This window comes from Siphateles boraxobius, unplaced genomic scaffold, assembly GCF_051911475.1.
Source record: "Siphateles boraxobius isolate OS27281-9 unplaced genomic scaffold, OSU_SipBor_1 20, whole genome shotgun sequence".
NCBI classification, from domain to species: domain Eukaryota; kingdom Metazoa; phylum Chordata; class Actinopteri; order Cypriniformes; family Leuciscidae; genus Siphateles; species Siphateles boraxobius.
In genome coordinates, this window is record NW_027508811.1 from 13,186,600 (window position 1) to 13,300,020 (window position 113,421).

General features: G+C 38.7%; 3 protein-coding genes across 8 annotated transcripts; 2 read left to right on the forward strand and 1 right to left on the reverse strand.

Annotated features, from left to right (window-relative positions):
- Positions 1 to 19,891: 19,891 nt before the first annotated feature.
- On the reverse strand, positions 19,892 to 28,593 carry asrgl1 (asparaginase and isoaspartyl peptidase 1). 2 transcript variants are annotated; one of them, XM_077236938.1, is made up of 7 exons: positions 28,455 to 28,593; positions 26,989 to 27,181; positions 26,741 to 26,883; positions 24,627 to 24,781; positions 23,430 to 23,551; positions 22,750 to 22,860; positions 19,892 to 20,815 (listed from the first exon to the last, which is right to left on the reverse strand). In XM_077236938.1, the coding sequence occupies exons 2-7, from the start codon at positions 27,173 to 27,175 to the stop codon at positions 20,601 to 20,603; spliced, it is 933 nt and encodes a 310-aa protein (XP_077093053.1). In that variant the 5' UTR covers positions 27,176 to 27,181; positions 28,455 to 28,593; the 3' UTR covers positions 19,892 to 20,600. The 2 variants fall into 2 exon arrangements, with proteins under 2 accessions (XP_077093053.1, XP_077093054.1); XM_077236939.1 differs by having other exon boundaries at positions 26,989 to 27,177; positions 28,455 to 28,574.
- A 1,243-nt stretch (positions 28,594 to 29,836) lies between these two features.
- LOC143745372 (regulating synaptic membrane exocytosis protein 1-like) lies at positions 29,837 to 52,778 on the forward strand. Its single transcript, XM_077237483.1, has 4 exons — positions 29,837 to 30,476; positions 32,261 to 32,335; positions 51,252 to 51,338; positions 52,538 to 52,778. Exons 1-4 carry the CDS (start codon positions 30,310 to 30,312, stop codon positions 52,776 to 52,778), a joined length of 570 nt encoding a protein of 189 aa, XP_077093598.1. The 5' UTR covers positions 29,837 to 30,309.
- On the forward strand, positions 52,538 to 110,823 carry LOC143745083 (regulating synaptic membrane exocytosis protein 1-like). Of its 5 annotated transcripts, XM_077236946.1 has the most exons (31): positions 64,339 to 64,390; positions 72,258 to 72,559; positions 72,750 to 73,570; positions 76,674 to 76,714; positions 77,642 to 77,752; positions 77,957 to 78,056; positions 78,769 to 78,892; positions 79,994 to 80,040; positions 80,162 to 80,277; positions 80,366 to 80,496; positions 81,052 to 81,223; positions 81,308 to 81,461; positions 82,778 to 82,834; positions 84,932 to 85,103; positions 85,185 to 85,280; positions 85,714 to 85,776; positions 86,402 to 86,479; positions 87,716 to 87,814; positions 88,091 to 88,180; positions 89,122 to 89,199; positions 96,452 to 96,523; positions 96,691 to 96,756; positions 99,602 to 99,714; positions 99,829 to 99,938; positions 100,441 to 100,601; positions 101,677 to 101,897; positions 105,406 to 105,556; positions 106,955 to 107,067; positions 107,171 to 107,272; positions 108,071 to 108,210; positions 108,295 to 110,823. In XM_077236946.1, exons 2-31 carry the CDS (start codon positions 72,261 to 72,263, stop codon positions 108,511 to 108,513), a joined length of 4,317 nt encoding a protein of 1,438 aa, XP_077093061.1. In that variant the 5' UTR covers positions 64,339 to 64,390; positions 72,258 to 72,260; the 3' UTR covers positions 108,514 to 110,823. The 5 variants fall into 5 exon arrangements, with proteins under 5 accessions (XP_077093063.1, XP_077093062.1, XP_077093061.1 ...); XM_077236949.1 differs by lacking the exons at positions 64,339 to 64,390; positions 72,258 to 72,559; positions 82,778 to 82,834 and having other exon boundaries at positions 73,129 to 73,570; positions 80,165 to 80,277; XM_077236948.1 differs by lacking the exons at positions 64,339 to 64,390; positions 82,778 to 82,834; positions 85,714 to 85,776; ... (4 more) ...; positions 96,452 to 96,523; positions 96,691 to 96,756 and adding an exon at positions 52,538 to 52,774 and having other exon boundaries at positions 105,409 to 105,556.
- Positions 110,824 to 113,421: the final 2,598 nt, after the last annotated feature.

Here is a 113,421-nt window from a genome sequence, read left to right on the forward strand (position 1 = left end):
TTCATATATTTTAGATTCATTGCACACCAACTGAAATATTTCAGATGTTTTATTGTTTTAATACTGATGATTTTGGCATACAGCTCATGAAAACCCAAAATTCCTATCTCAAAAAATTAGCATATTTCATCCGACCAATAAAAGAAGTGTTTTTTTAATACAAAAAAAAGTCAGCCTTCAAATAATTATGTTCAGTTATGCACTCAATACTTGGTCGGGAATCCTTTTGCAGAAATGACTGCTTCAATGCGGCGTGGCATGGAGGCAATCAGCCTGTGGCACTACTGAGGTGTTATGGAGGCCTTAAGCTCATCCAGAGTGTTGGGTCTTGCGTCTCTCAACTTTCTCTTCACAATATCCCACAGATTCTCTATGGGGTCCAGGTCAGGAGAGTTGGCAGGCCAATTGAGCACAGTAATACCATGGTCAGTAAACCATTTACCAGTGGTTTTGGCCCTGTGAGCAGGTGCCAGGTCGTGCTGAAAAATGAAATCTTTATCTCCATAAAGCTTTTCAGCAGATGGAAGCATGAAGTGCTCCAAAATCTCCTGATAGCTAGCTGCATTGACCCTGCCCTTGATAAAACACAGTGAACCAACACCAGCAGCTGACATGGCACCCCAGACCATCACTGACTGTGGGTACACTGGACTTCAGGCATTTTGGCATTTCCTTCTCCCCAGTCTTCCTCCAGACTCTGGCACCTTGATTTCCGAATGAAATGCAACATTTGCTTTCATCCGAAAAAAAGTACTTTGGACCACTGAGCAACAGTCCAGGTCAGGCGCTTCTGCCTCTGTTTCTGGTTCAAAAGTGGCTTGACCTGGGGAATGCGGCACCTGTAGCCCATTTCCTGCACACGCCTGTGCACGGTGGCTCTGGATGTTTCTACTCCAGACTCAGTCCACTGCTTCCGCAGGTCCCCCAAGGTCTGGAATCGGTCCTTCTCCACAATCTTCCTCAGGGTCCGGTCACCTCTTCTCGTTGTGCAGCGTTTTTTGCCACACTTTTCCCTTCCCACAGACTTCCCACTGAGGTGCCTTGATACAGCACTCTGGGAACAGCCTATTTGTTCAGAAATTTCTTTCTGTGTCTTACCCTCTTGCTTGAGGGTGTCAATGATGGCCTTCTGGACAACAGTCAGGTCGGCAGTCTTACCCATGATTGCAGTTTTGAGTAATGAAACAGGCTGGGAGTTTTTAAAAGCCTCAGGAATCTTTTGCAGGTGTTTAGAGTTAATTAGTTGATTCAGATGATTAGGTTAATAGCTCGTTTAGAGACCCTTTTCATGATATGCTAATTTTTTGAGATATGAATTTTGGGTTTTCATGAGCTGTATGCCAAAATCATCAGTATTAAAACAATAAAAGACCTGAAATATTTCAGTTGGTGTGCAATGAATCTAAAATATATGAAAGTTTAATTTGTATCATTACATTATGGAAAATAATGAACTTTATCACAATATGCTAATTTTTTGAGAAGGACCTGTATTTGCTCAAAGTATGAGTCAGATTAATATCCGACTGGCATATTAATACTTTCAAAGTTAACAGACTTCAACCCACAAAATTGTTGTTTCATTGGGTCTTAAAGGAGCAATGTCCATTTAATCCTGCTGACCGCAATGATAAGAGTATAAGCAGCTGTTTACCTCTCCTCTTCCAGCAACTCTATCATCAGCTCTCTCTCTCTCTCTCTCTCTCCCTCTCTCTCTCTCTCTCTCTCTCTCTCTCTCTCTCTCTCTCTCTCTCTCTCTCTCTCTCTCTCTCTCTCTCTCTCTCTCTCTCCCTCTCTCCCTAGTGATATCATGTTGAAAATTTGACCTTGAGTCGAGTCTATCTTCTGAGCTCCACTGAACAGCTAGATAAACATGTTTTGCCAACATCACTTTCAGAAATGATAGTAACTGTTTTCCTCCCTGGTATTTTATTGTGAAATTATACTCTCAACTAAAGACAAGTACTTTATTAATAACAAGATCATGAGTATGCATTCATGCTTCAGGCTATCAGGGTTTATTTGTCTTGCCTACTGGTTTATAAGCCTGTCCTGTCCTTTATGACTGAGGTTGCAGGGTTGGTAGTGTCATATATCTATAGTGCAGATGGGTTTTTACACAAGTCTAGGGACTGTCCATTCCACAATATTTACATTTTGTCCAGCTGACAAATATGAGTGACTTCTCCTTTTAGAGTGTTTCTCTTTCTTTCTGTCCGCTTCACTGAAACTGAACTTCTGAACCCTAGACCTACAGTAAAGTAATGTCTTGTGATACATTAATGTCTTTTTTAGCACCTGGGTTCACAACCATACCTAATTAATTTTTAAATAGAATGAGTGTACAGTGTTCTAACTTTACATTTATTCACATTTATATATACAGTATGCAATAATCGTGCAATTTAATGATGAAATTCTATTCAAACTCACTGATAATCTAAAGGGTTATGAATGAGTTTGACGCTTATGTATGTTTTACCAAAAGCTCAATTACTTTGCATACTGTCATATGATATAGACCGAACTGTTTGTGTTCTCACTTTGATTCCCCATTCGGGATGAGGGTAACTTGAAACCCCAGATGTTCTTTGAGGGAAACTTATGTTTTCTGTAAAGAGGAAGTGCTGATAGCACTCATAGCAGTGCGTGTAATGAAACGGCCAGTTTTGTCAACTCAATTCTTCACTGTTAGCAGTCGCGTGGCTTCAGATGACCTTCCTTCAAGAAATGACAAAGCATTCATGCCTTTGTCCAGGATATTATCCAGCCATTACACAGCTGTTCCCATGCAAGCTTAATACACAGAGTATGTAAAAATTAGTCACACTTTGCTAGTAGCACGCACTAACTTCTTGGTTAATTCCCTGTTTACATGCACCAAATTTGTGCATTGACCCCTGCCAAAACATACAGTTCAAACGTTTGGGTCGGTAAGATACTTTTAATGTTGTTGAAAGAAGTGTCTTTATGCTCACAAATGCTACTTTTATTTGATCAAAAATACAGTGAAAACAGTGATATTTTATTAAATTTGCAAATAACTTTTCTATTTTAATATATTTTAAAATGTAATTTAGTGATGGCAAAGCTTAATTTTCAGTAGTCATCACTCCAGTCTTCAGCGTCACATGATCCTTCAGAAATCATTCAAATAATTTGGTGCTTAAGTAACATTTCTTATTATTTTCAAAGTTGAAAACTGCTTAATATTTATGTGGAAACTGATCAATTTCTTTCTTTGAAGAACAGCTTTTATTTGAAATAGAAATCTTTTGTAATTTTATACTGTAAATGTCTTTACTGTTGCACACATTAATGCACCTTTACTGAATAAAATTAATCATTTTTTTCACAAAAAAACAAATCTCACTGTGATTCTCACCGTGAACTTTTCAACGGTAATATATTTAAATGTTAATGTATATATTATTTCTGTTTGTTTTTTTAAACTTAAACTGTGTATTTCAGAAAAAAATAAGGTAAATAAGATTTGTGTTATGAACATTTTGACATCTTACAAGGTCAAATGAGCTGGGTAGTTCCATGTTACTGTACAATATGCATTATATGTAATTGTTGTTGTTTTTTTATTTAAATTTACACAGTCGCCGTTTTTTTCACAGTTGCTAATGTGTAGTGCTGAGAGCAAATAAACACTGAAATGTTTCAGTTCCTTGTGTGGTCAAGAGTGTTAACATCCCCCGAAACTAAGTATTACTATAAATACAAAAAATAAATAAGGGGTTTCGACTGACTGGCATACGTTACGTTAATGAGGAAAATTTAGCTGAGAACAAAATATGACTGATGAAAAGACACCGTACAACAAAAAACAAAAAAGTCAAGAATCAAACAATCAGCTCTTTATTAAACAAGGAATAACAGTCACAATGCATTCCTCCTGATGTGTGTTCATTGCTGACAATGCATTGTTTACGATGACAAAGTTGTTTTTACTTTACATAGCCTATAACACGTACCAAATAGCTTGCTTCAACTTCCCATTGCTGTGCCACCATGGGGCGAAATTATTGTTTGAAACATTTGAAAGGAACTTGCTGTAAATTCAATAGCTCTATTGCAGTTAGATGAAAAAAAGCTCTGGCATTATAAGGATCTTAGTGAATTCAGTTAAAAGAGCATGACAGGAAGGGAAAAAGTAAAACTAATAATGAATGATGTTCCTGGTTGTCATACTTCACTTGTTTTGACTCCTCCAGTTGACAGGAAGAGCTTGATCAGAAGGTGTCAGTTGGTATTAACATTTCCTACCGTTTGACTAGAGCAGGAAAATGCACTGTTGGGTGAATGAGTTCAAAAATGTCACTGAACTCTTTTCACTTTGTACTTGTCATCATTTCCAACATAGCCATCAAAAGTGATTCCCACGGACACTTGGAAAGATATTGTGAAAATTCAAAAAATGTTAGCAAAAATATTTATTTTTTAAAATATATTAGCATTGTCAATCATTAAAAAAAAGCTAATTTAAAAAAATTCAGTATTAATCAATTATTCGATTATCAAATCAATTATTATTAATACATTTGTGTGCAAAACTCGTAGAAGAATGTTACTTTGGTTGTTTACAGTATAGATTGTTTTTAAAAGAGTTTAATCATTTTGATGTTGATGCTAAATTATGCGTTTAATGTTAGTAAAAAAAATACATGTTTGGTTTGATGTCGTTGAATTAGGGGCACATAAGAAAAGCAGATGTAAAAAAAGAAGAAGATCCCTACAAGTTTTGTAGTGATAATGTTAACATTTTTCAAAAACGTGGCTAGTGAACAGAAGCATTTTTGTCTACTACCTTTCCAAGCAAGGCATTAGCATTAGGGATTTTCTGGAGTTAGTCTGCCACCTAGTGGCACTATATGAGAAATGTTTAAGTTATGACATCAAGCAAAAGTGGATAAAGGTCATTGCAGTAGAAGACAATGGTCACCAAAACATGGTTAGGCTTTTACACAGATACCATTGTGTACCACAGAGCACTGGATGTTGTGCAAATCTTCGTAGAGTTGGGTTTAGCTTTCATAAGAGCAGTCCTAACATTTTTGTCAAAGGAAGCAAGAGAAGAGACGCCCATCGGAAGGGTGCCTCTCTCTGTTTCTTCATGGGTATAAATAGTTACTTCCTCTCAGGCGGGTGGAGGCACTTGCAGTCGGACAGAGGGGTCAGAAAGCTTCAAAGAGACCTAAAGTTCAGCCTCAAAGTCTTAATGACAGACTACTCGCCCTCAGAGCCCTTACAATGCTCACAATGGAGTTCACTTCCTGTGTGCGTTACAAAGCTCCCATATCCACTTCAAAATCTATCCACAAAGTCCAGGAAGTACATACTTTACATAAAGTATGCACACAATGTAAATACCTTTATAATGATCAGGGCCGTGCACCTTTCACAACTGAATTGAGGATGCGAAAATGTTGCCTGGAAAGTTTAAAAATAGTCTTGAAGGTTTTATATCCCTTAAAGACAGATAAAGATAGAAATATATATATATATATATATATATATATAAATTTTTTTTATGTATATATATATATTTATAGATAGATAGATGGATAGATAAGTGCTCATTTTCAATTTCAGGTCTACTGCATTTTAACAACTTTCTGAACAAGCTTTTCCCCTCCACAGTGGAACTGTAGTGAGCTGTGGCGTTCCTGAGCCAGAGAGCGCAAACATCCCACTCCCGGCCACGGGCTGGGCTCCAGCTGAGAGTGTAGGATGTTTACACTCCCTGAAGCTCAGGCTGTGGTGGAGAGATCTGGCCATGACTTCATAGCAAAGAATTCTTGACCCAAGCATACCTGAATCTCACGTTTCGATCAACGCGTTATTTACTTGCAAACTTATTTATTTTAGTTTAAACTTTAAGGGCTGCTAAAGTTAATGTGTTAAATTTCTCAGCTCAGCCTGGTGTTATTAATGTGTATGTATCAAAAACTAAAATTTGTGGCCATATTTTTATTTTGTATTTAATTTTTTTTCCAGTTATTTTGGTTTACTTCACTTTTCTCGTATGCTAATTGCTAATAAATAAAAAATTCTGCTAAATTAACAAATGTAAATGTTTTAGTTCTCATTAACGATAAAGCTGTGCAAGTACAACATTTTAAAAAGGGAACCATCCATGAGTTAAATTCATAGAATATCAGAGGAAATGAGATCATTGCCAATGAATGAGGAGCGGTGGATGAGAGTATGTCACTGCCGTTCCTTTCAGGAATCTGGACATGCCAGTCATTAGTCTTTGAGATAATCTAACCGCTCTATTAATAGAGACACATTCCTCACGCTGCAGCCTACTGGTTCTCTTAGAGGAGAGATTGTTTGTACGAGTAAATAGAATGTGAGGGGTCCGGAGTCGATGTCCTAAGGGACAGAGGAGAGGCGGAGACACTGGACGCTCCCACGGACCAGCGTCATCTGAGGAGCCTTTGCATCGCTCCTGGCCCCTGTCCAGGATCCCTAGCCCACCCTCCCGAAAGCAGCAACCCCTCCTCCCTCCTGAGGATGTGGCCGCTCCCAGACCCTCTGAACTACCCTGAATGGGAGCTTTTCACATTCTTCAGTCCCCTTTTCTCTTATTGGACAAGAAGGCTCTCTCTCTGCCCCCTCTCTCTATGTCTTCACTGAATCTTCTGGGAAAAGTCATCAGACTTGGTGCCAGCCTATGGGCATAAAGAGGGGTGGAGGACAAGAAAAACACAGAGAAAGAGTGATTGAGTCAGTTTACCAGGAAGGGGAACAAGAGGGGACAGAGCGATTAAACTGGTGGGGCTGGAAAAAGACAAGTATGATTTTATAAAAGGGTTACCGAATGCAGGCATACAAAACTGCAACATAGATGCTATTGTAATAAAAAATGTACTTTTTTATTCACAAAATATTTACACTCTAGTATTGTTGTAGTGACTGTTGCCATCTAGAATGCATTAGACACGACTTGGAAGCAAAACTTAATGACGTTCTGCCACTTTATTAATTGTAGCCTACGCTTAACAGAAACGTTGCATCATTTTTGAGAAATTGTTTAAACTAAGAATGACTTAAAAATATTTTTAAATATTAATTTTCCAATCTCTGTAATCTTACCCAGCATTTTAAAGGCAAATTTAAATACAAAATACCAATTAACAGCTTATTCAACAATTCAGTACAGTTTACCCATTTTTATTGAAGAACTAGGTAGGCTTGTATAATATTCAATTATAGACACTATGTTAGACACTATAAAGGAGTTGTTCTCAACTCCGGTCCTGGAGCCCCACCGGTCTGCATTTTGTATGTCTCTTTTATTTAACACACCTGATTCAGATCATCAGCTTTTTAGGAGATCAGATAAGAGAGAAATATAAAATGTCCAGAGAGGTGGGGCACCAGGAACTAGATTTGAGAACCACTGATATAGAGAAACAATAAGAGGAAGATCAGAATATCATTTAAGAATAACATAAAGCTTTATTTATTTATTTTTCAATGATTGTACCTTACTGTATCACATTAAAGATGTCCCTGAGGAGTGTCTCACCCCTAGGACAGGGTGTCTGCAGGGTCAACCTAAGAGAGCTGTCCAGAGTGCTGAAACTGGGTGCTCATTAAATCCGTCATTTTGATTAAGTGATAACCAACCAAAGCAAGAAACATTGTGAGCAAAATGTCATAGACCAGTGAAATCAAGTCTTTATCCCTGCTCCTCGGGACCCACTTGCTTGTATTCTAATTCAGCAGCTGCATCCTTCAAAGGCCACAACTTCGAAGTCCACAAACGTCAAAAACCAGGTATCGGTAAATGGGACGGTCCAGCCTAAGGGGGATTTTTTCTTTTTTAACTGTCTGAAAACAAAACAGGGTTCACAACTTGTCTAAATATGTTCACCTTGGTCTATTAGATGATAATCTAAATTATCATAATAAAGTACTAGTACATAATAAAGATGATAAACAATATTAAATCGCATCTTAGTAAATGTTAACGTTTTTATTTTTGCATTTGTATCGTTAGATATTTGAGTAAGTTGAAACTCAATTCTTGCATTCAAAAGTATAATCCAGCAATTTTTCTCAAAAAAAAAAAAATCCTGTCACCGGCACATTGAATTCTGGGGTAGGCTAGGCCGTGAAGGATCCAACTGTTGTATCCTTCATTTCCCGGAAAACAAAGGACCCATTTCAAGGACGCATTTGAAAAAGCCTTCGAATTTGGACAGCATTCATCTTGCCGCTGTGATGCAATTGGCCTTCCAATGCGGCCTTCAAATGATGCAGCCTCTGAATTGGGACGCAGCTACTGTCCTGCTGGAGTTGGAGTTCAGCTCCAACCTTGATCAAACACACCTGATCCAGCTAATCAAGGTCTTCATGATTGCTTGAAAAAAATTGCATGCAAGTCTGTTGAAGCAGGTTGGAAATATACTTTCAGGTATATGCTAAATATACTGCAGGTCAGTGGGTCTCCAGAAGCAGGGTATAAGACCAAGGCCACACGTGTCAGACTCCGCTCATGAAAAGCCACTGTCCTGCAGAGTGTACAGTAGATCCAACCAGCTCTAAAACACCTGCCTGGAAGTTTATAGTAATCCTAAAGACCTTGACTAGCTGGTTCAGGTGTCTTTAATTAGAGTTTGAGCTAAACTTTGCTGGACAGTTTGACACCCTGATCTACATTAGGTCATAGACTTCATACTTACATTTTTGAATAGCAACAGACTGAATTTGGTGATGCAGAAATTACACATTTCACTTTTAAAGGTATATTTTCGGTAAAATTGTAAACTTCTCTTATTTAATTATTCTTTTTAATTATTTAATCTCTTATCTTTTTCAGCATACAGAGCTTGTTGACAACCAATACACAATGAATTTTTTTTACCAGCTGATTGGAAAAACTTGCCTCTAACTTTCTGAAAAACTCCAGAGTATACAAAAAATACAAATTACTGTAGATTCCAGCCGAAATGAACACTAGAGGCAATAATCAACACAAACTTCTGTTCCTTTTCACATGTATTACGATTATAGGGGCACATTATAGATTAAAGAACTTTTTTGCACAATACTAAAGACTTTTCTGCTCAATACTATGTTATGTATCAAATTTTGATGTTTGCATCACATAAGCAGCTCCAAATGTACAACTTTTCTGATGTAGTAAACATAATAAAATGGCATGATTGCTGCAGCAAATGCATTTGTGTCTCATTTGCTTTTAACACTATCTAAAATGTCACCACAGGCATGTATGAGCCTGGGCTGTTTTTTACATTTACAGTGTTAACAGAACAGTAAATTTACTCATTACATTACATCATAAGTACTAGTCAAAACCGCTACACTCCAAACTACACTAAAAAAATAGGTCTTAATTTGAATAATGTATCTGTAGTGATATTATTGTTTAAGATAAGCATGTAACATTGTTGTCAGATAATTTGCAACGCTTGTAGTCTGAATATAAGAAATAGTCAAACAACTAGCAAAATCCTACAAATGTAAAAAAGTAGCTTTTATATTTGAGACAGTGTAAATACATCAACTGGTTCAGTGAATGGACTTTGTAGGCTTGAAAGTTTTCACTTTGCTAACCCAAAGCTTTTCTTCAGGATCACATTTCTGTGCTTTTCATTGCGCGCCCTGTGGGAGCCTTCATGCAGGAGGTGGGAAAGCGAGAGTCCTGTGCTCTCTGTATCGGTGTTACCGGCCTTTGAAACTCTGAGAAGGAGTGACCCAGAGCAGGAGCAGCTCAGCTAATCTAGGTCTTAGCGCTCCACAGGTGTTGGGGTTGAATGTGTTTTACATGATTGAATGTGTTAATCTGACACAAATGGCAACCCTTGGCTTCTGATGTTGACATTCGGCCTCTGGAGACAGACAGTGTTCGCTCTCACTAGAGCCCGTGAAGCAGACCCTTGACCTGATTCGCTCTCAAACCGCTGTTTGCTCTTTACATGCCACAGAGGGATGCATTTCAGCCTGTCTCAGTTCACACAGCTACGCTGTTTCAGCTGCTGTGGATCGAAAGCAACATGGCTGAAACAGTCAGCTGTTGGTGTAGTTCACTGTTTTGTGTATACGATAAAAAACACAGGAAGGTATGAAAACCTTTCATAGTTTACTGTCAGAAGTGGCTTAGGTTGTGTTCACACTTGTAGTTCGGTTCGCTTGGTTCGTTTAGTCCGGACCAAAAAAACCCAAAAACATTTAGTCCTGGTGCGCTTAGCGTTCACATTGACATTTTTAAAACCGAACCAAAAGGGATACGCTCACGTACGTCAGCATTCTGCCCTTTTTAGGGGTCTTATCTTCAGTATTTGGTTAGTTTACATGTCTTTGGCCCGTGTTGCATTCATATTTCAATCGAACCGCACCAGAGTTTGTTTGGAAGCGGACCCATCTTTTCAGCGGTCTCGGTCTACTTGTTTGGCACTATTTTCACAGTGCTTTCCATTTTTGTGTACAATGTGCATCAGATGGCCATTGAATGGACTTTGGGTGGCTCTTCAGAGTGGGATTGGAAGTATTTGGACCACCTCAACAATCTGAACATTAAAATCAGAAGCTTTGTTCCAGTGGGTGTGTTTCATGTTCTCCTGATGCAGGTTTCCGGGTGAGAGTAACAGCAGTTGGCTGCTGCAAACATCCGACTGAAAGCTCCATCTTAAGCACCAGCTTCCAGTCAAGGATGTTTACAGTAGCCCGTACTGCCAGCTGTTTTTTGCCCATGAAGACGATACCTAAACCTGACACTGACTGTAACCCTAATACACTGAAATTTGTACCATTGCTGACACAAAAACTTGATTAAAAACGCTTAAAACTTTGATTTACTTTATGAGACTGCGGACTTCAGAGGCCTTTCGGCACTCCTACCTCTGTGTCCATGGAGAAACAGTCATTCCGGCAAGGTTTGGCCCACCTTGTGACACTATGAGGGCTGGTAACCATGACAGAAGAAAAATGTCATATTTACATTGAAAACACTGGAAACTCGGCGGCTGCCGTTTGTTTTGCCAAGACTCTCCCACAAAGAGCCAATCTGATGAAGCTTCACATGCAACATATCCCTGCTGACTGCAAACATCTCCTAAACACAAACACCAGAGCAGCTTCCTTCCAACACCCTCCAATCACAAAAAGTCCATCTCTGTTTACTCTTTAAACGAACCTGTTAGGACCCCTGTGTTGTGAGGGCTGAGATGGCAGATTTCCTCAAGACCATCTCAACTCCCTTCAGCACTAGACTCATGCAGCTCCGAGAGAAGTGCCCATTACACATGGAACGCCAACTTAAAATCAATAAATAAGCATAATTTTCTGTCATCAGTTGTACTTTCCCGTCAATGTTTCCACTCAAATGGCCTCTAAAACTGGAAATGTGTTTAAGTTAGAAAAGCTACGTGTCTATTTTGACAAAGTGACAATGGGAATTTGGAAAGTGTCTCATTCTTTCCTGCATCTTCTTTTCTCTTGAAGAAATCGATTTCTGCATAAAGCCCTCATGTATATGCATTCAGAAACTGATTTACAGCTAGGGAAATGTTTTGTTTAGGATATTCATTGATTCATTGTTGCATCATTCATTGACATTTAGAAAATCTTAGCTGTTTTCCTATACTTTTTTTTTTTTGAATATTTCTTAAATTTAGATCTTAGAAAAAAATAATAATAAATAAACATTATTAGGTAAAAAAATGAGAAATCAATGGTTTCTAGGCTATTTCTAGGTCACTAATCAACTAAACAAATTTGTGACTAGTGTGTGCGACTATAAGTGTGTGTTTGTGTGTGTGTGTGTGCGACTGATTTTACTGATATTTATAATTTTCCACAATTTTTTTTTAAATCAAGGAAACTGAAAAATGGCAAAATTAAGTTAACCTAGCACCAAATATAATTTCATATTTTATGTGTTGTTTGAATAAATTATTTAAAATACAAAAGCTATGCTTAAGTGACGTTAAGAAAAAGATACATCATGATGCGCTGGGACACATTATCAGTGATGTATCCTTGGGTTATTTTGGGTCTTTCAACATCAGACACCGTGGCCCAGCAGATCCGGCCGGAGTTGATCAGACCCTGGCCTGTGTCCCAAGAGCATTAGAATAAAAATTAATATTAAAATAATAATATTGCATTATTTTTACATTTTAAAGCTCTTTTATACTCTTTATATTTTAACAAAATATTTTATTTTCCCATAATGCATATTTTTATGATGTAGCTATCTTTGTTAGAAATAAAACGACAATTAAAAAAATATATATAGCTGTCACTGAACATAAACATAATTAGTATTGTATCAGTTGTAGAAGCATTTTTACAAGTGGTCTCAGTGTTTTGGACTTCACAATTGAGGTTTATATTTTACTCTCTAGCTTGTGTCTTAAATGTATTATCTGTCTGATAAACAATTCTGGCTGAATGGAGTAAGACCAGACTATATAAAAACCTTCTGTTTTTGGAGCATTACATGTACCCTGCCTACACAAGCTATAATATGCATACAGATTTGTGTGTATGTAAATTCAATTTGTAACATGCATCCCCATGACATCCTATCCACACAGCAGCAGTCAGTAGCATGTGCTGTAAGATACATAACAGGTTGGTAATGAGGTGTAGCTCAAAGTGTGTGTGTGTGTGTGCGCGCTTAACAGTGCGTTGAGACTGTGTGCAGGGTCTGATCTGCAGTGCACTAAAGCTTCATGATTCTGGATAAATTGAGAATCACGATTTTTTTTATTCTCACACGATTCTGAACAGACACCAAACAAAACATATCTTTTACCAGATGTTATGACAAAATGTTAATTGCTGCAGTCTATTTAAAATGTTTAACTCATTTGAATAAATTATTAAAAAAAAAAAAAACTGTTTGAATGAATGATTCAATGACTCACTCGTTTCATTACTGGATTTAATCAGTGGCTGCATCTGAAATCACATACTTCCCTATAGTAGGTGAAAAACAGTATGTCACAAAAGGAGTATGTCCGAATTCACAGTACTCATAAAAGAGTAGGCAAAAAGTACCTGGATGAAGATTCTGAAGGCAAGATTCTGAATTGTTCTTACAAATGACACTACATTACTATCCCATGAGGCCACTGGAGAGGATTTGTGAATGGCAGTGACGTGAAGCAACGGATGCTGTAGGTCACGTTATAAGGGCAACATCTTGAATGTAGTACGTCCAGATTACATTCACAGTATATATAATTTACTTTTTTTAGAGAAGTAATTACTTATTCAAAATAAGCAGCACCTCAAGAGAGTGTGTGATTTCGGACGCAGACAGCATTTTTTAATGAATCTGTTGAATGAATGATTCAATGACAAATACTTTTTTATCAGTCACTTGTCGCCACCTTGTGGTGGCAATCAACTTACATTCGTAATCTAAACAATAGTTATTTTAAAAGCCAAGTTACTTTACTCTATTTTGATCGCTAGCATAGACATCAATGTTTATATCTGAACTATAAACTTTTATCCCAGTACTTCGATAATTTTAATATGTGTAGCACAGAAATAATGATACTGTGTAGTTGAACAGACTTTGTGAAGCTGTTTTATACCTATACATGATAACTGCTTTCTCTGGGTCAGCAGCAGCACCAACGCAGATTTGAATGTTGCGGTTTGATTTTGTCAAAGGTTTAACAGACACAGGAGAATCGTCGTCATTTAGGAATAAGATCACGTGGGTGTTTGAATCGAGATTGCGTTCTTTTAACGATTAATCGTGCAGCTCTACAGTGCACTGACTCTGGTGAAACTCCCAGGGTCCCATATCCCTCCCAGCGTTCAGGTCACGGCGGGAACAAAGCAAACTTTATCAGACCACAGCAATACCACATTCCGCAGATTCTTAGCACTTGGCAACCGCATAGCATGTAGTAATGCAGAGACGTAGGGAGAGGGAATTGGGGGAAGGGGTGGAGTGCAAGGAAAGAGAGCGAGACTAAATGAAAAAAGGAAGGGATCTGGCTGACACGGCCTCCACCCAAACAAGGCCTCTGATCACATCAATAATATGCAATGGTTTTGTTCAACCTGGTTTTACAGTTACCATTGGCTTTGATCTATTTTTTGATGGTGCACAAGCAGAAGTCTTAGTTTATTTGACGCTCACAGAAAGATAAAAAGTCCTCTAAATTGTCAAATATTTGGAACATATTAAAATGATTAAAAAAATCCACGTCACGACCCCTTTAAATAGTCAAAATATATGTATTTTTTTTAATAAACTATGAAAATTGTAGGGCTGCCCCCTAATAGTCAAATAAACATTTGTCAACGAGAGGAGGCTTGATGGACTAAATTTTAATTAGTTGGTTAGTCGCAGAAAAAAAAACCTCCACAGGAATTGGAAACAGAAAATCCAAATTGTGGGAACATTTTGAGAGGGCAAAGATGACCACAAAAAGGTGACGTGCGACCTCAAACAGGATTTATCAGCCACTTCACATGGCCGCTCACTCTAACGTTAACATTAACCTTGATAAATGTGAGGTAATATTAGGCGGATATGCAAGTGTTCTTGGGGTGTGTAGAAGCTAAATTAGTATCGCGTTTACTGCACAACATGTTTAACTTAACTTATGTCCACACCATCAGAGCGCATCTTCGCAAAGCCCGGCTTCATTGTGAGCAAAACTGAGCTCACTTCTTCCCGACAACGTGGATAAACTCATGTTCCTTTCTAATAAGACTGAGATTGGAGGAAAAACATTGTAGTTGTATACTAATGTATATTTATTTTGTTTGTGTTCTGACCTTTAAAAACTGAGTTTGTGTTCTGATCTCAGAAAAGTTTATGCCATGTTTGCCGGACTAGAAAAATCTTTAGTCGGGGGGAGCCCTAAAAAATTGTGACTGAATGCATTTTCATCATATGGAAATAGCAGCAATGACATTTATGATAATAACTCTTTACATATTACAGAGGAAAAATGTTTCGAGTGACATGAGGGTGGGTGGATGATGTCATAGATTTTAGTTTAAAGCTAATGATTCAGACGGACTTATGTCAAAGCATTTTACACTTTTTAACCTAAAATAGTCAAATAAATTACTATCACAGGTACAAATACTTATTTCTTTAAGTTCCAAACTCAACACCGGGACTCGACTTCTGACTGCTGCTGAGTTTGACTAGTTATGATGCTGTGTTATGCAACTACTAACACAAACACAATACATTCCCAGACAAGGCAAAGTCACAGTAAGATCACAAAGATCAGACTATACATGCACAAAAATGTAACACATTCAGCTATACCTCTTTATCTTTTCTCTTTCTGTCTGAGAGCTCAATAAAGCAGAACCTTCTCAAATAAAGTTGAATACATTGGTTCTGATGGGTGTGATTTTCTGATCGTCCTGTTCTCCCTGAGACTGTAAAAAATACCACCCTTGTGAGCGGCACTCTGATTAGATCAAGGGCCTCATCAAAGCATTCCTTCCCTAACACTGACTTAAACTGCATTTCTCATGATGGCAGATGCCCTATGGGACAAACTCATTGTGGAGCAGATGAGGTTAAGTCAATGTCTAGAGTAACCGCAACTTGTTACCTATTAAACACATTTGTCAAGTCAAGTCAAGTCAAGTTCAGACGGCATTTGTTATCCATTTGACTGTTTTGTGAAAATATTTTTCAAATAATTGAACTACTGTTAAGTCTACAATAACAAATAAAAAAATAGCTATGGATAAAACAAACAGAGACATGGCAAATATGTCAGGCTATTCGCTTGATCTTTTCCTGTTGATTTTCCCTTTTGTGTTTTTCTTTAGTTTAAACGCAACAAAAAACAAAACACTGTCCCATTTCTATTTTAATGGCATGCACTTGAGATGTGAGAAAACATATTGATTTTTTTACCTGTTCCACACAGAATCACTTGTTTCCATTCACTGGCATTGCTTTAACTTTCTCTCTCCTTTATTTATTTATTTATTTTTTCCAGGAACCCAAAACCGCCCGAAGCTGAATCAGAAAAGCGAAGGCCTATCTGACCTTGCTGAAGGTCACACTTCTTTGCACTCTACCAACGGGCAGTTAAACACAGCTCGCTGATTCCAGGCACGAAACTCACAGCAAGAGAACAAGTCATCTGTGTCACCAGAACACTGATTAACAGAAAACGCTAAGTTCGCTAACTTTTAGAGGTCAACAGGAAGTCATGCCACCCGAAACTTACACTCTACCGGCTGTTTTGCGTCACAGAATTCGAAGTGATAAAACAGGTATGGAACGAAGACGAAAAAGACTTACTTAATGTGTTAAATGCAATAATTAAGGGTTTAATGAATGGGTCTCGACACATTGTCCTCCATTGCCTCATGCCAACTCACCCAACTACAATTACAATACCAAACCAAAATCTGATTTCCAAATCATCTTTGTTCAAAAATGAATAAGCAAGGTTACTTTTGATAGGCTATTTCACTGATGCATAGGAAATAGGTAAAGTGTGGAACAGATGTGACAGTAAGATAAAAAAGGAAATGCTGGAAAAAACATCCATTCACACCAACAATGATAACTAGGCTATAATGATAATTATAACAACTAAGTTTCAATAATCGTTACAATTCTATGAGAATAAAGAAGTCCACATCACAACTCTATATGCCTAACAATTAAAGACACAGTGGGACAATACCGCGGCTAGAATTGCTTTCAGAATGTTTTTTCCAGCTGATGTTTTTCACATGAACAGATAAAAACACTGACAGAAAATCAGCAGACGACATAACTGCAGTGAAACATAACTGAGTTAATACAATGGAGATTGGTTTAACCAACAGACACTTCAGATATTTTTTATCTAAACCCCATCAATTATCTAATTTGACAAAAGAAAAAATGGTGCGATAACAAATCATGATTTTATTTTTTAATCATTAGCCTATAGTTATCGTTCTTGGTGCGAATGGGACTTAACAGCACACATGACAAAAAAAATTGAATACAATTAAATTAAATGAATTAACTGCTTTGGATAAAGGTGTCTTCGCTGAGCTAACTACATTTATATTTAAAATATTTGCATAAACCTATTCAAATATAATAATTAATACAATTTGACTTATTATAATATACTACATATGTTTAATTAACAAACGACAAAATTAAATTTGACTGACAAAGCTGTCTTCTAAATGTGCTGATATCACCTCTGTGTTTATGGCATATTCCCGAGCAGATTTAGGCTACCTATAGCTAGGAGCCTCTTTCTTTCGTTCTTTCTTTCTTTTTTTGAAAGCTAGAGCATCTGTTTCTCTCTCTCAAATAGTCAGGGTCCTGCCATATTTAATTTGTAAGTGATAAAAACGAGAATGTGAGGAATAGAAGTAGGCTACACTGTATTTATTGGATTTGCACTGTAGCTGAACAACATAAGTTATCAGTTGTTCAGCTGACGAAACATCTTTCCAAAGAAACTTTCAGTAGGCTAGACAAAAAAAAAAAAAAACTACCTTGTTGCCTACCATTATACAGTACGTACAATATGGTCTAACCTTCACAGTATAAAATTCAATATGGCGTCTGCCATGACTAAAGACTATGGAAGCGGAGTTCTGATTTTACCTGAACACAGCAGCCGTTATTGAAAGTCAGAGGTCGATGTTTTTTCGCGCGCGCCCGCTGATCTCTGATTGGGTTTCTCTCACTACTGAGCAGAAAATGGAAACCCCGGACCAGGAATATTTCTGACAGACTCCGCTCCACTCATTACCACCGCTCCAGGCCGGCTTTTAGTGTGCTAGTTGCTTGTTTACACAAAAGCTTGATTGGCAGAGAAAACATATAGAAACCGGAAAACTATAATATTAATTACTTGGTCATGTAGGCCCTACCTTAATTATTGAAATACTTACAATCTGCCTGTAGTGTTGGTAATCAGCACAATTGATTTCCTGCGGCCTTGTGCTTACAGGCAATAACAGTGTTGATATTAATCTCCTGTCATATATTGCTTAAATATATTACATCGATTAAATGAATAGGCTATATTGTCCTTCACCATTTCATAACTTTTTTTCCATTTACTGAGCCATTTCCTGGACACAGCTGTGCAGACATGCACTGCCTGCTCAGTGCTCTGCCACCCATAATTTATTTATTAATTAAATGCAGACACTTAATGCAGAATATTAACTGAACACTCACCGAAGTTAGTCAGAATGTATACATTTCTAAGAAAGAGCCGTCCAATGAACGTTCTTACACAAACTTCTTCGCAGATGTCCGTGACTTTTCCTCCACCGCTGACAGCAAAGATGCCTAGTGAGAAAATGCATAAATGTCCAAAAAGGATTTCTTCTCTACTTCGACTGATAATCACCGCGTTCGTCGTCTTCATAATGACTTTATCATGTCTTCAACTTCAACTTAAAAAAAACCCCTTCCTCACGTCATTTAAAGTTCTTGGTCAAAGCAGACATGTAGAATGTATTTGCATAAGCTGGTGGGAACCGCCACAAGTGCGTAATTACCGCACGCGACGCGACAAAAATAGAAAGCGACCGTTATAATCAATTTAAGATTATAGTGGTTTCGTCGAAGTTTTGTAGCGTCGCGTCGTTATTTTAAAGTGTAGATACGGCGTTATATAGTTTATAATAAAGCTTTGTAAGATGGCAACTGTAAGAATTCGGGGGTTGCTTGAGTTCTTCGTCCGAGCGCAATGTAAAGCTGTCACCCACTCTGGGCAATCTGTCACTCCTGACTTTTTCTATGCGGATTCCTGCACTTCGGCCCGCCCCTTTTCTGTCATCGCTGTCGAGACCTGACCAATCAACAGGCGAAGCGCTGTCATCCATGATGGTGGCAGCTTTTACAATCACTGAATGACCTCTTGACCGCAGTAATTTTCAGTTTTCTTTATTTTTTTGTCCATATCTATTTGAGTATTTTTACGTTTAAAACAAATCTGCTGTATTATGAATGGGTTTACATAGGTTAATTTAAAATGGACACATTGCTACTGATTCTGTACCAAACCATATACTTGGATACTTTTATCTTTTTAAAGTCTCTCTGGATATCTGTTTGCTTTTTTCAACAGTGTATTTTATATGCTGATATAATCAAAATCAATGGATTGTATTTATTGACAATCAAAATCACTTTAAAAATCAATACGCTATCCGAAATGCTTTTTTTTAATTTTTATTAAAAATACACTTTAACCTGGGTTTTGAGAAAAACCCCATCCCTTTATTCCGGAAGAACAGTGGGTAAGTAGACAAAATTTCAGTGACAAATATAGAAACTTAGGTCTATGCAACTACTTAGTATAATTGGTATAAAAATTGTGGCATCAACTAACCATCTTTATCTAAAAGTAACATGGCACCATGCCCCACGAAGGTCACTGACCTTGAGGTAAATGCTGCTATTTCTTACACTATTTTCATAGGAGATTCAAACTTTAAACCTGAACATAAACTGTATTTTAATGTACAACTTAAAATTGTTTTATTTGATACTTATATATATTTATTTTAGTTTCTGCCCATTTAAGAGTTAAATAAGACACAAAAGGACAGAGAGGTCATGACTTGTCGGTCACGTCTTTGAGAGGACAAAAGTTGATGTTGTTTTGCATGCTCCCATGTGGAATATTTTGAACACAAACTGACCACCGAAGGCAGAAAAACTGGTTTTTGGGTTTTAGATCATTATGAAGACAATTCACAGTTGGAACTTGCAAGCTGGCCTACGTGTTGACACAATAAGCAGGAGCTTGTGTACTTAAACTGCCATAAGGGCCACGTCACCTCACTATACTGTACATGAAAACAACAGAACTGATGTTATCTGTATCTGGGCTGTCAACTTAAAATAGCACACAAGTGACCTACACCAACAAGTTTATTTTCTGCATGTTTTTACCTTCCAAAAGAATCAGTGTAAATGGTAAGATTATTCCAACACACCATTTAAAACATGTTACAAAGTTTCTTCTGGCACACACTTTCTCACAAAAGATTATGAACTACTGCATTGTTTAGTTACATGTCATAATTATTTATAGGTTAAAAATATTTTGTGCTGATAAAAAAGATTCACTGAACTACTTCAGGAATTAATCATTTCTATTCTTCAAACAAAATAGTCTGCTAATTTATTTATTTAAGGTATTCTGACTTAGGTAACATTTATAGTACATGTAAAACACTTTTTTATCTCTACTATTTTGTAAATTATTATTAAATGTGAACTGTACCTTAACAAATTTCATAGAACATAATTTATCTCCATCAAGTGGAGAACATGCAGTACTACCACAGTTACACTAAGACTAATAAGGAGTGTTATAATACTGATTTTTCCCCCCAATAAATCTGTGTAAGACTTACATTGATTTACTGTTAAATGTAAAGAGGATCCACTTCAAAACACTTAATAGACACACACTATCACTGCCATGAGGAATTTATGTATTTACACTAACTGATTTACATATTTCCCTTTCTATTCAATGCTGATTGTAAAATTTAATCAACATACATATATGTATATATATATATAATATGTGTGTGTTTGTGCGCACATGTGTTCATTATGTGTGCTCTTGTACAGGCTCTACAAAGTCTTCACCATGGTACAGCCCAAAGTGGAGATCACCCTGCTGGGCAGCGGCCCATGACATCTGTAAACTGCTGAAGCGAGCTGCCCAGGTCCCTTTGGGATCTACCACCACCACCCCGCCGAGACCCTCTACCCGCTCCTTCATATATGCAAGAGCCAGGTCACTCGCTTCCTCTGGGGTCTTCCCTAGAGACAAAGAAGAATACACACTTAACTATATTATCAAGCTAGTGCATTGTATTATTATTCCAGATCTCTCTGCCAGATGAAGGTGACGATAAAGTGCACGGTAAGGAAGGTGATCATGAAAAGGGTTTAAATGCTATGGAATGGATCTCAGGTGAAACCAAATAAATCTTATCAACACCCCGCCCATATAAACATATTAAAAATAAGGCGAGTTCAGTAAAAACACTTGCCGTTGTGTTTCTATACACACAAGGCAAAAGCATGCACACTCAAATTACATCAACTGAAAACAAAGGCTAACTCACACTACAAAAGATACTGGCTGAATAAAAAGAGGCCCTGTTATATGAAATGTCCTTTTGAGGATGTACATACTGGTTAACCTTCACTTTACTGCTCAGACAGCTCTACACCTCTGACTTCCATGTGTCTACTCATTGCAAGTGGTGCTGGTGGATGTTTTATGAAACACCATAAAAGACTGTCTCAAATTGTTTTTGCTCAGACCCATGAAGTGAGCAATGTTAACCTAAACAGACTTGAGGTCAAGCATCTTTATGAGGCCCTCGATCTCAGTTAATGTGTAGCTGAAGTAATTCAAGCTGTTTATTCACTGGCTAAAATGCTGCTAGGAATCATTCTCACAGCTATTTATGAACACATGCGAACAGTCCATTTGAGCTCGTCAATATACCTGTTGCTTCTAAATCGTTATTACAATGCAGATTGACTTATGGTCCAAGATGTGACATTTATAGATGCCATGCCGTAAAAATACTAAAACTGCTGATTACAAGTGCACAGTACACAGGAAGAGAGATATCAGTTGACCATATGGCTAGTTTAACTTTTCTTTATATATTACGATAATTGTGTCTAGTATAATGTACTATAGGACAGGCATTTATTAAACCCGACAGGTTTATTTTGACCCAATCCTTATGCATAGCTCTTGCACTTGTGCACAGTTATGTATTATTAATCTGTTACTTTTTCTAGTATTAAACTAGTTTTAAATTAACCTTTTAAATTACAATCTTAAGTGTCTTTGTCTAATTTTAAGTTCTCTCCAATCCAGCTCTAGCTGTCTCTCAAGTTCCTAGTAATTCCAAAAAAATATTTTTGTTTCTTGCTTTAACTGTGGACTCCTGGGCTTCATGCTTACCATGTACTGTATATTAAAATGCAGTATACCAAAGTCCTTCAAGATTATTTTAAAATACATTTTGTAGTCGTGTTTTGATACTCAGCTTTTATAACTTGTGTTAATATGAAACAAAGCAATCATATGGGAGACATAAAATGTATTTCACTATCGCCATTTAGACAATGATCAAATACACTACCGTTTAAAAGGTTGAGGTACGATTTTTTTAATGTTTTTGAAGGAAATCTCTTATCACCAAGACTGCATTTATTTGATAAAAAAATACAGTAAAAACAGCAATATTGTGAAATAATATTAAAATTCAAACTAACCATTTTCTTTTACAGTTTTATCAATGTTGAAAACAGTTGTGTTGCTTAATATCTTTGTGGAATCCATGATGCATATATTTTCAGGATTCGTTAATAAATATAAAAAGAAATGGATACATGTTATAACATTATAAATGTATTTACCGTCTTTTTCGATCAATTTAATGTGTCCTTGCGGAAAAAAAATCATTCATTGTTTTAAATAGTACTGATCCCAAACTTTTGAACAGTAGAGTATACGGTTTAGCAGTCATTCTAAAAACAAAATTGGCCACCTAATACAACTGACCAATCAGAATCAAGTGAAAAGTGATAGAGAAAAGTCTAATGTTCATAGTTAAAATAAATACTCGTGTAAAAACTGTGGTTATTCTGTTTGTAAAAAATGAGAAAAACATCCCAAAGCTTTGTTTGTTTATGCCAAAAGGTTGTGCTGATCTTGTAATACATGCCTTGCTCCATGTGAAAGAGAACCAGTCTGGACAGAGTGACCTTCATAATGGCTTCCCCATGGCCTGTCGGTGAGACAGCCCCAATCTTGTTATCTGCATACCCACCACATCCTGAGAATCAGAGATAGAAACAAAGATCCTGAGAGAGATCTTTCCTACACACACACACTCAGAAAACCTGTTGCTCTAGATAACCATCCACCTATTTGAGGCAAACCCTGATAGTAATCACTGCATAACAGAGAATAAAGCATCTGTCTTTTTTCATTTTTGTTTATTTACTTATTAAGCAGACAATAGCAGCTCTTTTATCTATCATTAACTCGTATGTGTGTGATTCCCACAGGTTAAAGTGTGTCCAGAGAGAATGTATGTTGAGGGTGCTGTGCTGAGCTAGGGATTAAATCTGTGGTTTGAATATTAACTCAGCAGGCAACAAGCTCTCCTGAGCAGCTGAAATTTACCCACATTACTGCATGTCCAAAGGTCAAAGTTCAATCCCTGTCACACCAGCTGCTTAGGTTAAGTGAAATTAAAGGTTTAATTTTTCAACAATTTAAATATTTCAGTTTAATATACAGAAACAGCACTAAGCAAGCAATTGTTTGCGGATTCCTCTCAACTTTGTAAACACTAGAGCTCTGTAGACATACACAACAAAGCAGCAGGTTTGCATTTACCAACACATGGCGTGTCTCCCACACGACCCTCCATTTTATTAATCATTCCACCAGTGGATGTAGCACAAGCAATGTTTCCGTCTATGTCCACAGCTACTGCACCTACTGTTCCCATCTTGCCCCTGAAACACACACACAAAAAATGGCTTTAAAACCACACACAAAGAAAATGGCATACTTAGTGGTGGCAAAGGAATAGCTGATTAGAAGTAAACAAAGAAAGAAAATAGATAAAGTCGATAAACAATTACGTAACTTCTAATTAATTTCGGTCATGGCAACTTTAGGCAGAGACGTAAAGTTTGGCATGGTAATGGATGTGACCATGCTAATATGTTTTATCTTGGTGGAATAGATCTGCTACTCTGCTGTTTATTATTGTTGAAAATGCCCATCATGACAAGTATCTGCTGAATCTCAGTACTTAAGTAAAAGTACAAATAACCAGTGACAAATTTACTTTAGTAAAAGTAAAAGTACCACAATGACAACCCTGCTAAAGTAAAAAGTAAAAAGTACCTGACTTTAAATGTACTTTAAGTATTAAAAGTAAAAGTACTTCCATAACATGCTCAGCTCATCTGGTTCTATGTCGAACACGTCCGAAATAAACAGTTCTTGGTTCTGTACTGGTGATCCGAGAACTGCTGTACCTGTGCGCGCATGCTCAGTATCAGCTCCTCGTGCTCATCACTTCTCTCAGCACAACAAGTCTCAGTTCAGTGAACTTTTGGATTTACTGGGGTAAAATATACTCCGGGATATCAGTTTTTTTCGAGTCAGAGGGACTGTCAGGCATGTCTGAAAGTGAGTAACTTTAGTAACTTGTGGATCAGCGCTGAAGCGAACTGTTTCAAATGATTCAGTTCGATTTAGTGTACTGGTTCGACCGGTTCACTAAAAAGAACCGGTTCAAAAGAACGATTCGTTCCATATCAATGGCAACCAAACTTGGTGAGACAAACGTGCAGCGGACGGACGGTCAGGAAGACGTTTTGGCAGGGGACACATATGTACTGTATGTCACAGGTTTGAAGCAACATTAAGGTAAATGATGAAAGAATTTTAATTTTAGGGTGAACAAAAGAACTATTGTTGCGACTTTTTTTCTTAGTAGAAGTTCTAGACATTAGACATCTTATGCCAAAAACATTGTGTCAGCACTTTGTACGAGTTTTCATTACATAAAAGCTTTACATTTGGCATTCCAAAGGGTTGGCATCTGGCTCCAGGTTCTTCTTCCAGCGCATCTTGGCATAGTCTGTGATCAATGACTCCTCAGGCACTTCCGGTACACCCATGCTTCTGGCAAACTTAGAGGCCCCTTCAGCTGTCAGACACAAGTGGTTGGTCTCCAGAGGACAGACATCATTCACATTATTAATTTGACTATTTGAAATGTAAAGTGTACTAATATCATCTAATGGTTGTATTCAATGTATGTAAAAAGCAGTTGATAGCATATAGCGTAGTAGTATTCCTTAATTATTGTGTACTGTGTAGTGATCGACCGATGTATAGGTTTACCGATATTTTTCCCGATATTTAAGCATTTTCCCATAATCGGGTATCGGTTTTGTAATATCGGATTCGCCGATAAACGGCGCCATCTTGTGGCCGCTTTGAGAATTCCGCCATTGCAGCCGCGTCTGAGGAGATCAGTCAACAACAACTCTGTGCACAGGTGAAGTACATGTTCTACTTGCTTTGCTTTAATTATTCAACTTTATTTAACATAGCAGACATGCAGAAATGAGATTTGAGACATAAGTGCCTGATATAGTTTAGGCCTATTTATGCAGCTTGGTTCTAAAAAATTGAGATGAACTCATGGATTCACGTAGCGTAATCCGTCATGTCCTGCCCCAATAAAGACGTAACTTCACATGAATTAAATAAAACAGACATGAATGAGTGCATGTTGAAAATAAAAGCGCTGAATTTAATTCTTTATCTGTTGTATTTGCTCACCATTAGTCTCGAAAAAAAAGTTCGTTCATATTGCTGAGCACTCACTGGGTTGATGATCAGGAATGCTCGAGCACGGCCACTGAATGAAACTTTTGACAAGATTATCTTGTTTAAACACCCTAGATTATATTATCATTTACTAGCAATTATTTCGCTAATATACATCTAAATATAGCCTACCGCATTGTGGAAATTAATTATTTATTATCTGCACGCGCGATCGCGGTTGAGTAGTAAGTTATAGTTCTGTGTAAATGCATAGATAAACATCAGAAAGCATTTCATGATCTAGACCGACAAAAATATTATTAATAACATATTAGTTTGAAAATGCAATGATGTAGCCTATATGCTGTTTTGTTTGTTACTTTCCTGACAATGTTATATTCCAGCTATATTCTTCAGTGAATTAATATTAGGCCTACCCAGTGAATTATTCCTCACTCTTAGTTAAAACCTATTAAACGGCACATAAACCTTCTAAACTAAAACTGTTTAAAATGAATTACATTTCTGCAAAGGAGATATGACTCCCCTGTCTATTATTTTCTCCATATGAAAACATTACACTTTCAACATATATTTTGCCTATTGTTAACATTGTTGCTGCTGATGCTTATAAATTATATGTATAATTTAGATATAAATTATATAATGTATTAAAATAAATGTTTTTATTGTAATTTGAAGATTTAATTTAACATGAAATACTGCTAACTTTCAACACTTTTGTTTTGTTTTTTAAGATGACTGAAAGGAGGAAAAATCAAAGTGAAGTATGGACTTACCTAGTTCTGCTTAACTGGGAGTATTAAGTTACACACTACTAAAATAGCTATGCAAAAAAAATTCAGGTAATTTAATGAATTACTTCCCCCCCCCCCAATATGTTAGAATAATTTTGGTGCTTTATTTTTTACCTCATCAAAGCTTTTATTTTTTAAACAAAGACACTTAGTAACAGTGCACTTTATTTTTTGGACTCAGACCCCTCTATTTATTTGTGTATAAATATAAAGGGTTTTTGTATGCAAGGAGGGAGTGATTGTTATAAATAAAATGGTTTGTTCAGTTCATTTGTGTTGTAGTAATTGTGTCAAAAACAGAAGTATAACAGTAAATAAATATCGGTTCTGCATATCGGTTGTCGGGCACATAAACATGCAAATAATCGATATCGGTATCGGTTATAAAAAATCAATATCGGTCGATCACTGGTACTGTGTATCACTTTTCGTTTTTAATCTTGGTAACTGTGGTTTACTCAAGACAAAATCTCCCATGGTGGTCATGTAGAGTATTTTGGGAATACAGGTATATGATGAATTTTACAAGAATACCTTCTCCATGACAAGCCTGGCCAGTTGCACAGGGTTAGCCACTCTTCTGACTGCTGACACAGCCCCGCTAGCTAGTGACTTGCCATCCATCACAATTGCATCCATCTCTACCTCCCCCTTCACGTTTAGCACTGACCCCCGACCTATGACATACGGGCATTACCCAAGTTTTCTACTTATTCTGGATGTAGTATTAGGTATTAGACATGAAATATATAAATTGAATTAAACATGAATATTATGAGTACCTGCATTGAATCTTGGATCATTCTCCATGAAGGTCACAGCTTCAACCACAGCATCCATGGCACTTCCTCCCTTCTGGAGGATGGCATACCCAGTCCTGGCTGCCTCTTTCACACCAATAGTAGAGAGGTCAGCTCTTTCTTTAGGAATATGACCAGCACCTCCATGCACAACCACTACAGGCAGCATATCTGTCTACAAATACATAAATAGCAAATTTCCTTGGCATAACACAATCCTTAACGTCACCATTAAATCAAAATTGACAATTCTTATTTTTTTATGGAATATTGCAGTAAATATTGCAGTAACGATTTATCTGTGCACATCTTTATTGTTTTTATATTCACGTGCCTTAGTAATCTTTAATCAAAGTAACTTCCCATTCTTGCAATGACATCTCTTTTCTGATTACGGGTTTACTGGACCGTTTCACTCAGATATACCTCAATCAATTCTGTTTGTGCACTGAGTTTGTTTAGAACTACTTTCGGCACATGATTCAAGAATTACATTTAAAAATTCTTTATAGGATATATTTGGTTAAACTTGTAAAGATGTTTTTATATATTTTTAATCAAAACGTTTTTTTGCGGATATTATGATTTTATATGGTAAATTTAATTTACATAAAAGTAAAAGAAGTAACTCTAAACCATGTTTTAAGGTCTTTGTGTTTAGATTTCTAATTTTTGACGATGTATTAATAACAAAAAATCTGGTTATACAATTATTGTAGCTGAAGAGTTAAAGTTAAAGAGTTAAAAAAAACATTAATGAAGTCTGTTTTATTCAATTATTATATTTTACATTTTTTGTAAACCTTATGTTTGTTATATTTGTTTGGATTGGTATCTAGTTGTATGTATTTTATTAATTAAATTTAAAAAAATACTTCAGACGGAACAAAAATAAAATGTATGCTACTCAGTATTAACTTGTGTGTTTAACTGTTATAAAAGCAATATAACATTCGCAATCGTTCTGTTGGTTTTTCAGTATGATCGTTTGACCTAATGTAAAACCTGCTTCAAAACGTTGCACATGGCTAAACTGTCTGACTATTAGACCAGATTTCATACACATTTACATACAGTAACTTACTTAAGATTTACAATAAATGTACAATTTACAAAAAATTTACAATAAATCTGTTCACAGGTAAGTTAGCTGCTCACAGCCACAGGTAAGTTAGACTGTATCACACCAAGTTACTGCATTTCAGCATGTGCAATCTAAATACTGAACGGCTATGATGTAAGTTAATTTACAATGCCTTGTCAAATTGCGTTACTAATTTAGTTTACAAGTTGTTATCACCCAAACTGACATCCCATCGTCAAATAAAGTGCAAGGAGAATGTATTTTTTTAAAACTGTCAACAGATCAACACATCCAAATGAAGCGTTTTTGTCATTCTGTGCCACGTGCACGTGCCCAAATGCATAACATTAAAAATTATATTTACCAAGGGTTCCTCGCTAGATTATCGAAAGGAAAATAAAAATCAGAGATCGCAGAAGTACATTGAAAGCGAAGGGAGCTGCAGATTGTGTCACGAGGAAATATGAGCCAACGCACTCCATGGCTGCAACAGAGAAAACACCAAAATAAAAGTCCTCTCATGAATGGCATCACCTCAGGGGGGCAAAATTCCGTTCTTGAGGGGAGAGTTTAGTTCTGCTTCAACACACATTCCTGTAGATTTCAAATATCCCTAAAGAACTTGGTGAGCTGGATCAGGTGCATTTAATTAGGGTTGAAGCTAAACTCTGCAGGGCTGTGACCTTCATGGAACCAAGGAAGTAATTCCATATGTGAACACATTAAACGCATTTTAAGCTTTAATACAGACAATATGAAATGTCTGTTTTTAAAATGTATAAGCCAGGTCCAATGCTATATATATTTTTACTCACACAGCATATTTGGAAACTTTGACGATTTTTTAACAGTATAGATATTAATGGGCAGAATCTGATTAACCAAATCATTATTTATTTATAAGTTGTTTAAAATATGTTCACATCTCTGGTGTCAAAGTGGGACACTGTATTGTAAAAATATGTTGTATTAATAAAAAAAATTAAAAAAGTTGTGATAGGTGATTGCAACAATTGTATTTTAAAGTGCATGATAGTCCTATCGTTTTTAATAGGACTACAACATAACAATACAGTTGCTCAAGTTATGAACTGTGGTTTTATGATGGTACAAATATAATGTGTTCCCTTTAATGTGACTGAAATGTCCTACATGCGTTGTAGGACAGTGTTGTATGAAAATATTTTGACATTTTTTAAATTCATTGTTATAATCCATCGTAGGACAGAGTTGTATGAAAATAATTTGAATTTGTTTTTATTCATTGTTATATTCCATATAAAAACTAAATCACAGTCACAAATTACCCCCACATTTTGTCACAGAATCTATTGTCATTTTACATTACGTGACTGTTGCGCAAATGTGTTATGAAACAGTCCCTGAAATAATGCCAGAACTAACCCCATTGCCATCCCATATAGCCTACTACTAAAGGGTAGTGTGAACTAAAAAGGTTTTAAAGAATATAAATTAATGATAAAAAATAATTAGCCTAAGTGTCCCAGTTGTCCCAATTTACTATGTGTTTCTAAATGTGCATTATTAGCTAAATTTTAGACACTCGTCTGTTGCATCCTGCATTTACACGACTTGTAGCCTACTTGCAACGCGCTGTTCTTAATCTCATGGTGAATCTCAAAGCGTCTGCTGCTGGTGGATGATGCACATCATCGGCTCGCTGTGATTGGAGAGCGAAAATAGGATGCTGTGCGCGCGTACAGTGAGCCCCCATTCTCAAATGAGATGCGCGCGGCCGTCTCGAGGAGGCGTGCGCGCACTTGAGGGGCTGCGGTCCCATTGACTATTCCGTCTCCCTGACAGCGGCAGCATCAGCAGCAGCAGCGCGAGCTCGGTAAACAGAGCGAGCGCCGCGCGGACTCCGCCTTTGCTCCCATCATCCCACCCGAGAGCCCGAGCGCCGAGGCGGCTTCATCAACAAGCTCAAGACCCCCCTCGTCGACTCGCACTTATCCCGCGGATCAGATATGGACTACCCTTAACTGGACCTGGAGGGGAGAGGCAGGCGGGCGGGCGGGGGGTGGGGGGGAGAGAAACAGAAGAAAAAGCCGTATAGGAAGAGAAGCACAACCGTGGGTGCCTGCCGCAACGATGAACGGTTCGCCACGCTCGCGACAACCGCAGATAAGCCATCGGACTATGGCCTGAATAGCGGTTTACATAGCTTGGATTGTGTACCGATCATACAGGGGTAAAATATGTCCGCCTCGGTGGGGCCCCGCGGTGGCCCTCGCCCACCCACAACGCAGAACTCCATGCCCGATCTACCGGACCTCAGTCACCTCACCGAGGAGGAGAGGAAAATTATCATGGCTGTGATGCTTCGGCAGAAGGAGGAAGAGGAGAAGGATGAGGCCATGCTCAAGTAAGACATCACGCTTTACAAGGAGCCTGTAGTATTCGTGCTGCTTCAGGAGACCAAAAGGCAAACAGCTTGTGATGGTTTCTGTATGTGCATCTGTTTGCCATAGTTAGCCTACTAATAAAGCCATCAGGCTGTATGCCTGCACCTGAGCTCCAGTGTGTGTGTGTGTGTGTGTGTGTGTTAAGAGTGGGTGGGTGAGTCTGGCCATGTCCACTTTTTCCAACCTTATGGACACTTGTCATGGATGAGCACTGCTATGTGTGTATTATACACATCACTATGAAACAAGCTTGTTAGATGTCTGAATTGCAATGAACAGCCAGGTGAATGGTCGCAGGTGTAGCTTTTAAATAGAGAGGGGTGTGTCGACATGCAAGAACTAAATATCTACAAATCGATACACCCTGTTGTTTTACACCTCACTGTGTGATGGATTAATTTCAGGCTGCACACGTGTCATGCCACATTATTAGTATATTTATTTGACTCATCATACATTTTTAAAAATATGTTTTTTTCTGCACTATTCACCACCAGTGTCAGGATTCCTGCCTGGTCACGACAATATATCCGTGCCTCGTCATCATGACCGTCAGGATCCTTAACCCATTCATTGAAATCTGCACTGATTGTAGTGTGAGCACCACTTACAGCTTGGGTAAAGGCAGTAGCCTACTCATCATAGCTTTGTGTTTTCCTTGTCTGTTTAATCTTTTCTTTTCTTATTAGATCCTCTTAATAATAGCGAACTATTGTATAGCATCTTTCATACAAAGAATTCAGCTCAGAGAGAGTTAAAATAAAAATAACTTATTACAATGGGGACCATTTCATGTGAAAACTAGAAAAAAACCATCTGAAGAGATCTGATTTATGTCAGGAATTTACATGTAGGATGGATTATAAAGATTTATTCTGAATTGTGCTTCACCAGTGTTGTTATGAGTGTGAAGATGTTTCTTAGCTTCCTGTCCACCTGCCATTTAAAGGCCATCATTGCTCATATTACATTAGTTGTAGGCCACCTTGAGATTTGAAATCAGATTTATGCATCTCATATTGGTTTACTGAGCAGCTACAATCAATAACGTAACCACTGCTTGTCCTATATTTCTCATTGGAAATTATTATGCAATTATTTAATTTCCCAGCCCTTGTGTATCTTTGTCAGTAAATCGTCAAGATAAATGCATTGTTTTCAAATGGTTAGTACAGGTCAAATGATATACAGTTTCAGTCAAACATTTTTTCTTATAGAGATGAGAAAAATACCAACATAATCTGTCTCTTATAGCGTACTGATAAACAACCTCTCATTTTCATTTGCTGTGTGTGTGTGTTATGAGACAGTTTGAATGGTGAACAGTTCCTCAATCTCAAAAAAACTTCAGTCCTGAAGCAGAAGCTAGAGGTCGACCTCACAACGCTTTTGAGGCTTTCAGAAGTACAACAATACTTTGTGTGCTAGCTTAAAGGGACAGTTCATCCAAAAATTAGAATTATGTCATCATTTACCCATGGCATTACAAACCTGAATTACAAAACCTTCTTCTGTGGAATATAAAAGAAGATAAGTTTGAAAAAATGTTTTTTTTTTAATCCTCTTTTGTGTTGCGCTGACAGAATGTTCATTTTTGGGTGTTCATGTGTTTTGATGTATGTTTGTAGAGGATACTAGAAAAAAAAAAGTTATTTAAAGAAAAAAAAACATTAGAATAAATTTACACAAAAGAGCTAAGATTTCTGGGAAATTTACTGTCACTGTCTAAAATGTGTTTGTACAGAGAGGAGAAGCCCATACAAGCAAAAACAGTGAACCTGGTCGGGAACAAGAAACCACCTCAGCAGAACGACATCAGGTAAACATCTCAACAAAGTTTACCTGCAGTAAGTTAATAAACGGTCAAATGTTAGTAAGTGATTAACATCGTAGTGGCCATTTCCATTTTATGTAAGTCATTTTATGTCCTGACTGATAGTGTATGACTGCGTTTTCTTTAAATGTCAGAAAATTAGGCCTTGACAATTCTGCGACAAAATGACTTATACATGATAGTGAATGAAAGGTCAAGCTTTACCTCAAGGAGGTGTTCGATGCTGGTACTTTCTTTGCGGCTGTAGTGTTTGTAATGAATGAAGTTGGAGAGCAGTGTCTAAAAATGAGACTACAGTATTGTGCATGCTGTTGTGACATTGTTTAATACTTTAAATGACTGCAAATATGTTTTCAATCTTTTCTTTTAACTTGCTCGTTGGGTCACGTTGAAGTTGCTGAGAGTGGCACTGTGTTGTAAATCAAAGCCTTTCTCACAGTCGCATTCTTTTTCCCTGTAAAAACAAGAAAACAAATCCTGGCACCTGTGGTGGTGTTTTAGAGTGCTGACAGAGTCATATTTATGCTATGTTAAATTATTTATGCACACCAGTATTGCCCTGGTTCTCTCAGCCGAAGAATAAGAGAACTGCGGTTTGGTTCATATCAACAGAAAGAGTATTTCTCTCACAGTCGCTCTCTGTGGTCTCTGGAGGGCTCAGAGGATCGGAAAGGGGCAAGTTGGCCAAAGCACATCTGTTTCTGTGTGGACTTCCTGGATGTGGTCACTTGTGGTGTCATCAGCCTGACCAATAACTTGCTTCAATAGAGCTCTGCAGTGATTATGTATTTTTGTAGGCCGACCCGGAAGTTACAGTAGCATCACCCTAGTTCCCTTGACAAAAAACCCAACAGAGTTTTTAATTAACTTTTGGATTATTATAGAAAATAAGCTGCGACCAAAAAAAGTTTATGATTCTTACGTGATAATCTTCACAAATGAACACAGCTTTTATGAATTTGAAAGCCTAAATACAGTGGTCAGAAGTCAACATCTGAACGTAGGCTATAAACGAACTACACCATTGGCCACATGACTTCATCGTCACCACCATTAAGCTTCCAACAACTCTTACGGTCTTTATTTAAAACGTTTCCCCTGAAAATTTGATGCAGAATAGTTTGCAACAGTTTGATTATAAACACACTGAGGCTGTAAAAAACAAACTAGTGAAGTGAATAGATGAGTTTTCCTGTTCGGCGTTATAACGTTTAATGTCCCCAACAACCTCTGTAGCCCCATTTAGCCAATTATAAGAAAAGAAAAAACTTAAAATTCGCAAAGGGGGGTATTACTGATCTATTTTATGTTGTAGAATAAAACATGAACATATCTTGAGCTTGTGTTAACCACAGACTTATTTCAGGTATTTAATAATAATAATAATAATAATAATAATAATAATTATAATAATAATAATAACAAAACATTGACTTCTAGACAATGGAACTGGTAAAATGCAAAATCGTTCGTCCCACGTTTTAACATACAAAAATATGTAATCCCTTCAGCATTCTATTGACTTGAGCCAAAATGCAGTTATGCTGTTTATCATTATCATTGCACCCTACCAATAGGCAGACTGTATTCGATCAGTTACACCTACCAGAGACTTTTGGCCTAGAAATTTTGTAGTTGAGCAAGGGATTTAGAAGATGGGGTGTATTTGAGTCAGGTCTATTCTACTAAAGATCAAACAGAGAGTTGCTCTTATTGTAATCTTATTCTCTTGAGCCCCACTCCTCCTCTAGCCTTTGCTTCTGGCTTAGACACAAGAACTGACAAAAAGACTTTAAAAAGAGGAGGAATACATGAATAGATAAATAATTAAATGCACAGGCATATCACACAGTAGTGGCTTTTAATAGCGCCCTAGTCCATACATTAGCACCCACTGGAGAACAAGCCTTCCGAATCCATTTGCTCTCACCCACCAGCAGGCCTCAGAAGGATGAGCTTGAGCTCACGGGTTAGCATGTGCTAAAGTCATGCTCCTAATTCTCCCGCTCCCACTCAATTACTCTCTCACTTGTTTATTCAGTGGCCCGACTGCATTACACAGCGTGTCTTTCGCAGACCTCTGCATACAGATGCTGGAGTGGTCGTGGGTTTGATTGCTGTACGTTTTATGTGACCTACTCAAACTGAGCTGCTTAAACTGAGTGATGCAGCTTAACTCTGAACTGCATTGGCATAATGTTAGCTGGGTTAGCAGGCAAGCTAACTTTCAATACTGTAATAAAAACTTGAGTAGTTTTCTGTGATGTTGCAATTTCTGCTGATTTCTGCTGAAATATACTACCAAGGTAACATTATCTACACCTTACTAACATTGATGAGGATTTATTGAAAAATATTTTTTTTTTCTCTGATAATTAATGTGTCATATATTTATATTTGACACATCTACATTTGACATATAGATAGAAAGATATGATAGATAGATATATGATAGATAGAATCTCTTTGAGACTTAACTTTATTTTTCCCCTCGTAAATAAAACATTCTTACAGTGCATCAGATAATGAGCGCTCTGAAACAAATGTTGTTTGAGTATTCTAATTAAATGTATGAATAGGCCCACATAAACATGTCAGCATATCCTGTTTAGAGTTGAATGCTGCTCTAAGGTGTGTATGTGTGTGTGTAAATGCTGTGTTTCTTCACAACAAGGAGAGTGGGGAGTCCATCTGTTCCTCCAGTTGGTTAACTGTGCTAGGACACACACACACACACACACACACACACACACACACACACACACACACACACACACACACACACACACACACACACACACACACACACACACACACACACACGCTCATTTCTTCACCAACTCACAGAAATATGCAGTCAAGTCGACAGGGACCCTTGCACTGTAATATTACACCCATCCATGCAACCTTGTGTCAGCGACTCAGGCTGTTTTTTGGGAAATAGTCTGAGAGGGAAGTTAGACCTTTTAACATATAGAAACACAGAAAAGTAAGGGAAAGTACAGCCGTCATCTGTCTCCATTTGTTGGGGAGTATGTTGCAAGCCAACTACACACACACATGGGGTGTAGAATTTTCCCATAGCAGGGTCAGAGGGCACTTTTCTGCGGTTTAGGTTATGTGACACCAACAAATACTCTCTTGACATAATGGATCTGCTCCTGCATTGGGTGTGACGAACTGGAACTACTGTAACTGTTATATTGTTTAGCACATAATGTATGTAATCTGGAAATTAATTAATATGTCAGTAAAGCAATAATTAAATTTTAAGGATGATGATTATTTGTTCCTAAAATGACTGGAGAGATGCAGGCAGCGGTGAGAGTGAAGCATCCTTTGCTGTCTGGCTGATATTTCCAGATCAGCAATGTGTCATGATCATTACTGCCAACCCTCCTGTGAGAACTTGTCCCATGGAGATGCCAACATGTAGCATGTGTAGGCATGCTGGGACACTTTCTTTGCCCAACACCTCCACTCATCTCAAGTTCATCTCATTTTGTTTTGCTAAAATTCTCTATCCTCTATCCAATATCTGTCCTCTAAATGAGAGCTTTTGAAATTGAGATTTGATGGCATTGTCTCTAGATAGCATTCCATAATTGTTGGATCCAAACCAAGATATATATATACATATACATACACACACACACACACACTGTGGATACAAAATGGATACATTTTTTGAACGAATAGGTTGAGTGGATGATTCATTGACTTATTTCATTTCTGAATGATTCAGTGTTTTAAACAAATGTTTCTTGAGCACCAAATCAGCATATTATAATTAAAGGATCACGTGACACATTGTCACTGTGACACCTGTCTTGGACTTTGTTTTGCCTTCTGTGTTTGTGCACCATGTTTAATCAGTTTCACCTGTTACCTGAAATCATCCTCATCAGTCATCATTACTCATCACTAAATGTTGGTCTAATTATTTTATGGTTTCCATGCTGTTTATGTGTCGGAATTTATGATCATGTAACATAGACTATATGCTTATTTATAAAAAAAAATGTTAGCAAATGGACATAAACTTCCAAAAACCTGTAGAGTAGTGGTCGTGTGATTTTTTTCCATAAACCACTTCAGCGGAAATCCCGCCCTGCAGCCGATTTCATTGGTTTAGGTTACAGTGACGGGTAGGTTTAGGGATCAGTGTTTGGTGTAGGCAATCAGTACAGTGATTGACATGACCAATGAAAACTTTAGAATCGATTGCAGGGCGGGATTTCCACTGAAGTGGTTTGAGGAAAAAAATCACGCGTAGTGGTCTGGGTTCAAACATTCCTACACGCAAAATGAAGCATTCACGTGACTGGAAAGAAAGTGAGGCTTCGTTTTTTTTGTTGATCACGTGTTTCTCTGAAAACAATATGCGCTCTGGCACGAAGCTTCATGAGAAATTGCGCTACGTACCCGATATGCGAATTGAAGCTTCAGTGTCAAATGTAACATCACTAATAAATAGAAATTGATGGTTATCTGTCTTCTTCGTCTTCCTGGTCTTCCTGAACGTGCCTCACACAGCCAAAGCGTGACAGAAGAACCCACCAGGACCTAAAAAGTTGGTAATTATTTGACTGACTCTATTAAGGAGAACATGGGCATTCTCCATATCCTGCTGAATCCTTCAGATCGGCTTGTAACCTGTTCCCAGGACGGCCAATGGATCGAGAAATACTTCGAGAGGTTCCTCGAAATTTCTCACCTCTTGGACTGGGCAGATGACGTCCTAAAGACTGTATTCTGTTACGGACTGGACGATCATCTGCACCAGCAAACTCCAGCAGCAGCGATCCCAGGCACGTTCGAACAATACCTGGATCATGTGCTGTGGTTGAGTTGGTGAGGCTGATTCTGACAAATCAGTTGAATTAAACGTCTCATACTTAAAGGTAGTTTTAGTTTTAGCATGTTGATGGTTGCTAGGTGGTCGACAGATTGTTCTGGTTGGTTTCTTGGTGGGTTCTTTCTTTACTGGGCTGTTGTGGCAAAAATTCTGTTAAACATCATCACTGCGTAAGAGACACTCAGAGTCAAATTAATAAAAAGCAAAGTATTTATTCTTGCAAGAATAGGTTCAGTCTAGTACACAGAAGTTACGCTGTGCAAGAGAGTGACACACAACAGGAAGATATGAGACAGCCTTTATACTGTTTTCAAGGTTCCTCCTCACCCGCTGTACCTTTCACCCACTCAGATAAGGTCCTTACTGCTGTTCAGTTTCTACTTAAAGACACAAACTGGTACTGAAATAAACTGGCCAAAACTGACCGTCCCTAAGGTCAGAGGTCCTGTCCCACATGTTCCTGAAAAGTCACGCACAAGCACGTACACACATATACTTTTATACATTGAATAGGTTCTTTCTCTTATGATACCTGTTTGGGATCAATGACTATTAAAATTTCCACAACAGGGCCAATTTAAAAGAAACCACACCCAAGTATCAGTGATATTCTGACCTATAAATATTTTTGGATTTCCATCTTATTTGGAAGTCCTTGAGAGTTTTACATTACATGCTATTGCTTAATATGATGTAATATCACATTCGATTGTTATGATATTGGCAGAGCTAACATCTCCATTACCTCAGAAGTTTCTGAAGAATTAGTCATGTATAAAGTGTATATTTAATTTGCAAATAAAAACAGACACTAAGCTCCACAACTGTGGTGAATCAGCTTCAAGTTGTCTTTTTACTGCATCTGCTTCTTCTGTCAGTTGTATTTTTTTTTAATTAGCAGAGTCTTCAGTTAGTCAGACAGTCAGTCAGTGAAGTGTGGCTCCAACACCTGGAGCTTTATTTACACAGCACTCCCGTAGAGGAATGTGCATTTCGGGCTGTTCTGTAGGCACTGTCCTCTCTGTTTTCCTCGGTAGAGTGTCACTTTCCTCAAGCATCATCGGTTTTCCTCCTGAGCTGGCCAAAAAGCTGTGGCTCTGTGTTCCTTTTGCATCAATGATTTTTGTAATCGCCCAGAGAGTTTATGCATCCATGCATTTGTGTAAAAACAGCAGAAGCAGTTAATGCATGGCCTGATTAGAAAGTAACGTCAATAACGTGTTTAGCCGACTGTGTCCACAGCCATTTTTTTTTTTTTTTTACAGAGTGTTGTGTATTTAAGAGAGTTTTAGAAGGACCATGATGTCTTGGATGAAGAGAGTGGGTTGTCTATTAATGGATGTGTTTTGTTTTAAATGACATGGCTGCCACGCGTGCGGATAGGCATATGGACGTTTTTCCTTTTTTTCTCTCTATTTGCTTGTTTTCACCAACCCACATGGGACTGCTCCATCTGAGAGTGGATTCTGTCAGAGATTTACAGTCAGCCTAAACTGCTTTGCTATTGAAGAGTGCGCTACTGCCCAGTAACTTTCACGCAGGTCACAGGTTACTGCCTATTATCAAAAACTTTAAGATATACACAGACGGTGCACTCATATCGCTTATGAATGGGGGAAAGTGGAATGTGGAATATGGCTCAATAAGTCCAGCCATTTAAATAAAAAAGCCATCACCAATTGCCGAAGTCACTGCAGCTGATATTAGAAATGTATAGAGAGCAGTTTTTAATATTTCCCCATTCAAATACGTAGGACTTGATCTTGGATGCCTGAAAAAGCTACATGGACGCCTCACAAATATGGCTGCAGAGTGAACAGATTTTCTTGAAAGAAACTATGATAGAAGTTACTTCTGGTCCATGTAATTTGATTGGGTGAGAATGCTAATATATAGACAGTAGTGAGATGTTTCTCTGTTTCACTCTGCATCACTACATGTTTCAGAAAGCAGAATTGCTCTTTAGTTTAGACTGATGCATACCCTTATATCCAGACTCAAATTGATTATTTTGTGATTTGTCTATATTCTAAATGTATTGAACAGAAAGTTGGTGAACAGAAAGCTGTTGGACATCAACACTCAAATGGGTGACGCATGTTCTAAACTGAGTCATGACATCCTGATCAATAAATAGAGATAAGAAGGCAAAAATGTATAAATAAAAATGTATTAAATGTATTTTACGTTACTTAGTATAGAAATGTTTAACTCATATGTAAATAGATGTAAATGTACATTAACATGCAAACATTGGAGGAGCTGCAAACGGAGACGTTAAGTCGGACACTTTCTGGTTCCCGTAGTGACCGCTCACGTGGTATTTGCATACTTTACCACAGCTGAAGTGAAATAAATGCAATATTTGCCAAATACACAGATGTTTCAGAGCCATTTTCATTCAATACTTTATGTACTGCTTTATACAGCGTCTGTTTGAACAAGAATAATGTTCAACATAAGCCTACAACTACTATCAATGTAAATTTGACCTTGTAGGCGGCCCCGGGCGCCTCCGTCATTTCAGGGGTGCCGGGGGAATCGGCCTTCGTGGCTTGGCCGTAAAAAAATTTTTTTCTTGGGCGACGCTATGGGTTTAAGGGCAGGAGAAGACTCAGGAACAGGATCAGGCTCAAACTCAGGAACAGGCTTAGCCTCAGGAATCTTGTCAAGGGGCTCAGGCAGTGTGGTTGCGGCCATCTTGACCGAGGTATCAGGCGACGTTGCGGCAGTTAACTTGTCTGAGGGCTCAGGCAGCGTGGCGGTGGCCATCTTGTCTGAGGGCTCAGGCGCCGTGGCGGCGGCCATCTTGTCCGAGGGCTCAGGGGGTGAAGCGGCGGCCATCTTGTCTGAAGACACAGGCGTAGCGGCGGACATCTTGTCCGGAGACACAGGCGTAGCGGCAGCCATCTTGTCCGGAGACACAGGTGTAGTGGTGGCCATCTTGTCCGAGGGCTCTGGGCATCTTGGGACGAAACTCAGGTATGGCAGACATGAAGTGAGAAAGCTCAGGCTCGGCAGGCATGACGTGAGGAAGCTCGGGATCGGCAGGCATGATGTGAAGAAGCTCAGGCTCGGCAGGCATGACGTGAAGAAGCTGTCTAATGGAAACGTCCTCAAACTCCCCGACAGTGAAGGAGGAACCAGTCAAATGAAGGGCGTAATCTAGGAAGTCACTGAACGGCCCTCGAGGAGCATCGTGTATTAGTTTGTCCTTGAGCAGACAGTTAAGCCCGTAACAGAAAAAGTCGCTGAGAGCACAATCTGGCAGTTCAGAAACATTTGCGATGTCCAGGAAAATATGAATGTGCTCTTCGAGGGTGCGGTTACCTTGGCGCATGCGGACTAACTGAACTTCTGGATCCATATTTGGCGAAGTCTTCTGTCAGCTTGGTTCTTTCCAAAAGTTACTAAATTTTTTAGTAGTTTCATTCAATTTGATGTGTCATTCAAGTCTGTAGCATATAAGATATGCATGGAAATGTAAGGTTTATTCAAATCTCTAACGCTAAGATTAGTAATAGGAATGCTTGCCTTAGCACTCCGAAAAAGAATAAATTGCAAATACAAACGCAACGGCAATGCCTAAAATCGTATACATTTGATGCTTAGGTATCAAGCAAATGACATAGAAAGGACATTGAGAACTCATAGACATACAAGGCTGATCTGTACTAACTAAAAGGGCCCAAATATTGCTCCACTTGAACTTTAGATGTTTACTAGTGTGTGGCATATTTGAGTGTCAGACTGGAGCAGAGGTGACGTCCTTCCCGTCTCTTCCTTCATGTGTCTCTCAGCAGAAAGGAGAAAATGTCATTAGCGAGGCCTGGAGGCTCCTCTTGTCTGCGCACAGACACGCTCTCTCCGTAATGTCCTCTTTCTGCTCCACAGGGTTAGGGCTCAGACTCATGGGATGGGTTGGGTAACAACCAGACTCAGGGTGGAGACATTAGGAAGCACGTTGGGGCTGTAACCATGGTGTCTGTCAAGTACCCAGGGAGCGCTGACAAGCTCTGAAGACTTTATATAGATGTATTCCCTATTCTTCTGTCATTCTCAAACACTCTTATGTTTTTTTTGACTCTACATAATGGAAATTGTAGCCTCAGGCCTATGTTACTGTGTTGAAATATAATTTGGTATCATCGCCAAGCTTATTAACAAAGCCTACATAGACCTTTTATTGAAATGACTGGCCAGGTATGAAGTCAGCAAAGCAATTGCAATAGCTGACAGAACAGGAAAATGCAAATGACACAATGAGTGATGCGATAGTGCAAAATAACCACCAAATAATAAAGAACAACAAAGATAAAGTGAGATTATAAATGCACACTTGCAAAGTATGAGGCAGAGTGGAGTTTTTAAAGCCTATAACAAACTTATGGAACTATAAAGCCCAGTAATGCTAATACATTATCAGGGCTTAACAGTTAGGATTTCAAATTTACTGTATAAAAATATATTGCTAAAAAATACTATTTATCATATTTGTGGAAAGGCAAATAAAAATCTGAACTATGGTCTGGTATTTCTATGGTTTGTGTAAAGTTAAATCATTATGTATTAAAAATATATTCTTGATTATTTGCTTCAGTAAGTTCCTATTCTCATATTTGATTGCCTGAGAGGCATTCCACAAACTTATGTTAACAGAAAACTGGGGTGTATGATAGAAATGTGTGTATTCACTATGACATTTTTAAATTTAAAAAACAATACATGATGCAATTATTTATTTTAGTAGAAAAATACCATATACAGTAGGCTATAAGAAATGTGCTCTTTGCAAACCAATTTACTTACATTTTATAAATTACTTTAAATTATACATAAACCTTGAGCCCTGCAAAAATATTGTGGCCTCGAATTAAGAATTAGTTCTCTCGGTTTAGTAAATAGTGGCCACGATTTACTCATTCGTTCACTCTTTTTAGTCAATTGTGGCCGAATTAGTAAGACGTGCTGATATATTAGTAAGTCGTGGCAACTAATTGTTAATATGTGTCCACAATATACCATATAAATCTTTTGGAACAAATTAAAAACAATAACATGCACTATGCTGAAAACTTAAAGGCACTCAAATTTATGTAGGCCTATATGCTATAATTTTTGTCTGGCAGTTAATGATGTGATTAATGTAATAACTCTTGCTCTTGTGGGTTTGTATATTAATTTTTCTGTGCATCAGTGGTGGTGAATTTTAAGTGACTCTTTATGCAGGTTACATCGTTACGCCATTAGATGGCGACATGTGACTGTCATTTGAATCATTCAGTCAAATGATTCGTTAACAGAACAGTCAGTAGGCTTGTTCGACTTGAACCGGCGCTGCACAGACCGATCGGTTGATGACATCAAAGTACCGCGAGAGCGATTAGAGAGCAGACGGCTCCTTATGCTTTTGAATCGCTCTCGCGGTACTTTGATGTCATCAACCGATCGGTCTGCGCAGCGCCGGTTCAAGTCGAACAAGCCTAGTAACGAATCAAGTGTCTTTTTTATGAGCGAATCATTGAATCATTCACTCAACCGATTTGTTCGAAAACATTGATTCATTCAGCATGCCTCTGCTGTGTGTTCAAAACATTAGTTTGAATTTGACTTATTTAGAACTATTTTCGTCAGAGGAACAACATATAAGTAGTAACTGGCATTATTGTGTTGAAATGTAAGTAACTCTATTTTAAGTTTTTTTTATTGAACTGTTGTAGGCCTATATTTGTGCTCTTGTGCATGTGAAATTGTTAAAATTGGATCTAGTGCATTTGCTGGTTGTGTGTGTGTGTGTGTGTGTGTGTGTGTGTCTGGTGTGTGTGTGTGTGTGTGTGTGTGTGTGTGTGTGTGTGTGTGTGTGTGTTGGCATGGGTTCTGTTCAAACTGGCTGCTGCCTGATATTACTATAATGCCAACTGGTGCTGCATGTGCATTTGTGACTATTTGCACAGATTGTGTTTACATGTGTGTGTATGTATATGTGTGTGTTTAGCTTTATCATGCTATAGCCTGGTGTGTGTTTAATGCTGAGCCTCCGCTGGGCTGTGTTGGTCCTGTAGATGCACAGCTAGGCCATATGGATACCTTTATCAGGAGATCCCAGCATCCACCACTCCATTGCTACAGCTACTGCACATATTCTCCATCTGTTTCTTTCTTCCCACTTCTCTCCCTGCATCCCTCCATCTCACACCTCCCCTTTTCCACCCACTCTAATCTGTTTGTAAATGGGTAATTCACAGCAGGGTAAAAATAGACATCATCATCATGTACCACCCTAATTAATGACGGGTCTCTATTTTGCCAGGGGGCTTTAAAAGCCGACAGGTTTATTAAGTGTTTTCATGAGGTTAGTTAACTGAAACACTAGCCGGTCAAAGCTAATGCAAGTGTCACAGAGGCTGTTTAAGGGGAAAAAGTAATGAGTTGGTTTATTGACAGAAGAGAGTGGCCACTTGAGTAGATGCCTCAGTAAACCCTAAGCTCACACATTTGTTTCTATATCCCATTCCCACTTATTATTTTCTGTCTTTGTTGAGTACAAGCTCTCAAGTTTGCGTTCATTATTGCATTACTGTAACCCTTGGAAAAATAGGACCATATCTTTATTCCTTTCAGTTCACTTTCTCGTGTAATGTCTCTTGCTTGTGAATTTGAAGCTCGGCTCCATTTATTATTAAAGGAATGCTGTCTAATTGGCACAGAGTTGCTGCCGTCACCAGGGGGTTCTGGGAAATGCTATTGTCCTGGTGGCACTGTACAACTCCTCCACTTGGTGTGGTCATGGATGCAAGGCCTGCTGCTGATCAGGCCAGTTAAGTTGTTCTTTTTGGAAACAAAGCTTTCTGAAAAAGAGCACGATATTTTGCAAAAATTATATAAAGAAAAAATATAAATTTGAACTGTGAGCTTTTTGGAACGTCCATACAAAAATGTTCTGTGGTCATTTATCTGCCCTCATGTCATTCTAAACCTGTGTCTCTTTCTTTATTCTGTTAAAATTAAAATAAATTTTGAGTTGAGCAAAAATGTAAACAATTGTTCTTGTTGAATGTGTATGTGCATAAAATTAGAATAAATGGGTCTGGAGCTTTTAAAGCTTAAAATTATGCAAATATGATCCATATGACTTTCAGGCTTTTTGAAGCCATATTTGAGCTTTGTGGGTATCTTTATTTATTGATAATCTTAAAATTTGTCCTTGCTCTCCTTGGTGTGTTAATTGGAGAAGTATGTATGATTTGCAACTGAATTGTTCTTTTGAGTCAGATCTTTTCAATGAATCATTTACACAAACCAACATTTGTTTAAAAAAAGATCTGAATAATTGACTTGTTCATTAATCAGACTTATTCAGTTTTTGAGTTCACTCACTGATTCTGTAGGATTATCAATGAATAGCCATTTTTATTATAAGGACAATTAAATAACCTTTTACATAGTTATGTATACACAATGTAATTGTATTTTATTAAATTATTGTATTTAATGAATGTAAAATCAGTATCTGCCTTGAGCTTATGAAGCTTATATGGCAATACAACAACTACATGAGTGAATAATTGTAAGACTTAAAATACAATTATGTAACACAGAGTGCATGGACCATGGTGCTTTTGTTTCTTTCTTTTTTGTTAGATTGAAAGCTCTTGCCGCCTTATTCATTGTAATTGCATGGAAAAAGAGTGGCCTTCAAAATTTCTCTTTTTTTGTGCAAGAAAATAGTTCTTGTGTGGAATGACATGAGGATGAGTAAACAATGACAGAAGTTTAATTGTGAACGTATCCCTTTAAATATGTAAATCACAGTGATGGATTCATGTAACAGCTGCAGATTTCCACTCACTCACTCACAGTAAAGGCTCTTGACAGCAAAAAGCTCTTAGTTACAAAGGGCTAGAATGAAACCCCAATAGGGAATCTGTGAAGGGGATTGGAAGCTTCCTTTAAAAAAAAAAATAGGAAGTGAAATAATAAACAAGCAAAAGACAAGAGTGTGAAGGAAAGAATAGTGAATTTAGCTGGGACTGGCTTATTGGACTTTAGTGTTACTGTAGCCTTAAGAGTGCAGAGAGGACGTAACATCTCTCCCCTGACTCTCTGCTGCATCTCCAGTTTGGCATAATGAGGACACTGCTGTACACTTGCTTCTCTCTACCTGTCCTATGGGAGGCAGCGGCTGGTCATGTGATGTGCACAACACTCCTCTGTGTGCTCATCATTTTTGTCACGTGACCTTCTCTGTGTTCTGTGCGGTTCTGTGACATCTAGTATCTCCACTGGGCATGTGATTGAGAGCACTGATATTTCATAATACTCTAGAGCTGGTGATTTGGCTTTCATATCAATGAGGTACAAGCACGTCCAGACTCAATACTGAAATGGCAAAGAACACACGCATTATACTTACAGAGCACTTGTGGTGCGTATCTTGGCTTTAGCAGATTTGCATAGTCTTTGCTCTTGTATTTTTAATTTGCAAGTCTTATCGTATAATGTATTGAAATGTATTTTCCTGCAGTATGTATATTTGTGTGTCTCTTTATGTATGGGTGGACTGAACTATTTAAATTCAATTGCTTACATAGTGCTTAAATTTAAAATGAGCATTTAATAATGTTTTTTATTTTGTATTTTATCAGTTTTTTTTAGTAATGCATTGCTTGTTTAATTATGTTTTATCATGTTTCTATTCTTGTGAAGCGCTTTAAGATGCTTTTTAAAGGCGCTATATAAAATAAAGTTTATTATTATTATTATTATTTCTTATATAATCTCTAATTATTTATTGTATTTAATATTGTTCCGTGGTGGAAATTACCAGAATCTTGGTAGAAAGTGGCAGAATCTTTTGTATTGATAAGGTTAATTTCATAGCAAGCATTTTAGTTGTTTTTTTCTCACTTCTTGCATATTTTTACTAAATAACAGCTTACTTGAAAATTGTGTATTTCATCTCATATTTTTGCTTCCTAGGTAACCAAGTAGACTAACTTTTGTTTTGATAAAATTTGATTGAGGCAAAAATGTTGGTTGAGTAGGAAATTAGTGTGAAGAACAGTCATAATTTGTGTTAAAAACAGCTTTTAAAGCTTAAAATTATGCAAAAGCATAAAAAAGTCATACAAGTGGTCCTTATAACTTTTAGGTTTTCACTTTATTAAAAAATTTACACAATAATAGATTGATCATAGTTCATAAATTAATAATTAATTCATTTCTGATAGGTTTTCAGATTGTAAGAAGAAATTTGGGTCTAGGACAAAGGCAACACAATACAATATATATATAAAAGACATTTGAAGAGTAGCAAAAACATTTAAAGTAGGTTCCAGGACAGCGGTAATGTGACCAACACAAAGAAAAAAATAAATCTGTTAGTTTTACTAAAAATCAACCCATGGTTCATGAGTCACCATAAGTGAATGGACGAGTTATTTTTCTATTTTAGAGGAAACACATGCTATAAAGATCTAAATCTAAACATGAAAGAGTGAGATATGAAAGATCTCAAGAACAGCACAGCCAAGTACTCAAAGCCTAGTGTGAGCAAGAACAGGAGAGCTCTTACTCGTGGATGCTTGTGTGTGTTTTAGCTCGAGACAAAAGCTAGTTGAAATCAGTCATTTTCACCATTACAAGCATATGAAACGAAAAAAGAACAAGACACACTGCTGTAGAAAGTGCTGAAAGGGGGGGATATGGGAGGGAAACGGCACGGTAGCCTTGCCACATGGCTGGTCTGTGGGGTTAGCAGGGGGCAGCGCTGTCAACACTCTCCACAGTGGGGAAGTTCCGGTGGAGGCAGGACTCAGCCATGGCACTGCTCATGGTACCATATGGTGCCACTCAAAGGATGGCAACCCCCATCCTCAGCCTCAGTGCCCGACTGAGTAGAAATAATGGCAAACTGTACTGCAGCCAGTCCTGGAGAGCCAGACCTTGAGCATCCATGGCATTATCTGGAAAACTGTCAGAACCGGATATTTAAGCAGTATCAGACAGAGAGGTAGGAAACTGTGAAGAGGAAGTCAGTGCTATATCATTTCAAAATTAATATCCATTTTTCATTCTGTACTTTATAATGTTGTGATGCATACTTCACTTGTAGCTTTTGGAATGCTTGATTTTAGTTTTTAGTGTTTTATTTTTTAAGTGAAGTGAAGTGACATTAAGGCCAAGTAACCCATATTCAAATTTTCTCCTCTGCATTTAACCCATCCAAGTTAGTGCACACACATTAGGGGCATTGAGAGACACACTGCATGCCGTGGACACATATACACCTGGAGCAGTGGGCAGCCATTTTTGCTGTGGCTCCCAGGGAGCGATTGGGGGTTAGGTGCCTGTCGTTTCAACAAAGACAAAATATTAATTTAGACAAAATATGATATACTATTATTCTATCCTTTAACAGCCATACTATAAAAAGGTTCCCTAAACTTGAAAAAAATCTTAGAAAATATTCAGTCACTCAAGAAATGGAGTAACATTTGGTTTTAGTCTTCTCTCAATGGATTTTTCCCTTTTTAAACCCTCACTGGGCCAAACAGATGAATTTCCATTTTGCTGACTGTTTTTCAAAGTGAGAACAGCAAAATCAAAATTCAGTTAATTTGAACCCCATTTATTTTAAGGTATTTGTCTGCAGAAATCAATCATGCATGGATCTGGAAGGTGGGGCTTAATTTCCAAATGGGAAGAGAGGGATTTTCTCACTATGTTCTTGATGCTTTCATACAGGATACTTTGATAGATTTCCGCTCACTTTCAAACATTGATCTCCAGGTGATGAGATAAATTATTCTTGTTTGGCCTCAATGACTTTGGTCCCCTTGTGAGAAGTGGAAGTCAGCTATTGCTGGATTTATAAGCAAAAGCCTTTTAAAAAAATGTAGTTAAACAGCTGTTAAATGCAAAACATGAGCGGCTGCCATATCGTAAGAAGCCTTAAAATTCATTGAACCAATAGAGTGAAAGTGCTTCGTTCATTTAAGAGGCTAAATTTAGCCCATTTTTATCAAGACTTGAGACTGTTTCTTTCTCATAGGTACTTATGCCTGGCAGCATAAAGTGCTGCCCTGTTCGTCATTCAAGAAAATGTTAAGAGAAGGAAGAGCTGTTTTTTTACTTTGTGGTTTCCTTGTCTTTCATACTATACAGTATACAATAACGTATGTTTGTCCACAGCTATCCATGTTCTCAAAATATTTATATACAAACATATACGTACATGTAGGCTATACAGTAGTAGTGCATGTACCCGTTTACTGACAGACACAATTTTTTATATTTCATGCATAATTAATACTTTTATTCAGCAAGGAACAATTAAAAAGGTAAAGACAGAAATAATATTACAAACAATCTTATTAATGTTAAGCTTGCACAAAAAGATGAAACAGCTCAAGTGTTTTCAACAATGTTAATAATAAGAATTGTTTCTTGAGCACCACATTAGTATATTATAATGATTTCTGGAGGACCCTGTGACACTGGAATAAATTACATATTAAAATATGGTGATTTTAAATTGTAATATTTATTTACTCCACTTACTGTACTTTGAATCAAATAAATTTAGCCTTGGTGAGCATAAGAGATCTTTCAAAAACATGAATGGAGCTGCTATAGTGCTTGTAAACTGCATTTATGGCTCCATCACAGGCTGCCAACGTGCACTGTTCCCTCATAAATGCACGTTTGTCCCGGTGTTCACCATGAATGATGTTGAATTTACACTGACTCAACCTCAGCAGTACTTTCACTACATCTTTGTCCCTCGTCTTTCCTTTCATACAACATCCTGGCACAGATAGGGTGGATTTATGCCCATGTAGGGAGCCGTGGGGCCTAGCGGACATGATAAATGGGCCAGCGTGTATAGGCCCGACCAGAGCCACCGCAGGAACACTGCGCACAGCCAATGACTTACAGTTGTGGCTCCTGTCATGGTGTGCATTAGTACGAGCGACTGCTGACAGCTGTTTAATCACAGACGTTTCCATGTGCTCGCCCGACGACATCAGCAGCCTCTGAGAGCAGCTGTCATGAAGTAGGGGAGAACTCTGCAAAACTGCACCCCACCTCCCGCATCTCCAAGCCAGCTCTCCTCGGTGTCCCCACACTTTACCACATTAATTAGAGCTTCCTCATACCTTAATTACTCCAAGTTCTGTGCTAATGCTGAAGTCCTGTGTGAATTGCCCGTCGTTTCTCGCAGACTCTCTGCCTGATTTGCATTTCACAAAAGGTTTACTTCTATTCCTGGATGAAAGGGAGAGAGAGAGAAGCAAATGATTTGTGATGGGAAAGAGGGGGTTGTGCTAGTAAAGTAAAGCTGTGGTTCACTTTCGTATAACCTTGTGCTTCACTTATGGGTCTTTGTTTTATGTGCTGTCTCAATTATGGCAAGCCTGGGCTGCTTTCCTGAATATAATTTTCGGTTCAGAATACAAAGCACTTTCATATGTTCTTTTACAGTGCCAAGCTCAATGTTTGTCTCGGTTTCTCAAAAGTATTGAAAGATTATTATTTTTTAAATAGTGCTGCTCAATTTCATCTCAACATTGACTTTGTGCTACATTGTTCATCAGAGCTACTGTAAATGAAAGCTTTAGCGTAGGTTCTTCCAGGAAGACTAAATTGTTACGTCACTTATTACCTTCTCATCTAACCACTCGTGATGTAATACTCGTAGTATAAAAGATCGGTACTTACATATGTCTGAGTTCGCAGATGCTGATGGCAACATTCACCTCTATCCTCCAAACCTCCACCAGGATGGTCCCTTCCTATACCTCCCAGGGGGTCGGCTGCGCCCCTGCCTTCGTCTTCAGGCAGGATATGCAGATTCCGCAACCCTCGGATTGCGAACTACGGAGGGTGTCCACGCCAAAGAACTTTATAACTCAATATTTGCTTGCTTTGTTGTTAATAAATGTATGCTTTGCTACGTTATTTTGCCTCCCGAGTCCTTCTGGTAGATCTAAAGGTCATTGTGGTCGGAAAGATGAATTATACATCTTTTTTGTTAGATTGCAAGCCACTTCAAGCCATTGGGAATTATAATGTAGCCTTTTAATAAATATGCATTTTGGCAAAGGAAAAAAATATGAAATTAAAAAAAAATATTTTGTTTGTTTCTCGTAAACATTAATGATAATTACCTGAGGTCTCATGGAGGCTCTTTCGGTTCACAGCTTTACACCTCAGTAATGTGACGTGTCTTCAATAGTTTAAGAAAAGTTCTCAAGTACAGTGTATCAAACTGTGCTTAGTTTTGAGCTTAGTTTTAGTTTAGAGTCTAATAAAAAATCAAAACTTTCAAATTGAATTCAAACGTTTCTTGTCAAATTTCTTAAACACCAACGTATCTGGGCGGTGCTATTCACCTTTCACTTTGTAACTCTATACTCTGTCAATGGTTGTCTCATTTGTGTCTCTTTATTTCATCTTAAAAAAAGGTTTCACCAGGAAGGAATTTAGTTATTTTTTGTGACACATATCAAATAAAAAAAATATTATATAGTTAAGAAAATATTGTAATATGGTTGATATTGTTAATATCGATTCCTATTTGTCTATTATTTTTGTGTTTTGTTTTAATTTTCCTTTCATCATTCTCTTAAAGAAATGGCAATAAATCGATTAGGAGATAAAATAAAGAAGATAGAATTAAGTATAAATTAGAAGATAAAAATGTATATTTTTTTATATATTTGTAATATTATTATATTAATATTTTATTGATATTTAGATATGTTTATTTTGTTTTTGCACACTACTGTATATATTCTTTCAAGACAAACAGTTACACACAACTTTTTCACTTGTTTGTCTGTTGCATTCTGTTTTCCCAAATTAAAATGGCACCTTTGCTAAAGTATAGTATTGTATTGAACTCTATTAAGTCTCATTGGCTTTGAAAAAGCAACCTCTGAGACACCTGCAAAGAAACATCAACAATTGGAACATCTTGCGTGCACCTTGTTGCTTCTGTGTTGGAGCTTGTCATTTGTGTTTATCTTTGACCCATAGGATTCGTTCACTGGTGCCGGTGTTGAGGAACAGGAGAGCAGTAGGGGTGCACAGGGGGAGGGAGACCGGGGTTAGGGCTGGGGGCAGGTGTTGAAATCATCTCGTCTTTCTCTGGGGCACGTTCTGCATGGCTGGTCGCGCATTCATCACCTTCCGTAGGTAGCATATTCTTTTAACTCTCTATGTAGGTTGCTTATTTATATATACGTCATATCGTCATGGCGGAGGAGTCTGTGAGGAAGACCCCTTTAGCGTAAGTACAGCTATGGATAGATTCCTGCTTCAGACATTTGTGCTGTTTAGACGGGGAATTGCTGGATGTGTTGTATGTTTCATGCCGCTAAAGAAAGTTCTTATTTTGTATATTACTCACTGTTTTGTTTGGATTGTCTTTTTTGGAAGGCGTTCATGTAATCCGCAAGCATTCTGTGAGTGAATGCTTGAGATGACCCTACATGGTGGAAAGAACAGACTGAAAGAAAGACTGAGAGAGCTGGAGTGTGAAGGAAATATGAGTTTTTAGTCCGTTCATTAGCTTCAGAATAAAACTGCTTACAAACAACATACTCTCCCAACATACCTTAAATTTGGATTTGGGATTTCGGCAGATCTATATATAGGCTATGTTTATTTGGTTCTGTTCTGTGAGATAAAAAAAGTAGATTAAACATTGAACTTGCTGACAGATTTGTCGGTTTTAACATAAATAGCAAACAAATGTTGCCTTGTAGGAGAAATATAAAAGTTTAAGAATGAGTCATTGAAAAACCAATATCGACCATTAATCTGAATAAATAATATTGGAATAATTTTAGGTAAAACAAAAATTAAATTGTAATTGTAATTATATATTTTTTTAAATTTTTTGGTGAATATTAGGTAAAATTTGCAAAAACAAATTAGACAGTTTTCTAGTAAAAATTGGGGTTTATAAGATAAAAATGTAAAAATTTGCTGGTAAAATGTTAAAACAGGTAGGTGGTTAGCTAAAATATAAAATGTGTCAATACAATTTCAAGGTTATGAGGTAAAAATGTTAAATCTGGTAAAATGTTAAATGTGGGGGGTATTATTTTTTTTAAATTTGCTGGTAAAATTCATGGAGATGGGGGTAAACGTTAGTTTTTTGGGTTAAAAAGTTAAAATTTTAGTGTTATTGAGTAAAAATGTTAAATTTGCTGTTAAAATTAGGTTAAAATGTTTAAATTGGCTACTATTGATTTAGAAACAAAATTATACTCGGAGTCGATCATGTCCTCTTTCTTTTTCTTCATCTCCCCTCCCAGTTTGCACCAGCAAGTTGCCAACTACAAGGAGCAGGTGAGGCGGATTGGGCCGGAGCCCCCCCAACAGAGGCAGCAGGGCCAACACAAGGATGACGCCCCCACCTGTGGCATCTGCCACAAGACCAAGTTTGCTGATGGCTGCGGAAACCTGTGCTCATACTGCCAGACTAAGTTCTGTGCCCGGTGCGGGGGAAGGGTCTCTCTGCGTTCCAATAACGTAAGTAACTCCTACATCGTGTGAGTGGCCAGACTGTTTTACGTGCTTCTTCGACCTGCATCTGCAAACGTTAGGAAGAGGCAGGGAGAGAAGAGCGCTGGGTGGATGAGAGAAAGGTTAATTGGCATTAGTCAGAGGAGATGACGCTGTTGGTCACCAGGGGGTCGCCGCACACCCATGCTGGGATGCCCAAGTCGGCACTGAGTCTCCACAGGGGCAGTCTTACCATGCAAAGGGAAGCACCTGAAATGGTAGGCCACCTCCTGGAGTGTGATATTTACCTTCGCTTTATATTCCTTCCACTGCATCCAGACTACTAATTAGTGTTCACTCATAATGCATAGTGTTGGGAGTCAACAGAAGGAGAGTAGGGAGTGAGGTCAGTGAGGTGAAGATGGGGGTATATGTAATTATTAATAACACACTGATTATGGATATGGATATATTGGATATATGGATATATCCACTTGTGCATTTGTAGTATGTACATTTCTATGGCTACACAATGAAGCAAGGTCATTTCTACTGGAACCATTGGCCAAAAATAACTTTTTGCCACACCCATTTTTTTGTATACTTTTTTTGTTGATGTTGTCGCTAATAATTGTGTAATTATACACATAATATAATTTCATAACACTGTTTTAGCAAATGTCAAAATGAATATCCATTTTTAACTCTGCATAATGTTGTGATACCTAAAGTCAGTTGGAACAATAATATTTAATTATAGTTTTTAGTGTTTTATTTTTAATTTAGGCAATATAGTATAGAATTTGGTTATCATCTTAAATTTTATCTGCTTATTGGAATCAGACAAATTTTAATGTCATCTCTATTTTTAAGTAAATTTTCCACAGAGAAAATCATTTGATGTCAGTTAGGGTCTGACTGTCACCTTGTATTGAGATGTAACTCCTGTATCATTACATTGCAATTCTTAAGGTATACTTGCGAAGGCTAATTTTTACTTACATTTGGCACTTGATGAAATTAATTTGTTGGTTTTGGAAAGGTGTTCAGGTGCTCTTCTCTGTGTCCGAGGAGGAGGAATGAATTGCATTCATTTCTGCAATGAAAGTGAAGTCTCCATTGGTATCGGATGGGTGCTGCCCTTAGGTTAGTTTTGCTGAAATGAGCGCATGTTGTTTCTCGGATTACCTTGGTGTGTGTTATTAATAAGAGTGGCAGGCTTGATAATGGAGTCGCTAGATGCCTGTAGGTTAAACATGGAGAGCTACACCTACTCAATCTGGTGGATTGGAAAGAGTAGCTAAAAGCGATGAAGTACACTTAATAATTCTGTTGCTATGAGTATAGCATGAGTTGGTCCGAGTGAACAGACTTGAAAAAGTTCAATGCACCTTTTACGGAAATTCCTACCATTTAAAATGTAACTTCGATGATTTTCAACTCGCTTTGTATTGTTACAATATTGGTAGTATATGTAAATGAACAATGCTTAGAATGCTCATTATCAGAGAATGATCGTTCTCCATGCTACTTGGACCGAGAAATTCATGCTTATTTGTCAGCAAAATGCGTCATCCGGCGGACTATTGAAAGCTCTGGAGCTTTCGTGAAAACTACAGATTTTTATCTCCATTTGATTTTACATTTTTGTATCCCCACTCACGGACAGTGGGATCCACAGAGTAATTAACAACAGTTATTGTAAGATATAGGTTATCAGCAGAGGTGTAAAGAGTACAATACCATACTTGAGTAAAAGTACAGATACCTTACAACACAAATGATTCTATTACAATTTAAAAGTCACCAAATCCAATACGACTTGAGTAAAAGTCTAAGATTAGCTAATTTTAACAGTAGGCTACTTAAGTATTTTACTTGTACTGAATGTAGGCTTAAAGAGACATGCCAGTGAAAAACAAGGAACAGTTGAATTGAGAGGAGAGCAATAACGTTTATTTTCTAAAATCGTAAATAAAACTGAACACCTCAATATTGCAATAAATCAAGGTTGACACAACAGCCTTTTAAACGTCTACAAACAACCAAGACTATGTTAAGCTCAAGTGCTCAAACAGGGCATTAGTAAACCAATATCCTTCAAAAAGGTCTCTACAATATAACGGATAAATAAAATCATGTTACGTAAAATTAAAGAGTCAAAGCCTCCTCGCACTGGATGTGCTTTTTGTTTGGCTGCAGGCATGTCCTCATCTCATATATGAAATACTTGCGATTCAGAAACTACCTGCTAATGCACTCACATTTATGTAAGTAGCTATGTTGACAAGTTTGAATGAGTAAGGGCAAAACTCACAAGAAATAGTACCTTCAATGCCTTATAGATGGCGATTTCACTTATTTTGTAGCAGAAATAAACTGCTGGAGAAAACGTTAGGTGCCATGCAAAATGAAATGAGTAATTCCATTACTCTTCACAAATGTATTAGAGTAAAGAGTACATATTACTTTTTCAAAAATGTAGTCAAGTAGAGAGTAAAAGTTGCAAATAAATTTGATACTCTGTAAAACTAAATAGTAGCCAAAAAGATACTTAAGCACAGTAACTAATTACTAATACTCAAATACTTTACACAACTGGTTATCAGTGAAAATTGTATCATACTACAGTAGGTCTACTCTTCAAACAGCATTATGGTGAATGGCAACAGCAACAGCTTTCTTGTACACGGCGATGTTTTGTTCACTATGAACAATGAGCAATCTACAAATTCTGTAAAGGAATGAAAAAATCATACAGTGTACACCTGCCTTGATTGTGCATTTGTTTATCAGTGTACATTTGTATTAGCATTTTAGTGTCTGTGTGTTTTTTTTAGTATGGTGGCTGTGAAGCAGTAGGACCTACTTAGCAGAATGTCATGTTCTGGTTTTCAGTGACCCATGAACTACCTTTATTCTCAATGGGAATTATTCATGGGAAAATTTAGAGTAAATATCAGTGTAAAAGGTTGCACCTCCAAGGTTTGCCCTGTGGGTGGCAACATACCTGAAATTTACACCATCATAAAGTGCACACTTGCATGATCTCTCCTAGTAAGGAAAAAGTGAATAAATCCAAAATATTTATATGTAAAACTTTCCAAGACATTTTTGTTTTGTAACTGGACAATACAAGTGGTATTTTGACAGCTTTGATGCTGCTGATGTCAATGTAGATCTTTTATTTACTTATTATTCCACTATGCATCTAAATGGTTTGTTTTCATATCTGATTGTCATTTCATACTTTTCTCTCTTGTTCTTTCCCACCATCGACTGACCATCCTGTTTCTCTCTTACTGTGATGCCCTGTGATGCTGGAGAAGAAGGAGGACAAAGTGGTTAGCATTTTCTATTCTCTTTGTCACTGTGTAGTTTGAACTCTTATCTTTCCTTCACCTTGCTCCCCTCATTCACACACAAGCTCCTCAATGCATCTATGTTCTTTTGAGTTTACAAAACTTCGTTATGGCTTATTTTCATGCTACCTGCACAACACCCAGATTTGCAAAAGTTTTATGTGTATGGAAGCACGTGCAACTTGATTCTGTACTAAAAATGTTGGAGCTAATCTGCTTTCTTACTCTCATGAGGATTGTTTTAAAATTTTTAGATGTGTGTTTTGTCAGATTATAAAGGTTTCCTTTAATAATGATGTAATTTGGGTGACACGTCTTCTGTACACTCCCAAAATACAGGGTGATGTCAATAGATTAATTAGCAATTGATTTATCGAAACCGGAAGTCATTTTAGAAATAGCATGGGTGGTGTCATTGAGGCAAGATGGAGACTATGAGAACGGGCAAAATGGGGATGTACTACATAATGTGGTGGAGATTTAATTTCTTTTGGCAAGACACTGGTAAGATATCCCCACAAAGATGGCAATATCTGAAATCCTTGTCCTTGTGGGGAAATGTTTTGGTCCCCATGATAAAAACAGCTTATAAATCAGTGATGGTTTTTAAAAAATGTAAAAATGCAGAAAGTTTTATGTGATGTGTGTAGGTTTAGGGGATAGAACATACAGTTTGTACAGTATACCATTATGTCTATGGAATGTCCCCATTCAACTTGAAAGCACAGTGGTGCATGAATGGGTGTATTATTGCAGTGCATGGTGAAAGGTCCCTGTCGACTTGACTGCATATTTTTGTGAGTGAGAAAGTGTGTGTGTGTGTGTGTGTGTGTGTGTGTGTGTGTGTGTGTGTGTGTGTATTTCTGTATTTAACAATATGATTAAAATCATTTTTTTATTACTTAAAGTTTGGGGCCGTTAAGATTTTTTGAAAGAAACTAATACTTTTATTCATTTCTGAAGGATCGTGTGACACTCAAGACTGGAGTAATGATGCTGAAAATTCAGCTTTGCCATCACAGGAACAAATTGCATTTTAAAACATATGAAAATAGAAAACAGCTTTTAAATTGTAATAATATTTCACAATGTTACAGTTTTTTTTAATCAAATAAATGCAGCCTCTGTGAGCCTTTAAATATGGACATGTGTAACCTTTGTATACAATTATTGTTTATTAATCACCCACAATACACATTTTATGCAGTTTGTTACTTCACAAGCAAACTAGCACCCTTTATTTGTGATCTCAGGGCCTGAAAATGTGTCAAAAGAATGCATGTCCTGCTTGGCCTGCTATACTGAAATGTCCATGCACTGTGCCTTGTCCCATAGAGCTGCATTTGTAAATCAGAACAGTGCCATGCACTTCAGTGCTGCAAAAAGATCCCTGTAAATTCAATCCAGAGCTAATTATTCCAATGATTATCAGGCCTCTTGGTAATCTCTGTATTTTCTTCTTTAGCCAAGCGTTTCTTTCTGAGTGCTGCTGTTTTTGAAGTCAGATTATTTTCTCTAGGGCCTAGGCGGTACACTCGCCTCTCTGTCTCTTGCTCTCTCATTCTTTCTTTCTTTTGCAAGGATTCATTTTAGACTATGGTCAGCCAAGCTGGGCTTTGATGCTGTTTTTTTTTAACTCCAGTGCTACTGGAAAACACCAGCAGTGTCATTCCACTGGCTACCACCTCAAAGCGACACCATGAAATGATTAGTATTGATCTTTCTGCTCTTCCTTTGCATCTGGTTTGTGGATGCTTCATTGACAGGGACATTTGACCAAAGTCTTTCAGTGAAAACCACTGCTGTTTTAGTGTATCACTAAGATACTATTATAGTTTTTAATAAATATTTTGAATAGTTTTTTTTTTATATTTTGTTTTCATTTTCATTTGAAAGTTTTAGACATTTTGTTGTGTAGTTTTGTACATTTTTGTACAGTGTAAAAAAAGTTTTTACAATACTTTTACTCATCAAAATAAGTTAAGCAATTTACAACTTTTTTATATAAGATTATATAAGTTATTTATTTAAAAATATATATATGTAGTTTTGCTACATATATATGCAGCAGTTGAGTCAAATTGGACGACTACACTCTCAATCATTTAAGAGTTCATCTTTTGACAAAATTATTTACATTAAAAAAAATCCGTCAAGAATAGAACATTGTTGAAAATATTCTAATCAGGAATATCAATGCATAGAAATGATCCGTTAAAACCAACACGTTGAACGATGTTCACTAACCCGGTGAAGTTTTTCAATTGGATTGGCATTTATTCTCTTTTACATGCAGTGTGAATAATTTCACCCCGTTTCTTTAACATTCCGATACAATTTATGTGAGTAAAGATCAAATGTATACTCACGTGCGTTACTTGCGTTATCGTCTCTGACGGACAGCAAGTTGAAGCCGCTCAGACCGCCATGTTCACCCTCTTCTTGGAGAGCCATAGATATGTTGGAGAGCGATGTAGTCAAAACATCCGGCATTGTGGGTTTTCCAGAAAATGCGTGCACTCACTGGACCTCTGCTTCTCGTAAATACTACCGGGTATTCTGCGTGTTATTTTTTGACAGACATAGATGGTGTGATATTCAAATGATGTGGATTTGAAAACAGATGGAATTGTAAGATAATAATTATTTATTTCTTAGCTGGCAATTCAGTCAAGTGATTGATGCCTATGAGTGTTTGAGTAGGCCTACGTCAATGTTTTTAGTTCTAATATTCCAACCGCCAGCTAGCCCAAGTTTTTGACGGACGTGATTACGCGTCTAAGGGGTGAACTATGTTTGATTTTTCAAATGCTTTTTGAGTAGTTTATTATAGGCTACTTTTTTATGGATTGAAGTTTATTTTGTGGCTTAAATAAATAACATGTTACTCAGAGAATGTCGAAAATGTTACATTCAGCTGTCGCAAATTCGTTGACTTTTGAAAATCAAGTTAATAATTTACCAGGAAAGGTGCGGTTTTGATGCACAAAGTTTTTTTTACTGTCTCTTATACCAAAAATATTTTATTAAAACCCATGAAATTGTAGATCCTTTAGTAAATAATAGTGGAAAATCACTTTTTTATAACGTGTGTGTGTGTGTGTTTCAATAGTTTTAGTTATTTTAGTACATCAAGCTAAGCTAAATTAAAATTAGAAATGTTTGCTTGGCAAGATAAAATAAAAAAGTATTTTTTTCAAATATTTTTACTTCAGTTAATGTTTACTTTATTTCGAGTAAAGATTTTTTGAGTGTTTGTAGTTAACTACAATAACCCTGGTGAGAACGAACCCTTTGTCAGGCCTCCAGCAGGACTTTATGTAGTGAAAATAGGAGACAGATCCAGCTAGTGGGGATTTGAGTTTGAGGTCTACAGGGACAAGTAATGTGACAAGGAAATGCACATACGCACAAATGGCTGTCGGTACCATGGAAGGCGTTGTATTCATAGACCTCATCAATCTGCTTAATTCAGAGAAGGTCTGATGTTTGAAGAGGAAGTAGAGCTAAACTTATCACTGCATCGATCCGCAGATGGCTTGTCAAGCACGAGATGTATGTCTCGGTGACGAAAGAGTGAAAGTTGGTTTTGTAACATCAGCAGGGAGATGAAATAGATTATTTACACTATTGATCCTGTATTTAACAATCAGAATAGCCTTTGTACGAGGGACGGATGAAGAAGTGTTTTGCGAGAGGGCTGGTGGGTGAGCGTCTCCAGGCGCTGATGTACTGGCTCATTAGATGAAATGGACAGTAATGTCTTTTGTGGCAGTCTTTCATCCTTATTCGGGATTTCTAACATGCTGAATTATTGGTCTAGCTCTGCCTGTTGCCGGCCCAATTCATCAAGCTGTCGGAGGTGGAAGCGTGAACTGCTTTCTCCCTTTTCCTCCACTCACAGAACTCGAGCACTCCCATTTATTCATCCCGTTTGCATGGACCTGACCACGACAGATGACCCTGCCTGTCTGTATCTCGCCGAGTGATGGAAATGAAATTATATTAACAAGAAGGAGGAAGAGGTGGAGTCTGGTGATGAATGGCAGGCCTTCAGTTGCTAGTCAAACACAGCCAGCCGGAGTGAGATGACAGCTCGGTGGAAAATTAAGATGCTCAGCAGTTGTTTAGCATTTACATGATGTAAAGGAAATTCAGAACTGGTTAAGGTAAATCTTCTCAGTTGGTTCCCAACACAGTACCAAATTTGTTTATCATACTGAAGAAAAACAATGCTGTTAAAATCATTGATTTTTACATTTAATTTGATCTCTGTTGACGACCTTTGATTTTAATAACAAAAGACATTAAGGATTTTGGGGGGGGGGGTGTTACTTTTTTAAGTGTTTTTATACGCACTAAGGCTGCATTTATTTGATTACAAATATAGGCGTAATATTGTGAAATATTATTACACTTATTAAAATAGATTTATTCCTGATGTAAAGTTGAATTTTTCTTCAGTGTAACATGATCCTTCAGAAATCATCCTATGCTGATTTGGTGCTCAAGAAATATTTCCTATTATTATAAGTGTTGAAAACAGTTGTGCTTGCTGCTTAATATTTATTGTGGAAACTGAGATAAATTTTTTCAGGGAAGTATATTAACGCCCCGGTTACGATTGTAACTTCGGTTCCCTGAAGAGGGAACGAGACGTTGCGTTGAAATGATGCTGGGGGAACGCTCTGCGTGATTGCATCGTGAAGCACTTGTGCAATCAGTCCAATGGCATATAGGTGGGTGACGTCATGGCAGGAAGCTATAAAGCGCACCAAGACCAAACATTGTCAACTTCTGATAGGTTGAAGCAAGTCAATCACAGGCATGCCGGAAGTATGACAGGGTGATGCAACGTCTCGTTCCCTCTTTAGGTAACCGAGGTTACAATTTTAACCAAGGTGTTCCGTTTAAAGGGAACTTGCGTTGTGTTGAGATGACATGGTGGGAACGTCTATACCAACACCACCATAGTGACCAGTGTCTGTCTTGTGTGAAATCAGCCAAGCACAACAAAGACAGAATCACCTGAGACCCAGGAGTGAAGCCCAAAACTAGGTTGTAAACCCGACGATTGTTTGCGGAAAGGAACAGCCCGCCGCATTACACACCTCTTGTAGGGATACCCCTAATACAAGGCTACAAAGCCGCCATACTCCTCCTGCTCCAACGCACCACAGAGGAAACCGGTTTGTTTCCTGTGCAGGGAGCTCTAGAGTGATCGTGGCCTCAACAACCTCATTTGAGAGACCTGAGTCTATGAGTTGTGCCCCCTCAGAGGCCAAACCCACATTTCTATTACTCTGTTCTCCAGAACTCCCGGAAGTAGAATAACTAGGGTACGTAAGCATCGCCACGTGACTCTGATCATGCGATAGGGGTTGCTCCTCGGGAAAAACAGCCAAATAATATACGCGCTGCCTCGGCAAATGTGCAATCTGAGCCATTAGATTCTCATTGCAGAGATGCAGAACCCGTAATCTACGCGCTGTCTCGGCACACCCGAGTTCCGAGATCGAGTCACAGAATCTTTATTGCAGACCCTTAATCTACGGACTCTTATGCAGCCCCGTAATCTACACGCTGCCTCGGCACACGCAAGATCCAAGATCGAGTCACTGAATCTTTATTGCAGACCCGTTATCTACGAGCTGCCTCGGCAAACGCGAGATCCGGGCCAAATAATCTTTATTGACTTTTTTCCCTCGAGAAGAAAGCCAACAGGAGCAGAGCTAAAACTCTCGATAGTGCATATGTTACACGTCGGGAATTTATGAATGAACACTGTCAGCCCCCTTTTGCTAGAAATGACAATGCATGCTCTACTCCCAAACAATCAACAAATGCATCGCGTTTGTCCCCACTCGTAATGAAGTGAGGGTAGGGAGGAACGCACGATCCAAAATGCCGTTTGCTCGCCATTATATTCCTGTCAAAATATATTATATGCTTGTGGACAAACAACAATAAATAGACAGAGACCGTTTCACACAGAGCATTTGCTGAAGACACAGAAGATGACAATGTTTGGTCTGGGCCCGCCTATATGCCATTGGACTGATTTCACAAGTGCTTCACGATTACAATCAAGCAGAGCGTTCCCACAGTGTCATCTTGACGCAATGCGAGTTCCCTTGAAAGGGAACGGTAATAATAGCATAAAATTCATTTTTTGTAACAATGTTAAAGTCTTTAGTGTTACCTTTGATCATTTTAATGCATCCTTGCTGAATAAAAATATTTATCTAAAAAAAAACAAAAAAACTTTTGTACGGTAGTGTACAGTTTCTCCTACCTTTTAAAAGTGTATTTATTTTGCTATCCTATCCCAACTATGCATTATATTATATAGTTGCTTCCATTTTATTACTTACTTTTAGCTCAGGTTTTACCTTGACTCCAACAGAACAGACCTGTAAAACACCTTTTTGCTGCAACCCACCAGATGTGAACCACAGCTGTTGAGTGTGCTTAGTGATTTAGACAGAGAAACCATACAAACAAGTGTTGCATCGGATTTTTGATTGAGAAGAATGTATCAGCAGAGCTTTTGCGAAACTGGAGTTCAGGAGTTTGTTTCAGTGAGATGTGAGGGGCACATTGTAGTGCTGCATGGAGAAGAGCCACTGGAGATATTCATGATATTTTGATGCTCAATCGATTAATCTTTTACATGCACACTCAAGTACTGTTCATGCATATGTAAACACGTATACTTCCACAAGAACTGAGACTGAGACAAATTTTTCTTGCATCTCAAAAGCATGGACAGAGTTCAGTTTTACACAAACAAAAATATACCATGCACACACACATATAAAGTACATACATGCAGATGGGAGTTCATTTTTTGTGAGCAATCCACTAAAGAAAATGAAGAATGTCTCTCTGACATTTTTGTAATGTGTTGATATTGTTCATTTATTGCTCTTTTATCTAAAATAAATAAATAATATATTATATAATATTTTAGTTGTGTAATATTTAATATATTTGTATATTTACAGCATATAAGAAGTCAATAAGTGAAAAGTCTCAGTGCTCCCTATATGACTGTTCCATGGTTACAAATAGACAGAATTTGCTTCACCTTAAAGTCCCACTCAAACAACAACACAGAGCTTTAACACCTTGGAAAAAGACGTGTTTCTCTGCTGTTTTCACACCGATCCTTGGAGAATAAAAAAAAGGGAGGTGGTGAGAGAGTGGATGCTGTAGCAGGTTTTCCTATTTAAACTGAATTTTGCACCTATCCTGTAATCCTAATCCTTACACCTATCCTGTATCTTAATTGTACTTTTCTTTTTTTTCTTTTCTTTTTTTTTATAGGTGATTTATCTCAAATTGATTTGAACAGGATATCTGTAGAGTTTTAATTTCTTTCGGGTCTGATGAGATTTGTTCATGTGATGGTTGTCGTTGAGATTTTGGTGAAGCTGTAGTTATTGTTTGATCTGAAGTTGAAATCAGCAGAGAGGAAGAGAGATTAGGCTTGTTTGAGATGTGCCTTGCCTCGATTGAAATGCTGTAGTCGAGAGTTGGCGGCTGCAGTGAGGGGAGGAGTGAAAAAAGCGCAGGCAAGTCGGACAGATCTTTCTTCTCGCAGTGGATCCTACACCAGCGAGATCAAAGGAGGATATCGCGGGATTCACGCTCGTGCAAGGTGTTGAAAATAAACTGGATGTAATTTAAGTTCTGTTGCTTTTATATGAAAATAAATATAATGAACAAGACACTCAAAGTACCTGTTATTTAATTCCATTACAAATACGTGTTTATCAATCATTTTTACTTTAATTCAGACATGTGTATATATATATATTCCCAAACTTTCTGACAGTATGATGTAATTTTATTAAAAAAAAAAAAAAAAAAAAAAATATATATATATATATATATTAATAAAATTACATCACACTGTCAGAAAGTTTGGGAATATTCGCTCATGATTTATACACATAAAAACATGATATCAGAGTTTTCAAATCAAACATTTTAAAAGAGAACAATACATCACGGTTGTTTAAACCAATGAGCATTAAGGTGTGTCGTCAGCAAGTCGTTTCCCATTATGCGTTTGATCAGCGCAGTCGGTGGAGAGCAACTGCAGAACCTGACACGTCCGCCTTGCGGTCGCGAGAGTTTTTTTACATACTGTACGTCAGCATGACATCAGAGACAGGCGAACCGCACTCGGACACATTTCTAACCGGCATGCATCTCTCGCTGATCACCGGTGATCAGTTCTGCACAGATTTTGCTCATCTCAAACAAGCCTATTCTGGACAGAGAGCCTCACAGGTACCAGGGCCTTTACTGATAATTAGCAGATGTTAATTAGCTTGATAATTAGCCCATCTCCTGCAGGAGTTTGAGTATCCTGCAAGGGTGAGACTGACCCTCTCATGGCCTCGGTCTCTATCTTTCTCAAACTGACCCCTGGGATTGTTGTTTGTAATAATAGCATATAGCCACTGTTTTTGTTTTATGAAGTTGAAGCTGGAACCAGATTTTTGCTATATAAGAATTAGGCTATTATTGGTTAAATCAAACCAATTGTCACACTTAGGTACGCACAATGTCATTCTAGTTTTTGTTTGAATTGAAATCTCTAATGGTCTTATTATGCCAAATATCAGTGTAAAATATCTGTAGAAAAAATGGATAAGGTACCATTCATTTTCTGCCAGCTATTATCCGTTATGTTTACAGGCAATTCCTTTAACCCTAAAACACAAAACAATGTAATGTGTATCAAAATGTGTATAAAACACCTGTGAAAAATCAATTAACAAACAAAACACAGTATTGTACCCTATTTTTAAGGATTTTTCTTAGAGTTTAACAGATTCCACTGCAACCATAAAAATCAGAATGTTGATGTTCCCTTTCAGTTCTGTCACGTTCGACGTAGTCGGACGTACCGTACTGATTTGGATCGCTTTGAGAGACCGATCTACTTCGAGTGTAATAAAACGAGCCAATGTGATAATTGCATCAGAGGCTCCTGGGGCATATGGCATCCGCAGCCGCAGTAACGCTGCTGGGTTGCTTCATATGAGACCACTTCAGCACTGGCTTCACAGCCGAGTCCCGAGATGGGCGTGGCAGAGCGGCACACTCCATGTGACACCCCGGCCTGCCGACAAACCCTCAGCCTGTGGTCAGACCCTTCGTTTCTCTGGGCTGGAGTGCCCCTAGAACAAGTATCCAATTATGCTGTGGTCTCCACAGATGCAACTCCAGCTGTGGGGCCACGTACAATGCGCATGCAGGAGCAGGGATCTGGACGGGCCCCCAACTGCATTGGCACATCAGCTGCCTCGAGTTGCTAGCAGTACACCTTGCTCTAAGGACATACTTGCTGCTCGGCAAGCATGTGCTGGTCCGTATGGACAACACTGCGACCATTGCGTACATCAACCATCAAGGTGGTCAAAGGTCCTCACGCATGTCGCAACTCGCCCACCATCTCCTCCTATGGAGTCAGCGGCTGGAGTTTGGTGGGCGTTCTGGCGCAATATGGCTGCCGTCGCATCATCCAGGGGGATGCTGCACATCGGTGGTGGTTGAGGAGATTCCCCCTTCCATGTAAAGCGCTTTGAGGTCCCAGAAAAAGCGCTATATAAATGTAACAAATTATTATTATTATTATTGTTATTAGAAGCATCTGAGGTCGCTTCGTGCCACTTATATCCCCGGCCTGCTCCATTGTGCTGCCAACGTGCTCTCACAACAGCCTGTGGCCCAGGGAGAGTGATGACTCTATCCTCAGGCGGTCCAGCTTTGGGGCCATTTCTGGGCTGCACAGATAGATCTGTTTGCCTCTCCGGACTCGTCCCATTGCCAGTTGTTTTACTCCCTGACCGAGGGGACCCTCGGCACGGATGCACTGGCACACAGCTGGCCCCGGGGCCTCTGCAGGTATGCGTTTCCCCCAGTGAGCCTTCTCGCACAGACACTGTGCAGAGTCAGGGAGGAAGAGAAGCAGGTCTTGCTAGTTGCCCCTTATTGGCCCAACCGGACCTGGTTCCCGAACTGATGCTCCTCTCAACAGCCCCTCCCTGGCCCATTCCTTTGTAGATCTGCGGGCTGGGCGACACCAAACACGTTCGCTAGATTCTATAGCCTACGTGTTGAGCCGGTAGCTTCCCGTGTGCTCTCTTCGCATTGAAGTCAGTCAACAACGTAAGCTCCGCTCGAAGTGTCGGCTTGATGCGCCATTCCCCTCCTATGGACTGGATATGTGCACCATTCTTGCTCCAGTAGAGTTCCTCCTCAGCTGAACCCTATTAAGTTCCTCCACACCCTTCGGCAATGGTCATGGTGGAGCGTCCGATGCCAGGCCTAACACTCGTATCCATTGGTGGAACCTATGCTAGGCTGGGTCCTATATGTTGTGATACCTACGGCGATCCCATATGTGTATTCTTCCACGGTACGGCTCCCTGCGGCGAGCCTGTGTCTTTCCCTTGGCAGAACCCACTCTGGCGTCTCTGACCGGTGTTGTCTCTCCCCCTGCTATAGGCCGGAGCCACTTCAGTGACATTCCATATGTTGTACTGCCCGGAGATGCCCAGTCCATATGTGTAACCACCACATTATACCTCCCTAAGGGGAGGATGTGGCTACTGCAGCGCCTCCCTTTCCACCGAAAGGGCACTCTTTCACAGTGTTATCCAAGTCTGTCTTAGTGGGTCATGCACAACAGCAGTGGACTTCCCTGGAATAAATGTGGGGGGATCAGGACAGGAGGCTTTCGCTAGGCACTGGAAGGTGGCAGCACTAGGTGGCTGGTTAATTGGGATCCCAATCAGTACGGTACGTCCGACTACATTGAACGTGACCGAACTGAAAGAAAACGTCTCGGCTACTCATGTAACCCTCGTTCCCTGAAGGAGGGAATGGAGACGTAGTCCTGTCGCCACTATTGCTGGATCAGCGCTGACTCCGGGCTCCACTCACCTGCTGCTCATTATATTCTCGCGCTGCGAGGCAGAGTAGCTGATGCAATTATCGCATTCCAATGTATATTGGCTCGTTTTTCTTACACTCGAAGTAGATTGGTCTCCCCAATCAGTACGGTACGTCCGACTACATCTCCGTTCCCTCCTTCAGGGAACGAGGGTTACATACGTAACTGAGACGTTTTGTTTCATGTTCATGTCTTTTATTTTGAAGTTTAGACACAGTTATGGCCTGTGTCTCAATGTGCATACTATGCATCCTAAATAGTATGGGACAGTCATTTCCAATACTATTTAGGGTAGATAGGGTGGAATGTATGCACATTGGGATGCAGGGATGGGTTCCTGTTTGTCATGTGATTCCCTTGTCCTCATGTGATCATTTCATGTGCTTCCCTAGTCTCATTTGTAACGTTCTTATTGGTTCATTGTGTTCAGATCTGTCTTGTTAAGTCATTAGTCTTTTTATATATATTGCCCTCATGTTACCATTGTCTCTTGTTTAGCTTTGTTTGTTTGATTCACTGTTTGGTGAGTGTCATGTCATGTAGTCGCTGGTACCAATACCAGTCAAATTTCACGGTTCTCTGTACCAATTACAGTACCATAGCAAAAGTTTTGTAATTATTTTGTTAGTTTTTTATTTAAATTGAACTATTTGAAAATATATTAAATAAATGAATTTTGTTCAGTTAAATAAACATTGCATTAAAAAAATCAAATGAAAACTCTGTAAAAAACAAACAAAATCAATCACATTAATCATTACAGGTTACAGAACAAGAGGCAGGTCTATCTCACTTACACTTTAAGATTTAATGCACTGGTCTATTTTGACTTTTTTTGTTGTTGTCATGTTCGTTGTCAAACATCGCAGTTTCAGATTCAACCACTCATTTTAGTAGTTTTTTAATTCCAAAACATTTCCCCAGGTCATGTTGCTAAATACACACTGAAAAGTGTGTGGGGGGGCCCCACACACACACACTTTTATACAGATTATGAATGGGCTATATTAGAAAGTGACCAGAGAGTGGTGCCATTATAATCAATGAAGCTAAGCTCGACAATGAAAAATCTGTCTATACTGCTTAATATGCATGAATATAATGAAATGACTTGTAGTATGTAGAGCTCATGCTGAACAAACTCGCAAACAAAATGCCATATTAAGCAGATTCTGACTTGAACACCTCTGATTGGCCTTTGCATTCACACACTCTTCAAACATGTTTTTGATTGTCTTCAATGCTCAACGCTACAAAAACACGTAAATAGAAACCTTTGATGCTCTTCACAGAGGCCTTACACAAATACATACGGGAACGTTTGAAATCAGGCCCTCTCAGCGGGTCCTGGATTGACCCTGTACTCTATACTACCGGTACTGCAGCAAGACTGGTAATGTTACGTTTTTGAAATTTAAATATAGACTTAGTATTGGTGCTTTTGACTACACTATAGTCTTTAATCTTAAAATATTCAGAAAAAAATTATTCCTTGTGACCCATTTAATATCTAACTTCAATTTTAAAGGGTCACCCCTCCCAGGGATTGAACCTACCACTGTATTGCTTGCAGCACAGACTGTCACAGCTGTCTTGTGCTTTTACAGTTCTTGCAAGGAAAATTTCTTGGAAAAACTCAGTTTGTTGAATTACAAAGCAATTGCTGAATTAAGACATTCTATAAAACTGTAAAGCTGTGCATTATTAATACAGTATTATACTTTTATTGTCTGTAGACAGGAACACATAATATTAACGCAGTTTGTCTTGATTAAAACGGCTGCCTCCTCCTGTCTTGTTGTCTATAAGTGATCTGTGATCTGAGAGCAAGTGTCTCTCTCTCACACTCTGTACAGTGTTGTTGAAGGAGAGGTGGCTGGTATTTGAGTGTTGTAATCCATGTGGGGAGGGTCGGGTCTGTGCCTGACAGCTGGGGATTCTGCTGCTGATTTACTTTAGATTAGTTTGGAGCTCAGCCAGCACTGTTCAATCACAGTATAATGCTTTTTCATTGTAAGAGTGCTGCCCCTCTCTGCCCTGTACACACCATGCCATCTTTTTACCAACACCACTCCCACCATGCCTACATTGTGTCATGCATGTGCGTTTTTTGTTTGTTTGTTTTCAAATTAAAATTGTGTATAATTAGCCTGGTGCATAGAGTAGAGTCAGACAGGGCTCTGGGTCAAAATTGCTACCAGCAGAGACTAAAATAATAATAATAATTTTTTTTTTTTTTTAATTAACCAAACTTAAACTAACCTGAAAATGAAAACAGAAAATATAAAAATAAAATTAATAAAAAATATTAATAAATACTGTATAATATACAAATAATATAAAATTAACACTGTTTAGAGATTTGTGTTTGAATGTGTCTCTAATTTCAGTTTCAGTGGGGGGAAAAAATTAAATTAAGCTTTGGAAACACAATGTGAAGTAAACAATCAAAACCAAAATGTGACGTGATGATAGACCATAGGACTGAGGAAGGTTAAATAATTTAATATAATTACAGCTACTTTTGAGTTTGATGATTCGATTTTGTACAGTAGGTAACATGGCTGTAATTGTTATTTTACTTAATTGATTCATATAAAGTTTGTGTTATTAATGGGTGACACTTTTTATGGGTATAGGCGGAAAAACACTTGAAGGTAAAAATGGACTGAAAAGTCAATTCCGGGGGACAAATATTGCCCTTTTTAATGAAAAGGTTAATGTCTGACTTATACAGAATGATGATACGTCTAAATAAAGATGATTGAGCGTTTCAATTACATGGGTTGAGGGTTTTATCACCCCAGTCCTGTCATAGATGTGGAGATGGTGTCTGCTTACAGTGTGTAAATGTTACTTTTCACTTTTTTAAATTTTTCTATGCTATTAAAATGTTAGAAAATTAGTGTTGATTTGTTTAGTTTATGGTTCCAGTACAGCAAAATCATGTGCATTTTGATTTTGAGTTTAGATTTATTAAATAAGTTAGTAAATAAGTTAGTTGAGTGACAAAGTAAAAGAAGAAAGAAAAAGAAACGGAAACTAGGACAGGAGTTCTGGTAGCAGGTGGCACATTTGAACATTTCGTTTTCCGACTATAACCACAGAGCGTGTTTGTCTGGCAAGGACATTAACAGCAGAAGGCTGTGTGTGCGTAAGCTTGTGCGTGTATATGTTTGCGTCTCTCTGTGTGTGTGTTTGAGCTGTGTAAGATCACTTGTTTGGCCTTGCATCCGCAGGATCAATGGTAGTCTTCACTGAGTAAAGTTATGCAGTGAGCTGGGGAATTTTTTAACATATCCCCAATGGTGCTGGGCGGCTGCCTAGATAAATATAGATGTGTTGATGCGTGTCTCTCCCTCGCTTACTCTCTCGCTCAACCTCCCAAGCTTTTAATCAAAAGCAATCTGGAGGAGGGAAGTGGAAAAAAGGAGAAAAAATTTGGAATGTGCCAAGATCTTTTGTGTTCCTCGCTCCTGATCCTCCTGCTAAAGGAATCAGCAGGCTGGTTTTCTGTGTGTGGAGGAGGGTGATGGATAGCGCTGCTAATGTTTGTGTGTAGCACGGCCCGATCCTCCATGCTTTTCCCCACAGTTCCTGCGAATCTTCCCACAGTGACCACGGTCAATGCCTTTGCTCTGCGGGCATGAGATTACATCCCAAATCCACGCGATTTCAAGTTTCAACCTCTTGTTTCAACAACACCCACCTTCAGTCAGCTGAAATTAGTACCTTATATGCATTGTTTGTCTTTACATTTATCCCTGCTAGCACAACAGTTTCCTTTCTGTCTCATTTTTTTCAGTTCACACCTCCTCCTGCCTACCTTATTCCTTATAGCGAGCTGCCGTTTTGTCTGTCAGACCTGAGTCACGTATCGGAGGGTTTTAGTCTCTGCCAGATTATGTCTTTTTTAACGCCTCAGCTTTTATTTTTGGTATTTACGTGATTAAGAACAGTTAACTGACAACCTTGGCAACATACAGGCTTTCATCTGTAGCTCTGTCAGTGAAGACATGTTTCATGGGAACTTACGGTTACATGTACAGTAACTTTTTTTGAACTATTGGTTTATTAAAAAATGGGGGCCCATTTGTTAACATTATTTAACCACATTAGTTACATGAGCTAACAATTAAACTGACTGATATATATATATCAGGTTATAATTAATTATAAATAGGCTATATAGATCAGCTTTCAGAATTAACTGTATAGCTGCACAAAATTAATTTTAAATTTACTAATCTGTTCATCCACTGAACCGACAATCAGAGCTGTCCGACAATCTTCTGTCAACTATTAAGAAAGATTATTCTCCTGGCCAAGAAGATTTCATTTTCACTAAACAGTACAAAAGCATGTAGCAAGATCAAATGTTTATGTGACTTTAATTTGTGAGCCTCATATACAGACAATAAAACATGGAAATAATGGGTTTAATAAATGAAACTACGGGTACATACAATTAAACTGAGCGAAGTATATATTCAGAATAAAGAAAAGTAAAGAAAAAGAGAAAGAAGAAGAGCAAAGAATGGCAAAATTTACAATCAGTTAACCACACCCTAATGAGAGCCACAAGATAATCAAAATCACCTTCTTAAAAGTGAATAAAGCTTAGAGACGCATCTAAAGATTGATCAAATTATTACTTGTATTGGCTTTGGTGCTGAACAAGGGTCCTTATTCTTGTAAAATACGGATATTCTTCATTAGTTTATTAGGAGTGAGCTGAAGCGTTTGTTGAATTCTTCCAGTGAACGGTTGGAGAAGCTTGAGGAGAAAGTTGGGAACTGTTCTGTTTAATGTTATCAGTGCCAAAAAAAGGTGATAACGGCTTTCAATGGATTTGAAGTGTTGTTTTTTTAGAAGCCATAGGAAGCCAACCTGAATTTTTTTTTTTTAAGATTTGTCTTTTTCTTTATCATGGACATAACTGATGTCATTGACCCAGAATCATGAATTGCATGAATGTGCCATCCTTATTTTGTCTGTCTTTTTTCCCCTAGTATTATATTTAACACACAGGTGAAGTGTGCAATTGTTTTCCAAACACTTTTTCGTATCCTAGATTAAAATAAATAAATTAATTAATTAATTAATTAATAAGCCACTTGTACAGTAGGTTGATTAATTTGTTGCCAACCACCCTCACACAGCATTTGAAGTGTGATATTTCTTCTACCTCAGGTAATGTGGGTGTGTAACCAGTGCCGAAAGCAACAGGATATACTCACTAAATCAGGAGAATGGTTTCCCAGCCATGGCCCCAAACTTGGAGAGCTGGGTTCTGCAGTGAGTGAACCAGCCATGTGTGGAGACCCCGTTGGAGAGAAGAAGATGCGCTCTAGGTCTCAGAACCCTCTCGACTCCTCCGTTTCTACTGCCCATGACACCCAGTCATCTGCCCCAAACGACCGCAGAATAGGCCCCTCTACAGGGTCAGCCGACGCGCCGTCATCGCGCTCACGCAGTGAGCCTCCACAAGATCGGTACACTTCAACCTCTCTCCCTCTCTCTCAATACAACATCTAGAATATCACAGTTTATATATATATATATATATAACTAAAATTGTATTAAACCATGACACTCTACTTGACACTTATCATATTGTGCCTACTTATTATAAGGTATGCAACTGTCTGAATCTCTGATGCTGTGTGATTATTTGACCTCTAGAAAAAAGCCACCAGCAGCCTCTGATCAGAATGGCAAGTCAGGGCCAAGAGGAGAGAGGCGGCGAGGTCTATCCAAAATCCACTCCCAGGGTTCCGAAGAGCGAGAGTCCGGAGAAAATCGGAGAGAAAGTCGAAGACTGATGAAGACTCGCTCTCAGGAGCACGACAGTCCTGAAACTAGGAGGACTGAGGGGGAGCAGAAACCACCCAGGGAACAGTGCAGGACTGACCCAAATGCTCCACATCATCCGGCCAAACTCCGGCCTGCGAAGCCTGATGGACGTATGCATCCTAAGCTGAGGGAAGCGGGGGAGATGGTGCAGGACAACAGAGGTGCAAGAAGATGGGCAGATGGGCGGCAGACCTCGCTGGAGGGCCAGCAACAGGCCTACGTTCCAGAGAGGTCAGCGGGGGGTACAGGTTTGCAGGATGCACCGGCTGTGCAGGGTCCTCCTGCTAAAACGAACCACACCCCTCAGCCGCCAGCTCCGGGGTTCAGGGTGGGTCCTGCCATGCCCGCAGGTCCCCCTGAACTTAGGGAACCTCAGGAATGGGACAGGAAGTTGCAGCCGAGCCACCTGGACCCTGGCTCAGCTGCACTACTGCGCAAATCGAAACGTCAAAAAGAGAGCATGCTGCGCAACGATTCGCTCAGCTCTGACCAATCGGAGTCTCTACGACCACCCCCGCCCCGCCCGTACAAGAGCAAACGGGGTGGCAACAAGAGACAGATGTCCATCAGCAGCTCTGAGGAAGAGGGCGGTTCAACACCGGAGTACACCAGCTGTGAAGATGTGGAGATCGAGAGCGTCAGCGAGAGAGGTTGGTCGGGTTTGCATAAACACGCTCCTCCATAAATCAGAAAAGGAAACCAGCATCAATATGAATGTAATATTTGATTCAATTTATAAATTTTGTGGTTTTTGCAATGCGCACAAATCTAAGCAAATGGATTAGCGATGACTATCAAGTGGTTGTATAAATTAATTTTGAAAGCTGCGAGGCTCTTCACTTCCTTTGTGTGCAAATGCCAGGGTTTACAACCAAGGGTTTTGACCCATTATTATCCGTAAAGATACTGCAGGAGGTCCGTTGAGAACCTATACTTTATAGATCACACACATTTCTTTAAAAAAATTATTTAACATTAAATATATACAGTACTGTTCAAAAGTTTGGGGTTGGTAAGATTTTTTAAAAGCTTCAGAAATCATTGTAATATGCTAATTTGGTGCTCAACAGGGCTCGACATTTAGGCTTGTCCGCATTTTTGCAAACAGTTGTGCTGCTTAATAGTTTTCTGGAATCTTTTTTTGTTTTAGAAGTGAATAGAAAGTTCGAAAGACCAGCAGTTATTTTTATCTTTCTAAACATTGTAATTATTATTAATAATAATATAATTGTCTTTACTGTCACTTTTTGCAATTAAATGCATCCTTTCTGAATAAAAGTAATAATTTTATTAAATAAAATATTACTGAGAGACCCCAAACTTTGAAATGGTAGTGTATTGAAAATAATACTATAATAAAGTAGTTAATAAAATAATATATTGTATAAAAAAAACTTTTTTCGTATTGGGGTGCATACAAACCTCATGAATGTACTAATAAATTACATATCCAGGTTTCTGAAACAGTATTTTACAGTGTATTTACAGTGTAAATGTAAAGGTTGAAGCTTACTCACATGGCACTGTGTTGTTAGCCTGGCAAACTGACTAAACACAGACTTAAAAGGTCAGTGTAAAATGCAAGCCAGGGGTGAAATGTAAACATTGTGGAGTGAATAGGAAAGACAGACTATGTTAGAAGGAATGAGAGACTAAAAATAGGAGAACAGGAGATTGAGAGGAGGTTGAGCAGAACATAAGCTCGCTCTTATCATTGGAACAACATTTCATCAGGTTCAACAATCTCACAAAAACAACAGGTAAGAGAATCGATTCTTTCTCCTAAAGAATAGGAATAGAACAATTCAATTTTACACCTCGTACTTTTGTTATATTGAGCTTTATTTAATTCTGATATACTGGTTGTTAAAGGCCAAAGAATGGATTTATAATTTCAATTTAAAACTTAAAATGTATTTTTTCAGTTGTACAAAACTGGGGGATTATTTAACTGTGGGCATCTTTATCTACCAGAGGTTGTTTTTTATTAAAACTATCATTAACAGATTTCCTTATTGTTGTATTTGACCCCCCGCCCAAGCCTTTATCATTTGTTTTTATTTTTCATATGCATTTCATCTATATATTTTATCTTTTACACTTGTGCCAGGCCTTTCGTAGACTTTCATTCTTAATATACAAAAATATTAATTGCATGTAATAAAGATCCAATCAAGATTCAAAATAAAAAAAAGTTTGTCTACTGTTGGGCATTGTTAGAGGACAAATTAAATGAAATACACCAGTATTTCAGTAAAGTGCCTATAGGTGAGGAAACACCCATCTATCACCTAGAGAAGCATAGTTGTGTAACAATGCATACAGTATGTTTCAATGTGGAAGTATTTACTTATGAAATATTTATTTGCTAAGTAGGTCATGTGAATGAGAAGTGGAGACACTTCAGTTAAAGGCTTAGATAAAAGCCCACACAGGGAACCAATCCACCATACAACAAGCAATATTAAACATTTATACCTCGACTCATCTACTTAATATTACTGCATGCAGACCTGTGGCATTTGGCTTTGATTTATACATGTTGCTTTTGTAAGTTGTTCCATGCTTTAATATTTGTTATGTTTTAGTTACTAATACTTTTTCAGGAGTGATGGTTCAATTTTGCTGCTTTCCAGAGCTTAACATTTTTATTTAGAGTAACTTTTATAGGACAACCCTGCTCAAAACTGGGTTAGACAGTGAAGAACCTAGAAGAAGGTTAAAGAAGAAACCTTCTTTAAAAAAGTTCAGGGGTTCAAAAAAAAAGAAACTTTAGACCTGGATAGATTACTTACAAGTAAGTCAGGGAATCTTCTTAGGTTACTTTTTTTAAAGAAGGCTGCCATGCGAAAATCTCAGTAATATTTCTTAGAAAAGCAATAGCATACCTCTCAATTAACCGCATGGTTTTGAGGCATCAATCATGTAAATTGAGTTTAGTTGTGTGCCAAAGTTTAATACTTAATTTAGTTCAAAGTTTGTTCAAAATCCTAACATTGTTAAATTATGATAAAGTATAAGCAATAATAAAAGTGATGCTTCCCTTAGCAAATACCACACACTATTTATTGACTACTGGTTTATATAAAAGCAATTAGCCACCCAAGAGTGCATTACACTTTTATTTGACTTAAAACTACATTTTAAGATATTTTAAATATTTAAAACACTAAAACATTTTAACAGCAGTCTAAAAGTAATGACAAGTTTACACAATCTATTTTTGTTTTTTGGAAGAAAATTTCAGCACTCCTCACCCTCTCTGTGCGTCATGTTCAAGATGCCCCAGGTGCTTAAAAAATAACCGGAAAACCGGCCAGAAACCTGTACGCCCATGGCATGGCACTCATCCATATAACATGCCAACAGTAAATAGAAGGCCAACATTACGGAAAGCGCTGAGACTGTCCCTTGGTGCCTGTGTGTTTGTTTTGTGTCCATGTGGCAGAGTGCATTCAGCTTTGCGTGTCATCATTGCTTCCTCTGTCTGGGGACTAAATGTAGCTCTTAAACACAAATTCACGAACACAGCGGACACTTTAATCCCAGTTCTCAGTCTTTCTCTGCTGGTGGGTCAAAGCAAAATCTTTTAACGTGATGTCTTGGCTGCAAGTGCCCCTCTGGGGCTCAAATATTCAATAAGCGTAAACAGAGCAGGTTTAGAGATGGACTCTGGCTAGTGTAGGGTGGCAGCTCACATAGTCAACATGTGTATAAACTTGATGAACTTTTGTGTGTGTGTGTGTGTTTTAGGGGACTGGGAGTGCTGTCCACTGGACCCCACCGCATGGCATGTACGTTTGTTTCCCACCTTGTGCTATAATCAGTATATTTAGTCAACGTGAATTGATGTTCACAGAACATTTTACCTACAGAATGTGATATTTATCAAGAGGAAAACTAAGAGCTTGATTTTATCCATTGCAAATTAATTGGATGGGTTTTGTTGCATTTGTTACATATGTTACAGTAGCTCAAATTCAAGCATTGCACTAGCAATGGCAAGGTTATGGGTTCGATTCCTAGGAAATGCATGAACTTATAAAATGCATAGCTCAAGTGCAATGTAAGTTGTTTTGGATAAAAAGAATCTGCTAAATGCATAAATGTAAATGTAACACCAGAATTGAACAATACGAATACAATTTCGTATAAATTGATATTTAGCTATTGGTTAAAAAATATTTAGCCTGTGCGGTCTTAAGTGACATAAAAAAATGGGGAAAAAAATAAAGTTCTGAATAAACATTTAGAAAAATATTTTCTTTTGCAATAATTTCCAATTAAATCAGGAAGGTGCATTAAAAAAGTAGGGCAATTTTGTATTTTATGTTAACAATGTGACCGATAACACTCAGGCGTTGTCCAGTGTTGCTGAAATTCTGTTTATTAATTTTTATATTTTTATATTTTCATTTTCATTTTAGGAAAAGTTTTAGTAATTGGGTGTGTTCTTGTCATTTTTTTAAACATGTCTATATACTGTAGTTATATTAAAAATTATGAATTATTTTAGTACACCAAGTTAAACTAACTTAAAATGAGAAATGTTATTTTAGTTCATAAAGTAACGAAAATGTTTCCTTTCGTTTTAGTTTTAGTTTACTATAATAACCCTGCTTGTGTCTGTGTGTGAATGCGATTGAGTGTGAAGGTGAGATTTATATGTAATGGGATGGTTCATTCTCTGATGAGATTAATCTCTGCCTTGTTCTCTTTAGCATCCGGTTACATGGCAGCCCTCCAAGGAAGGTGATCATTTAATTGGCCGAATCACTTTGAGTAAGCGAACAGCCATGCCAAAAGAGGCTGGGGCTCTGCTTGGGTTAAAGGTGAGGCGAGAGCTAAACATACTGTATTAACACAAGTGTTCCTCTCCTCAGTGTAATGAAGTCAACAACTACATGTCATGAACCATGTACAAAAAAGAAAAAAAAGAAAAATACTCAAAATACAGGATATCCGCAATACATGTTGTGGCATTTATTAATTCTCTGTAGGCTTTACCCATCTTTAATTGATTTGTATCGGTAAAGGTGGTCGGGGGGAAGATTACAGAAACTGGGAGACTTGGGGCCTTCATCACCAAAGTCAAGAAAGGAAGTCTAGCTGATGTGGTGGGTCATCTAAGGGCCGGTGAGTCCAGCTCTTCTCTCAGTTTGAAGCTTAAAGAACTAGAGCCGTCATTTGAGTAAACAATGCAATTAAATTATATCGTACACCGATTACAACATTAAGCATATGAATCACACATAAATGCGTATATCAGTGGTTCTCAAAACTGAGGGCCTTAAGATTACTTAAAACAATTTAAAAAAAGATTTAAAATAAGTTAAAACGTAATTTTAAAAGTGTGACTTAAAAACTCTGCTAAATTTTTCAATAAAATCTTAAAACATCATTGACATATTTTATAGAAAATATACATTTTGTAGATATGCCAAGCTCTAAAATATTTATACTGGTGGAAATTATGAGTGCAAATATTTTTAAAAATATAAACAAAAATGTACTTATCCAGTGAATCACAAATGACTAAAGAATCATGTAAATTCATCGGTTAAAAAGAGATTTTGTGAACCGCTAATATTCGATGTAACGGGTGGAATAATATTTACATTGTCATATGCGGTGCGGGTGCAGGTCGGTAATCAATGGCACGGCCAGACTGCGGGTCCTGTGCTTATTTGTGTTCAACCTCTGTAGTCTGAAGACCGTCAGGTTTCTAATGTTCAGATGCACATTTCTAAAATGTTCAATGAGTGTGTTTAATCAGTAAAATCTATTTTAAGAATGTAACTGTGATGTTCTCAGATGTATACAGAAATTTATTTTTGGCTGTTTGCAGGTGATGAAGTGCTTCAGTGGAATGGTAAATCATTACCAGGATTAACCAAGAAAGAAGTTTACAATATCATCTTGAATTCTCAAACAGAAACAAAAGTTGAATTAATAGTATCAAGACCAATTGGGTAAGTCGTCCATCACATGCCTTACTGGGTATCTGACTCTTGGGTAACAAACGGCAAAGCACACAATTTTATTACAGTCTGGACAAAGTCAAATTACTAAATAAGAGTGTTTGAATAAGCTGTATTGTGTTTAGTTTTCACTTTTAACCATTATATTCTCCTCTGCTCTGTCCTCCTACCTCTTTAAAAAGATGTATTCATTGATTTCTCTCCAAACTCTTGCAATGGGTTTATAAATCTAAGCAGCCAGTAAAACAAAGTCTAAGAGGTATTTTTAGGTGCTCATCTCTGAATTCCCTACTCATTTGCTTCTGTCAGCTTTTAAAATTTTTATTTTTTTTAAATCCCTAAGAATGAACTTGTGATATATCGTACACACCTCCCTTCTGTCCACTGTACATAACCTCTGGCTGATGATGTTTGACTAGAAACCAGATGTCACCGTGTACAGAGTATTTGGACACTTATGTGATGTCACACTTAAAAATGCCTTCTAAACAAATGATAATAGGGCTTTTCTGAAAATGAACTGCTAAGGGTTTATAATTTGAAATTTAACAAACCTTAAATGCATGTTTTTATACTATATGCTTTAAAATAAATGCCACACTTTAGGGTCAGTAAGATTCTATTTTTGAAAGAAATTAATAATTTTATTTAAAGTAGCAAGGATTCATTAAATTGATCATAAGTACATTTGAAATATTACAAATGATTTCTGTGAAAACAGAAAAAAATCTGTTCTTTTGAACTTTCAATTAATCATAAAGAAAATTATAACACAAAAATTATTTGGCAGCTCAATTCTTTTCAACATTGGTAACGTTTCTTAAGCACCAAATCATGTGACGCTGAAGACTGGAGTAATGACTGCTGAAAATTCAGCTTTGCCATCACAGATATAAATTACATTTTAAAATGTATTGAAGTAGGAAAAAAAGTTATTTTAAATTGTAATATTTATTTATCTTTTTGCTTTATTTTAATCAAATAAATGCAGCCTTAGTGAAAAAAATCTTACTGACCCAAACATTTAAACAGTAGTGTGCCTTGTTTCAATGTTGACAACTAATGTATGGATATGTGATCTCTTACTTTCAGTGATATACCACGAATACCAGAAACATCACATCCTCCATTAGAATCTAGTACGTACTGAATCAAATGAATCAAGAATCTGATCAAATGTGAACTCTTTTATATGTATTTTATATATATAAACATTATTGTGATGTTATCAGCACTTGTTTTTTCCTTGTCCCTTTGCAGCAGGTTCAAGTTCTTTCGAATCACAGAAGATGGAAAGACCCTCTATATCTGTCCTGTCCCCATCCAGCCCAAGTGGTCTTAGAGATGCCCCTCAGCTACTGCCTGGACAGCTGTCGGTCAGTAAATACTGAAGAAATCAAGGGCAATTCACCATGTTGTGCTTAGAGTTTTAGCTTATTAGCTGTGTATGTATTCGTCTTGCAGGTGAAAATGTGGTATGACAAGGTTGGCCATCAGCTGATAGTGAACGTATTGCAGGCTACAGACCTGGCTCCCAGATCGGATGCACGACCCAGAAACCCCTATGTCAAAATGTACTTCCTGCCCGATAGAAGGTATTCATAGTTCATTCATAGTATTCATTCTTGCGTTGTCAATTTTGGTTCCAAGACATTTGTTATTGTATCGACTACAGGGACTATTCACTACCGTTCAAATGTTTCTATTCATCTAGTATCATGGTTTCTGCTAAAATATTAAGCAGCAGAACTGTTTATATTAATAATATAATAAGAAATATTTCTTGAGTATCAAATCATCATATTTAGGTTAGACATCAGTATAATAAATCACATTTTAAAATATATTCAAATAGAATTTTAAATTACAATAATATTTCACAATATTACTGTATTACTATTTTTCAAAAAGGTGTATTTGATCAAATAAATGCAGCCTTGGTGAGCATAAGAGAAACGTTGTAAAGTTTTACCGACCCCAAACTTTTGAATGGTAGTGTAGATCAAACACTAAATAACCAATTTTCCAAAAAATTAATTAATTTATGATTTTGATTTGTGTTGATATATGCATCAAGCAGTTGAGACTCGAGTAGTTGATTTTTAATGTTCTCATTTTATTGTTTAATCTGTATATTTGTTTTACTTTAGTGATAAGAGCAAGAGAAGAACGAAAACAGTAAAGAAAAGTTTGGAACCCAAGTGGAACCAAACGTTTGTGTACTCTCATGTCCATCGCCGGGATTTCAGGGAGCACATGCTGGAGATTACTGTATGGGACCAACCCAGAATACAAGAGGAGGAGAGTGACTTTCTAGGAGAGGTATGAAGCATATGTTATCCTTGTCCATTTATTCACAACATGAATTCCAAACACAGTATTTCACCTCACTGTCTATGAACCTAGATCCTGATCGAGCTGGAGACTGCCCTGCTGGATGACAAGCCTCACTGGTACAAGCTGCAGGCACATGACGTCTCTTCCATCCCACTGCCGCACCCGTCGCCATACCTGCCCCGCAGACATGGCCAAACAGAAACATCAACCAAAAAGCTGCAGCGTAAGTAGAAGGCCTCGCTGGTAGGGGTGTGATCTGAAAGTGTTTACATAGTAAATCACTTAGTGTTTAAGTGCTTATTCTCTAACAGGTAGGAATTTGCTAAGAATAAATTTAGTTACTTGCAACCATTGATGCCACTGTTTATTTGCCAGCACTATCTGCACAGTTTTAGGACCTGATAACTGGATATTTACCCAATTATAACACACTTCTCCATCATATGATCATAAATTTGATCAATTATAGTGAGCACAAACAGTTGTACCACAAGTTTTCCATGAATGGTAATAGTTCAACGTTGACTGGCCCCTGTAATTAGCATCATTTGCATAGAAAGCTGGTGTGTTTGCCCAAAAACGAATGACATTGACTTGTGCTTCATCAGTTTGTACACAGTATTATACAAAGGTTTGTTGTCAATGAGATTTTTGTATTTTGGAAAGATCTCATGCTCATTTATTTGACCAAAAATACAGTAAAAACAGTCATTTTGTGAAATATTAATCCTTTTTAAAATAACTATTTTCTATTTTAATATATTTTAAAATGTAATTTATTTTTGTGATAGCAAAGCTGAATTTTCAGCAGCCATTGCTGCAATCTTTAGTGTCACATGATCCTTCAAAATCAATCATGATTTGCTGCTCAAGAAACATTTATTAATATTATCAAAGTTGAAAACAGTAAAAAAGGGTGTGGGAACTGTGATACATTTTTCAGGACTGAACGGTAGTGTACATTCTTCTTAATTGTGAGTAGTATATACTGAAATACTAAAATACTGCTCAATTGAGTGCCACAATCGTTTAGTGAATTCGCCCCCTCAGTGTTTCACAGAATTACAGAAAGCTGAAGAGTATGTGGGCAGTTCGATTAAAATAGATGAAGTTTGCCTTTACTTTCCAAGATGATATGTCAAACCAGAGAAATTATCAAAACGATATGCAGTATACTGTAAGTAGGTGAATGAAAATCATCAAATATTAGTTAAACATCAACATATCTTTTAGCTCAAGGTCCTGGAATTCATCCAGTCTCATTAATATGTTTGGCTTTGTGTTGCACATCTATTTTGTCTGTCTGTTATGTTTTTGAACCGTGCTGCATGTGAGTTAGTGTGTAGGAGTGTGTGGCCCATGGGTACAGTATGTCCACAGGACATATTTTAGTATGCTAGGTTATTTCTGTATACCTTTGCTTTCCTAACCATGGCTTATTCCAACAGTGCTTTGTGTGCATTCGTGATTTCGTGTACGTCTTTATCTCGTGTCTGTCTGTACATCTATCCATGTGTATATCTGTATCTGTCTGTGCAGGCTCGCAGCGTATTACAGAAACTGATTATGATGATGCTATTGGTGTAGTCGCCACAGGTGGGTGGGAGGGGCCAAGGCATTTGTTACCTTGGCACTTCTTTGTGCTTTGTGAATTAGAGTACCCCAAAAGATAGAAGCATCCAATAGCAGGTCTTCCCTTCCTTTGAAAGTCACCGCTGTTGTGCTGGAGACAAGGCATCAATGACCGACATTACACATCTGGCATGTTTCATTCATCCTATACTAATAAAAAAACTGTTTTGTTTAAAGTAACTGTTTTTGCTTAAAACATAAAAGTGGTGCATTTTCTATATTGGGAGAATGTGTTTGTAAACATTGACTTTCCGGGGTGTTCTGTCTCCAGTACTTTTCTGTGTGGTATAGTAGTGTAAGACCTGCAGTATAACGCACACTATAACACATGCATGATCACAATGGGGAAGGTGATGAAGGAGAATTTGGGAACGGGAGGACTGTTTCCTCTCAGTAGTGCTCAACCTTTTATTTTGCCTCTGCATGGTAGAAGTTAGAAAATGACACGGTTTTGTGGAACACTGCCTTTGAGATACCTTGACTTCATTCTCCAAACCATTAGGCAAATTTTTGTGCAATTGTGAGAATGGTGGATGTTGTCTTAGGGGACTGGTTAAAGGGTTAGTTCACCCAAAAATGAAAATTCTGTCAATATTTACTCGCCCTTATGTTGTTCCGACCCCGTAAGACCTTCGTTCGTCTTCGGAACACGAATTAAGATATTTTTGATGAAATCTCAGAGCTGGATCACTCCTCCATAGGCTTCTAAGGGATTGAAACTTGCCAGCCCCGAAAAGTCATTAAATAAATCGTTAAAATAGTCCAAGTGACTACAGTGGCTCAATCTTAAGTTTATCAAAGGACGAGAATACTTTTTGTGCACAAAAAACAAACAAAAAGAACGACTTTATTTCAACTATTCATTTCCTTCTCTCTGGGCCTCGAGTCAGTTCACTAGTGTAAAAGCGTAGAGCTTCTGTTGTTGTACGTCACACGCATCACACACATGACAAGCGTCGGCCAATAGTGAGCCTACGTGTGACGTAGCGCTACGCAATCACACTCAGTTAACTGACTAGCGGCCAACAGAGAAGGAAATGTATAGTTGAAATAAAGTTGTTATTTTTGTTTGTTTTTGCGCACAAAAAGTATTCTGGTCACTTGATAAACTTAAGATTGAGCCACAGTAGTCACTTGGACTATTTTAAAGATGTCTTTAATAACTTTTCGGGGCCGGCAAGTTTTAATCCCTGAAGAAGCCTATGGAGGAGTGATCCAGCTCTCAGATTTCATCAAAAATATCTTAATTCGTGTTCCGAAGATGAACGAAGGTCTTACGGGGTTGGAACAACATGAGGGTGAGTAAATACTGACAGAATTTTCATTTTTGGGTGAACTATCCCTTTAATAATTTTTCTTTTTTTTCTTCTTCTTTTTCCTCTTTTTTTTTTTGGTCATACTCACCTTTGATTTCAAAAAAAAATTGGATTTACTTTTTTTGTTATTCATTGTGACTTAAAAAATAGTTATTATAATATAATATATGATATTTATAATAGTTATGTTAAACGGTTTTATTTGAAAAAAAATAAATAAATAAAAATATAATATATTAATTAATATGTAAAATAAATTATATATAACATAATATATTCAGCTTTCAGTGTTCATTGTTTTGCTAAATAATAAAAAGGTACATTATTTAAAAAATAATTTATGAATTTTTTCACCGAGCCAAAATTGTATACTTGGTGTGTTGTAAAAATCTTTAAATATTTCATTGTAGAAAACAGATTTTCAAATAACCAAAAATAGGAAAATTAATAAATTGAATACAGTGTAAAACTCAAATGGTGATTCCAACTGCTAAAGCACACACTGGTCAAGAAAAAGGAGAATGAACAAGGTATTTTAATTGTCTGGCATGTTTTGTTAGATATGATCTAACATAATATGTCAATCCATTTATTTTTGTCTGGGTTCTAACATGGGGGATGTGTTTTTTTTAAAAGCCAATGACTGCATAAGCAGTGCATCTGAATTTTCCAGACAGGCTTTAAAAAATATTTTTTGGTGTGTGTGTTTGTGTGTGTGTGTGTGTGTGTGTGTGTATGACCACAGCTACAGAAAACCGATCAAGAGAAAGAGAAAGGGACAGAGACAGAGATCGAGCAACGACTTTAGAGGTTCCTGATCAGCAGAGGCCAACTCAGTATCGCTCAAGGTCCGTGTCTCCACACAGAGACGAAGAAAGTAGGGGGCGGTCCCGCCCTCCCAACGTCCCTGCACAGAGGTATTTCCCTACCTATTTAGGATTTATCAAGTAGCAAATAATTGCATCCTGCATTAAAAGGGGCACATCTTTCTCTCTAAGGAGTCTGGATGAGGTTCAGCACACCCGGCGATCCCGTTCCCCAACACGCTACCATGACCGTGCCCGTGTGCAAGAGAGAGAGTACGTAGACGACAGGTAAATAGAAATGTGTGCGTCCAAGCAAGTGTGTATAAGTGTGCCATAGTGTGTGTTAAAAAAATCACTTCCACGTGCCTTCATTTTCTTCCATTAAAATTCTGTTTCTGGAATGCCATTCAAATTTTGATTTTGGGAAGAGAAATTATGCTTATCATAAAGGTCTCAATTTTCAGAAGGTGGGTTATAGCCAAAACACATGTGATTGAATGATTCACGGAAGGTTTGTTTTTGAAAAGATTAAGCACCATTGAAGGGTTTGTATGGACAGAGATGATTGTACAGAAAGACTTTTTATTGTACAAACTTTAAGGATTGTTACTGATCCTCTTCTAAATCATTTACTAGTGCCCATTTTTTCTTTTATGTTTGCTTTTTTTATTGGTCTGTTTTGTTTATTTTCCTGTGTCATCCATATCCATGGTAATTGCAGTGAGGTCATCTTGATACACAGATCAATGCGGGGTAGAAGCGCAGAGTGTCTGCACACCCAAAGGTAAAGAAAAGTCCAGAATCGAACCACCAATCTGTGAATTATAGTATTGTTGTATTCAGATTACTATGTGAATCAATATCACTATCTTGGTATCATAAGCACTGGTAATATCATTTTCATTTTGAAAAGACTCCTCGTATCAGTTTCGTTCGTCTAGCCTGAAGTTTATTCCATTTAATTAAAACAGAACTGAGTGTTGATGCCAGTTTCTCTCACTCGAACGCTTCTTGTCAAGCTCTTCGCCTCTCAACTCTAATATTTCAGAGAAGCTTGTTGACAAGAAACATTACAAGCGGAACTTTCCTCTTGCTTTTGGCTTACAGCCTAAAAGACGAATCCCTCGTCACGACAACCGTTTGTTTTCTCAAAATAACTATCTCATTCTGCTCAAGTGTTATTTTGACACGTTTATTTTTATTCTGCTTGTCACTGACCTTGATTATGAGCACGGGGAAAAATAAATGATCTAGAATGAGGGAGTTGCCCCTGGAGTGATCTTTAGAGCATGTTTGCTCGAGTGACTTCTGACATTCTTTTGCTATTTGAGTGGACTAACCACAGCTGTGATGTTGATAGATCTTTTGTTTTCCTTTTGCATGCTTGCATGTTAATGTAATGTTGCCAGGAGTTCATCTAAGTACAGTAGCACTCTGCCTCCTAAGATGCCTTTATTAGTCAATGGAATTCATAAGGATATTTACAGGTAAGGCAGCCAAAACTGAACTCTTGAGCCATCCTTTTTGACTAATTACTATTTTATAGCATCTGTGAACCTCAAACTCCAGAGCACTTATTACTTATTATGGAGTAGCTAATGCAATATGCAGTATGTTGGTGGATATATTTTTGATTATTGTCAAAGTTTGACACATTTATCATTTAACAAAACCATTAAACTGGATGCTCATGACAATGTTGTACATTTACTGTAATATTAGTAATTGGTAATATTGTTGGCTCTTGTGAAAAAGTGCACTTATTTCTATTGAATGTGCATTTGTACTGTACTGTAAAAAAATTCTTGCAGATCATATAATAATGAAATAAAATGCAACTTTACTTCACATTCACAACACACTTAAGTACACCTTTAATTTTTTTTTACAAAAAAGTATAATAATAATGTCAGATTAAAAGTTTATTTAAATCATTGTTTTAATTATCTTTTGTATATGTATGTGTGTGTATATATATATATATATATATATATATTACAAATTGAAATATAAGTAAAATTTATGTAAATCTCAAATACATTTAAATAAATGACATACAAGTTTCAGTAGGAATGAATTTAAAGTTTATTTTAGTTTACCATAAATGCTTGTCAATACATTCGGCGGCACACTTTAACCACATTTCGAAAATTATAGAAGTAACTATGAAATTAAATATAAAGATGTACTACCTATTTAAATGGCTCAAAAAGTACTCAAAAAGTTCAGCTAATTGCATTTAATGTAAATTTAAACTATAATACACCATAGACATAAAATGTCTATTTTCAACATCTTCAGCATATGCGAACACATAGAGAAGTATTGTAGTCTTTTAAATGGAGATTGAAATACAGACAATCTTATGGGAATCTGCCACTGTTAGGTATTAACATGGTAGGTAAATGTGAGTGCTTTTGTCTAACTGTGGTGTTTTGGTTTCTGTGGATTTTGTTAATTTTAAGAGACAGTAAATCACCGTTAGCTGTAAACATCTTATGCTGTGTCCTAACCCGGCGCAATGGGGGATTTTTCACCGCAACAAGCAATTTGTCTGTCCAATTTGTCTTTGAACGTTTTTCTTTGTTGCTGTAATCCACAGATAAGTTGGTCATGTGATTTTATAATGTTATTTTTGGTTGCTATATTTTGTTCTTCACTGTTTTTTTCTGTAACTTGTGATTGCTTTTGTTTGTACTTGTTTGACGTTCGTTTGTGTTCAGCTCAACACTTCCTGCATGCCTTAAGTCAGGGTCACGGCTGTCTGTAGTCACTGCCACTCAACGCCAAGTTCTTAGGTTCACAGACAAGTTCACAATTAGGTAAGGGGTCGAAAATGTCAACCCTCAACCCCAGTAGATATCAAACAACAACAACATCAAACATCCAACAGCTCCCAAGAGCCAGCAGCTACTCATTCAAAACATTAGAAAATTCAACCATTATCTCACACACAACATTATAGCAGCTCTCTTGACTTCCTCCCCTTACAGGTTTGCTTTTCATTTATTTTGGTCCTAATGTTTTTGTCCTTTGTCATCTTCCTATTCTCTTTTTTCCTTCTCCTTTCTCCATTGGATGGCATGTTGTGACCCTAGTGATCTACAGCCCTCTCTTGACAGGCTTAGAAGCGCTAGTACCAACTGTCTGAGACCAGGTTCTAATTCCAATTCACCTGAACGAGACAGGTACACTCTTTATTTTGAATAGGATTATTCTAATTTTGTTGAATTTGTCAATAATATAATTCACAGACATTAAAGGACACTCTTTTAATGTTCCTTTGTGATGCCCTTTGAACACAACAATCACTTGGTCTCATTCACTAATGTGCACACACACATTGTTTTGCATAAAACAGAAATCATAATTTTGGGAAGATTTTTAAAAAAATAAATTTAGGATCAATTTAAAACCACACCTTCAAATCATTGCATTAGAAACGTGAAATTTGTTAAGTCAAATGTTTATGAATATAAATACAATATAATATAAAATAAAATATAATCCTTTGAAATGTAATTTATTCCTATGAGGCCAAAGCTGAATTTTCAGCAGTCATTACTCCAGTCTTCAGTGTCACATGAATGACATGATCCTCCAGAAATCATTCTAATATGCTGATTTGCTGCTTTAGAATAATTTCTTAATATCAATGTTGGAGGGAGACTGCAGAAAGCTGATGCTAATAACTAACTGCTAGCATTCACACACTCATTTTGATGAATATAAATTAATTAGCTTTAGAATGATTGCTTTTTGAGAGCTTTTTCTGTGCACATACTGTAAAATAAGAACACTTGTGTGCGATTGTTAGTGAATAAGAACCAGCATGTTTATGTTTATGTCAAAGTAACATACCACTGTTAGGTCACCCACTATGCACTGCTCTGTTAGTGTCCAGTGACTCTTATGGCCTAACGGCTCTGTTTTGCGTCTTGGATAGGGAGTTTTTATCTAACCACAGTAGCTGAAGAAGTGTCAAATATGAGTCCCCTGAATCTGTACATCTTCTTGTGTGTTTGAGATGACCGTTGTCACAGTTTCTATATTGACCTTCCGTGTTTCTTCCATCTCCACTTTGAACTCTTTGGGTGTTTGTGGATCACACACGCACACACTCACGCAGGAGCACCCAGTCTCTGCCCCGTACCAGACCCATGAGCCCCAGGATCCTAATTCAGCATGCCTCCCCAGAAGACGACAGGTATCCCTCCTGTCCTCCAGTCCTATTGCTAAACCTCTCTGCTCTTCTAACCTGTCCGTCCCCTCCCTGCCATGGGACTAGATAGTGGATGTACTGTATAGCTAACCCTCCAACCTCCTGTAGCTTCTGAGCAATAGCTTGTTGTTACCCAGCAGCCCCATGATTTTAGTGTTCTATAATGTGATTGTCAGTGTATTTTGTAGTTTTTCAGCTGCTCAGTAGCTTTAAAAAATGTGGCTTTTGTGTTGTGATGTGCAGTGTGTTGTGTTGACTCTGGATTTTATGAGGTTGTATTTAGTCCTTTATATATAAACTCTTTCCACTGACTATAGTTTATTCCCTTGTTATCTTCTACAGTTTTTAGACTGTTTTTTTCCAACAGTTTTTGATACATTTTCATACATTACAGTGGCCCTGAAAAGTATGTTGACATATAAAATGCACAAATAACATTGCAACAAAATTTAAACCAAGTTTGATTTATTTTAAACAAAAAATACCACAAGCACACTTTTCAGGCAAAATGTTTCACACAAAAATTTTGGTTAGTTTTCAGATTATAAAAGAGTAATTTGTTTGCAGATTCAAATCGGTTTTGTATTTTACTGTGATATTCAGACATTTTAAGTGTCCATATTCATTTTGGGGGCACTACTTGTATCTTTTCTCTAGATTCATCTGAAATTGTAATGATTTCAGAGGATTTGTCTTAAATTTTTCAGGTATATAAAGTCACATATGTCATCAGTCAGTTGTCTGTGCTCCATATCATACACAGTGTGTCTTGTGTATTTGTCTAACTGTACAAGTTATTGTATAATTTCCTTTAGTTCCCTTTCAGTCGATAACGTCGGACGTAGTCGACGCGACTGAAATGGGATCACGCTAGGGAGCCTGTCTTCTTCGAGTACTATTGAACAAGCCAATGTAATTGGCGTGCGTGATTCGCATCACACACTCCGCCCCCGCGGCGCGGGTATAAATACGGAAGTGGATGCACGCACTACTTGCCTTTCGCTTCGGAGCCGATCGTTTGATGTCTCTGAGAGTGCTGTTGTCTACAACGAGCGAGTGTGTCGGTGTTCTTCAGGAAGACTCTCCCAGTGCTGGTGTTCTACAGCGCGAGTGCAGCGGTGATCGCGAGCTTTGAGCTCTCAACTGCTGTTTTAACAGCAACAAATTTCTAAATGTTTGTGTGTGTTGATGGCTGGTTAGAGGGCGGAAAAGTGAGTGCTTCACTGTTTCAGTTCTCTGTTCAGTGTTGCCGCGGTCATTCCCCTGTGTGCTCCGGCACTGGTGACGGTCCTATTTTCTGAAAGAGCAACACGGGTGCGTTTGCGTCTTTTTCAAGATGTCATTCCGCCCGTGCGTTTCTGGGTGCGGTCGTTCCCTGTCTCTCTCTGATGGTCACAACTGTTGTGTCACGTGTTTGGGCTTACAGCACGCTGAGACAGCTTTTGTGGACAGCTCATGTTTTCACTGTGGGAACATGACTGTCGCAGTATTGAGGGCGAGACTCGCCTTCGTTCGCGGAGAGCGAGTCCCCATTACCATGCCCCACCCTCGGGTGCTGTGTGGGATGGGTGACCGGAGGATAGTGTTGGATGTCCCGCCCGGTAACCATTCCCTGTGGGCTCCTCACTCCTCCCTTCCACTGCAACCACTGGAGCCTCCTGTGTTGTCTACTGGTCCATCTGTAATGGGTGGGCCAGCGATTTCACTCGGGGCTCCCCTGGAGGACAGGACGCCGATTGCAGAATCGGAGGGTGAGCTGACTTCTAGAGATGATGACTCGGCTGCATTGTCTCCCTCCGGGAGTTCAATGTTGCCCGAGCCGGATCCAGAATTATCAGCTATGCTGAAACGGGCCGCCGAGGCTGCCGGGCTCGAGTGGAACCTCCACCGTGTCCCGTTCAGTCTCGGTTGGAATCTGGAGTTTGGTATCTTGGGGCGGGCCGCGCTGGTTCTCAGCCCGCCGCCCCAGTGCCTTTCTTTCCCGAAATGCATGGAGAGCTTGTCAGGTGGTGAACAGCATCTTTCTCTGCCAGAAACTGCCTGACTAGCTTTTCCCCCTCATTACCCTTGATGGAGGAACGGTGAAGGGTTGCGAGGTGTCCCTCCATTGGAGCGGTCTGTCGACACAGGTGCACCTGTGTCCGGCGGCCGCTGCCTTTTGGGGGGATCCTCGTCTCCCCCCTAAGGCCTGTGAGTTTCGTCTGCTCCGACGGGCAGAGCTTACAAAGCCTATGGGCAAGCCCCTTCCTCTTGCGTGCCATGGCGTTGCTGCAGGCTAGGGCACCCATGGCATGCACGAGGGTAATCCAGACCGTGCGCTCATAGGTGAGCACCGCACTGCATCTGACCTCACCCTCCGGGGTACGGGTGTCGTAGCGTGCGTGATCGGTCTGGCGATGTCCACCTTGGTGGTCCAGTAGCGCCTTCGTTGGCTCAGCCTGGTTGGTTTGGCGGATGCGGACAAGGTTCGGTTCCTGGTCTCCCCAATTTCCCAGGTTGGGCTGGTCGGCGACGCAGTGGAGAACTGCATCAAACAGTTCTCTGCCGCTCAAGCGCAGACGGAGGTCATCCGGCACATCCTGCCCCGGTGGCCAGCTGCTGCTTCCAACCGCCGCCGGTGGCAGCTCCTCCGCCTGCTCGTCGCCGTGGGCGTTCTCCGGCCGCCGCTCCTGCTGGCCCTCCGCAGCAGCCTCCACCCAGGCCTCAGCATGGAGCCGGCCGCAGTTGAGACGCCCAGCCCGCTCCAGGCGCTGCCAAGCCAGGTGGCAAGCGACAGCGAAAGCATTCCGGAGCGGGCCGCCCAGGAATGGATGAGATGCTCTTGGAGTGGCACGATCACTCCCTCCCCCCGGGTGAGGGCCGGGTGGAGCCTTTGTTTGTGTGTGTGTCTGTTCCGCCGCTGGCTCCCTAAAAAAAAAAAAAAAAAAAGCGGAGCAAGCGGTACCCACACTTCAAAGAGAGAGCAATTTCATCTGTTCCTGGGTCCCAAGAGGGCCAGTCTGGCGGGTGTGACCCTGTATAGCCTTACACCCCTCAGCTCCCCCTTGGTCGCCAGCAGGCAACTTGGTGCGTTCGAGGACCCGGTCATCCGCCTTCTCACGCGCCCCCTAACGCTTGTGGAGACAGGTAAGTGTTGCACAGCACACTAACACCACTCTCTCTACTTTGCTGCCCCACCTCAGGCTCGGCTACCCCGCTCAAGTCAGTGATAGTCATCACATTAGGTGTTGAGCAGACGTGCTCCTGAAAATTCAGTGATATTCATCACACCGAGTGTTGAGCAGTGCTCCTGACTTGTGCGTGCTTATCTTATCCTGCTGGCGAAGGATTTGATATAGCCGCTCCTCCAGCCGGTACGAAGGCCAGTGTAAACTCGTTCTTCGTGCTACTAGGGGGTGGGTCGTGACCATCTTGGCCCAAGATTGGTCTGCAGCTTTGACCTGAAAGACAGGTGCTTCAGATCTCTACCTCCCGCACCGCAGGCCATCCTGTGTGTTGCGTCTAAGGGTGGAGTATCAGTACAGTGTCCTTCCCCTCGAGTGCTCCAGAGCCCGTTGGGTCTTCAGGTCAACTGGAAGAGAGTAATCTCGCCCACGGGCTGAGTATCTCTTTTCTAGTTTTGGAGAGGTACTCGGTCCAACATGTCTCTCCAATGAGAATGTGTTCAGCTGGTGTTGAAGTGAGAAAGGGTCCCACTGAAAGAACTTTCAGAGGCTCCTGGGGTATATGGTAGTCGCAGCCTTTGGCTCCCTCCATATGTGACCGCTTCAGCGCTAGCTTCACGATCGAGTCCCGAGGTGACCGTGGCAGAGCAGCTCACCCTGTGTGACTATAGTTCATCCCGGTCTGCTGCCAAACCCTCTTCAACAGAGGGGCCATGTACAAAGGGCGTGTTTTAACGGGGGCCTGGGCGACCCCCGACTACACGGGCATTCGTGCCTCGAGTTGTTAGACATTGCGACCGTTGCGCAAGCTTCCCCTGCATGTCACAAACTCACCCGTCACCTCCTCCTTGGAGTCAGACGCTTCTGAGGGCGCCTTGTTCCACTCCTCCCGCTTACTCAATCGTGCCGCCATCGAGCCTCACGACAGTTATGGCCAGGGCAAGTGGAGACTCCATCCCCTGGGTCCGGCTGGGTCATGACCATTCCGGGGCCGCTCAGTTGCCCCCCCGGTTTTATTTTTCCGCCAGTGTTTGGGTAAACCGAGCGGACTACCCTTGGACAAACACTGGGACTCAGCTGCCCCAGGGGCCCGCAGAAATGCGTTTAACCCCAGTGAGCCTTCTAAAAGTGACTGCGACTCATGGTCGCCTTGCGCCTGCAAGTCAGTGAAATCATCACTCTTCATGTTGAGCAGAATTGCTCCTGAAACTCAGTGAAGTTCATCGCACTCAGGTGTTGAGCAGCAATGCTCCTGTAGCTCAGTGAGTCCATCACAGGTAGCTCAGTGAATTCATCACACGCAGTGCTGAGCAGAAATGCTCCTGGTGCTCAGTGAAGTTCCTCGCACTCAAGTGTTGAGCAGAAATGCTCCTGAAGCTCAGTGAGTTTATCACACTCAGGTGTTGAGCAGTAATGCTCCTGAAGCTCAGTGAACTTGTCACACTCAAGTGCTGAGCAGAAATGCTCCTGTCGTTCAGTGAAATTCTTCGCACTCAAGTGTTGAGCAGAAATGCTCCTGAAACTCAGTGAGTTTATCACACTCAGGTGTTGAGCAGGAATGCTCCTGAAGTTCAGTGAACTTGTCACACTCAAGTGCTGAGCAGAAATGCTCCTGTCGCTCAGTGAGGTTCTTCGTACTCAAGTGTTGAGCAGAAATGCTCCTGAAGCTCGGTGAGTTTATCACACTCAGGTGTTGAGCAGGAATGCTCCTGAAGCTCAGTGAACTTGTCACACCCAAGTGCTGAGCAGAAAATGCTCCTGAAGCCCAGTGATCTTCACATGTTGTGTTGAGCAATGCTCCTGTCTTTTGCGCCCGTCACTTGCACCTACGTGCCATGTCAGGAGAGGAACAGGTCTTCATAGTTGCCCCTTATTGGCCCAACTAGACCTGGTTCCCTTCAACAGCCTTCCTGACTTCCCCTGGAAACTCTTTCGGGGACGGGGCACGATGGCACACGCGTTCTTCCCCCGGAGATTCCGGGCGGTCTTACATCTGAACGCGGAGGTTCAGGTGGCTATCACAAGAACATGTGATAGTTACCATCACTTCTGCGAGCACCCCCTAGAATTGGGTAGCGTGCTTACGCCTTTAGAAGTGGAACCTAGTCGTTGAGTGCGTCTTCTCTCCTGAGGAGATCCTGAAAGCTTTCGATCACTTCAGTGCTCTCTTTCCTGCAAAATGGGTTGCAGTAGGCTGTTTTCCTAAATCACCCTCAAAATGATGTTGCCTCGGTGTTTAAACGACGCTCAACGTGTTGCAGAAGTATGCAGAAGCACGTTCTGGTCGTCAGGTTCCTGAGGAGCAAGGTCTTGTAAATCCTTGTGTCCCTCTTTATCCTCTTGGGCCTTGTCCCTGGTGCGACTGCACTGCAGAGACCGCCCCTGAGCCACTGCAGGTAGTGAGTTAAAAATTCTGTTATATCAGTTCTCCTGCTCGCGTGGTCTCTACTAGAGGGTAGGGACTTGCTCGCTTTCGGTCAACGTATTGTGCCTGGAGTCTGGGCCGGCTAACTCTCACAAGCTGAGACCCCGGCTCGGATTGTGCCCAAGGTTCCTACCTCTCCCGTAATAGGTGCAGGTGGTGAGCCTGCAAGCGCTGCCCTGGAGGAGGCAGATCCAGCCCTGGCTTCTCTGTCCGTTCGCTTGGACGTGTACAGAATGCAAGTCATAGACCTCAGACCAGCTCTTCAAATATCTGTTGGAATTCAGCAGAGAGGGAAGGCTGTTTCCATGCAAAGTTGCACTTAGTGCTTGCCTTCATTTCGGCAAAGATCCGAGATGCAACATGTCCACTTAGGTGTTGAGCTCCTCTATGATGAGTGTAAAGTGCTCCGCCTGGGCGTTGACGATATACTTTGCTAAACAGATTCTAGAGTTGGGGGCTGGACGACACCTGGTTGAACCGCTGCTTCCCGTGGGCTCCCTTCTCATGAAGCCAGTTTCACCGTGAGCCCGGTTCAAGTGTCGGCTTGCTGCGCCATTCCCCTCCTATGGACTGGATACGTGCGCCTTTCTACTCCAGTTGAGTTCCCTTAAAATTGAACCCTGTTGAGTTCCTCCACACCCCTCCGACGTCGGACGTGCGGAACGTCTGGTGTTAGGCCTACCACTCGTAAGCAGTGTGGAACCTGTGTTAGGCTGGGTCCATATGTTGCGGTCCCTTCGGTGACCCCATATGTGTATTCTTCCACGATACGGCTCCCTGCGGTGAGCCCGTGTCTTCCCTCGGCAGAGTCTCTCTGCCGTCACTGTCCGGTGTGTCTCCCCCCGTCTTAGGCTGGAGCCACCCCAGTGACATTCCATATGTTAGACTGCCCGGTTTCCGCCCAGTTCATATGTGTATTCTCCACATTACCTCCCTCTGGGTTGGATGTGGCTTCCGCAGCGTCCCTTCCTTCCAACGTACGGGGAACGCTTTCCCAGTGGTCCTGTAGGAACAGCAGTGACTTCCCTGGCCTAAGCCCTGTCCTTCCCCGCCTTAAGTTTGCGGGGGCATCAGGAGGCTTTGGTTTAGGCACTGGAAGGTGGCAGCGTTAGTGGCGTGTTCAATGGTTGATCCCATTTCAGTCGCGTCGACTACGTCCGACGTTATCGACTGAAAGGGAACGTCCTGGTTGCGTATGCAACCCACCGTTCCCTGAAGGAGGGAACGGAGGACGTAGTCCCCTTGCCACTACCGCTGGACCACCGCTGACCCCGGGTTACTCTCGGCTCCTCAGCGAAAAGCAACTAGTGCGTGCATCCACTTCCGTATTTATACCCGCGCCGCGGGGGCGGAGTGTGTGATGCGAATCACGCACGCCAATTACATTGGCTCGTTCAATAGTACTCGAAGAAGACAGGCTCCCTAGCGTGATCCCATTTCAGTCGCGTCGACTACGTCCTCCGTTCCCTCCTTCAGGGAACGGTGGGTTGCATACGCAACCAGGACGTTAGTAGCCACTAAACCAAAGTGACATGATTTAGCCCTAATGAAATTATTATTTTTTATTAACATCAGTCCATACTGTGTCATTGTGTGTGTGTCTGTATCCATGCCACTCACATGTTTTTGACCTGATCTTATGAATCAGCTGGGTTTTGGAGGCTATGTTCCCCGCTCAGGAGACAGTACACCACCTCAGTGCAAAGCCAGACGCACAGAGGTACACACCCACAGGAAGAGCTCTAGAGAACATATACCAATAACATGTCCATCTCCATCGTGGCATTTTATTAGACAACAGTTTCATTTACTGTCCGTCAAGTCCTGAGTGAATCCACTCCTCATTCTTTTGTTTTCTGTCTCGCCACGATCATTTCCATGTTGCAGGCAGTCGAGAACTCTGGACAAGCCTAGCTGTCAGAAACTTGGCAAGAAAATATCTGACAGCGTGCGGTAAGACTTATCAAACCATGTCACATCATGTCACATTTGTGTTGATTGTTGAAGTCAAGTATGTTTAGAACCTGTACACGCTTATTTATTTCACACTGGATAAAGCTTCTAGATTGGACTTTTACTGTGGTTTTTGTTGAAGTCCCCCTGTGGTGAAAATCAAGCTTTTAATGTTCACATGTCTATGTGGTGTTTTTAATATGCTTTGAGACAAACCATGTGCAAATTCATAAGTCAACACCATTGCTGAGTATTTTCTCTTTAAAACAGCTGTGAACCAAAGACAGTCTCAAAATAGAGGTTTGAAATAGTTGGGGTTTTTGACGTCACAAACTATCTTGTAACCAATCACGTCAACGAGTGATCGTCAACAAGTGGATTTCTGAGCTGGTGTGAATGAGTGGAGGTGGGGCTAATTTGCATATCCATAGAACCGCGTATACTAAATTAGGCAAGTTAGTTACATTCAAGCTATTTTAAGGAATGAAGAATTTTTTTCAAGGAAACAACGTTTAAAGGGTTAGTTCACCCAAAAATGAAAATAATGTCATTAATGAATCACCCTCATGTCGTTCCAAGCCCGTAAGACCTCCGTTCATCTTCGGAAAACAGTTTAAGATATTTTAGATTTAGTCCGAGAGTTTTCTGTCCCTCCATTGAAAATGTATGTACGGTATACTGTCCTTGTCCAGAAAGGCAATAAAGACATCATCAAAGTAGTCCATGTGACCTCAGTGGGTTAGTTAGAATTTTTTGAAGCATCGAAAATACATTTTGTTCCAAAAATAACAAAAAGGATGACTTTATTCAGCATTGTATTCTCTTCCGGTTCTGTTGTCAATCCGCGTTTACAAGGCCAGTGACGCTGCTGACGTAAGACGCTGCTGACGTGTTATCTGGTGTTGTCTTCCCCTTTGTCGAAATCCTTAGACATGTTTGCAAATATTGTTTTGTTTACAGCGTGCGTCTCCCTCAGACTCTAAACAGAGCTCGGGCGCACCAGATAACACGTCACCTCGTCTTGCGTCAGCGGACTCATGAACGCGGATTGACAACAGATCCGGAAGAGAATACAATGCTGAATAAAGTCGTCGTTTTTGTTATTTTTGGAACAAAATGTATTTTCGATGCTTCAAAAAATTCTAACTAACCCACTGAGGTCACATGGACTACTTTGATAATGTCTTTATTGCCTTTCTGGACAAGGACAGTATACCATACATAGATTTTCAATGGAGGGACAGAAAACTCTCGGACTAAATCTAAAATATCTTAAACTGTGTTCCGAAGATGAACGGAGGTCTAACGGGCTTGGAACGACATGAGGGTGAGTCATTAATGACATAATTTTCATTTTTGGGTGAACTAACCCTTTAAATATGTCATTTTGGTGTTCAAAGATGAGTGTTAAGGGATACAATTATTGACGACAGGGGGACTTTAAATTGTTTTGTTTTTTTCATTTGTTTCTGACCATTTATATATTTTATATCAGAGCCCAAAATTAAAATATTGCCAAAGCTCCAAAGGTGGGTAAAAATGTACTTTGATGAGTAAATAAAATAAATAAATAAAAATTAATAAGATTTACCCATCAGTTCTGTTACAATATGTGAATAAAATAAAATATTTGAGTTGAAATGGAAAATCAATGATATTAAAATAATTTAAATGGCAAAAAAGTGATGTAAGTTAATCAATTCATAGATAATCTTTCTTCCCGTTACAAAAATACAAAAAACATGAATATATATATATATTTTTTTTTTAATTATTCATGGCCAGTACATTTTCTCAAATCGCCCACCTATGTTAAATTTAGAACCTGTTATTAGTATATTATTCTATATGTTAAATTGTGTATATTTTTCAGTTGTTGAATTTTTACAGGGAAGTGCTGCTCCGGCTTCATCCACAAACATATTTATTTTTTCACACATTCACACTATTTCTCTCTTTGTTTTTGCAAATAATTTGTTGGCTTTTTCTCCATTTGGTTGTTTTACTTTTTTCTATGGTTTGTCACATTGATTTTATTTTTCCTTTATTATTCTGTCTTGTATGTTGCTATTCTCACTGGCTTGCAGCATTAGGCCAACCTCCATTCTAAAGGGCTCACGCAGGAAGAGGGTATCGCTGCCTCCATTGGGTAAGGTGACCCGTGTGGGGGTCAACCACAGGCTCACCCCAAATGGAAAGGTGCTGACCCTGATCTGGGCTGAGAAGCCTTGCTGTGCTCAACCCATCCTACAAATAACACTTTAAGCCTTGCCTTTGCTATAACCTCAGCTTTTGCTCTTTTGTCTCAAATGTTTTGTGTGGTTGCTGCTTTTTATACTGTAAATCCACCTGTACTCATCACCTACCCACAGCTTTCTGTTTGTTGCCTTGTGCATAACAACAATGTTATCTTTAAAATTTTCCGCAATTTTTTGCCATCAGTTTTACACCCTCCACTCTTGTACTTGTTTTGCTTTCCTTGTGGCTCCTAGCAATAATACATATCAGATGTGATCAATAATGTTTTCATGCAGATAACATGCAGATATTGGTCCGGTGAAGATCAGTCTGTTTGTGAAAATATGTACTTCTTGATACTGTGCGTTTATCAGATGTACATTTTGGTCCACGCTGGTTGGCGGTATGGCCTATGTACTTGATTAAAAAAGCACAATTTTCTCTCTCTCTCTCTCTCTCTCTCTCTCTCTCTCTCTCTCTCTCTCTCTCTCTCTCTCTCTCTCTCTCTCTCTCTCTCTCTCTCTCTCTCTCTCTCTCTCTCTCTCTCTCTCTTTCTCTTTCTTTCTCTCTCTCTCTCTCTTTCTCTTTCTTTCTCTCTCTCCATCAGGGAGCAGCCGAACTCCCGGCCCACATTCTCCTCATCAACAGCGGACTCTTCCTCGACACGAAAGGTCAGACAGCTTCCTCAAGTTCCAGCTAAAAGCAGCAGTGTAGAGCAAGGTACAGTCATTTTCCACTGACTTGCACTGGTTACTTTTCCAAATGTTTGTTGAATAAATATGCAAAATAGGAAAATATCATTTTAATAATATTTTTTGATCATGTATGTATTAGCTCTTGCTTCAGAGGAGCGAACACGGCAAATGAAAGTACGCACCTTCCGAACAGCAGCTCCCTCCAGTACCAGCCAGGATCTGGAGAGGGCACTCAAGAATAAAAGAGAGGTGAGCGCCGTTCTGCTCTCACGGATTGGACTTCATTATCATATACACTACTGTTAAAAAGTTTGGGGATGAATTTCTAATTAAAATTGAATTTATTCCTGTGATTGCAAAGCTGAATTTTCAGCAGCCATCACTTCATTCTTCAGTGTCACATGATCTTTCAGAAGTCATTCTAATATGCTGATTTAGTAACGGTTGAAAAACGTTTTTCCTGCTTTATGTTTTTGTTTAAACCATCAAACAGTCTTAGATTAATATAAAGTTCAAAAGAACAATATTTATTTGAATTGTAAATCTTTTGTAACATTATAAATGTCTTAACTGTCACTATTGATCAATTTAATGCATTCTTGCTGAATAAAAGTTTTAGAAAATATCTGATACTAATCCCAAACTTTTGAACGGTAGTGTGTAATCCCATTCCAACTCTTTCAAACTGAAAAATCTAGAATGTTCAGAATGTATATGCGCTTTCATTCTTTTGTGCATTTCATTTCACTAGCTTTATAAGGAGCAGCGACGAAGCTGTGACAATGTGTCCCATAAGTCCTCAGACAGTGATGTCAGTGACGTGTCAGCCATCTCTCGCGCCAGCAGTGCCTCGCGGATCAGTAGCACCAGCTACATGTCCATTCAATCAGAACGACCCAGGGGTCGCATTAGGTGAGATGCATAGCTATAATCAGAAGGGACTGTTGCATTAGGTCTGACAATTTTTGTAACATTTTGACACCTCGTTAGTGATTATACCTGTTAGAGATCAATTTGTAATTGGAATGTCATTTATTAACTTTTTTTTTGTTGAAAAAATTTGTTCTAACATTTCTTGAATATCTCTTGAGGAGAGATTGTTATAAAAGCAGCTGTGAATCTTTACAGCGCCTCCTTTTCTACATTAAGGGGCCATATTCTACACATTTATACATTTTTTGTTAATTTATAATAGTTAATTTATAATAGTTAATTTACACGTTACAATGGTAACCTGTTTTTGTTGTTTAGTTTCCATACATTTTTATGTTGGACACATTTAAACACTTCCGTTTAAAAGTTTGGGTTCAAGAATGCATTAAACTTATCAGATGTGACAGTGAAACAGACATTTATAATGTTCCAAAATATTTCAAATAAATCCTATTCACTTGAACTTTCTATTCTTCAAAGAATCCTGACATTTTTTCCCCAAAGATATTAAGCAGCACAACTGTTTTCAACATTAATAATATTAAGAAATGTTTCTCGAGCACCAAATCAGCATATTAGAATGATTTTTGAAGGATCATGTGACACTGAAGCCTGGAAGAATGGCTGCTGAAAATTCCATCAGAGGAATAAATTACAATTTAAAAATATTAAAATAGAAAACAGTTATTTTAAATTGTAATGATAACATTTTACAATAGTAATGTTTAACTGTATTTTAATAAAACAAATGCATCCTTGATCCTGAGAGACTTGCAAACACATTTTAAAAAATCAACCTCAAACTGTTTGTAATGTTCATTGTAAATCAAACTCTTTTATATCAAAATGGCACAAAAAGAATCCTGTTTTCAATTATTTATCCCTTTAAGATGTTCACAGCAGTCTTTTCCATGATTACGTCATCCTCAGATTTTTATGCTTTTTGATCAACTCAAAAAGAATAATCAAACACAGAGGGTCACCATGACATAGTGATTTTCCATTTGTAATTTGAATTTCTGAGAGTCTTTGCTATGTTTTCTCCCTCCACCAGCCGTCATATTCATCCATCCAGCCGCAGCATGTTGAAGAGTACAAGTGTTAGTGGGGAAATCTACACTCTGGAGCGTACGGATGGCAGCCAGTCAGACACCGCTCTGGGAACACTGGGAGGAGGAGGGAAAAAGCGCAGATCCAGCCTTAGCGCCCGTGTAGTCGCCATCGTGGGCATTCCCTCACGCCGCAGCAGAAGCACCTCTCAGCTCAGTCAGACAGGTGAGACACTACCAGCCAATCAAATGTTTTCTGTGCAATAATGGCTTGAATAGCCAAATAAATCAGGTATTGCTTCTAATAAACTCACAAGTTTAAATCTAAAACATGTTACTCACTGCTTCATGTACCATATATAGTAGGGCCTTTTAGACAAGACTTTTTGTCCCAATAAAACTCATTGTTTGGATATCAATCAGATAAAGTCACTTTTAAACGCTCGTTTATACTCTTTTAATCACCAGAGAAGAGATAAAGGACACAGATACATTTCTAAATGCTCTGTTAGCATAGCCTGGGGTGCCCTCTACTGGTGTAAAAACTAAAATCAACAGTTATTATGGCCAAAAATGCTTTATATCTTGCGTAACAATGAAGATATATTCAGTAGAATGACATTAGTGTCATCAGGACCAAAAAGCATTTGGGAATTAATTGTTAACAAAATCAAGACTGGCTGGCATATTATAAGGAGCAAGTTCTTTCCGTCAGTTAAATCCATTTGCCAAGACCGCTGGATGTCTTTTCCTCAGTCTTCCTGCTTTGCTTAGATGGCTATCTTTTATATGTCTCTCCTCTCTCTTTCTCCGGGTCACCCTTGTCTGGTGGATCTACGTATCAGGTCTCATTCTACCTTGGTTCACCTCCTAAAGTAGCATGTGTCTTTAGTCTCTTTAAAAGTGTGGGAGCTGCTGAAGCCTCGGGCTAGAAATATGAATGGCAGCATTTTAGCATTGGCAAGAGTTCACACTGTCAGGTGCAGATCAACCCTGGATTCCTATCAGATGTAATGTAGATAAATACCTTTGAAGTTGGATCTGATATCCTCTAAAATCCCATATTTTAAGCACTGCCTGTTTATAGTTTAATAAATGGATTGCTGAAAAAAGAAAACAATTCAAAAAGGATGGCAAAATAAGTTTTTTTGGCACCGCTCTCTGCCAAACGCCTGGATAATATTTTAAAAGGACTATCAGATGATAAATCATAAAGAGTTGCAAAGGTGCGATAAATCAGCATTTTAAAGAGCTCCGCTGCTTTGTAACAGCTGTTCCACACTCTTTCCACTGCACCAGCCTCATCCATTCACAACCATAGCCAAAACTAAAAATATGATTGCGGGAACACTTTCTTAATCTGTTAACATGAGTTAATGCATTAGGTATTATGAACAATTCTTTTAAAGCATTTAATTGTGGTTCATAGTAATTTATGTGCATTTACTAATACAATTATTTATTTTATTTTATTAGATTTTTTTTTTACACATTTTCACATTGTATATTAACATTAGTTAAATTAACAATATATCATTATATTTACTCGTCTACTGATTAAGATTTGGGGTCATTCCATTTTTTTTTTTTTTTTGAAGGAAGTCTCTTAAACCACCATAACTGCTTTTATTTGATTGAAAATACAGTAAAAACAGTAATATTGTGATTTTTTTTTAATTCTGTTTGAATATATTTAAAAATGTAATTTATTACTGTGAAGGCAAAGCTGAATTTTCATCAGCCATTACTTGAGTCTTCAGTGTCACATGATCCTTCAGAAATCATTCTAATATGCTTCTCTACTGCTCAAGAAACATTTATTATTATTATCAATGTTAAAACTGGTTGTGCTGCTTAATATTCTTTGGGAAGCTGTGATTGGACTTTATTCATCAAAGATTCCTAAAAAACACCATAAGGAACAGCATTTGTTTAAAATATATTTTTTGTAACGAGTATATGATCAATATCGATTTAATTATCATTAACCTGGATTAATAAACACTGTAAAATGGTTGTTCCTTGCTAATTGTTAGTTTATGATACTTAATGCATTAACTGATGTTAACAATTTGGACCTTTTTATATCAATTAAACATTTTTTTTAAACCAACACTGTTTTTTCAATATCTTAGGAGTGATATAGGCCAATGATGATTTATATTTTAAACTGCAGAATGACTAATGGTGCTAGTGACATCGACTTCACTTGATAGTGACACCCAGTGTTCATATTACGAGTTTTATTTATTTCACAAAAATGTGAATTTTTTTTTTTTTTAATATCTTGTGGGCTGCACAGAGCATGTAGTTTAGACACTCCTGCTTTAAAATAATTTGTCAGGTATAATTCTAGAAAGTCCAAAAGACTAGAAGAACCTCAACATGTGTTTTATTTTATTTATAAGATAATTTCTGTTCTAACAGTATTTTTCCGTTTTCCCAAATAATGTCAGAGCCATGCAAACGAATGCTAACAAGAGTCCCTGGACCTTTCTTCTGTAATTCTTGTGAGAATAAGCCCTTGATTGTGTTTTGATGAAAGTGAACAGGATGAGTGAACAGATAAACCTCTTTGCTACATTTTTAACTCAAACAACTGGCATGACAGTGGCTCTGTGAGCCACCTCAGTGGTTGACATTTTCAAAGGATCTGTAATCCATCAAAAGGCCATAAATAGTAAGGATCGTGCCCCATGACGTCCAGCAGGAGATGTTACTCTCACCAAGGGCGAAGAGCTTGCTCTTAGACTGGAATATTTTCTCCTGATTGACGGCTGTAAGAATAGCACACAAGCTTAAACACCTGGGTACACACATACACACACAAACACACACACACACACACACACAAACAAACATATTGTGTTTTCATGTTTTATGGGGACTTTCCATAGACATAATGATTTATATACTGTATAAACTGTACATTCTATCCCCTTACACCAGGGGTAGGCATGTTCGGTCTTAGAGAGCCGCTGTCCTGCAGAGTTTAGCTCCAGCCCTAATCAAACACCCGAACAAGCTAATCAATGTCTTCAGGAGTACAAAGGCTGCAGGCAGGTGAGGTTTTTTTTTTCAGGATTGGAGCCAAACTCTGCAGGACAGCAGCTCTAGGACTGAACTTGCCTACCACTGCCTTACAATAACTCTACCCCTAAACCTACCCACCACAAATAAAAACTTTCTGTATTTTTACATTTTCAAAAAATATAACTTAGTATGATTTATAAGCTGTTTTCCTGGGCACAAAAAAATGTCCCCACAAGGATTTTGGATATTGCCATCTTTGTGGGGACATTTTATCCCTGTAATGTAGGGTTTACCTTTTTTTACAAAAAACCCCCCAGAATTATCTTAATTTTGATGATTAAATATTTTAAAACGTTGCACTTTTTACAGTATGTGCACTTATGTGTACTTACCGTGTACTTACCTAATAAAGTACTGGGTGATATAAGGTAACTACATGGGCTAAGGTTAATGGGTAGGTTTAGGGTTAGTATCTAGTTATTACCCAGTTATTGTAATTACTATATGTAAATAGTATGTACATGGGGAACAGAACTGTAAAATAAAGTGCAACCCTTTAACCTTTTGACAGCATTAATATTTTTTTAATTTAAGTTCTTCTTGCAGATTATTTCCAAGTACTGTAGGACCTTACTGGGACCCACTTGTCCCCCAATGACAGTCCTGTGTAGAGTAATGCCATTTCCCCCCCCCATCCACAGAAGCAGCCAACAAGAAAACAAAGGGATCCAGTCAGATCCAGCGCAGTCAGGAGACAGGAATGGCAGTGGAGTATCCCCGTAACGCCATGGCCCGCCAAGCCAGCCGAGAGTCCACTGACGGCAGCATGAACAGCTATAGCTCTGAGGGCAAGTTAGTATCCAGTGCAGTTTGACTCCTCCTTTCTTTCGCTGTTATAAACCATATATTGATCTATGACAGGTATTTTCTCACAATTTGGCATTGGTACTTCAATCTATCATCTTTCTGTCTGTCTATCTGTCCATTTATTGTATTTCCTACCGTTCAATCTTAGGCCATCATCTATAGCATAAACTTGCTTTACTCAGTGTTGTCAGAGCCTCTTTAATGAGATGTGGTACTGAAATTGTGATGCATCGTGATATATTGAATTGATATACTACCGTTCAAAAGTTTAGGCTTATTTTTATTTAATAAAAAGTTATATTTATATATATATATATATATATATATATATATATATATATATATATATATATATATATACATTTATACAGCAAGGATGCATTTAATTGATCAAAAGTGACAGTAATGAAAGACATTTATAATGTATGCAAACCAATTTCTGCTATTTTACCCTATGTTGACCTCCTCCCCAGCTCTCTCTCCCTTAAAATGTCCCATCTCTGGTGTTTTTTATGTATTCGCTGCAAACCCATCACTCATACATAAATGGACTCTCAACAGGCTGCGTGTCATGTACACATGAGCTTCTCTCGTCTAGATTTATTTGGAAAAACCATAAGGATAAGCTAATAGAGAACAGTCTGATTTACAGAGCTAATACTGTGTCCACTACTGTCTAAGCTCCATTTTTGGAGCCAGATGGCAAGCAGTACTCCCCTATAATAATTAAAATATCCATCATCTGCGGAGAGGGGCCTTGGCAGGGTCTGTAGCGGCGCAGAAAACACCATGCACGATTCTCTTTGCGGCTTCAGAGAGCCGGGGTCGTTCGGTCGGTTGGCCTGTCCGTCGTGACAAACAGAGTGTGACATGGTAAAATGAGCAGCAACCCCATGATTTAAGGTTGAACGTGTTTTAAATGGTCTGAAATCACATAAAGCCATTCATATGGTAGCACGACATGGGCTGGCACGTCCCTCAGACATTCCTGCAGGAGTTAGGTCATGGAAATTGCACTGGTCTCAAAGGAAATATTGAGTGTATTAAGAGGGGCCTTAACGCAGGACAGGGTTTACATACCATACTCAGCGCAAGGCTGCGGTACAGCAGCCTTTGAACGCTATATGAGGGCAGTTGGCTCATTCTGCAGTAGTATATTTCATCCATATAAACTAATTGTTGTATATGTTCTTTTTTGAAGCTTGTTTTCATATGTTGGTCTCCACAATGGTCTCAGAAGATACATTTTAGGGTTTTTATTGATTTGACAACAAAGTATATAAGAATGCATAAACATAACACGAAATTTACTATAAGCTGTATTTCAATTGCTTCTTTTTATCCATCCATCCATCTGATGACTGGTGCATGTATGTGTGTCAGTCTGATCTTCTCAGGGATGAGGTTAGGGGCTGACAGCCAGTTCAGTGATTTCCTGGACGGTCTTGGCCCTGCTCAGTTGGTGGGTAGACAAACACTTGCCACGCCCGCTATGGGTAAGTAAATAGTTTTGTTAGATTTGCTTCAATGGAAAACTTTGAAACATTTAATTTCTTGAAACGTTTTTGTTTTTTTCTTTTAATTGGTTTTGTTTTGTAGGAGATGTTCAGATTGGACTGACAAATAAGAAAGGGCAGCTGGAGGTGGAGGTTATCAGGGCCCGTGGTCTTACACCTAAACCAGGTTCCAAATCGCTGCCGGGTGAGAGTGTGCCCACACACAACTAGTTTTCATAGGGATTAGGGATTCATTATGTGTATCCTACTCATTGTAAAAAAAATTACATGCATGACTAAATTGGTCTGTGTTAAGCACATTTTTTTTTTCTTTTTTTTTTTAAGGGGTTGGTATGTAAGCATTAGGTAGAGTTTAAAAGTTTGGGTCAGTACGATTTTTTTAAAGAAATTAATACATTTATTCAACTGGAATGCAATTAATTAAATTGATCAAAAGTGATAGTAAAGACATTTACGATGTTACAAGATTATTATATCAAATAAATGCTGTTCTTTTTAACTTTCCATTCATCAAATAATCCTGAAAAATTGTGGTTTCCACAATAATATTAAGCAGGACAGCTGTTTTCTAAATTGATAACAATTAGGAAATGTTTCTTGAGCACCAGATCAGCATATTAGAATAATTTTTGAAGAATCGTGTGACACTGAAGACTGTGAATATTTCACAATATTAAAAATGTTCTGTATTTTTGATCAGACAAAAGCAGCCTTGGTAATCATTAGAACCCTTTTTACAAAAGCGACTCCATACTTCTGAACAATAGCGTATTTGTAGTTGCTTTAATTAGTAGTTCAATTTTAGGCATTTAGCACATGTACTTTGGACTAACAGAAATGTGATTTAAAGGAGCTTAATGGAGTGATTACAGCAGGACAATTTGAAGTTTAATACATTGTACTAAATGTTAATGTGACGTGCCACAGCCATGCACTATAAATGCTTGAACAAGCCTTTTTGAACTATGTCTGCTCTTCACAGCTCCCTACGTCAAGGTCTATTTGCTGGAAAACGGAGCGTGCAAAGCCAAAAAGAAAACCAAGATTGCACGGAAGACGCTCGATCCTTTGTATCAGCAAGCGCTGTTGTTTGAGGAAAGTCCGCAGGGTAAAGTCCTCCAGGTAGGAAGCGAGTTTCATTCGTTTGTTTTCGGTATACCTCCATAGTCCACATTAGTGTGTACTGACCACTGAATGTGTCTTCAGGTAATAGTCTGGGGAGATTACGGCCGCATGGACCACAAATGTTTCATGGGAGTCGCACAGATTCTTTTAGAGGAGCTGGATCTTTCCAGCACAGTGATCGGTTGGTACAAACTTTTTCCCCCCTCATCATTGGTCGACCCGACCTTAGCTCCTCTCGCTCGTCGCGCTTCCCAGTCATCGCTGGACTCTTCAGGGCCACCGGGCATCATCAGGTCCTAGTGAATGGACAGGAGCGAGATGCGAAAAAAACACACGTACCAAGGACTAGAGGCAACAATCAGAATCGGAGCGGCAGATAAAGAGACAGATGGACAGAATCATGATCAAAGCTTTGCTGAAGCCTGACAATCACTTCTCTTTTACTTTTGATCTTTGGGTTGTAGAGTTTTCCTTTGATCCACTCTGCTCCTTTACTGCATGTTTTGTTGCTGAGATGACGATTTGACCCAAAAAAAAAGAGAAGGAAGGGAGAGGCTCCCGAAACGCGACCCCGCTTCGCTTGACAGGAAGCAGAGCTCACAGTGGTTCCGGTAGCCTAGATGGTTCTGGTCGGTCAGCGTATTTTTGTTCTAACATGTGTATGCATTTCAGAGTTGGTGAGAGTGAGAGGACACTCCTCTATATTGCACTTACAGGAAGCCCCAGAGGTCGAGGGTTAAAGGTCAAGATTTAGTCTTCTCAGAGAGTTTCCTCTCTGCCTCACGGATGCTGCATCCGAGACCCCGCCGTGTGCCGGTCTGGCACGAACTCAGACTCAGATTGTGTGACTGCAGTGTGTGTGTGTGTGTATGTGTGTGTGTGTGTGTGTGTGTGTGTGTGTGTGTGTGTGTGTGTGTGTGTGTGTGTGTGTGTGAGAGAGTGTGCGTTTGCGTTTGCGTCTAATAAGGCAGGGATGCCTGGGAACCTTTTAAGTCTGTTTACAGCAGTCGCCACCGACTGCTTTGCCTTTTCACGTTACTGTTGATTTGGTAAATAGGCACACTTTGTAGAATGTGAAAACATGCTTCATGTTTTCTGACATTTGTGTCATACGAGCTTCATGAAAGACACAAAACCAATTGTATTTGATTCACTGGGACTGTAAGAAGCTGCCACTATCATTTAGGTTTCTTCAACCCTAAAATGAAACTCCAGAAACAGTCACTACATGCATTTGCTCACTAAAACCTTCGACTTTGCAATCACAAAACATATTGTGCTGGCATTTCAGAGGATTTTGAATTCTATTCCGTTTGGTAAAGAACCTGTACATACCGATATTTGAATTTCTACCCGACTAGAGTTTACATTATTTTAATGCGAGCACAATTGCTTGATTTTTGAACAAAACAAGAGAAAAGTTTAAGGTTTGGGGGATTGATAATATTAATGAAAAAAATCAGAAGAGGCCAAAATCGTAAGCTTCCTATTTTTAGCTGTTTGTCATCGGTTTTGGGTTTGGTTTATTATAAAACGAATCTCACAGACACCCCCCCCCCCCCCCCCCCCTGAGCATTTTGAATGTGACAGTGAGAAGTGGTCTCTGAAGAAGACCGCTCGCCACCAACACGGGGAACAGCATGAATCTGGAACTGTTCCAATGTTGCATGCACATTTTGTAAAACAAGACAGATGAGAAAAAAAGAGACTACAATAAGTGTGTGTTAGTTCCACAAACTGTAGGCCAGCTTGTATGTTGCATGTACTTGTACAGTTTGCTTGTACTTGATATAAATAGATGATCAAATAAAACAAAGCCATTCATTCCATGTCTGGGCATTTGGCCGGGTTCAGCCATACACACAGGCCTTATTTTGGGGCTGAATGTCTATGAGATTTTTAAATCGTTTTAATACCCCCCCCCATCTTCTTTACACTGGATGGATAAATAAGCGCTGTACTGTAGTACTCAGCAAACTCAAGGCCCTATTTTATTGAAGATGTTGCTGTTCACTGTAGTCTGTACTACTGTGGGGCTAAAACTAAGGTAGAAAGCCTGTATAAAAACTAGAGCTATATGTATATGGAATATAATTATGAAAATCACAATGACTTAGAGATATATCGATATTGAAACAGAGTGTATCAAGTAAACATCACTTACGTACATGCATATATTGTAAATATGAGTCTGCAAAGAAGTTTACTTATATTTACAAAGCGACCCCATTCAAGTTAATGGATCAGTGCTCTGTCTCTTGGTTCTGCTGAGCGGAAGAAGGGATGCCTCCAAAGTTTTATTTTAGTGATGCCCAATCTAACGAGAGAAATTTGGACCTCTACCACCCAGTTGCTTTCTAATAAATGCTCATGAATCCTCGTTTCAAAGAGAAGTTTACTTTATATGCCTTGTTTTGGCAGACTTATTTACTTTGTCAGTATTATTCAAGGATACTGATTGTTTACAGCTCATGTGATCCACTGAAACAAAATTGAAAGTATTCACTACAACGTTTCTTGTTTGTACAGCAGACGTGGCTCAAATAATGTGTATGTTTTATATTCAAGAGTTCATTTTTATTATTTACAAATAAAAGATTGTGGAAGAAATTGTGCACTGATTTTTTTATTTGCTTTTTTCAAATTCTAGCTTTTTTATTGTTTTATTTTTGTATCTTTATTTATAATCTATGATCATTTAAAAAGTGGAAGAAAATGTGTGCACTACATTTTGAAACATTTGAAAAATGTTTTGCTTTTCAATTATGTAATACTAGCTTTTTTAATTTTATATATACAATATATATTTTTTGAAATATTAAACATTTATAATGTAATTTTGATAATTAAAAAATGTCTTATGATCAAATTTTGTCTATGCCCTCAAACTAAATAGAGGTCTGTCCAGTAACGTTGTCCATCAATGCATTATACTGTAGTTAATGGTAATCCAATCTCTCCACCAGGTGGAGGGAAAAAGCACTACGCAGTTCCTTGCTTTGTTTATGGTTAACTTGCATTTGTTTAATCAGTAACTTCAAATAATTGTACAAGGTCACTGCTTAACAATTGCTAAAAATACCTCTTCTGTCAATGCTTCAGATATCTGGAAATGCGACATTAGACTCAATCTTGTGTGATTATGTAACCACTGCGCAGCTGTTCAGAATCTAATGCATAATTCAATTATCCAGCTAATTGTAATTTAATGTCTGTTTAGGTGAGCTATAAAAGTAGCCACTATGAAGTCTAGTGAAACATTGCCGTGAAGATAAAGCAGCTGTTTTCCTAGAAATGCTTAGCCTTGCACTAAATTTCTTGGATGATGTTATGTTTTTAAAATTATTAGTGACAGATTTGGTGTTGCTTCAACATTTACTCACTGCTGCTATAGTAATGATGGGGCATCGGTTAGCAAGACAGATCAAGAACCAAATTTGTTATTAGGGCATTATTACACATGCTTCACCACTGAAAAATCAAATGAGCAGCGGCATGTCTGGACATCATGATGTCATTGCACATTGAGTTGGATTGTGAAAAAATATTGCTGGGTATTTTTCCATAAACTGAATCACAACTTTGAACTGAAATCAAAAACAAGCAATGATTAAACAGTAATGAGGCAACATTTTACACAAAGATTATATAAAGTGCTATACATTACAAAGAGAAAAGAAAAAAAGTGTAAACATTAAAGGTTTTAAAACATCAAAATAAAATAATAAAAAGAAGAAGAATTTAGAAATAGGTACACCAGCAGAACTAAAGGTTCAAGGGGAATTGTATGCATAAATATTGACTGAAATAAGACTTATAAACGTATAAAAAATACATATAATATCTTTGGTTTCTACATCAGTGTTATTTTACTATTATACTCACCGGCCACTTTATTAGGTACACCTTGCTATTATTGGGTGGGAACCCCCGTTGCCTTCAGAACTGCCTTAATTCTTCATGGCATAGTTTCAAAAAGGTGCTGGAAACATTCCTCAGAGACCACCGCTTCAAAGGTGCTCTATTGAATTGTGGTGACTGTGGAGTCAGTTTCAGTATAGTGAACTCATTGTCATGTTCAAGAAACCAGTTTGAGATGATTTGAGCTTTGTAACGGTGCATTATCCTGTTCGAAGGAGCCATCAGAAGTGGCCATAAAGGGATGGACATGGTCAGCAACAATACTCAGGTTGGCTGTGGCGTTTAAATCACATTACACCACCACCATCAGCCTGAACCATTCATACAAGGCAGGATGGATCCATGCTTTCATGTTCTTTACACCAAATTCTGACCTTACCATTTGAATGTCGCAGCAGAAATTGAGACTCATCAGACCAGGCAATGTTTTTCCAATCTTCTATTGTTCAATTTTAGTGAGCTCATGCGAATTGTAGCCTCAGTTACGTGTTCATAGCGGACAGGATTGGCACCTGGTGTATCTTCTGCTGCTGTTGCCCATCTGCTTCAAGGTTCAACGCGTTGTGCGTTCAGAGATGCTCTTCTGCAGACCTCTGTTGTAATGAGTGGTTATCGGATTTACTGTTGCCACTCTATCAGCTTGAACCAGTCTCTCCTCTGACCTCTGGCATCAACAAGGCATTTTAACCCACAGAACTGCCGCTCACTGGATATTCTCTCTTTTTCAGACCATTCTCTGTAAACACTATGGTTGTGTGTCGAAATCCCAGTAGATCAGCAGTTTCTGAAATACTTAGATCAGCTCTTCTGGCACCAACAACCATGCCATGTTCAAAGTCACTTAAATCACCTTTCTTCCTCATTCTGATGCTCAGTTTGAACTTCAGCAGATCGTCTTGACCATGTCTATGCCTAAATGCATTGAGTTGCTGCCATGTGATTGGATGTGATTAGTGGCTGATTAGATATTTGCATTAACTTTGTCAAACTTTAAATTAAGTTTTAGCTTTAGTTGACATTAATAGCACTGATCTACTTTGGACCAATGGTAAGTACAAAAAAACACTAGGAATGTGCATTGATTATCAAGCAGAACCCTCGGAGCAGGGCACTCTCAATGCCCCTGATGTTTTTTTGGGCGAAGGAAAAGGGTCAAGAATGTCAGCAGCTGGAACCCAGGTGTATTTTTCGAGAACAAATTTTTGTCTACCATGTACTGCAGACGGCCTACCTGATGCAGAGAATTCAATGGTAAGTGAACAACACAAGCCGTACCACTGAACAGGT

What these genes read in the sequence shown, in the direction of transcription:
- LOC143745372 (XM_077237483.1), top strand. Translation starts at nt 30,310, where the DNA reads ATGTCCGCCTCGGTGGGGCCCCGCGGTGGCCCTCGCCCACCCACAACG. An exon ending in CCTCAGCAGAACGACATCAG is followed by an intron (nt 32,336 to 51,251) that starts GTAAACATCTCA and finishes TTTGACCCATAG; the next exon opens with GATTCGTTCACTGGTGCCGG. An exon ending in GGGGTTAGGGCTGGGGGCAG is followed by an intron (nt 51,339 to 52,537) that starts GTGTTGAAATCA and finishes CTCCCCTCCCAG; the next exon opens with TTTGCACCAGCAAGTTGCCA.
- asrgl1 (XM_077236938.1), bottom strand. Translation starts at nt 27,175, where the DNA reads ATGCTGCCTGTAGTGGTTGTGCATGGAGGTGCTGGTCATATTCCTAAA. An exon ending in CCAGGCTTGTCATGGAGAAG is followed by an intron (nt 24,782 to 26,740) that starts GTATTCTTGTAA and finishes TGTCCTCTGGAG; the next exon opens with ACCAACCACTTGTGTCTGAC. An exon ending in GGGAGACACGCCATGTGTTG is followed by an intron (nt 22,861 to 23,429) that starts GTAAATGCAAAC and finishes TCTGATTCTCAG; the next exon opens with GATGTGGTGGGTATGCAGAT.
- LOC143745083 (XM_077236946.1), top strand. Translation starts at nt 72,261, where the DNA reads ATGTGGGTGTGTAACCAGTGCCGAAAGCAACAGGATATACTCACTAAA. An exon ending in TACTTCCTGCCCGATAGAAG is followed by an intron (nt 80,497 to 81,051) that starts GTATTCATAGTT and finishes GTTTTACTTTAG; the next exon opens with TGATAAGAGCAAGAGAAGAA. An exon ending in GCCTCCCCAGAAGACGACAG is followed by an intron (nt 89,200 to 96,451) that starts GTATCCCTCCTG and finishes CTTATGAATCAG; the next exon opens with CTGGGTTTTGGAGGCTATGT.